Here is a 121,896-nt window from a genome sequence, read left to right as displayed (position 1 = left end):
TTTCTTGAACATTCAGTCACTGGTTGTATGTTTAGATAAAACCAGTTTTGACAGCTTATGAATCATAATTGTTTAGGAAGTGACTTCTATCGACCTATGCATGGTTGTATGACATTCAAATCAACATTAGCTACTGAACCAATAGTTGTGTGTGAAAAACTGAAACCTGTATGGCCTGAAGTTGCACACTGGAGAACTATGACAAGGCATCTAATTGGTATCAACATACAGTAGAACTGGAAATTGAACTTCTCACTTTCCTTTTTCAATCTTGTAAGAATAATAAAATGTACAGTACTTTTTAAAAAAGGACTGTAACAGAGTGTTCAATAATGATATTTTCTAAAAAATCTCCATTACTTTGTTGACTGATTCTCAAAAAATGTTCAGCTGGCGATTGCAATTCATGAGAGCCTTACTTTCATGTGTCAGTAATTATTAGTTTGTCAACTTTTCACTCAATGGCAAGGCGATCTTGAGCCAACTCAATGAAAATCTGAGTAAAAATCCATAATTTACACCTCGTGCTTCAGTAAACAGCACGCGAGTCAGACAGGTCTCGCAGACTGCATCACAAGTGCACAAAAGACAAAATCACAGTGACATACAGGTATCATCTGAATACATATTTATTAGATAAATATTAGGTTGTCACATCATCTAACTACATACAGTTCTGCAAGACTAAAAATCACAATTAGTTCCTTTATTTTCTCACCAGTTTAGAATATGAAATGATTGTACATACAATGTACAAACAGAGAGACAATGGCCACATTGCATGAATCACCTTAGATTGTATAATTTTTCCAACTGTTCATGATATCAAAAATTGTACAAACTATGGATTTGGTTACAATCTTCTGGACCCGTCCCTCCCACCGTGCTTCTCCCTCACCTCCGAGCAGTTTTCTTTGTAACCGTTTTTTTTTATTGTTTGTTTTGCTTTATGTATTTTTTTATTTTTTAAATGTATTTGTTTTTTAAGTTTTTAGCTTTAGCACCTCAGAATATGCAGGTGACAGACTAGAACACTTAGGCTAAATATTACATGTAAAACATTGCTGTCCCAGTTCCCGTAACAAAAGAGGTGAAAGTATAATACAGAGTGGGAACAAAATGCTGAGCGATACCCACAGACACTAACTAACAAGTTTCATTTTCCATATTCAGCCACTTCCAGTAGAGGGGTTGCAAGCTTTTTATTATTCTGAAGAAACAATGCACATTCCCAGGGAAAATGAATACATTTCTGTTCACATGTCTCTATATTAATTTACATATATACAGGCATCCTTGGGATGTTTGACCTGGTCTTAAAATCCTTTCCAGGTCAAACTAGTGAACGTGCCCTTCCTTTCTGTTTTTTTTTTTTTTTAATTTTTAAATTTTTTATTAACTTGTTTTCTTTTTTCAACTGTTTTTTCTTTTAAAACAACATCCCCCCAGAGAAATGTCCCTTTATTGTGATTGTGCAACTACAAATTAGGGGTGCTGCCTTTTTCACCAATTTGAAAAGAAGAAGAAAAAGACTGAAATGATAAAGACTTCCGTGGGATTGTTTAAAAGTTTCAATTCAGATCGCGAAGAATGAAAACACACCAGTGAACTGTTGAAAGCACAGACTTTTGAGTTGATGTTTCCTTGTGACTAAAATATGAAACAAGTTAGGGCTCTGAATAGGAAAAAACAAATTCCTTTTATAACATTTAAAAATAATGCGTACATGAAATCAGGATGGTCGATTCAGCACAATGCTACAATTGAAAGAAATTGGATTTCTAGCCTTACAGATTAATAAGAAAACCAGTACAAAATAATTTACCAAGAACAAAGGGGGATAAAAATGTATATGGTCTCATGCTTTTTTAAAAAAGCCACATTTTTTCTATAACAAAAATATAAACAATATCATGAATTTCTTTAAAATATGGTTGTGATATATCTTTAAAATACCACTGACAATTAGCAACAATTATGATATTCACATAGCTCACTAATTACACTGAAAGCCAGCTGACACCACATAATTCGAAACCCATTACTGTTCAGCATCACTGACAAAGGTCAACATAAATTCATGAGCAGACAACATTGATCATTTTTAATCAATACATCGTAGCATGAGAGAAAGTATTGCTTCGAACTGAGTACGACGTCTGAAAACTGAAACGATGCTACACAAGCACTTTGAGCTGATGCAAGGAAGGGGACAACGAATATTAGGACATGAACAGGTGGGAAAGCGACTCAGGGGAAACGACGATGACCTGCGATAGCTTATGAAATGCTTGGGCTGGCTACGCCCCAGCGTGGAGACGAGACAGCCGTATGCTGGTTTGGGAGCATATGTGGTTAAGTTGGACGACTAATGATCGACGGACAAACATTATCAAGATGATACAAAAATATTCACAATGGTATTTACAGTACAATAGCATTTCTTAAAAAATAATACATTTGCATACAGAACAGCACTCTTTTTTTAACATTAAAATGAAAACAAATGTGGCAAAAAGAAAGAAATCTGCACCAATACTGCTTTGAAAACCACTTCTTGAACAGCAGTGATGGATAAACTGTCCTCTCCTTTATCTTTAAAACCAATATTACATCCAATCACACTGACACACACACACTCTCACACACTTGCGTGCACACACTTTCAGTCTTTACAGGACCAAGCAAGCACAAACATTTCCATTCTCATCCCTCTAACTTTGGTGATGTTGAGCAGTTTCCCAAAAGGTTTATGTATAGTTTAATTGTGCAGCAACAATAAAAAGAACATAATAAACATAACACAGTATATCCAGCAAATACATGATAAATGTACTGCTGACATCAACATCATCCCTTCAATGTTAGTGTTAAATAAAATCATACTAAACCTGACAGAAAATCATAAAACAAGCAAACAAACAAAAGATCTGTGGAAACAGCAACTGATAAAAACCACACTATCTTTTGTTATCACCACTTGGAACAGCACTAGACAAGGGCTTGGCACACATGCACTTTGTAGATTAGTTAAACAACATCACTTAACCGGGAAGAGAGATGTAATTCTGCAAAACTGCTGACAAGAGAAACACGATGGCTCATGCAGAGCTGATGGAAGGAGTTGTAGCAGGAAGCGACAAAGCAGGATCGTCACAGGAACCCAAACCTTGCACGTTGTACCTTACATTTCCAATGAAATCCCTTCTTTGTACAGGAGGAAAATAACTTTACAATATGTAGATGGACAGATATGCTACTCTGTTATGAATGTTGTTTGGTGTAATTGGGGAAATTTTTTTTCATTTTCTGCTGTCGAAACCGAAAAGGAGGGACATCTATATGTTTAAAAAATAGCACAATCGTAGACAAAGTGGATGCCGATCAGTCCCAAAAATATTTTTTAAAATCTTGGCAGAGGAGCAAAAATTTGTTTTAGAAAAAACATTTTGTCAAAGATGGACACGTTGATCTTATTTTTTGTTTCTTTTGGGAAAGGCTGATTTTTGTGTTTTTGCGTTGCCAGAATCTCTTGTGCTTTTAAATGATGTGTGGTGGACAAAAAAGTGCGACTAACCAGACCAGTCAGGGAATGGAGCTGCGACACCACGAAGCTGTGGCCTCTCAGATTGGAATAAGATAAAACGCACTGGCCAGATAGCGCAGGTTTTTTCAGTTATTTTTCTGTTTTTTTTACAGTGAATTCCTTTTTCTTTGGAAAAGGAAACAAAACACGAATAAAAAAAATGCTACAACGCGTTCCTAATAAGCACACATACACATGTGTGTGACATTTTAAAAAAAAAAATCAACTGAGTATAGCTGCACAGTTCAAAGTTATCACCTCTGGGTGAGAGGGCAGGGAAAACCCTTGCCGTGTCTTTGAGTTGTAACCTCTTTCAGTCAATCTGTGCTGGCGAATGAAAGTTGTACAAGAGGAAGAAGAGAAAGGGAGTGCATCTTTGTGTTTATCAAGTACTGAGTGACCACCTTGGGTTCTCAGGGAAACTGCAGCAGTCAGTGATTATATGTTTCTGAATCGCCTCAGTTGTTTTCAAAGAGCGATAGAAGGTCATCGTTGCTATTGCTGGGGAGGTCTGGGGGATCCAGGTAGGACAACAGTTCATCTGGGTTAGCGAGCTCTGGAAGAAGCTGTATGGTAGAAGGAAGGACAACAAAAATTTGCTATGTAAGTATTCAAGGAATCTCCTTGCATCAACTGTTAAATATGTCAGATTACAGATGTGAAGATTCTGAAAACTGTTTCAGAGGACTTACGTCTAAGGACGGCTCAGGCATGTCTGACCCTGCTTGGCTGTCCAAACTGCTGGAGGGGTTGAAGGCCAGGTCGCTGTGAGGGTGGTTGTTGGGGCCGGGCTGCTGTTGTTGTTGCTGTTGTTGAGGAGGTGGAGCTTGTCGTGAGGGCTGAGGAGGCCCGCTGTGGTGTAGCTGCTGCCCTGATTGGCTCCCAGGGTGTGGAGACGCGTGTAAACTCTGCTGCAGTGGACCATGCGGTTGGTCATTGCCAACAGAATGAGGTATCTGTAGCGAAAGAGAGGGGGAATAATTCAGAATAGCCATATATGTCTTTCAACCTGTTTCATTTTGTGACTGCTAACAACCTCCAACAAACACTTTATATAAAGCAATATAAAGCTAAAGCCATAATTTGGCGAGCTCAGCTAGCTTGGCTAACTTTATTAATATGTAAGTTATATGGAAGTGGAGCCAATTATTGGTAAGTTTAGTTATTCTGACTCAAGTTGCATATTTAATTTAGTTGTAGCCAGTAACTGTTTTTTATGCTAAGCTATGCTAACTGGTTGCTGCCTGTATTTTCCCACTTTTATAGATAGTCTATATACAAAGTAAAGCAAAAAGAATACATTATGTAACGAAACTACAAAATATGACAGAGTCAGTATATTAGGAATTGTTGGTAAACTCACTGTGTCAGGCATATTGTGGGACAGTGGCTTGTCTTGTGTCATCAGGTTGTTGGGCATGTCAGGTGGGTGAGACAGCTGGGGACCATGCATGAAGTCATTCATCGACGTACCACCAGGGGTCCCGTGAGGGAAATCAAAGTTCCCATGGCTCTGGTAACTGTTGCCTAGACACAGACAGAATATGTTTTAAATACATGTGTTGTGTGTCATTTTAAACTTTCTGTATTTTTTGTTGTTGCTCTGCTTTGCTTGCATAATTCTGGGTGCTACTGTACTTTTTGTACGTGTTTGAGCTACCTTGGCTTCCGTATTCGCTGTTGTTGCCTCCTTGCCCAGAAGGAAGCGATGGGTATGGTGAGGGTCCGGGGCCAAGCTGAGCTATCATCTCCATCACATTAGGCATGATCATCTGGCTGGGACTCATCGTCTTAAACCTCTTTGCCAGTGGTCCATCTGGATCTTCTTTTATGTGAATTTCTGATTTTATAGCCACCGGCCGCCAACTACACGTCGGGTCAATTGTCACTTCCTCAAACTCAGAGCTGATAAAATGTAGATGAAATCAAATAGTTAAGTTAAAAGAAAAATACATATGCATATGAGATTGCACTGATGTTCCTATTTCTGCTTACTTTTGAATAGCATTCAGGATTCCCCACATGTACTGGTCCACCTCGAGTCCTTCTAACAACGCAGTTTTACTGAGGACAAAGAGAAACAGTATTTAAGAAAAAGTCATCTAAATAAGGCAAGTGCATGTACTCCTTAGCATTTTAACTCCTTAGACTTACTTGCATACAGGACATCGCCATGTTCCCCGCTCACAGTTCAGTTGTAAATATGATTCCAAATCAAAACACTGCAAGAACAAGAAAATAGATTTTTTAAATGTATATTTCTATTTGTTTGTCACTGTTACTGTGATGGTGTATCCTTGAAGTCTAACCTGAACATGTTTGCAGTCATGCCCTCTTGCTGGAAGCTGTATTCGCCGGAAGGTGATTGGACATTTGAGCGAAACCTTGATGGCTGTCTGCTCCACGCCATCCTCCCCGTTTAATGTGGTATTGCCCGACGACGCTGCCACGCTACTGAAGTTCCTCTTTACTGTGAGGCAGGAGAAGAAACACAGTGAGTAAACAAGTACAGAGCAATGAGGACATAAGGGTGCAAAATGAATGTGAATACCTTTGGTGATGCAGTGCTCTGCAGGCAGAAGCCTCTTCTTCAGTAAGCCTTGGAGGACAGAGCGAACTGAGGGCCGATGGACCAGTTGTAGCACAAACAAGTGCGACTGGGGGGAAAAAACATCTAAGTGACTATCAAAGACATTCTCCTAAGGTGTATCTGTTTTATCCATTCTTTACTGTTTCATCAGTTGTGTAAAAAAAAGGAGACATGACAGATCCCTTTTGTTATTTTCTTGCTTTTAGCATTAAATATCATCTGATGGGAAGCATTTTGCATTTGACTTTGATTTACCTGAGTGGATTTGTATGAACCTGTTTATTTTTTTTCATTAGTTCTGAAAATGTGTGTACTCACACAGCAGCAGGCAGTGACTGTGATCTGGATCGTGTTCCTTCCAGGCTGGCATACATGTTTCAAGTGCAGGGGTTTGTGGGAGGTCTTGTTGTCTCCCCGCTCGATTGTGAGCGGCGTGGCGTTGACGCTGACTTGGACAGATGCCGGCCAGTTCGTGTTCATCTGACGGTCTTCGTGGTGGTAGCACTTAAACTGCAGCTCCAGGTCCGACCTGCACAGATAAAATATAAAGCGGTAACGGTTATGGAGGGTTACTGTATGCGATACATGAGTTAGAATAACAGTAATTCATTCTCACACAATAACAGGGAAAATATTTGAGGTAATATATAACATTAATGGAACACTAAACCTAGGATATAATCTCAGCTTGGCAGCAGGAGAAATCCTCATATCAGGACTCTTGACTTGAATTGACTTTTACTTAAGATAGTGATGAAGGAAATTGCAATACTCCAGAAAATTCTGAAAATTAATGCCTTAATGATCCTTACTTGTCACGTTCCTGGGAAAAGGGTAGGGTATTTTTTTAATCTGATGTTCTTGGCAAGTAAATTAAAATTAATAAGAGAATATTTACAGCCTAAAAGACCCATATAACTGTTAAAGTGGATGGGGGAAAAAAACAGTAGTACATAAATATGCATTACCTCCACATGAGTGTCTGGTGTACAGAGGGCCGTAAATGGAAGACGTGGTTGCTGACAGCCAGGTTATGTTCTAGCCTGAAGGGCTCTAGGACTACTCCATCCCGCACTGGGAACGTCAGACGCAGTTCCTCGTTGTGGCTTGCTGTTTTTGGAGATAAGAACCAACCTTAAATAACAGACTTAAAAAAAAGTTAAAAAAGCTTGACCTTACTGTTCATTGATTAATTACTGACCTGGTGGGGGAGGGAGTGCGGTGATATTTGGTTTAATGTCAGGAGGGAAGGGTGGCTTCACATCCTGGTTTGGCGACAGGTACGGAGGGATGTTACTTCCTGGTGTCATTGGAGGAGTAGGGTTTCCTGGCACAGGCGAGTGAGGGTAGTTCCCCACTGGCCTTGGAGGCTATATAAAACACAAATTGAGTTGTAAATCAACTACTTAAATCACTAAAGAGTACATTCAAGTGTATAATTTTGAATTAAAACAAAACTGGTACCAAAGTAGACTTACCCCATTCATACTTCCCTGGTTGTACTGATATCCACTCCCAGAGAAGTTATTTGTTTGGCCATTGAAAGGTGGCTCTTGCTGTGATTTTAATTAAACAAATAATTTGTCAAATTTACACCATTATTAGCTAAAAAAAATGTCAGTGAGACTTTGATAAAACTGCATATACAATATGAAATACACCATCACATTTTTATTGAATAGCTTTAACACTGCACCTTATAGTACTGGCCTATGGCACCACTGGGTGGTGGGTATTGGCCTTGCAGCTGCTGTCCTGGCATCCTCGGACCAGGGTAGTTGGGGGATGGCAGCGGCCTGGAGGCATTTGGTGTGGGATATTGGCCCTGCTGGTTAGGGAACTGGTTGTTTGGTCCATACTGCTGCCCACCATAGTTTGGCTGTGGAATCAGTGACCGGGACATACATTCAGCATATAGCAACGGAGCTACATATTTAAGGTGACACTGTTGAATCCACTCACCTCCCCTGGGTACGGTCTTTTTATGCCCTGCATACCCATGCCCTGAGCCCGAGGACCTGCATAGCCTTGCTGAGGCATCCTTTGACCGTGTGCCCCAAAAGGCCCCATGCCTTGGCCCCTGGGTTGGTTCATTCCCATTGGAGGCCCGCTCAGGTTGGATGCATTCATGCCTGTGCCCATGTTTCCAGGAAGGGATGGAGGGCCGCGGGGTCCTGGCTGGTTCATGAACTGACTGTTGTATGCCTGATTTGGCCCCATCTGGAAAGAGGAACTCATCTGAAAGACAAAACGAATTTGATCAACCACCTCAGACTTGACTGTCAATATTACGCAGTTTCTGTTGAATCAAATTTTTTTTATAGATAACAAACAAACAAACAAAAAAACTCCACCAGAAAGAAACAAAATGGTATTAACGCCTGAGAAACAGTTTGTTTGCTTCTGTTGCAAATAAATGTGGTACTCCAGCTTGCTATTGTTAGCATTAAAGGGATAGAGCCTAAAGTCAAAGTTAATGAATTCTAAGTAGTCTGACACGTACACAAAATGCAACAGTTTCCTTTATGCTATCAGTTTGTGCGTCAACCTACCGGTCCATATTGGTTCATGTCCTTATTCTGGGTTTCCTGCAGGGCAGCTACAGTTGCTGTTGCAGTGGCAGTTGCGGTGGCAGCAGCAGCAGCAACTGCAGCTGCGGCGGCAGCAGCGGCAGGCTGGGTGAAGTCAGAGGGAGGACGGGAGTGCGGAGGGATGCCCATTCCACCGGGTCCAGCATTTGGCCCTCCAGGGTAACTATAAGAATAAGCAAAGATATTAAAAAAGTTCTAGAGACGAGAATTAATTAAAGTAATTGTCTGAATTAGTTCTTTAAGCATTTTTAATCACTCCAGTGACCATCAGCAATCCATCTACTGGTTACTTACTTGCCACCAAAGCCTCCTCCTCCAGGGTAGTTGGGTCGACCGTACATCCCCTGCTGCATATAGGCTGGGTTTGAGTTGCCTTTGTTGGGGAACTGCTGCTGCGGACCGGGGAACTGAGGAGAGTTCATACCTGGAGTGTTACCAGACAAACCCGAGGCCATAGGGTTACCACCAGGGTTCATAGGATTGTTGCTGTTGGCCATGGGATTCCCCAACACCTTTTACACATTAGGAATAGAGGGAAAAACACATGTAAATGTTTCAATGCTTTCAGATGAGGTTCAATTCAGAAAACCACTGCCAAATACAAAAATCTGCAGGTGGTATTATTACAGCTATTAAATATAAAGACTTGGAACAGGCACATTTTTACTCTCAAGCAAAAAGGGGATCTCACCTGGCTCTGGGAAGTGTTGGTCACACCCCACACGGTGGTCACCACAGACACTGAACCGGGAGGCTGGTTGGTGTTTTGCTGCCAGGGAACTGAGTCATAGGGAAAAGACCCATCTCTGCAGGGAATAGAAAACACATTTCACTTAAGCAAAACAAAATGGTTTGCCAAGCAGCACAAGTATTTACAGTATAGTTCTAGTAAGTATGTTTGCAACTGCTGAAAGACAGGAAAAGGCAAGTTATGTGATTAAGCTTTAAAAAATATGAATGCGTCTTCTTCTTCTTCTTGAAAGGCAAATGGTTGAGTTACTGTTTGCCACTATTGACTGTGCTACATGCAGTTTGTCTGGCAGTTTGTCTAGCCACTGATCCATAAGGAACAACGGGCCTCACACAGAGAGGAAGGGCTTTCCCCAAGGGCCCGGTCTGTCTGTTCGCATACCCAACACACACAAACACATCTCACACACAAGCCAAAAAGCACAGCAGTGAACACTGACCCATGTGAGAGGCTGGGCTTCATGGAACTCATGGGGGGCTGCATGGGCACTTTTCCCGGAGGCTCGTTCTGCCTGTTCTTCTGGTGACGGAGGAGGAGGAGGCGTCCAAGCTCCTCACACCACGAGGACAGGAGGGCTGGAAAGAGAGCAGAGTACATAAGTACTGTTGGAGACCTGTTAGAAATAACTACAGAGGTACCACCCTACTATTGCAAGCACTTAAGAACAAAAAAAGCAAAAAACTTCTGAGCAAAAGTTCATGTTAAAAATCCAAAAAGCAATGGCCTGACTGGAAAAAAGTGCACAAAAATAAATATGCATTGTACCCTATGGCACAACTGTGGAGCTATATTCTGTGCAAGGTACCTGCAAAATGGAACAAGCAAACAGTATGTAACAGTGCAACAACATTAAACACAAAGACATCCTATCATTCATGAGATGTGAAAAACAATGTTTGCTCAAGAGTGATATGTTTACAGGTTGTTATGATTTATTTATTTATTGAATAAATGATTTATTTCAAAATTAGGGCGGTTTATTTTCTGGCACTTGTAGTTAGTGAATATGCATATTTCATGTACTGCGAGGAAAAACAGGAGTGTTTGGGGGAAATGCACTAAACAGCTTATATTCATACCTCACACAAGTGCACACTGGGGATATTGATTTATATCAACTGTGCTTATATTTACACTAATACTCACATAACCACACCTAAATGTCATTGCATAAATAGCCATGTGCGACCCACATGCACAGGCTCTGCTATTTAAAATATTTTTATCCTGTTAGTTTTTGTTCGGTTTAATTTAGATTGAAAAGTCTACCCGTGGACAGAAATTTCTAAATCATGATTGTGTTTGTTCTAAGAAACGGAACATTTTAAGAGCCCAAAGCCTGTACCTTTAAGCTGCAATATAAAGGATCAGCCTAAATCCTGCATGTCTCTGTAGCTCATGGCCACTAGGGTTCACTCTGGGCCTGCAAATGAATTCCAGTCCTTCCCTTCTCCCCACCTACTTGGTTAGGTAGCTACCACAGAGTGCGTTTGATTGAATCATATGCTTTTCATCTGCAGTGCATGTGTTTGTACTGTGCCAACTACAAAAGACTCACTTTTCCCTTTTCTCTCCCTTTCACTTCCTCTGCCTCCTTCTAGCCTCTCTCTGTGGCTGTCTGAGGAGAAAGGGAATGTGGATTCAATCAAAGAGCAGGGCAGCCACCTCCTCTTATGATTCACAGCACTTCTAGGCTGAGTAAGGAGCGGGAGGGGTGGGTGGGTGAATCAGAGCGCTTGGTGATTTCAGCTGCGGTTCGCGCAAAAAAGCCACGTCAATATGACAGCAGACAGTGCGCACTGTCCTCGCAGGCAGATGCACCCTGCTGCCACATGCAAGGGTGGGCTGCCACATATTACACACACACACACATACAGATGCAGACGTACAAGAGAGAAACAACCGAGATTAAAAATAAAGAAAATACAGAAGGCTGAATGAATCAGCGAGAGAGGAGACATCAGTCTAATGGGGCTGATAGGAAGGAGGAACAAACAAAAGCTTCTGACTCCCATCACAAACATGGCAACCCAGACATCTGACCACACATGGCTGCTTGCAAACCGTACAAGCTTACCAGCACACTCAGACAAGGAAAGAAACAGCACGAGCTTATAATAACACACACATACACACAGGCGTAAAATAAATAGGACACAAGATGTCCTCTGAGTGTGGCGAATTTTCCGAGGACAAAACTGAGTTTCTGCTTCGACACACAAACACACACCTTCTCCTCTCAGAGCACTGCACCCCAAAAGGCACCTCCTATCCTTTCATTTGAACACTGAGCACACCAGCCTCACTCTGTGTAAAGATGAGGGCTGGAATACAAAAGACATGTACAGATGGTGCCAGCAGTCTCCTTGCTTCTCCCTCTCCTCTCCCTCCTCTCCCTCCCACTCCTTTAAAAGCAGCACGGGGCTCAGGCACAGAGGCAGCTGGGTTTTTCCTCTTTCCCACCCGCTCACGCTCCCTCTCTTTTTCTCTCCTCCTCCTCCCCCTCCTGTTCTTGGCAAGGCAGGTGCCAGGAGACAGGCTGTGCTGTTCCTCCAGAGAATTGATCTGACTTTACCACGGCTGTGCTTTAGTTGACAGAAAAGGCCGCTCAGGTGCACTTTCTGCTAAAAGCATCACGCTCAAAGGTGAAGGCACAGATTCCTGAGTTACTTTTAATTTGATAAAAACCGGATCTAAGTGTGACTAATAGGTTTACGGGTTTCACATCTATGTTAGTACGTCCTGCAGTGTTTTTAACAGCACCCTCCCTCTCCTCAGACCCCCTTCTGATGGAGAGAGTTTTCAATTCAAGGGCCTGGCGACCAGCCAGCATGTTACAGCTCAATTAGGTCCCATTATTCTCTTCCAACAAGGGGTAACTTGCACTTCTTCTATGTTGATAAACATGTCTCCACAATTTATTCCATAGCTGTGCCACTGTGGGGCCGTCTGGGTAAGCAGACAGCGTCCCTGCTTCACGCCGAGGCCGACATCAACACCCGCAGGACATAAACAACAACCGTGTGGAACATAGCAGAAAGATGACAATACATCGGCTATCTGAGAGAAACAGGAAAAAAAAAAGAGAGAGAGAGAAGGAATCACAAGTGTTGCCACTTAAGGAATTATTCTACCCCATCATTAGATAAAGGGCTTATCTCTGCACAAAATTACCACCTCCACTAAGCACCAACCGGTTTAAAGGAGAAGCCCTGTCATTGACTCAGAGGATAAACTTCAGGTTTCAGATGACGGGAGGAGGAACAGCCAACTCGTTTCTCTTCAGTCGCTCCCTCCTACTCTTCCTACACCCAAACACGGCTCAGGACAGTGCAGATGAGGAACACAAAAGGATTACTGTTTCTCCTCTCCACTCCTCCCACAGACGGCCCTTCAATAGACTCATCTGTCTCCCTCTCTGAGAAGAGCCAAATCTGGAGATAATTGTCTCAGGTGTTGCACTTCCAAATCTCAAAGACCATTCTGGAGTGAATCAAACTGGCATTTTGTGCTAGAGAGCATCCTTCTGCCATGTTTACATTGGTCTCCCTGGCGGCAATGAGTCTCTGCCTTCCATAAGGAGAGAAGGCTATCCTGTTTGCCCTTAGATGGTCCCAGGGGCCCGGCTGAGTCTGAGCCGTATTGATATTCTGGTGCTCAGCTGCCCAGCCTGATGGTCAACCATGGCGAAGGGTGGTAAACGCATCTGCTGGGACTAGATGGGTGGTTCAGTGATTGGGTCTGCAGCTTCCAGCTTCACTTGCTGTCATAAAGCCCCAGGGAGACATGACAAATGACATGGACTGCATCCCTGACAGTTGTTCAATGCTCTATCCAATGATAGCCTAATGCTCCCCCAACCTTCCATCCATGGCCCATGCAGACACGAGGCAGAGAGATAAACTGTGCTGATTAAACACTCTGATTTGGGCTCTGCCGTGCTCTCCCGAAAACAAAGAGCTTTTAATAAAAGGTCAGTTAACCCAGATTGCAACATTAATATTTTTGTCATTTGACTGCAAATTTAGATGTTCATCTTTCGAGATATCTGTATGGAGGTTGATAGAATTTCTTCTGTGCTGCTAAAAAATTCTTAAAATTTTGCTCATTTCTAAGAGTTTCATGTATCAGTTTGCTGTAGGCAACAAGGCAGCTTTATAGGTATGTGTTAAAAAATGACAGTGACTACCATATACTGTTATGTAGGCCAAGTGGCTGCACTGTATCTAATATGTAGTACCTTAACATGTGACCATCAGTGCTAGAGAGATCTCAATTAAAATTTCAATTGTAAGGTTGTGTGTAAAGTTATTTGCTTTTGGGACATTAGCTTATTTTTAAGGTCTACTTTCTTTTAGCACTAACAAGGTAATTAAACAAAATATTCTAACACAGTTAAACCAATAAAGGTCGGTTATTTAGTGAGTTAGCTTGCTGCTAACCAAGCTAGCCAGCATTACCTGATAACTTACCACTCCACCTTCTAATCTCAGTTTAGTAAACCGTATTGATTTTACACAGTACATTTCTAGCCATATTCACCACTTGCAGTGCTTTTACACCACAAGGCATTTTTCCCATTCACACACATGTATACAGCACATTATTCTATGCATCAGAAGCAATTTGGAGTCCAGCATCTTACTCAAGGACACACTGACATGCAGACTGGAGGATTCAGACATTGAAACATCATCTTTCCACTTGCACAGCTGCCCCACTGTAGCCACCACAGTGGTGATGCTCATGCCTAACATACCATGGACTCATCTATGTTGGGATAAATACAACACAGACCAATCAATTTACAAAATCTGGAAATAAACTCGCCAGATGTTCCTGTGTCAATATCATTCATCCAGTAAAATCATCCCCAACGCAAAGCTTCTGCCCGCCAGACAGTACCAACTTACCAACTGTCACTCATATTACAAAGTAAGTCAAAGTATGCAAAAACAAATACCGTGATGAATAATCATATTAAATTAATAAGAACAAAATGCATCTTTTTTTGCAGTTGCTACTGGATGGCAAAAACTTCCATGCAGACTTCATGTATGCTACAGACATTAACACTGTATGTCATTACACAGCGTGCTCCGTATATTAGTGCTTTTAAGACAGCAGAAATTGTTAAAAAAAAAAATTGAGCACCATAATGATTAAGGGCCATGTGCTACAAGGGAGAATATAACCTTAAACACATGAATAGCTGCTATTACAAAGGTCACCCCTACACTTGCTGCTGCCTCAAGAATAGTTTCCTCTACTCCTTGTGCTTTTCATTTTCTACCTCCCTCCTTTTCCTTCCATTATTGGCAGGGCACTGCAAGGGAGGCAGCAGGTAACGCAGATGCCAAGAGTTTCTATGATCCTCATCCGCACCCGTTCTCTGCCTCCCCCTCCCTCTGCTCTGTATGTAATAGACACCTGCTCCCTTGTCAACCCTGGAGTCCCACCTGGCATTGTCCCACATGGTTTGGTCACTAACTTCCCCACAAACGCACAGCACATATCCTGTCATCACGTCAGAGTCACATTATCGACAGTACTTCCTCGCTTATTCCCTTACTAGCCATAAGAGTGAAGTCCAATTTTCGCAGTAAACCTGTCGTAGAGAATCATGACCCCTAAATGGCTTGTTTGAAGACGTTTAGCCAGAAGGGCTGAAAGGAGAACAAAGACCATGAGCAAACTAACAAGAGCAACTCTAGTGGGCTGCACTCTTTGGTTTCTGAGAGCGCTCTATTCACATTCGATTCCGCCCACCCTCCCTCCTCTCTGTCTCTGCCCAGAAAGGATTGAATGGACACAAGCCTCCTGCAGGCCAAAGTCAATTAAAATAAGACAGAGTCTAGGGAGCCCCAGTATCCCTGGTTACTGAAAGCACCTAAGAGGCCATGCAAAACAACCACGTTTAGTTTTAGCCAAAGAATCCCTCACTTATGTGCCTCATGTAGGTTTCCCAGAACTATAAAACTCTGGGATTTTCTTCAACATATGTATGAAAAACTACATGAATAAGTAGTTGCTATGGCGTCGCTTATGAAGGCCCAGTCACCGCTGAGCTCTCCTGCGTAAACTGCAAGCTGCATCGTAAATCATCTCCCGCTCTGCCTGACATGCACACAGTAACCAAAGAGCCACGGATGCCAACCTGGCAGGCATCAGGTCTCTCTTTGTCTTCACACAGATGCCACGAATTATTCATTGATGCCAATTTGATAATGAAATGGAAGCGACATGTTCGTCATGCAGGCTTTTTCACCAGCAAGGCGAGTGTATAACAGGTTACGGACCTGTCACCCCACGACAGGCCAGAAGAGTGCTACTTGTTCATCCATGTCTGGATAATTAGGTAGAAGCTCACAGGTGAAACACCTTAAACACATGGTGCACATTTCACTCCCTTAAACTGTTGACATTAAAAGCAAATTCGAAATGGGGGCTGTCAAACTAGTTTGAGATTTGGGTGGCTATGCAACATATTTGAGGGTTTTCATAAACCTGATGAGGTGGGGATGATGTATAAAGTAGGCACATGTTGGTATCATGGCTGCTACATGGCATCAAAGTTAAGGGACGATTTCACATGACTACTATGCATCTTTCATTGAAAGATGAAAGTTAGTGTTAGCAATGCAAGATCAGCTTTGATGTGGATTGAAAGTATTAGTGCTAACAGTTATAAAACAGCATGTCTGTGTAGGCCATACAACTGCCTCCTGTCTGTACCTCATCTTTGTCTGCTGCGTTTTTTTTTTTCTTACATTATTCCCTCTGCCACTCTCCCTCTCGGTAATATTGGAGTCTTGTCAATGAGTACTTAGGCCCGTTGCCTCACGGGGAGCCAGACTTGCTGGCTAGGTTTTATGGCCCATTTCAGAGCTGCCCTGGCTTAAATACAGCCTCCTGCTGGCCACATGGCCACAATGTCGTGCCATGTCCATCCGGCGAAGTGAAGAGGGGGGGACGCTTGGACTCCCGCCAAAAAGGTTTTACTGAGGCCACAAGCATATGTGGCCATGTGGAGGCAGGAAGACAAGGAGGTTGCTGTTTTAACATCCTGTGTTCGTTAATGTCCCACCAATGGTGCTGTAGTACATTAAAAAAAAAAGTTTATAATAAAATATCCAGCTAACCTCTTTGACATGCAAATGTATCTATCTATATAGAAAATGCAGGAAATTTAAAACGTGTATCTTCAAAATAAAATCAGTGCTCTCAGATTTCAGATAAGGATTTTCAGATAGGATTATGATTTAGGACTAACTGGATGCCAACTGGAACAAGATACAATATATGCCACAATCTCCAGATGATTAATGCAGATCTCATCAGTGGGACTGTCATTTCTTGGTCATGGTAACACAGAAACCAACCCTTGCCTAAGCAGGGCAGTGTTTTAAAAGATAATCTCCTTTGGCACATGCAACAAATCTCTTCCATTTAAAACAGGGCACGCCATTCAGTGTCTCTTTTAAGCATGAAGGTGGGAATCTAGCATTGCACCCCCTGCTGAGGATTAGTACTCTATGCATTAAAGCCAAACATCTCCCCAGCTTCAGTGTTTAGTCTGTTAAAATATACATTAAGCTGATTGGCAGCAAAACTCCTTCCAAACCTACATCTTTATGTTTTAATGTGGGAGTTAAGGTCTGGCAACTGTGTCTCAAAGTGCCTGAGGTCAAGTTTCATAGCTTTTTTGAAAAACTGTTCTTAAGATCTGTCACAACTAACGATTTTGAAAAACATGGACATTTTTTTTTAAAATTAATCTTGTGCTATAAAAATCAACATTTTGTTAAACTCACACTTGCATTGCACGGCTGCTTAGCCAGAAACGAATAATCAGGACTAGATTATCACACAGTTATAATGCTGTAATTTTATTCTATTGTATTGTGCTGTGTGAATAAGTTAACTAAACTGAAGTCTCAAGACATGCTAACTATACCGAAATTGGTGGAAATCAAAGGAAATATGCAGAAGAAAGAAAAGTAAAACAGCAAATATGTTTATAATACTTCTAGTTAAAGTAATTACAATTTGAAAACAAGTAGGACCCAGCAAATGATGGAAATCCTCTTTATTCGATGAAACGCATTTCACTGACCAAAAATGGCCAATATACCAACAGAGTGTTGGTCTAACTGTAGAGTTCTCCAACCAGATTATCAGTTGAGCAGACCTGCAGAGAAGCAGCTTACAGGGGCCAGACTGTTTCCCCAAGCAACAGGCTGCTATTAACAAAGGCCCAGCCTTAAGCCCTTGTCTACAATGATACTAATTAGCAATGGAGCAGATGTGCCTGGAGTTGTGCCCACCTCAGGGTGCTGGGCATGGCCGGCAGTGTCACGACTGCATTCGCTGGTGGCTGATTCACCTGTGACCTTTACACAGTAGGCCTGGGGTCAAAGCTTCTTTATAAATACAGTAGAAGCTGACACTACTGGAACCTGGGTCTGGTCTTGGCACCCCTCTAGGCTCATTAGAGACTTCCATATGTGCAACAGATCAGGATTTGAATAAAAAGCCCCCTCATGATAAACATTCAAGCCAAATGGAAACAATGAAACTCAAACCTGATCCAAGCTGACATTATTCTGACACTGAGTGCTTCTTGGTCTTTGATGATTTTTAAAAATATTATACAGTGCTGTCTTGAGCCACCCTTTATTTCTTTATATTTTGCTAGGAAAATGCAAAGTGGGTCCTGTGATTTACTGACACATGTACATATACATGGAAATAGAGTACACAGGGCAATTCTAACAAGCTTGTAAGTCAATACTTGGTATGGCCACCTTTATTCTTTAACACAGCCTCTTATGCAAGCTTCCTTATAATTTCTCTGGGAAGTCTTCTGACAGCTTCTAGCGTTCTGACAGTGGGCTGTCAGAACTCTTAATGTTAATTAAGAGTGTGAGCAGACTTCTCCCATACAGTCATTCTGTCGCTGCTATTGATTGGCTATGTTGCTGCTATTGCTACTGACTGTGTCCTGTCCAATATCTTGGCAGATGTGCAATTGCCATCCCTATCTTTAATGACCATGGCCGTTCCACCCTTATTTATTACGTTATATTATGATGCCCTTGTATACACCCCCACAATGTTTCCTGTAACTTATACATTGTGTATATAGTGGAGTTTTTTTTGCACCTTTGTGGTGTTGTTATCTCATTTCGCTGTGCAGGCAACTGTACAATGACAATAAAAAAGTTCAAGTTCTAGTATTCCAGGCTTTCTGAAGGATAATCCTGTAGCGCTTCTATGGATGTGGGCTATCTTTTGTTGCATTCTCTGAGAAGATGATCACAGGTTTAATATATTAATAGTGTGTGTGGGATCATTGCGATGCTGAAAAATGAAGCCAATCAGACACTTTCTATATGATATTTTACAGTATATAAAAAATTTGATGCTACTTTTCTGCATCAGTTTTGACAAGAGCTCCAAAACCACTGACTGAAATGCAGCCCCAAACATGACAGAGCATCTACCATGCTTTACATATGGCTCTAGGCACTCACTGTTTTACCTCTCCTTAGACCTCCTCAGTACATATTGAGGAAAATTTGAACCAAAAATTTCAAATCTGGATTCATTATTACATAAAACCTGTTGCCACTGATTTTCAGTCCAGTTCTTATGTAATTTGGCCTCCTTTCCTTAAGAATGACCTCTTGGTAGCTACCCTTCCACAAAGACTATTTCTGATGAGATTTTGGTGAAATGTAGATGGATCAACTGAAGTGCCAGATGCATCGCTCAGGTTCTATGTCTGGTCTTTGCTGGATTTTTCCCTATTTCTTAAGGACATGACTTTCAGATACTGTTCACCTGCTGTAGATTTGTAGCCGTGCCACTTCTTCCTTTGCCCTTCGTTTATCCAGTTTCCTCAAACTTTTTAAGGACGCACTGCACACCATGTCAAGTTTTTGGGTAATAGGTCTTTAGGAATCAGCTTGTTGTTGCCAAAATACTTCTTTATGTCTATCAAACTGTTTTCTTTACATTCAACTAAAGAAATGGCAACAAATTACGTGTTCTGTGACACGCTGATAGTAAGAAAGTGCTTAAAATACAGTTCAAAACTGTTTTGTTTTTTTTAGTTGACTGTTATTTTTAGACACAAGCGTTGAGTTAGGTGTTTTTTTCATGTTTGAACAGTTAGGCCAGTGGTGTGTTTTACCAAAGAAAAAACATTCCTTTGAAAATAGTCAGGTACAGGGATTGGACTGAAAAGGAATGACAGAACAATAAAAAGTCCAAATGAAAAATCAAAAGACCTTCAGAAAGCCTGTAAAACTACTTTAAAAAACCTTTTAAAATCACTTACAAGAAAGTCTGACTCCTTGGAAACAAAATATAAAGAAATGACAGGTAGTTCAAGACCAGTATTGTACAATTTACTGATAGTGTGGAATTTTAAACTAGATTCCTGCAACAATTTTATCATCTTTTTTCATCTATCCTATTCTATACAGTCTATTTCAAAAAGTGTATTTTGTATTACTATTTTCACACGTCCTCTACTCATATCCATTTTACTATTATCTATATATAAAACGTCAGTATGCTTGTTTCCGATCGATAAAGTTTCATTGCATAAGTCTGAGGTACGCGCAGCTTACCCAAGTCTTACTAACTTGTTTACAAAAGTGGGTATGGAGAGGTATAATCACTTCAGGAACAGCTGATTACGGTTTGGACAAAAAGCCGAGAACATAAAGATGAACTGTGACACAAGCAAGATGGCAATACATGTGTGACATGCTTCATACTGTAAAACTCAGACAGACAACACAGCAGCAGCTACAACATGATGTAAAGACTGTAATGAGCATGTTTGCTTGGACTGAGCCAATGGGTTTCTGTGCACCACTTTAATATAGGGCAAGTACCTGAGTCAGACTGACATCTCCTGCAGCAGCTGGTTTCTGTAGGGTTCAAATTTTACAATTTACTTCACAAAATATTCATTATATGACACACATTTGATTGTGAATTGCTCCCCTTTTCAAACAAAAACACACGTCAGTGACCAGATGGTAAACTATATCTTGTACGCCACTGACTACCTGAAAATCAGCTATGACTGAAAATACTACTGTAAGGAAAATTATGGACATTTCTTACTGTTACGTCATGTCATTCCCACCTGAATAAGACATTTCCCTAATTTCTTCAGTACATGAAGATGAAGTGCTTTCCACCTTCGCACAACTCCCTAAAAAAGGACCAAATGTATGATTACTCGGGGGAACTAATCAAAAATTAAGATAAAATTAGCTGCTGCAGTCTGCTCTCAGTTGGTCTTGTTTGTTCTGTCAGATAAAGAACAGCAAGTAGGCGGAGGCCCTCGTGTCCCGCTTTGACATGAGGAGGAGAATCCACCCACAGTTACACCTGGCAACTACATGCAAATTTAAAACTAAGATTATCTGTATTTTCAGGTGGGGATAAACACCATGAAATAAGCTTTGGTTTTATAAAACAGTACAAAAAAAGGTCTAATTATTTTCATAAGAAGCCCAGTGTTTTCCTTCAGCAGCATTTATAATATCACAAACTGTATAAACCATTACAAAACTTGAGACTCTTTTCCTCATTCTGTCTTCAGTCACAGTTTAACATCTGTTATTTGGAAGATTCAATATCAAATGCGATCAAAGTCTCATTTGAGGTTTCACAATATAACGAGAAGTGTAAACACACTGCAGCCTATAATTACCTATAGTGCATTTTCTTTGATTAAAGTAAAGCAAAAAAGGGGCCTGCACTTTCCACGAGTATACAAATGGCATCAGCAATCGGCATGCTCCAGCGTGCTGTTATTTTGATTTGGAACTCGAAAAACTTCAAAGAAAAAAGTCAATGCAATTTCACAACTTGGTGTGAACCCCCCCCCCTCCAAACATGTTCAATACAGAGAACAAGAGATTCGTTGAAGGCGACAAAGCAACAGTAATGAACAGTTGGAAGTGTGGATGCCTAGTTTTTGTCTTACCATGTTGGTAATTGTCCCAAAGACACATTTTAGCAAAGAATTACTTGAATAATTGCCCAAATGGGGACTTTGCTGTACTGCTAAACAAAAACCCTCTCAGTGGAAAGAAAGCCAACAATAAACAACCGAAATTTGGAGACCGAAGCGTTCGATTGGGGTCAGTGGGAGAAAATAATTATACCTGACTTTTAATCGTAACAAAAACTTCAGTTTGTGCTAAATACACGGCGTTGGGTTTGACAGGTGACGCAGAAAAAAAATATAGTACAGGACACCACTTAATCACCAAATTAATAGATATGTAATTTTATATTAGATTGTATTATTTTATTAATTTAAATCACGACAGCTGTCTCATGCTTTATATTGTAAGTTATGATCCTACAATAATAACACCAAGAACCCTTCAGTGCCTGATACTGGATAATGGGAAATCTGCGATACCGGTATCTCACTTCAGTCGCTGCAGTCAGATTTTTAAACTGAAACCTGTTGCTCCCATTTAAACTCTTGGACCGTGACAGGACAGTGAACTGAACCCAGTGAATTCCTTCATGTGCCTCAGCAGTGAGCCTGGCTGGTTGCACTGTGTGGCACTGAGGGGAGTGGGTGTGATAAACTGCCAAGAGTCTCGTGGAAAAACGCTGCCTCAAGTAGGTCAGAGCAACTCAGAGAGAGATAATCAAGGGCATTTTGACCCCCTCTGTGTGAGCTGTAAGTGGGTCAAATGCAGCAGTCAGCTGTTGCAACTCTATCACGCGGGGCGCTGTGAGGCACTCGTCATACTGTCAAAGCCCATTCCGTTAGTTTAAGACATGGCAGGGTGCCTGCCTGCACCCACCAATGCAGGAGTCAGCCTTCTATCTGCCCCCCTAGGGGTGAAATAATGTGAAGTTCCTATGAGTAGCAGCAGCAGCAACAGCAGTGGCAGCAGATCCACCTTCCCTCTTGTCACTGAGTACACCCTCTACAAACACAGCAGTCTTTATCTGTTGTCTCCTCCTTTTGACAGCTCACAGCTTTGCAGCCCGGTCCTCTTCGCTGTGGCAAAGACTCTTCCTCAGTCCCCTCTCCATGTCTAAAATGCCACCCACATTTCTACCAGACTAACTCCAGCAATGTCCCTGCTTATTTCTCACTCTTCATTGAACAGAAAAAAAGGGAACTCATGTGTCTAGAAACACTTCTGAGCACAAATCTGCAACAGCAGAACAAAGGCAGCCTAATCTTTGCACTACTGAGGGGCTATTTTAAAGCTCTTGCTCTGTGTTTCTCTCCATCCCTCCCACCTTTCTCTCTTCTCTATAACATTCTTCCTCTCTCCGAACCCCTCTCCTCCCCTTCCCTCCTTCTTTCCCCCCTTGCTTCCCTCGGTGTCTGAGGGCAGCAGCTTCTGTTTTCCTCTCTTCTCTCCCTGCGTGTCCAGTGACTGACTGCACAATACACATCAATTATTCATGGCTGCTCTCTCTGTTTCGCAGGCAAAACCAATCACAGATGGAGTCACTGCTAATGGGCTCCTGCTGTACTTGCCACCGGCTTCTTTGCACTCAAGCAACAAATACCCCAGAGACAATGAGAGGAAAAACAGGGATAAGCTGTTAAAAAAAGAAAAAAGAAAAACAGCAACTTCACACAGCACTAACAGCAACAAGAAGGAGAGGAGGACACGCGTTTGTGGTCAGAGGAGAATGCAGATACGTATCGTGACAAAAAAAAAAAAAAAAAAAAATCACCAAAATTAGGAACCGGCTTCTGCTGCAGGAAAGGGTTAAAAGACTGAGAAGGGGGTGGGGAAGGGGTGATGGTGGTGGTGGTGGTGGGGGGGACAGAGAGCTTGAGAGAGGGGGTGGGAGGACAGGCAGAGAGGGAGAGAGAGAACCAAATGCTTATCTCCTCACCTCGGATGTATGCAGCTGTTATTGATGTATCTTCTTTTTCTGTCTAGTGATCCATTGCTTGCTCTCCCAATACACACATCACACAGAAGCAGCCACAGCCACTTCGCCAGAAGGGAGAGGGAGAGAGAGAGGGAGAGAGAGAGAGAGGGAGGGGAGGAGAGGAGAGGAGAGGGGAAAAAAATGCAGGCAGCTCACATTTCAAACTTGCAAAGGGGGGTGGTGCCTAATGTGCTAGACAGCCTGTATCTTGGCCTGAGTCCAGAGCAACGAGTAAAAGAAGCCTCAATCAATTCATTTAAAGCAACATTTGTTGCAGTGGAGAAACACTGCGGGCCCTGTCAGAAACGGTTCAGGCAGGTACACGAATCTGCGGTTTCAGCCCTCGAACCTTCTCTTTGCAATACAGTCGACTTAATCCATCAAACTAGTCATTGTAATTAAGGGGCATGGAAGAGGAGGGGGGGAGGAGGCTGGGCGTTGTGGCTTCCTGATGCGCAGAGGGTTGGTATCAGCGAGGGAGGGGCCAATTAGACCACATTTGTCTTTCAGCACACATGAGCCCGGGTAAGCTTTTGGATAAATAATTACACACTTATAAAACATGTAAACTGTGAGTACACAAGCCACCTGAGGCAGCGCGGGGGCTTCCATTGTCATCCGCTAATAAAAGTACTTGCACTCACCACAAGCGAGTCAAATCGGGTGTCAAATTAATGAAACTGATCTCTTGCTAAAAAAAATTGCAATAAGCATTTAATTAGAGACATAAGGTACAATGTAAATCAATTTTAGTATGCAAACAACCAGTTTTCTTGTACAGTAAATTACTGAGCCATATGGAGCATAGCTGAAGATGCTACACCTCCTGCTGCCACAGACATAATAACTGCAACAACTACAAAGGAGGAAGGACAGACAAGCTCAACAGCTCTTATCTCTAGTCTCTCCTGTCTGTATTTGCTCTCCTGGTATTTACTATCAGCTAAGTGCACGGCGGGTGACTTACAGCCCAGCACCCCTGCTGCAAGTTAACACATCAATCACGGTTGGCTGGAAGACTTTCACGTCTAAGTGATTACAAAGTACAAAAACCCCCCACACAGATTGTCCAAAGTGGATACAGTGTGGATTTAGTGATTCTGTAACCGGGCCTTTAAAAGTCACGTCTTTAAAATACCACAATAACTGGAGCCAAAGTCTGTTTTCATATCAATTTCCCTTATTTTACCCAAAAGTTTCCCTAATGTGCTTCCCCGAATCTGTATTTGGCTTTCTTTATGTTTATGTTAGCTTGCTTGAGAATGATAATAATGATAATGGGTTGAATACTGGTTATCACAATGGTGGTTATCAATGTTCTTTGCTTCCCTGAATCTGTATTTGTGTTTGAGTAAGTGTGTGATGAAATTAAATATTTAAAAAAATCACAGTATCAAAATCTATTTTCTATCTTGTTTTTGCACTCCTTGGCAGAACTCTGGCTTCTTGTAAACTAAATTCTCAAGAACTCTTAATCTCTGGATCTCCAGTTTCATACTGCATGCTTGTGAGATGGTCTAGAATGAATGGGGGCCCCACAGAGCTGCAGCCCAGAATGGTCAGTCTCCTGGTGCACGCAAGTTTCTTCTTGAAACCTTTTTTGCATGTTCAACACGACAGGTTTTGATCATAAACGCAGCTCCATAGTTAAATTTTTACAAGCTACATTTGTAGCAAAATACTGTAAATATTAGGGATGTCCAAGCACCTCAAGCCACTTTATGCCAAGTCCCATTTTAATCCTGACTTCAAACGGCAAGTCAGAAAAGTTGCATCAATCCCTGCTTTGCAGTTCAAGATGGTAAACGGTAGCAAAGCTGTGAAACCTGTCATCTGTAATACCACCGTTGTTTATTTATGATTCGCTAAACAAGCCAAACACGGGGAAACAACCAGACTCTAGCAAAGCTTTCTTTATGTTTATGTAAGCTTGCTTGAGAATCATGATAATGATGGGTTGAAGACTAGGTAGCACGATCCTGCTTCAGGATCTGTGCACGCTTACATAAAAAAGGGGTATGTCATGCATCATGTGACTCTTCTTCTGCACACAATAATGCCTATGAGTGCCTCGTCCTCCAATCAGAGATTATCAACTAAAATGGTGACAAAAAATCATTAAAAAATGTAACAGTAAAATGCAATGCTGTTGCAAATAATATGAGATTAACGCAGCAGAAAGTCATTAATCATGGGATTTAGTGCACAGAGCAGTAAAATAAACATTTTAATTTCAGTTAATATAATTATTTTAACGCTGAGTGCACTCTCTGTGCTGCTGTTCATTTCTAATGTGAAGGCTGCACATTAGAGCTCTGAAACTTTAGACTGGACAGATTTCTTCACGTATTTAAATATTAGAAACGATTACTGTCTCATAGGCTACTTAAGGAGATGTGGAACTCGCTTTAGATTGTCATCAGATCAAAGTGAAATTTAACTTATTGATTAAATTGAGTTATTTAATATGTGTTCTAGTGCCTGTAATTTCAGCAGTGTGAAGGAGACTTAGCAGCAGATTAGAACCAAGTGTAAACAACATCTATACATTTTCTATGTCACCAAGTGAACACATACAAACTCCAGTGCTGAGCATCATTCTTTACTTTCACTAAGGTACGGGTTAATCAAGTTGCACATTTAAAATGTATTCCCTCTGCAGAAAATCTATAGTACTAGTGGCTCCATTGCACTTATAACATGCTGAAAATAATACAATTAGTAAAAATGTGGTTCTTCCAGCCTAGACAGGCTGCACTCAGCATAAGTTACCCGAGTGTTTTAGCCAGGTAAAAAAAAAAGGAGAGAAAGAGCCACTTTTCTGGCACAGAAAACTCTGACTTTAAGGTCGCCATAGCTTGCTAACCCATTAGTCCAGCTTTGTAGCACACGGGTCCCTCAGGTAATGGTAGTGATGGCTCTACCTTGCTAGAGAGCAAAACAAAGCCCATTTTCCAACTTCTATTACTGGCACACTGTTACCCTGGGTACGAAATCACTACCAGTGCCAAGATCTGACTTCCAAATGAAAAAGAACGCAGCACAACTTCATTCATGAAACATGCTTCTAACAATTGTTATTGTTTGAAAACTCGTGCCACTGACAGTGCATGTATCGTCAAGCAACTATTCAGCAAGTATTAGCAGGCTCCTATCATTTCAACGGCAGAATCAGATTTCTTTTAAGAAAAATTAAAGTACACAAGTGTTATTTTAAATCAGATTTATTGTCAAGATATTATTCATATTTGTAATAATGAAAAACATTTTTTATTTTTTGCAGAAGCTCATTTAAGCAGCTTTTTAGCTCCACCAAGACCCTGAAATAAAGCCACCAATTGTTTCTTGAATTGACATCTTAGTTTGATTAACCATCCATCCATTCGCTGCCGCTTATCCTTTTCAGGGTCTATTTTTTCTGGAGCCTATCCCAGCTGTCATAGGGCAAGAGGCGGGGTACACCCTGGAGAGGTCGCCAGTCTGTCACAGGGACAGACAACCATTCGTGCTCACATTCACACCTATGGGCAATTTGGATTAATCAATTAACCTATCCCCACAAACTGCATGTCTTTGGACGGTAGGAGGAAGCCAGAGACACTGGAGGGAACCCACGCAAACACGGGGAGAAGATGCAAACTCCACACAGACCACCTGATGGTGGAATTGAACTCAGGACCTTCTTGCTGTGCGGCAATAGTGCTAACCACCGTGCCACCGTGCTGCCAACCAGTGATCTTAATTGGATAGATTGTTGGTTGCTTGGTTGGATTCATTTAATCCATTAACCTCTGAGTCATACAAGGTCACCAACAATGCTTTTAGCCTTCTGTGTTATTCTCCATTTCGGAAAAGCCACAGCTAAACTATATGTTGAAACCCGCTGAGCGAAAGGAGACAGAAAAAAAATATTTTGGTGTGGAAAGCTCCAAGAGTAGAAATTACAACCCTGCAGAAAGGCATGTGTATATTCAACTTCTCTATTATGTGTAGAAACTGAGACCTTTCCACAGCTCACCAACAACATATCTGACCTCCTCATCTTAAGCACCACTTAACTGGAAGGCATAAGCTGCTGTATGATCAGCACTTGAAACTACAGTTTTAAAGGAAATTTACACATGCACCCGAGCATACAAAGGAATTCAACCACGTCAGTACTTAGAATAAAAGTCTTAGACATGTTCATTTTAACCTTAGCTTTGTCTATCTTCGTCTTTGTTCTTTAAAAGGAATATCCCATTCAGGGGAATTTCCATAAAAAAAAGTTCACTTGAAATAAGTTACATTCCTTGCATCAGTATTATCCTCCTCTTTTCATTTAAGTCCAGACACTTTAAGACTTTGTGCAAACTTTTGAACTCATTTGACTTGAAGGTTTTTGCTTTTTCAAGCCAAGTTTACATTATTTCCTATAAAACTGACTTGACTTACAAATTGTAATAGCAAATGTAAACAGAGCTTTGACTTTTCTACAGTGTTAACCACGTGGCCACATTTCCTTGTCTTTATGTGCAACAGCAAACAAACCCAGCGCCCCTCCTACACTGTCTCCTGCTTGTTTATGCTTGAACCGATTAAAAAACTGGGAAACCACCTTTTGATTTTAAACACGATGAAACAAAAGCAAAAATTGCTTGGATATTTTTTTCTATATCAAGCTGACACTAATAACTAAAACCAGCAATGTCTACTGATCGTACTTGAAAAACAGCCTGGCAAAAAGGTGTAAAAATGTAACAAGCCCAACTAATTATCTGCTGAATAGCTAGTTCACCAGGCGTTTGTTACATGAGAGAATGAAAGGCTTCAGGGGCTGAAAAACTTCAGCTCGCCCTTCCTCTTATGAACCTCCTTTCACTCTTTAGAGCTGAGGAATTCCCAAAGTTTCCTGAAGCGCAAACGATTGGGAATGTGCCACTCTGTCCCCCTTGCAGGAAAAATCGTCATTAAGCATTTTGCAGAGGCTCTCGAACCGGAATGAACCGCCGGTGACGCTGATGAAACAGGCCTAACGGGGCTTGTAATGTACCCTGTGGATGGAGAAGGGGAGAGGTGAGGCCCTGATGAGTTTTTGCAGACTGAGCAAGTGATGTCTTTGCTTTGAAGTCCTCAGAGCTCCACGTGCATCGCTTTGCCCTGCGGTAAGACAGTCCGAGTAATCACAGATTAATAGAGCAGGCTAATCCCACTGACAAAGAGGTCACTACTAGCAGACAGACGCCCCTCCCCCAGTTCTGTTCCAACACTGTGGGCCACAAAGGGAAAAGAACTACAACCGGACAACCCCCCTGAGTCCATCCATTACAGAGATCAACTCACAAAAATCACACTGCATGATGGGTTTTCCAATTCCAGTCTGCTGGATAGTTTTTACAATATCTAACAAACATTGTCTAAACTTCTTATACAGCTACATTTTGAAATCAATAGGACATTATAGCTAAGTTTTGCTCAGGTGTCATAAAGATAAAGGTCTATTTCTTTAGCGCTTTGCCTACCTAAGCTTTTTTTTTCCGAAGATGGAAAAAAAAGAACAAACTAATGCCTTAAATTGTTGGAGGCATTTCATGATTAATCAATTTGTCAAAGCTACAACCTATTTCAGCTGTAAGCTGACTGTGAACATTGATTTCCTACTGCTGAAATCAGCTCAGCCTCCCCTTCCGCTCAATTTTCTAACGTGTTCAGGAGAGGAATTTTAGATGACATAACAGAAATGTAATAGCTTGACCGCGCCGTGCGTCAGAGCCAAGACAAGTTAGGTCTGGTTAAAATGGGATGCCAAATCTGATTTACTTATTAGCACTCATCCGCTGACCTGATGTTTTCTGAGGCAAACAGCCCAGCTCATAACCACCAAAAATCATGTTTTTCGCCCACTTTTAACGGAGACATTTCAGAGCAGATTACAAAATGCATGATGAGACTGAGCAGGCCAGCAGTTACAGGATATTCTTTGAAAGCTCTCGGGGCTTGGTCTAGACAGGTTGTTTTGTATATATATAAAAAAAACAGTGCAGAGAATTCATGAAGCACCCTCAGTACAAAATGAACATTCACCTCCAGGGACACAATTCTGCAAAAACACAGGAGACTATATTCATTTCAGCTCTTCCTCATATCCTCTCAACACAGATAAAATCTTTTCAGATTTGTTCTCAGCTGTTCAAGGCTTCCCAAAGTCTCCTCTGCATACACTAACTTGTCTGTCTTTGGTCTTGTATGGCTGACCCTCCTTTTGCCACTCTGGCCCCCGTCATGTGACTCACTCCCTTCGTTTGTCGCTCAGCAACACCGCTGCAGGATGTCGGGGAGCAGGTCCTCCCTGGGGCCCCGTGGGAGTGTCTTTTAAGAGCTATCTCCCCAGGCTGCCAGAGAGGGTATTCTCTCCACTTTAACACCCTCCTTGACTCGGGCCTCCTCTCTAAAGGACCTGGGAGCTTTGCAGGAGAATGCCTCTGCATTGGTTTCCACTGCTCTCTCTACCTCTCTGCAGGCCTCTCCTCTGGAAATATTCATGCATTTACAGGTACATAATTGTCCATGAAATGTACTTTGGGATGCTGCCTAGACTCGAGAACTTGCCGCTTTCCAAATGACTACTGTTGCAGGAAATTATTCAGACAGAGAATCAATTGGCAATTTTATCTAAGCCCATAAAGTAGGCCCTGAGATTTGATTTAGCATTAAGTAGAATTAGAACATTTGGCGATGTGAGTTAACTGCAGGCAGGGAAGGATTCCCCACCCATGCCGACATAATAGTGACATTGCATGATTTGAAGCCTCTTATAATAGAAAAAAGGCAAACATGAGTGAAAATTCAAACAATATGTGCCTCTGACTTTCATGTCCTGGCACACTTAAGAGGGCTCAGTGTAGCGGCCGAGCACACAGAAGCAAATGCACGACCCAGCTCTCCCCGTAACCCAAGACAGGTGGAAACCACAAATCACAAACTGTAAAACAGCACAAAAATATTTCTGTTATCTCCTCTGAGCTGCTGACAGCCTATGCGTCTTCATTCTCATTGTGCTTCAGCATGCTTTTTGCCAGCTCGATAACAACATTTAGCAGTCTGCATCTGCTCCAATAATCCATCACAGGACCGAGATGATAGAGGCGTATGAAAACAGGAACTCGTCATCACTGATACAGTAGTTCTTGTCACATGTGACAAATGGAATATTCTGCTGTACGCACTTTATCTAAAACCCCAGAGAAGTTAACAAATCGAGTTGTAGTTCCCAATGTTGTGAACAAGTTCAAAGAAAAGAGGTCAAGTAGATATTAAAGGGTAATGTTCAGTTGAACCTGGACTAAAACTATGAAGGGATTTTCTTGGATTGCTCTTTATACTGAATATTGAACTGTTGGTCTTGTTTAATCTTAAAAGTCATAAATAGTCAAGAGTTAAAGGAATGAATTTAAAAAGATCAGTGCCCATACATCTGTGAGGGGATCTAGTCTAGAAGCAATAAGTGGAGGAAAAGCGGCAAAGAATGCAGAAATAAACTTGAGTGGGCCAGCATGGCCAGATGGCCTGAGACGGCGGTTGAGAAAACTCCGGTCTTACCTGCTGATTTTGGAGTGAACTTGTCCCTGTTGGCAGCGCACACAGCCAGGAGCCGATAGCCCAGGTCCAAGTCAAAGCCCTGCTGCGCTGCTACGCGGCTAACCACCTGAAAACAACAACAGCATGCAGCACAGAGTCAGTATGGCCTGAGGTATCCTGAGGTATGTTTTCTCTGAAGAAAAAGCTGAATGACACCAAGTCTAAACCTCTTTTATTTAGCAGAAAACTTCACTTTGTAAGCATTATGATAGCTTACACCTACATATAGGTCAGCAGAAGAGAGCAGAGGTCAGCATATAGTGCTGAATAGGGACATTACTGCAGAAAGGTGTTTCTGCAGGCTGTTTCATTATATTTCCAGCTCACAAACAACATTTTAAGAGCAGATTTTGGGAAATTTGCATAAACTCAATATTTCCCTTTGTCTCTAACAGGGAGTTCCTAAAAAGGCCAGCTGAATAACAGTGGGGGCAACTATGTGAAATTTCCTCACTTGTTCCAAGCCCACACAAACATTCTAATGTGCTTATTTTCCAAACAGAAAATGTTTACATTTTTGATTTACCATCTGCAGCGCCATTTGCTTTGACATCCACATACAGAGAGAGCATCACGGCCTCATGCACATGCCTCCTTTTATGCACTCCAGTGCAGCAGCTGATGGCAACAAGCTTTGTTTTCATGATAAATATTGCAGATCACCATCATAATCTGCTCAGTTCTTTCTTTCCTTCTAAAATTTCCACAATTGAATCTTGAAAATCCTGCAAACTAATGACAGACACTCGCAAAGCTGTACGACTGCATCCGTATCTACTGAATACAGATCTGTGCTGGGTAGTTAAATCCACCACATGACGGCTTTTCCCAGAATCTGACTGTTAAAGGATAACCTCACTACAAGTTTATCAGTTCCATATGAGTAAGTGGACAGCAAGATGAGGAAAAAAATATTGCCTCCAGTCCAGAGATGCCCACTGAGAGGAAACATTAAGGGGAAGCATCAACATGCCACAGGAGGCCGTGTAAATCACCCTTACATCCCACATGTTGCTTTGATTTGCTGTCATCATTATCAGCTCAAAAAGAGCCACTCAAATCGTTTAGACCTTTAGGACATACTAAGGTCTGTGTGGACCAACGGGCCCCACTAGATTCCCCTCGCTGCCTGGCTTTTCATAGCAGCGATCCCGCTGTCACACGCCAAACTTCAGTACAAGCCCTGAGGTAGCACTGCTGCTGGTACCGTATCATTATCTTCTGTAAGTATAGTCTGGACGTGACACCAAAACAGATTATGTATATCTGGCCTTTATTTATGGGAATCCCCCATTAAGAAGAAGAAATATAGAGTACAGGCTGCCTAATTAGAATCTAAACTTGCGAGGGACATTTAAATGGTATTTTTAGTGTAAGAAGTTACAGTTCTAATTTCAGGACTTTAATTGTACACAGTCAGAGGAGTTGTGGTGAACTGTCTACCATAAGGCAATCATCTAAGCAGGCACTGCAAGGCTTGAAAGCAGGGAATTGCTACTCAGCTGTACATTTTTCTGTAGTTTCAAGCTCGATAAAATGAATCTTTTTGTTAAATTTGCTTGTTTTTTCCCCTCTTAAATATTTTGGAGATTAATCAACTTGAAACAAGCTTAAAAAAATCAATACTGCGTCATACATGAATGTCATATATTGTCATTAAAAATACGATTTTAGAGTTATAACATGATAGCTTAATTGATTTGTTTTTTCTCTCAAGAAAAAGCAATTCAACATCCAACAGAAGCTCCAGTCATAATTAAACATAAAAAGCCTTATTAACTCTTACATTGAGATTAATTAAAAGACTAGTTTTGAGTACTCATCTCCTGTTTTGAATACTGTATTACCTTATTAAGTCGTTTATTTGTTTTTTTTTTAAAGTCCTGTAATTTCCTGTTTTTTTTTTCTCACTGGTACAGCAGCAAATTTCTACAAATGTTATCGCCTGCATGGAGAATCTTTTGCAGTGTTGCCACTCATCAGTGTTTAAGTGCAAGCATGCAGGCAAACTGTAAAGTGTTTACCATTAAAGTCTGAGACCAGGTAATTTCACAATCACATCAGATTCTCTGTGCTCCCTCCCAGTGTGGTTCACACCAAGGTTTACACAACCTATAAACTAAAAGGAAAAGCTTTGAGATTTTCACGGCGGGAAACAAATTGAACTGGCGAAATGGAGGAGAAGGCACCTGCTGCTGCACATTAAAGCAGGAACACAATCGCTTGAATGGAGGGACGTGTCACAGTAGTTTCGCTGAGGTCCACAAGCACAAACCTCTCGGGCTTCTTCACCTGCTGCAGCCGAGCTCGCTTGATGGGGATACAAATTACACCTAACAGGTGTGTCTGTTATGTAATGCTGGAGGCAGCATGTTAAAGCACAGTCAGGCCCACTGTGACAGGTGATTGACACACCCACTGTCTATTCACTGTACTTTTGGCTGTTCTTTCTCTTGGTACTTGGTTAGCTAAATTTGGAGTCAGTGCATCAGCTCTGAGCATTAAAGGTTTTTGTAATAGTCAATGGTGAATGTTGGTTAAAACGTGGCATGGACAGCTATAGTTATACTGGTTTTAATGGTGGCAAAATGTCATAAAAACAAAAACTTTCAAGTGAAATTTCACATAGCACAAATCTGCCTACACATTTGCCTCGTATGGTTCATATATATATGTATATATAGTGTTAGCTCTGGTAGTTGTTCCTTACACATCTAAGCTAGCATAGATAAGTGCCGCAAATTACAAAGTAAACAGGCTGTGTAAGCAGTGTGTTAAGTTTATCTTTCAAATTCTATATGTAATGCAAAACAAAACAAAAACAAATAAACACCACATATAGCTAAATGGACAATTTTTCAAGAGAAATTAGCCTACTATGTCAGTTTACCATTATCATATAGAGCTATATTTGCTAACTGGCTAAGGGTCATAGCAATAAACGACTATGTAGTTGTTCAAAAAATTAATTGCCAACTTTCAATTCAAGATTAAGCTATTATTCCCAGTGGAGCATTTTATTAAGTGAACATTAAACTCACTAGTATAAACGATATTCAGTCAGGGTTAAGAACTTAGCACTTGACATATTGGCACAACATTGCAGACACCATTGCTCTCTGTGTCTGATTAAATTTAGTTGAAAATATACAAACCCTGACTACTTTGGGCTAAATGTTTTCTCCAGAAGCCTTAATTTCAGATGTCATAGGATGGTAATTATTCAATCAATCAAAAATCCATAGGCATTTGGTAAAGACACAGAAGACAGATTGAGAGCTGATTGCTTTGTGGTTTGAGAATGTTTTTGACTTTGTGTTTTTTATTGGGTGGATTTTATATCAAAGGCTGGAACTAAAGCAACAGAAAGGTGGCTAAATGGGAGTAGTTTCTACAAGGTTAAACACATTTTACATTTTGAGGTCACTCACGGATGATCACCAGGCTAAACATGAGTATTCTTGCATCCCTGAGGAGGTTATGGAAAGAGTGCAGCAGTTGTTCAAGCGGCTAGTTCCTCATTCTTGAAACTCTGAACATGAGATTATGGAAGGTGCTCACGACTGGTGACTTACCGTTAGGCATCCCATCAGGCTTTGCTCGAAGGGGCGCTGGAAGGCTCTGGGGTCACCACACCAGTCCAGCAGCTCTGTGGCTGCTGTTTGGAAATTTGCTGGATTTTGTAGGTGCTATGGAGAAGAGGAGAAAGATGGAAATCAATGTGATTCCAGTAATATTCGAATACTTTAAGAAAATGGGACAGATAACAGGTAACTGCTGTAAGTAATAAGCATTAAATAAAACAATAAAACAAATAAGATGTTATGCTTGAAATAGAAGCATGACAATAAAAAATTGTAATTAATTTGTGCTGTCCTCTATGTTTATTTAGTCATTAATAAAATGTAATATCTTATTAGAATTCATTAAAAGCATTTGCTCGTCTAAAATGTGTGCAGTTACATGTTTTCCCACCTGCTCTGAAAAAAACAGCTAACCAGCTTTTAATATTTAACTTTTAATTATGAGCTCTCGGAGTTGAGCAAATGAGAACAGCATTTTTATGACCAAATTTTCTGAAATTTTGCTTATGATGCTTTGGATTAATTATTTTAAATGGGTTAAAATATTACCGCTCTAGGCTGATAGTATGTCCCAGTTCCACTCAGCTACTATCTCAGGTTTCTGTAGCACCTTGCAATAAATCTTCCTTGTATGGCTGCATGAATCCACGAGGAAGCCCTTATTTCAGTGGCCAACCCTTGGCTGTTCTCTGACTTTATCTGACAACAAACTCCTTGACCTACAGACACCCTTTTATGGCATTCGTTCCCCTCCTGCAGCCAGCACTAACCTGCATTGTCTGTATTGCTGTAGAGCAGCACAGAAAACTGAAAAAGGACCTCTCTGGGTCTCCGTATCAACCTTACTGTTGGTCATTTCTCCTCTAAAAGCTTTCGAACCACAATACAAATCACTTTATACATAGCAGAGCAGATGCACCACCACCACCACCACCACTCTGCTGTAATCTGTTGCCTTTGGAAAGATTATGCACACAAGCTTTTGTAGTGCACTTGTACAAAACAGGAACAAATGGACTCCCACTCCATGGCATCAAAGGTAAATAGAGCGGTTTGTCAGCTTAAAGTGAATGGCTGCCTTCCTAATACGTCGGCGTGCTTTGATTTCACTGTCAGAGAGAGAAGAAGAAGAGGAAGTGACAGGGGTACAGTCACTGCTGTGCAGTGCTTTTTTCTTGCTTGCTCTTTAGGGGGCAGCAGAGGTTAGGATTTGATAAGGCTGCTTTCATATCAATTTACAAAGCTGGTGTTTGACAAGCAGTGGATGAAACCAGTCTTGTTTATTTCATACTCTGTCCAAGACCGTTCCCCACTCTTGTGATATGTCTTTGTTGGGGGAGACTAAAAGGAGATGTGGTGGGGTAGCAGAGCATTCAAATTCTACTGGTGGATAAAAAGTCTCCTGGAGAAACACACACATCCCAGATGCTAAATTTAGATGAGTCTGGAAGCTAGACAACACACGCAATCAGTGCACCAAGGATGGAAAGAGGGAGGAAAGGGGGAGGGAGGGAGAATATGTAGAGGGAAGAAAAAAAAATACACACCACCACTTGGGCTTGAAGTGATTACTGTTCTTTGCACTCAGAACAATTGGTCCCACCAGTGTGGCTGTCACACGGAGAGCTTGGCACTACCACGCCACAGATGTTCCCCTTTCTCTGGCCAAAACCCACCAATCAAACCTAAACTAGTGGCCAAGAGACCCTCTCACACTCTCCTATCCCCGTCCCCTGGGTAAGAATGATCCTCCAACACGTACACTCTTGTTAATGCTCGGTTCAGTTCAAGGGAAACAAAGAGAGATGGCACTTGCAGAGTCCTGAGAACATAGCTTTTTTCTTCAGACACAACTGGATCTGGATATAACTTAATTTCTGTATCAGAAGTGATCGGGCAAAGACTCTTTCCATTCAGAATCACAGTTCTTAGTTTGCTGCTGTTGTTGCTCTACATTCATTGACACCCCCAGAGCACTGAAAACACGTTAATGGAGACAATTAACACTGGAAAGAACACAGCGGCAGACAGAAACAGCTGCACAAGCAGTGTAGGAGCGGTGCAAAGAGGACAGTCCTCCAGTTTGTCTTGAAATATCGCCGCTAAGAATGTGAGGAAGTGTTCCTGCGGCGAGAGGATGGCTCATAGTTTCTGGCGAACCCCTGTATGTATCAGCGAAAGGAGAGTCTGACAGCAAACTGGCTTCCCCACCGTGAGAGGAAAATACTGTCTCTGAAATAGATACCAACATTATCAGGCAAGCCATCTTCCCCAAAGTGCTCGCAATGGTGCAGTTCTGAGATGCAGGAGGAAAACAAACAGGCTCTGAGAAAAAGCGTGTTGGGGGAAAAAATCAGATAACTGTTTTTATAAATCACTTTTTAAGCATACTTGTCTGTTTGGAGGTTAAACAAGTGAACATTTGTTTTTCTGTATCACTTTCGAATAAATACAGATATATATATTTATATTCTAGGGTTATAGTGTACCAACATCTCAAGTATTTTGTCTTTGTAACCACAAGACCCGAAACAGGCAAATTCTCACATCTGGAAGCTGTTTTCCGAAATTCTCCTTAATAAATAATAACCAAAACAAATATTCAGTCTTGCTGAGCAAATTTCTGTCTGCCAACCTATTAATTAGTCCCTTATCTTTCCCATTAACTGCATAACCTGAAACCAAAACAAAGTCACTCATTTTAAAGTCAGATTTAGCGCAATGTGGCAAAAAAAGAACAAAAGAAACAAAAAAAACAAACAAACAAATGTTTGGTCAAGTTTGTTTAAAAATCATATTATTGCAATTTTACAACAAGACAGTAATTTAAAAATTACCACAGTAATGATTTTCTGATTTAACTTTCAACCCGTGATTCAATCAGGTTGACGGATTCCAATTTCCTCCACTTTATCATCGCGCTCAGCAGTAATTTATCATTTGAGCAACAAAATCAATTTGTTCCCCTGTCCGCTGCACTGGCTGGGAGTATTCAGAGAGACATGTCACATCTCCCAGAAAACAACAACACAATGGAGGAGGCTTCATTTATATTCCTGCTCCAAGTCGGTACTGCCTTCGAGATGCCAAATTTCAGCATGTGCACACTTTCAATTAAAGCAAACAGCTGGATTGGTTTACAATATTTCCTTAATTATTTTAATAGCTTGGATATTGGACAATGGGGAGCAGGGGGAGAAGATAGTGAGTTAATTGTTCTGATCTCCCCTGATGATCATCTTTGTGTGCGGGGAGGAGAATAGACGGTTGGCTGAATGGGCTCGCTGCTAGTCTAATTGGCAGGACATAAATGGTATTTATTATGCGGGCCTTCCAAACCCTGATTGTCTGCGGCACAAAGCTGCCTCTATTAGCAGGGTGCTGGCTCTTACTGGTTGGTTTGAAATGACCCAGCGCTTAACCATTTATTAGTTGGACTGAAGGCCTCCTTGTACGCCATGGATCTCTCTAATTGGCATGTTTACCCATGTGCTGCTTTCCTGGGTGCTAACATTGGGATGTATTTGTTTAAATTTTTGACTTGAGGGGTCAATACATTTAACCCCACAGCATTTGGGATTGTGTAAACTACTCAAAGACAAACACAAGTTCCCTTTCAAGTTCTGTCAACTTCCTTTACAGACCAATTCACCTGCTATTAGTAATACAGCGCTTTAATAGAATCAATTTTCTCTCCTCTTACAAGTAAAGGAGGGGAAATTGAATTATTTAATAGCCTGCTGTGAAGAAGGTAACCAGACTGGAGACAGAGAGTGTTTACCTCTCCTTTTCTCTGTACCTTATTACTTAAGAACAAAAGGCCTGTTTCTACACATAGAGGAGCTTCGCTCTGTTTACTCCCCAAATGCTTGCCTTGTCTCTCTATCCGCCTCACCTTGCCTTATTTTTGGATAGCTGGGATAAAGCAGTTTACCACGTCCACATTTGCATTTAAGTGCAAGCCCCCATACATTGTCCCCCGAAGGCTTTCTGATGTACTTTTCAAGGAGGTGGACCTCGGCAGCACAGAGCCCAGAAACAAAATGGACCAGCAGTTAAGAGAAGAGATCAAAGGAAGATCCCTGTAGCCTGGGGTTACACAAGTATGCCTGCCTAATTCTGCCAAAGATTCATCCTGCAGTAAATGGTGCTGAGAGGAGAACAAAAGGACACGCTGGGAGTCAGCAGCGGTGGAGGGAGAAAGCAGGGCGATGACGGGGGGAGGGAGGGGAGCCTCTGCTCTTTGACCCCAGTCGGTAACCTGAGTCACACCAGAGTCCTGATAATAGGAGCTGAACAGATTAGTCACTTAACTGTGGCCAAACAGGAAGATAGAGAGGCAGTCTCACCGTGGATGTGACTCACTACATGTGTGTACTTGGAAAGGTGAACAGTGCTGGTGAGGGTTGTTTTTTTCCACCGGTAGCAGCAAAAAGTCCAGTACATTACTAACTTACTGAACATGCTTTAGCCTGAAGGCTTTAAATGAACTATAAAACTTCATAATCAGTGTTAATAAATGGCAAATTAAAACTAAGAGCTACTTTACTGTTAACAGACCACAACATGATAATCAGGAGGTTTACTTATTGGCTAATAATTCTTTTGTAAACCATTTATGTAATTCATCTGTAAAACCGCAGCTAATGTTTATAATATACCGTGCAGTGTATTTATAAAGTTTTCACAGATGTGTATAACACTTGTTTTTAAAAGCATATAAACAGACAGGGCTGTACTGTAAATCACATGAATGTGAACCTGGAGGCTGCTGCTTGTGTGCTGTTTCACCCACCATAGACTTTCATATTCACTAGCAGTTTTTTAAGTCTACGGAGTAAAAATGTTGGATTCCAATGCACCCCTTCCCTTTATTAACCCACATTTAAAAAGACAGAAAAAGGGGCCCTGTCACAAAATCAAGGAATAGGTCACAGTATTGCACAGATGTGTATGTCTCTGACACACCAGTGACTCTGACTGAATCAGAGGCTCTCAAACTGCAGGGGCATGGCACTGCTGTGATTTTTTTAGAGAGTTTGCTGATGCTATTGTGTTGATCTTTATTTTGCTCACATTCAACTTGGATCCTTTTTTTACTGTTAGCAGTCAGTAAAAATTGTGTGTGTGTGAGTGCGGGGTGAGATTTTCATTAGTGCGACAATTAAGAGTTTTACAACCGCTGGACTAAATGGTTGTAATCGAGGCCCTGGTAATGAGAACTGAGTCATTTACAAAACGACTGGATGATTTACTAACCATTAACAGCACAAGCACACATATGTGCACATGAAGTTAGAGCCTACAGTATATACAGTATACTTGCAAATATTATTTTCTATTGCTTAATTATTTGTGGAATAAGCTTGTGATGATGACAATCGCTGTCGTTGTCATCATCACAGTTTATTTATTTCGTTTTTTAATTGAAATATAATATTAATGTCTATTGCCTTTTACAGCAGTAATAAAAAAAAAGACTGAGAGCCAACACCTTCTCACCTGTTTGATACACTGCAGACGGTCATTGGTCTGCTGTATGTGTCTGTCCATCGACGGAATCGAGTTCATGTTGATTGTCCCTCTTTGGCCTCTACCTGCCAGCCATTAAACTGAAGAGTTCTGTAACAGAAACACAGACAAATGTTAAGGCTCACCTCTTCCAAGGGAAGCTGCCAATTCCATCACCACCAGGATATTGCTGTTATAGTGTGTTTGTGTGTGTGTGTGTGCTGGGTGCTGTGAGCTGAGCAGGGAGATATTGATTTGGCAGGTGACAAGCACCTCAGAGAGCCCAAAGGATGACATTCCTCTCAGCTCCTGTGACACCCTTAACAAGCCCTGGCGGTTGCCCCGAACGGTGCCATACACCTTTGGAAATGACACACTGGACGTAGACAGGATGTCTGACTGTGTTTAAAGCACCTTGGGGTGAAAATGAACAGAGGTAGAGGGACACACACACACACACACACACACTGAGTCGTAGCACCTCAGTCTGTCAGCATTACCTCAGAAAACTGCACGAAACCCTTCCATCCTGGCCTGTGAGAACATTAACTTGGCATGTGGTTCTCTGTTTACATTACTTAGCCATTATGTAATCTTTGGTTAACAATTATCTGTACCCTGGGCCCAGACTTGCTCTACATTTTACTCCCCTTTCTCCTCCTCCCTTCTCGCTCCAGCTACATAAGAGTTCCTCTAACAAAACCCCTTACAGCGCACTATTGATTTTGGAGTAGCAGCTTATAGAAAACCTTCTTTTTTTAGCAGAGAGAATAATATTTTATGGAAGGCAAACAATGGGGCTGTGAGCTGACATGCTACATACTATTATCACAAGTTAAAAAGTATCACCAGCTACATTAAAGGTTATCAATTTCGCCTCTAGGGGGTTTGATTTAATGTTGCATTCAGTGTCAAATAAATATTACACAAGGCTGTCGGCCATAACTCGTAGTGACCTGCAGCTTGAAGTGGAAGGTTTAGTGAATTAATAAGCGCGTTTATGGGTGGTGAAAAGTGTAACCTCCATCTTCTCCCCCGCCTCACTCCCCCTTTATCTCATCCTGTCTCAATCTTTCCTTCTCGCTACTGCAGGGGCATCTCGTCCTGCGGTGCATCATCTCTCACTCAAACGCTCTTTCAGACCCCTCCCTCTCCACGCCATCCTTCTCCATTACCATCACACAGTGAGAAATTTCGCCGTACAAAGTACCTGAGAGATGAGGGAGCGAGGGGAGGAAAAAAAAAAACGGAGAGCGGGAGAGAGAGGAGGCAGCATGCTGCACCATACTGATAATGCTCACTTAGGGGTCTCTAGCTGGATTTAACGGCAGGGCCAGTAATCTACTCCACTAGACAGCTAAAGAGCTTTTATGCTACCTATTGGAGCTGCTCATGCCTGTACTTGAGAGGAGAGAAGGGCACACTAGTGCATTCCTCTCCATAAATTAGAAAGCTCATAAAGGGGGGGAAAAAAAAGATGTCCGAGTATTTTTTCCACTCCTCTTTGCAGATGGAAAGTGTTTTGTTTGTTGACATTTCTCATGTCTCACAGACTTAACAAATAGACTCCCCAGTTGAAACATTTGAAGTGGGGGTGGCTGAGTTCTGATAATGATTTGAGGAATTTAGCATAAAAAACGATTGGGCATGGGTTTAAGTGACTTTCAGATATCTACAGCTTAATCAAATAACATTCACATTTTATAACATGTGGTCACGGATACTCCTGTCAAACAACAGCTTCCTTAGTGACAACATGTTTTATACATCCCTCAGGTGTTTGCTGCTATAATACTCCCCCCAGTCACCTCCTTCTGCCAGCTGATAGTGAGCTGATCCTTGGCAAGGGTGTCCCCAGACCACTGTGCTCCTCAGCCACCAGCAGGTGTCTCCCTGGCCCTTCAAAGGCCTGGCTAGTGGCACAAAGAAGGCGGAGCAGTGTTGCTTTAAGCCTTTACAAGCTCTACAAATCCTCAGCTGCTGCTTCCTAACAGGGCCCACTCAGCCCGGCACTGCCTGTCTGACCTTGTGGTTATTGATGAGCGAGTCGACCTGCTCCCTCCGACTCTCTCTCTTTCTCTTCCCTCCTGCCCTTCCCCTTGCTCTCGCTCTCTCACTCGTACTCTCTCTCTGTCATCTCTCTTACCTCCAACAGTGAGTTAAAATGAGGGGAAAGAAAGGTTGGGCTGCCATTCACCTCCTCCGTTTTTTAACCGGTTAAACACACGGTGCAGGAATCGCTGTAAAGCCTGCGTGTGCACACATTTACATGCATTTTCTTCCTAAGATAATGATTTTTTTTTAAATGGCATGGCAGTGTTGAGGTGTAATTTAATTTCCAGATATTCACTTGTTCTAATTAAACACTAGTCCTTTGTTATATCTTTGATGACTAACAAGAGCCAATTTACAGATTAAACCCATGATGCTATGGAGATATGACAACAGTGGCAATTATCAGCCCGCCTCTATTTACAAGCTCTCGTCTATCTTACAGATGCTATCGCTTATTATTTTCTCTGTGCTGCTACCTTTACGTGACGTTATTTGCCTTGATTCAGATAGTAACTCCGGCAATCCTGCCTGACGCTTCTGAGCGTGTGAGGGGAAATCGCTGCAGATATGTGCCTTACTTGAGCTTAATTTACTGCAAATTGCACAGCAGGCGTTACACAACAAGTTGAGAGCTGTGGATTCCTGCACAACAAAAGACTCGTGGGGGTGGGGGGTGTCGGAGAGTGGGACGAGAGCAGGGAGACCCGCTTCCCTCTCCTATTCAAGGGGGAGCTAAAATATATGTATTGAGTGGGAGCTGTAATAAAACGAAACGGGTGAGGAGATGCAGGCTGGGAACAAATATGAAAGGCAGTGGAGTATGGCGGCAAGGCGATGGAGCACCACCGGAGGATTGGATGAAATTATCTCTTTATAATCAGGGGGCTTCTGCATGGCTGCCTCCTCCATTGCCCAGTGACAGATGAGGCCTACCTCTTCAGATGGGCTTTTCACAGTGCTATCAGCCCACCTCTAGGGTAAAACAATGTTTTTCTTCCCCCCGTAACACTACTTTAAAGCTTTGTTTTCGCACGGCACCCCGCGGAGAGAAGGACCGTCTCCTGTCAGACGGGGTCCATGTTTGTCTCATTACGCGATCGTGTTACGTAAGTGTACCTTGAAAAGGGCTGCGGATTTAATTTGATGACAAAACTGTGCCACGGGAAGGGCTGGAAGAGGGTGACGCTAAACAATGTTGAATGAAGACACTAAAGCGCAACATTATCTGCAGTAAGTAAGAGGGAATTGCTTTTTGAACTGTCACAATCGCACAGTTTGGAATCTAAACATTATTTCAGACACCCAAAAACCTTCAAAGAGAGTTTCTAGCTTGTTAATGTAACGTAGATGAGCTGCGCGTCTCCGCTCTGCAGGATAAAAACAGTCGGAGAGGGAGAAAAGTAGACAATGATTAGCTTTATCCCGCCATCACAGCAGAACAAATGGATCACGAACCCACTCCGCTTTACACAGTCTCTCAACTGAGCTGTTGAGGCGCAGGGAAGTGGTAAACAGATTTAATTTATTCATATAAATGGCTTGTGAACCAAAACAGTCAGGCCACTCTGGGAGCGAGCAGTCTTGTTAAAGGATATTTCCAGTTTATTACATTTCTTATTTCCGTAGTTTTGGTCATTGCTCGTGATAATATTGTGCTCTCCAAAGTAATTGCTGAGATCTGGAAGCACAGTGACAATGCAACCACAAAGTGCGATAGGGCAAGAAATAAGATGTCAGACAAGTCGACAGGCCATCAATTCAGAAAAGATATATTTGAAGGTAATAAAGTGTGCATACCTATAATATGGATTAGAGCGTTTTACTTCACAGAGAAAACAGCACATATAATGCCATAGCAGTGAATCAAAGCTGAACTGGGACATCAGTCACTAAACTATGATGGATGCTGATAACACACAGGCGGGGTAATAATTTTAGCTCATCTGGAAGTTTGCTTAAAATCTATACAATCGCCTGAGAGCGTTTCCTTCGTGCCCTCCTGACTCATGTACCACATTTGAATGGAGACATTTTTCTGAAGCGTATCTCCCGAGGCGCTCAGAAGTATTCGGCGACATGAAAAGGTGAGAGAGTGAGTGCGGCTACAGGTGTAGAAAGACAGCAAACCACGCTGGCTACCATCCCGACCGCACGCGCGCACACACACAAGCACACAGATCTTCTCACCTTCCCTTGAGTGCTGGGCCGGCATCATGATACCATAACAACACCCTCAGTCACTCGTAATGTGCTTTACAACAACACTACAGGCAGGGTGTTACACCTCCGCAGAGCAGTGTGAAACACCCCCCCCCTCTCCTCAACACACACCAAAACAGATGCACGCACACACACCTCGCTAATCGAAAGCTACTAAGCTAAGCACTGCTGACACTATTAAATCTGAACAAGGTGGCCTCAGTGAAGAAATCAGCATCATTCTCATACCTTATGGGGACATGTCAAGACTCAAGGTGATCACGTCTCCGTGAGTCATCTGTTGTAGGTGAATTAGGCAATAAAGGACTAATCTGCACCATCATTGACTAGGGGTCTGCTGTTTGCAGCACTTGCTTAAGGGTGATAAAGATGAGGGAGTAGGAGGAGAGAAGGAAGGGGAGGAGGAGGGGGAGGAAGCATCTCTTCACCCTCATGATTTTAATGAGCTTTGATTCCGAGATATGTCTTGTTTTCTTCCGACTGTCGGCTGAGGCCGGCGTGAAAGCTCTCCTTTAATTATCTCAGCATTGTAGAGAAGACCGTTTTTGGTTTTTTTGCACTGAGGGATGAACGTTTAGTTTAGAGAGGGCACCTCTAGGACTCCAGGTGTCTGCCTGGTAAGTGGCCAGGCAGGCAGCGAGGACAAAGCTGTGTTTGTTCGACGGAGGAAAAAGCAGAGAGGATGGAAATGTGTACGTAACAGTGCCTCTTCCATTGTTGCCTTACAGAATGTGCCATAATCCCCGGCAGGCTCCATCCAGAGCTGGCACGGAGGATAATATGAGCTGCCTCCTGCCTGTCCCACCTCCCTGCTCTACCTCCCCTCCCCTCAGCCCTTCTCCAGCACCTCCTCCTCCCTTCCCCCATGTCTCTGCTGCACACACACATATGGACACGCAGCCACTCGAGTGCACACACACGCTCACACCTCCCCACATGGCTCCTTAACAGGCTTGGGAATGGATTTCTTTTATTTAATGTGGTTTGGTCTGCAGCTCTAGAGGCAACCGTGAGCGAGGGCGGGCTCGCAGTTGTGCCACTCGCTCTCGTGCGTGCGCGCGCGCACACACACTCAATCCAAAGGAGCCCTGCTGTGTTGGTCGCTGTTCACTGATCTCTCCCTCTTTCCCTCTGTCTTTCTCCATCTCCCATTCTCCCTCTAACTCACTCCACTCCCTCGCTCTGTCTTTCACGCAGATCCACATTCACTCTCTCCCTCCCTTTTTGCCCTCTCACTTTTTTTTTTTATGACAGCTCACATAAGCAAGCCTCCTGGATTCCTGCGGGAGCCCCACGTTCAGTACACAGAGATTGTTCAGCCATCAGGCACATCTGCAGCATGATTAGAAAAGCAAAGGGAGCATGGTATTGGAGGCAGGAGGCCGGGGTGGCAGAGACACCCCCCCACCCACCCTTCATTGCCACCAGCAGAAGCAGAAGAAGAAAACAGAGGGTTGGGATCATAGAGGGGCCTTAGCAATATCTCCTCTCTAACCAAGTGTAACATTTCACCAAGTCTCAGAGGCTGATCTCTGACTACGATTAAAAAAAAAGAGAGAGAGAGAGAGAAAGGACAAAGGCAAACGGGAGCCAGTCTCTCTTCACTGCCAAGCCACCATCCATCCGCTAGCCTACCTCCCTCATGGAGCTGGCAAAAACAAGAGGAGAACCTGCAAACACGAGTAGCATCATTGTTTCTCCTTCTCCTTCTCTTGTTTGCTGTGCACTGCCTCTTCCAAAGAGCTACTCTTTTAATTTCCTTCCACCCTTACGCTAATAGCAGACAAGGGGGGAGGTGAGAGCTGTGGGGGGGTCAATTCCCCCGTGGCGCTAGAGGCAGCACAGATGAGCCACATGACTGTGCGAGCCCCCACCAAATGCAGAGCAGCGCGAGGTGAAACGGCTAGGCAGCTAGCCCCGCTCTGTCTCCCTGTGCCTGCGGTGCTCCATCAGACCCACTGCTCGCTGCCAAGCTCCTTTCTCCTTCACAATCCTCCTGGAATTTCGGAGGCATGTGACGATGATGATGATGGTGATGATGAAACCAGTGAGCCAAAGTGTAAACCTGCAGCCATTGTTGAGATGTGAGGTAAATTCACAGTCTCACAAAAGAGAGCCATCACTACCACCCTCAGCCCCTTGGAACACTTTGTCTTAAATATTGCCTTTGATTGCGAGCATAGAGGAAAAGTCAAAGAGGCATTTTATTTCCATTTCTGTGAGTGATATTGTTGCCACAAAGGTGCCGACACTGCCTCAGACAACTTCTGAGCCCCCCCGCCTTCCTTTCTCATTTTTTTTTCCTGCCAGTCTCCTGGTTTATTATGCATTCAGCTCATGTGTCCCTCCTGTGAGTGGCTGTTCATTTTCCACATACCATGCTTAATCCGGCCAGCTAAAACTTTGAAATAGCGGGAGCCGCAGACGCAGCCGCTACCCAAGAGGAGCCATTATGAGGTCTGGGAGAGAGAGACTGATAGCGCTGGGGGGAGGAGTGACAGGCGAGCTGCAAGATACATGGGAAGGAATTCAAAGAAGGCTGAGAGCAGAACACGAGGGGTGTGCGTGTTTGCGTGTTCGCTGCTTTACAAGCATACACTGCGTGAGAGTAGCTGTGATAAGTTAGAGGCAGTTGTGGGTGTTTGTTAGCTTGTGTGTGTGTGTTTGAAGGAGTTGTTGGTGCGGGCAGGGGGATGGAGGACCTCCTTGTCTCCATTGTGCCAGTGACCTTTGGCCTTTTGTGACTTTGAGTGAATGGGAGGAGAGAAACAGAAAGAAACAGAGAGTGAGGGATTTTAAATAGTGCATGAGCTCAACCTGCCTAGACACTGATGGACAGCGGCAACATGAGCTTTCTCTGTTTCACCAAAGGAGTCTGTGAAGACATACCATCAAACTGCCAGACCTTATAATGACCTCGCTAACATCTCCATTTGGAAATTTCATCAGCAGGAATATCGGCTTTTCCTTTTCAGCACTTAAGGTGCCAATTACAAGTTCCTAAAGCTTGAGAATATGTCTTAAAATTCCTGATTTATTTCATCAAAAGTCCAAAACTTGAATAAAAAAATATAAGTAGGAAAGCAGCAAATGTGACCCTGTGACCAGTTATTTTAGATGTTTAAGTTTTAGAGAAAGCTTCATAGTTAAATAAAAAATAAAGTCAACATCTGAAAGAGGGAATGCCACAACCTTCATCTTACAAATCAATAAAGCAATGATTCCCTTCACAACCATTTTCTGTTTTGTTTTTTTGAACACTAAAAACCATCTGAGATGTTACTTCATCTTTTTTGTTCCATTTTTCCAGAAAAAACCCCCCCAAACATTTTCTCCTCCAGTCCACAGACCTGCATTGGAGTGATTTAGCTGGCATGGCTCATAGAAATATATTCTTTTTTAATATTTGCAGATTGTTTGATAACCTTGCTGGGCGGACTGATCCCGTGTTAACAGCTTGCTAGTATCTACAGCCATCGGTCCCTCCGGGGAGAAGCCTCTCATTCCACAAATGTGCTCAATTAAAAAGAGCAGAGTGCTTAGAGAGGGCCAGTGAGAGGCCATTCCCTGCGCCCGTTTGATCTGGATTTCCTAATTGGTCAATGACAACACATTACCAGACAGGCGGATGCTTGATCTGCAGAGAGGAGGCTTTTTGACTAGGGCAGTTCGACCTCTCTTCCTTTCCCTTTCGCCCCCTGCACCTTCGACGTCCTACCCGCCCCCTCCGTGACCACGCAGAGTGTGTGTGAGTCCGAGTGTCTCTGCATGTAAAAAGGGAGTATGGGTCTGACATGTAGGAGGGGGCTGATTTAGAGGTTAGACAGCACAGGCTGCAGTAAATCCGTGTCACAAATCTTCCTTATGGAACCGTGGGGGGACACACGCGAGCATGTGATGAATCCCATGCAACATGCAGACCTCTGCCTCCCCTCCTCGGCCTCTTCTGGAGCCCACACCACACTGCTTGCGCTGCACTAATTTGCCAGATATTGTGGGCTGTTATGTTTTGATTGCCTTTGTGTAAATGAATCGGGAAGCCTCTCATTTCACGTGCAGCTGTGAAGAATGCCAATGTGTCAGGGAAGAAAAAGGAGATTCTCCAGGGAGAAAAAGACTTAGTGGAGTCTTCGATCAAGCACTGAAGACATTTATTCATTTATTCATCTTTCTTTCTTTATCCAGGCATCCTTGGATCATTTCACTCAGTGTATATTATTTCCCTATTGTGTATGGCCCTCTTTAGGGAGTCACTACAGCATAAAAACACCAAAGGCAAACTGTATCGCATGCAAGGAGTCTCAGCGATGCAGATCAGATGCTTGCACAACAGTATGGTCTCATTTTATATAATCCTACTGCTAGCTAAAAATAGTATCAAATTAATATTGAATGTTACTGTAGGAGAGGGGTGGCAGAGTTCCAGCTTATGGAAATATGCTGTCATATGGAGCGATAACAGTGTATCCTTTAACACACCCATGTGAAAAAGAAATAACTTATTAGGAATTTCCCACCGCCTCTGAAGTAAAATGTTTATGTTTCATATATAGCTCTTATACTTGTGAAAGTGGCCCCTTGTTCATACAACACAATGTTTACTTATTCATACATAATTCTTAAAATTACGTTTTTATGAGGGAAAAATGCAAAAGGAGCCCGTTTCATAAATAAATCACAGTCTTATGAGACATTAAATGGATATAAAACATAAAATTAGCTTTTAAAATCTCTTAATCTCTAAAATCTCTCTATACATAAACATCATCTACATACATACCCCTAACAAAAGAAAAAAAAGCAACCAATTAACAAACTTTAAAATGTGAGGACCTACTGAAGTACTTAAAGCTTATGCCTGCATATAAACTCTTTATAAACAGGGCCAGTGGTCGGTCTGGAAACCCATAAGCTTCTCTGCTGACTTAACCTCTGGGGACAACAGCCAATTTCTCGGTGCTTCCAGTGTAGCCAGCGGATATCCAGGCTAAGAGTTCCTGTTCCGGTCATTGTTTATGAATCCAGATACATTTGAAAAAAGCTAATAAAAAGCTAAATGAGAGGGAGTGATTCTGAGAGTGCATTTTGGCAAGTGGAATCCCTCGTTTTGCTCTCTACACAGACCGCTTACCTCCATGCAACCAAAGACTGTTCAAACAAACTGATCAACAGAACTTGTATCACAAAAGGACTACAAATGAAAGGCTTCTGGTAACAGAAGAGCTTGCCAACATTCGTCTGCATATTCAAATGCAGATATCACTTTATAAAGATTGGGCAATATCATAATATATCCATATCACATTTAAACATACAGGTGCAACTGCTGATCATTTAAAATGAATTTGTTATGAACTGAGAGCAAAACATCACATTTGGGAATTATGGCAACAAAGAATACAGTTTTGGTTGAAAGTCCAGTCAATTAATCAATTTCCCAGCAGCAGTTCACCTTAGTTTTGTAGACAGGCATGTTGTTTGGGGGTATAATTTAGCAACAACTTGTCTCTAGCTGTTTGCAAACAACAAGCTCCACATCATCCATCAGAGAAGTTGAGGTAGCTTGACAGGTGAACATAAACAAAGCTGCCTGCAGTAGCATTTCCAGAAGTGTGCGGGAAACACACAGAGACACGCACATAGCTAAAGACAAACATGCACAAAAAGACAGAGTGGGAAGGTCTGAAAGGCGGCAGCACATTGAGGAGGGAGATAGAGAGGAGCACTGGATCAGAAAGGCTGAGGAAATGAGTGCTGCAAGAAGTGGAAAAAGCTGAGAAATTCTGTATCCTCCTGTTTCAGCCCCTGAAAACTGCTGAACCATCAGCAATTACAGGCTGGCTGGGTCATGAATCTCCCTCTGCAGTGGTCTGCTCTCTCTCTGCTGGCTGATACTGCAGAGGTGTGTGGCCCAGTCACCTGGCCAGCAACAAACACGGAGACACGAAGCTACGCGGCGCTGCAGCTCCTGTGTGATGGCCGCCTATTAAGAGTGTGCAAATCGCGCCCACACTTTGCATCTCCTTTTTCCATGACGGCAAAGTTTACGATGTTGGCGGTGCGAGCTCACATGCAAAGCAGATGTTTTTTTCAGGCACACAGGTGAGTGCGATCCACGAGTGGCGGACCAAACAGTACAGGCAGCCACGGGACAAAGGCGACAGAGGGCACACGCACATATGTCCGGGCACAAGTAAAAAGTGCTGAACATATAATTAGCTGCTCCAGTAGAAATCCCAGATAGGCAGTCACTTAATTAAAATGACTAATTACGGGCAATAAAAACTTCTTTCCAAACTGCTGTCTATAATTACAAGTCACTCCTTTTCTCTGTGGCAGTGTACTTCAATATGTGTGCGTGTGAGTTTGCAGCCGAATGTGTTTGTGTGTGCGCACGTGATTGTCGCATCTCAATGAGTCCGTTTCTGCCGCTCATTCAGCATTAGGATCCTCGGCTAATGAGATTAGTCAATAATGGATTGAAAGCAAGCAGCCTCCCCTCCCTGACACAATGGCCGGAGAAGCTGTCCCTGTCAGTGACACGTCGATATTCCCGCACGCATACACACATACACAAACACACTCACACTTCCAAACACATCTAAACAACAGGGGCCTCCTTTTTAACATACAAATTGCGTTATAATATCGAGCGGCGCCTTTTTGAGACAGTGCTACGTGCCTTGCAGACCACAGACAATTCCCCAGGATTTGAATTTAAATTGGGAGTATATCTAGTCTTGATCTACGGAAAAATGGATATTCCGCACGTCACGCCGGGCCCTCGAAAGCCCCGGATCTCTTTCATCACATTAATGAAAACTCCGTAGAGAACACCGAGAGAAAACAGTCCTACTAGATCTACGACTGCTGAGTGTCTGAGCCCAGGAAGGACAAACAAGTCTTGAGAGTTGAGAACTCTTCTGTTCTCAGATAAACAAAGACATGAAACAAGCTTTAAGGCCAGCCACAGCACAAACAGAGCTCCTTTCAAACGTGTGAACAACCTGTTCGCAAGGGTAAAATAAACCTTGCACAAACACGACACAGCGAGCTGCCGCCAATGTGCAGAACCCTCATGCATTTACAAAAGAGAGACTTAAAGAAAAAGGAACTTGAAAGTGCAACTCAATTGCTTTTTTTTATGTCGACAATCACAAATCTGCTGTTGCATCTATTCAAAGTTCCTTTGAATGGCACCTAGCAGTCGATAACCACAGGCGTAATTTAGATTCAGACAGATCCTTTTTCTTGGTCGGCCCTTAACTTTTATAGTTCCAGTCCAATTTACTCAGTAAAATCACTTACTATCCTGCAGTTATAATCCCATTGACGAGTGGCTGAGTTGACAAAAATGCTAATTCACTCATCTTTTTTTTTCCCACTTTTTTTTTTTAACAATTGGCTCACACAATAAGCTTTACAGGCAGCAGAAAGTGCTCTTTTGGCAAATTTTATTAGATCCCAACTGACACTGACTTTCTGGGGCCAAAGTCAATATAAAAATGCTGTTATCCATATGCCTGCAGGTTTCACTTACATGTATGCATACATATACTGTACATACTGTGTGTTACAGCTAACCTAGCATCTAAATAAACACACAGCTTGAATCCTCACCACCATCTGCCTAACTGTGATGTATGGAAGTGTGTTTCTGCCACTGGAAAAATGGAACAAAACTAAAAAGGCGAAAAAACTCAGCGAAACACTCAAGACAGCTACACATGATAAACTGCTACGATATGTTACATTACAAGTTAATATAAGTTAATATAAGTTAATGTTAATTTATAAGTGAATACTTATTTTTTAGAATTTTATAATTTATTTAGTAAATTACATTTACTAAATATATCAATAAATAGGATATAACTAAATCTATTTATAATGTGCCAAATTATTTGTTCTTAATTTAGTGTTAAAAGTTATATATTGCCATTAAAAAAGCCTTAAAAATTGCAGAGGATATCTGCAGTTCCTGCGAAATTGTAGGGGTTTCCACAAAAACTTTGTTAGCTTTTAAGTAAAAATTTAGAGATATGCAACTCAGAATTTCAAATTACTGGCCTGAAATTTTGACTTATGGATGGCAATTGCTTTTCTTTTCTCTCTCTTTTTTTTTACTGGTCGAAACAGCTTCCTTAGAGATGCTACTCTGCTACATGTGCTGCGACAGAGCTAATAGGGTAAGGTGCTCTAGTGGATAAACGAATTCTAAACAACTCAAAATTTGTTTTATCTCTGTAAATAACAGATTTTAATCAACATAAACACTATCTGTCACATCTGTGGGACACTGAACTAGCCTTGGGCTATATGCAGGCTGCCCTGTGATTGGTAGACTGTGTTAGAGCTTTGCATAGCCTGTGTGTAAAATGTGTTCTCACCATTCAAGGCTGAAAAATGTTATTTAGACTATTTTATCTACATTTTATTCAGAAATGATGTATATGTGTGCTCACGTATAAGGCAGAGTAAGTAGCCGAAATAAAAAGGCCAATGCATTAAAGCAATTAACATTTCATAAAACACATATGTGTGCAATTTGCAGTGTAATTTGCTAGGGTGATACAATGGTATATAAATGTCGCAGACAGTATAATAACTAAACCTACACCCCTGTATGTAATATCCAGACTGGTTTATGTGGCACTGTGGTGTGTTAGTGTTCCTGTCATGCAGCCTCCCTGCCTGGGGTCAGCACGGCGCTACAAAAGGTCAACCCCCTAGTAATTTGTTTCGCCGCCGCCCCATCACCGACCAAACACAGGGCATCGTATCAGGTAAACCAATTATTATCTGACATGAATCGGAGAGCAGAGAGGTCCCATACGACCATTTCCTCTATTATCAGCAAAATGTCTCTTTCTTCCAGCAAAAAGGCGCCTTGTCTCTGATTCCCAGCATGTCTTTGCAGCTACTTATCAGCTGCCAAGTGACTCATTTACCTGCAATATGCAATTCTGTGTGAGATTTAAAGGTAATTTAACCTACATTCAAGACGAGAAAAGAAATTAAGCGATGCCGTTTCTCTCGCTCTCGTTTTACCTCCCTCTTGCTGTCTCCAAAGCATAAACAGCAGTCAAAACTGAGCGCTTTCTCCTGCTTAGTATTCAGCTCTAATTCTCCTGGGTGGACACCCCACTGTGTAGACAATCTGCATTTTGATTGGTGTACACTGGAAGTTTCCGCAAGGCTCTTTAAAAAGCCGATACATTGGAAAACAACATAGGACAGCCATTTAGAGATGCATTTCTAAGAATATTTAGCAGACTGTTCGGTGGGAATAGCAAATAACTTGGCGAGATTTATCTTGTTTCATTAAACAGAACCAGCACTGACACGAGGATATGATCTGAAACCGATCATTTGTTGCGCCGCGACTGTGTTGGCCAACATGAAAATGCCAGCGATATATAACCCTCTCAGAGAGTCATTTGTACAATCTCTCCATTAGGAGCCACTTTGTTCCTGTAGCCCCTCTGGCCTCAAACCAGGCTTCAGCCTCCGATGGCTGTAGTCATGGCAACTGCCTTCATTGTACACTTGCAAATAATGAAGACAATGTGTTTTCCATTTAGAAGAGCTTTTTTTAGTGCACAAAGATATGGAGAGTCCATCCTGACTGTTTCATTAAGGGGGCTTAATAACGCGATTCCTTCTGCTGGCTAAACTGTGCGAGCTGAATCACAGATTAAATTGGCCTGGTGGGACGCGAGTCAATACCGATGTTCACGATTTGATGTTCGACAGCTAAACTTGGAAAAGTTGTTTTTCTTTCTGGCCTCGGTGGACACGAGCGTAGTAAGAAGAAACATCAAAGAATAGAGGAGCGCCACAGGCAAAAAAATTTGTATCTTGATCACACAAAGTGAAAAAAAAGTACTAGAAAGGCAGGCAAATGAAAAGTAGAAGAATTGCCTCTCGCAGGTATTTGATACCCTGTTGATTTTAGCTGACTTTAAGCAGTTTAGGCTGTTTTGAAACTTTTTACATGATTCTTCAAGTTTCACAAAATCTGGAACTTATTTTCATGTTTTAACCAACAGCTCTGTTAACAATCATCTCATAAATTTCCCAGAAACCAATACCTGCTGACATCTATAGTAGCTTTCTTAAATGATCTCTCAACTTTGTCACTTTATTTTGAGAATTCAGAGATTTTCACACAACTGCTAAATAGTGCCACAAGGTGGTGCCTCATTCCAGTTTGTTTAGTTGAGGTGGCACTGAGAGTTGTAAACAGGCACCATGCTAGATTCTGACTATGCATGACTAGCAACTATACCGATCAGAGATCTGGCAATGTATGATTGATATTCAGCACCATAAAAAGATAGAAGAAGAAAAAAAAGCAGTGTGGAAGTTTCCACATCTGTGTGGCTAAAGATCACAAGCTAAGAAACTAGCACCAGTGCTCAAGCTAGGCAGCAGACCAGCACATTGCTAGTTAACACTAGAACAGGGTCATTTTGAGCCCTTGGCATTTTAGTGCTCATGTAACACTGTTAAAATAAAACCCTCTCATTTCATTTTTTTACGACTTTTCCCAAAAGGTTTTATTCATAATACATACACAGTGAATATTGGAGTGTGTGGAATAAAAAGAAAAAAAAAAAACCCCAAAACATTATAATCACTTATACCTAGAACCACAGAGAGAATCATTTTGACGTCCATCAACGTTTGATGTGCCTGCTTGCCTAGCAACACGTATTGTTTACACACATTTTGTGTGATGGCTGCTATAAAATGAGACCGATCTAGCTAGATGTGATTGATAGATAAATATATATAATCAGTGCAGAGTTGGGCAGGTCGGGGATGGGCTGTTGAGCCATGGCAGAGTGGGGAAGAGTGTATGACAGGACGCGTGGGGAACTGGGCGGGTTGCTGGCAGAGCAGCAGGGGAACCATAGCTGAACTGGGCAGAGGCCAGAGTGTGGAGAACTAATTGGAGCAAAAGAAAGAATTAAATCTGGGTTTCAGGCCTAAATTATTCAGACATGTTAGGTATTGTGTTGCTTATTATACTCGTTATTTTATATTCCATTCTAATATATACAGATGTCCTAAAACTTAATATTAAGGGTATCGTCCAAGAGTCTGACCTTTTAGAGGCTGCTAGGCATCTATTTCATCTGATTTCTACATTTAGGTCTTTTACCCTAATGGGATATATAGAATTAGAAGGAGGTGGTGGGTGCAGGGGATGTTGCTCTTAACACACAACACAGCAAATTTATCACCAGTACTTAATTGTTGGACTGATGGATACCAGTTGGGTGATGGCTGGTGCAGTTCTCGTAGCTGAACTACTTTAAAAAAAGTCAGTTTTCTTCAGATATTTTTAATTAAGATACAACATCATATGCAACACCTGTTTTCTTGTATCTCTAAATAAAGTAATTAGAATTTTTTTTTTTTTTACTTGTTTCATGATGCAGCAGGTTTTTCAGACCTTGCTGCAGAAACGTTGCTGGTTTAAAATCTCTCACAGTTTTTGAAGATACTGTTACCATAGTCATCACAACAGACACTGTGGCCAAAGCTGTGGAAATACACCCAAGTTGTAATAATTAGGAATAGTCCTTTAACTAAGCACTTCCTGCATTAATGTTACTGCTGAAAACAGTAGCAAAAACTCAACAAGCATAACTAATTTTCAGACAACGCAAAATCCAAATCGGGAATAATGGGCATGCTTGTAAATTAGTGCTAGTTTTGTGAACATGTGCAAACACACACACACACACACAAGCACACACACACACACACACACACACACACAAAGAGAGCGTGGAAAGAATGGAAAGAACTTGAGGGGCAGGAATCTCCGTTCCACTGTTTATAGGGAAAACTCCCTGTAAGCTGAGCCAGCTTTCCGGGCCTAAATTAATTCAAGAGTTTTACAAATCACTAGACAGGAAACATGGCGTTGTTCTTCACTTCCACTTCTTCTCCTCTGCAGCCCCTGTAAACATTCTTTTGATTTGCTGTGTTGTTTGCTCGCAGGGAAAACACACAAAGCAGATAGTTACTCTAATTCCTTGATGACAACAGTTTATCTTGCAGAGTGGAGCGGGTTTCATAGAGTGCACTGTGGTGCTTCGCGTGGTGTTTGTGTTAACACAAAACCCTGTAAAGAGTATTGACTGGAAGTGCTGCTGTCAATAGAAATCCTATGATTTCTATTCTTGCTGTTGTGGAGCTTTGTGAACCTACAGTCTGGGGACTCTGTTCTCCTGCTTCCCTGACAACACAGCAAGTATCCTTTATGAAAAAATATTAAAAAAAAACAAAACAAGGGCACCACAATACCACTTCAGAGCAGTTTTGTTGCTACAACAAACAAAGCATTAAGCTCTGGCACTCCTGTGTGTGCGGGAGCCACAGTGCACTGTGATTGATATACAGGAGATAAGACGCTGTTTGACTCCCGAATCCGCCTCCAATCGCGCCGTCCCTGTGACGCAATGGCCATACGTTATCTCTGCCACACACAACCCGTGCTGCTGATAGGCGAGGCAGAACCACTCGTATCGAACACTTCTGGAAGAGTTTCTTGTTAAATAAATGAGCCACTTATACAAAATCTCTATTAACAGTATTGAGGTGCTTTGCTGATAGTCAGCACAGAGAATGACAGAAATTCAAACACTGAACAAAGACAAGCGCATTTGGAAAAAATGCTGAAATCAATTAACAAATCCATTAATAATCATCATAACTTCTCAAATGTTTTCCTGTTTTGGAACTTGTGCACTATCTTTAAAAATCTTACGGCCCTAGCATTAAACTATTAACCCAAATAGACTGCTTGATAATAACAGCAATCCCTTCTTGCAGCCAAATTCTCACCACGGATGCTGAAAAATGTAGAAAATCCACTTCAGCCCCTAGCTGCTCATTACCTGCTGATTGTAAACCAGCACAAGGAGTTTTCATGGAAAGCTTGCATGATTGGTACACTTCAGCTCAATACACCGCATGTATTTTTAATGAGACAAGCCTTTTTGATAGAGCGAGATTGCTAGCATGACTGATGATGCATTACATCTCAACTGGGTATTTGAGAAATCTTTTATGTGGGAGGCTTTATGTTTTGAAGTGATCACAAATAATGAATTAGCTTTTAGTCATTTGTGGTCCCAAGGCAAAAAGAAGAGGAAAAAAAAGACTCTTCAGAAATCATTTATGCTTGTGATGGACACCGGATTGCTGGACACTTTTAAGTGCAGTCTCTTAGCTCCCTGTGGAGATCTAAGTTAGTCATTTGTCACCTTGTGGTAGCGCTGAACGCATCCTTACGAGGCCCTGCCCAACGCAGAGGCTCGGCTAATGCTTCTTACTGGCTCTCAATGCCATTGCTTCGCACACATACACACACCGCTACACGATAAAAGCACAAGCACTGTTCAAGCACTTTAGAGAGAATGACACGAGAGGACACAATGTTGCTAAAGGTTAAAGAAAGCACAACAAATATGAAGACTGCAGGAGAATTTTGATTAATGTTAGACCTCCGCCATACACTCAGAGGTGCACACATATTCCCAAACCACCACCAGAGAGGGACAGAGGCTGCACTGAACCTCTAAGAGACCACCAGGTGTGACCTATTCATTATTTACCAACATAGGCAGGCTAGCAGCATCTGCACGCTGTGCACAACCCCTTGCTTTTTGTAGGGGAAATGTGTCGGGATCAGATGGGGAGAGGGCACCTTTGTGGATACACATCTTTGTTCACACACTGCCTGCCTGTCACCCTGCAACGCTCTTCGCAGCAGACAAAACGCATCTATGATTTTTCACTGCTATAAAGACAGTTCCACTTGTCCAGAACAGTGGCAGCTGAAGAAATCTACGCAGACTAGTACAATTACTAATTTCCACAAAGGCACGATCACACAACTAAACATTTAAGTGCCTCTCCATATGGTTACTTTCTGGGAGTTCTGTGGGGCGATAAATACGCATCTTGTCGTATTAGCTTGGGTGGGAGGCAGCTAGCACATCCCCAGTGGAGGGGGAATATGTTGTCTGGTAACATATGTTTCATTTACTTGCCATTTTCTTCTCATCTGTTGAGGACTTAAAGGCTCCTATTTCATGTATTTCATGCAACTTGTTTAGATTTAGTTTGAAATTGTGAGAGGTGGGGGGTATGTGCTTGTGCATATATGCACGCACATGGATGCTAAAGTCGGCACATACAGATTTCCTAAATTAACTGTGAAATAATATTTTTATAAGGAGCCTCTGCAAAGACCTTAATAACCAACTGCTTAAAGAATAAATAACAGACTGATAGTACAACCTCTATATCCTCATCCCACACACAGTAAGACACCACAGATAAAGGTGTTTGAAGGCATCTGGTGACAGCGGCATATGGACCTGTTCTCCACCTTTAATTTAAGTGGCCCTCCAGCTTGCAATGGATGTTCAGGACAGAACATCTTGGAATGCCAGCTGCATTCCAAGATGGTGGTGCTGGAGTCTCTTGGTTCATGTGACCAGAGACTCATACAGCTAAATGATATCAAAGAGCACCACAGCTGCAATGTGGCTGGTGGAAGAAAACATGAGACGGAGAAGGGGAGCAACTTAACTCTAACTAAATAAAATAAAAGGCAGGGGATCGCACACTAGAAAATCAATTTTGGAATCTGTTGTTCTATTGGAGGGATAAAACACATAGATAAAATGTATTTGTGTGAAACAATGGATTCTAATTATAATTGTGAGTTGTGACTATGAGCAAAATAAGCAGAACAGTGATTTTCCTCATCGTTAATATAAAGCTTTACATTCAGGAAGCTTTAAAGAACAGAAACATCGTCTTCAAAGTTGAAGGTGAAAGGGAAAGTCGCGCTATGTCAGGGTGCAACAGAACATAAACATGCAGCAGAGCTGATAAACGCCTACAGATGCGTGGATGACATCCCACACAACTTCAGAACACAGAGAGAAGTCAGCAAAGGTCGCTACCTGTGAGGATGGAGCGAATTCCAGCAGATCACTGAGGATATGAAATGTTGACAGATGGGAAATAAGCCTGATGTCAATAACAAATCGGAACGGGGAGGGGGGATCACCTCATATCAGTGATTACTTATGTACATTGTGGACCACCACACTTGAGATGAAAGCCTTTAAGTGCAGCTCTTTTAACAGCTCAGGTGAGATAAACAGGTGTCATTCCTATGAATGATCCATTTTATCCTGTGTGTATTCGATATTCTTTTATCTTTTGTATAACCACACCAGCAGAGATAAATGGCCCTTCCATGGACAACTTGGCAGAGGTTCACACACATCAAGGGTCATTAAGGTGGCTGACAAAAGCTTTTTTCTTTAATGAATCTGGGTGTAAGTGTTCAGCCTCTTCTTGTTGAGACTATGTGTATGTGCGTGTGCGTGTGTGTTTAGGTGATGCATTGCAGTGTGTGAAGAAACCTGGTTTCATTTCTTCTTGTAACACCCTAATGACTTTATTGTTTCATTCTTATCCAGCCTCCAGAAGCTATTACCATATAAACACCTGTGTTATCAAAGCACTGCAAACAATTTCCTGGATAATTTAACAAAGATGCGATTGTTGATTCGGTATGAGGTTGTGTGACTTATGAGTCCGTGTGTGTGTTTGTGTGCATATTTTGAGATATCTATTTTCTCAGTGAGTGTGTTTGTGTGTGGACGTTTTGAGATATCTATTTTCTATGTGAATGTTTGTCTCTGAGTGCATTTAGTTATATCCATTTCACGGTGTGTGTGCTTATGGGTGTGTGTATGTGTGTGCCTGCCTGTTTGTGTGTGTGTGTGTGGGCAGAGCGTAAACCTACTGGAACCTGGCTACAGCTGGCCACTTTTCAGCTCCAATTGTGAGGGAAAATATGTCTGAGTAACCATAAATGGAGGCTGTTTTGAGGGGACAGAGTGAATGCTCGGCATTACCATCATTCTTCGTGCAATCCGTATCAAAACCCTGGGTGAGGCAGACAAAAAGGGAACACTTGCATAACGTAGGAGCCTGATGTTACCCTGCAGAATTGGACCTCTAGTGCCCCCCCTCCCCTTAGTCCTCCCTTTTTCTGTCTTTGACTCTCCCTCTGTTTCCCTCCCTGCCTCTCAGTCACAGGGGCTGGATTGTTCTGCTGAGGCTTGGCAGAGGCTGCGGATGGGAAAAGTGCAGGGGAGGCAGCTAACACTTCCTGCCTCCCTGAATCAGAGAGTTAACCTTCACCGAGGGAACAATGGCTTCTCGTTAGCGAAACCACCCCACATGCAGGCAGCCTGTCACCAGCTATGTTCCTGTTCGCTGACCACCTTTTGTGTTTCTCTGTCCTCTGTTGGACTTCATGTCCGACAGCAGCTGCACCTCAGATGAGCACAATGGAGGAGTTTTACAGTATAGCAACTAGAATTAAAAGTAAGCATTTAGTCCTTTTGAGGACTTGAGAGTGATGCATACTAGCAGACAGCAGCCTTACTTGGATTTGATATTTCGACTTGAACTGAGGTTAAGATTACAAGAGTGAAAACGAAATTAAATAATCTGCTGTGCACATGTGCATATTTGAATGGGTTAGCACTTTTGAATGGTACTATAGTCCAGTCCAAGCCACTTAAGTTGCAGTTCAGACATGCAGTCCATGTCAGTGCAGACACGGATACATATCACGAGTTACCGTGATAGATGATGGCCAGAAAATTGGTTTTGTACAGCACTACGACTTCACAGTGAGGCTGACCTTTAACCTTTTGGATATCAAATGTCATCAGCTGACAATTTGAACCAATCAGGCATTTCATTTTTGTGGCCTGTTGTTAAATTCTAAGTGAACGTTTGTGCTGCAATCGGATTTTCTCCGGGTGCATCCTGAGATATTGCTTTCACAAGACTCAGACAGCGCTGAGGTCCCAGTGACCTTGACCTCTGGCCAGAAAAAATATGAGCAACTCATCCTTGGGTCCAAGTACAGGTTAGTAACAAATCTGAAGTAATTTTCTCGATGCATTTAAGACATATGAGGTTAATATTGGGTGGATGGATATAGAGACAACACAGGAAAACAATGTCACCAGCTCACTGGAGCAGAGGCACTGAAGAATAACAAGGTATGGAGTTTAAAAACACAGACCTCTGTGGCCCACTCCTGATCCTTGAAGCAAGAGACTCAAGGCTACTGGAAAAACACATCTTAGTCTCCAACTAAATTTTCAGCACAGAAGTTGCTTTGTGGGCAAAGTAGCCTAGACAGACTCTAACAAGAAAGTGTCATTTGATTTGCCATTTGACATATCAAGGAATCTCATGATGCCTGCAGTTTCAAGCACTCAGGTTTATCATCCCTACAGAAAATCGCTGTGTTACAGACCTTCTTTGTATAAATAACGGAAATAAAAACCTTATCTTCAGAGTAATAGACAACCTTAGACAACTTAGGACAAGCAAACACTATACTGTACATTCCCCAGGATGGATTATGAGACACACACAATCTCACAGAACTACCATAGCACAAACAAGAATGATATCACCCACCCACCACTGTAAAAAGGTGGATTCATGCTGGTGTATGTGATTGAGATAAGGGGTACAAAACAATGTGGGCTGAAGATATGACAGGAAACAAAGCTGAATTTGTCCAGATGAGTCACAAAAGTCAACAGAAAAGAGTGAATGCAGTGGAGGTAAATGGTTTCTCCCTTGTTTTCCTCTCATTTTCACTGGCAAAAAAAAAGGAGCACGAGGAAGGCTAGCCTAAGAGAAAATAAAGCATTGATTTTGCACACCTCCCTCTCTAAGGCAGAGGACTCCAATCAATAGGCTCAAGTAATACTCTGCACAAGTTTAATGCTTGAGCTGTACAGAGGCAGACAACTGCTTTGTCTGGAAATTATTCCTTTTTTTTATTGCAGTGGCATTGCTGTTTGAAAGCGAAACAAAAGTAACTAGATCTGTTTAAAGAAACCATACCCAGGACGCCGATGACCAGAAGTCTGAGACTGGTGAAGCAGTTGGTGCGCGCAGATCACCGTGTGGTCAAGGGTTCATCTAAATCAATTGGGGAAGTTACATGTGTTAGCCACTTTGTACGGTCATCTGGAAGAGAAAGGGAGGAGGAGGAGATGGGGGAGGGGTTTAAGGCATCAGGAGAGAGGGTCATGTTGCAAATCAGCAGCTGACCAGAGAGATGACCTCCAGCTAAAGCTGTGACCTTTGACACTGAGTTCTAGAAAAGCTGGAGAAACAGATACTGTCACTCTCCATGAATGGAGATTGAGTCAAGATAGGCATATGCTTCTTTGAAGTAGCCACTGAAAACTACAAACTGAAGGGTCTGCAGGTGATCCAATGCTTTCCACTAACATAAACGACCCAAGTAAGTCTGGCTGAGCATATGGGGAATCTGATGAACTAAAAAAAGAACCCAAAAAACAGTTCCTCCACTTTCATTTCCTGACTCCTTGCTTTTCCTTTTAAGGTGCCTCCCAAGTTCCTTCACCACCTGTAAAACGTTAAAAAGCCTTGACCCCAAAATTTGAACACTCATTAAGCTTTTTAACGTGGAGAATTCTCTGATATCCATTCTCTCAGATGTTTCTCTCTGTGCTGACCAAATGGTATATCAAGTTCAGGAAATTAGCCAGTTCCTGTCGGGGAAAAGAAAGCTGAACAAGGCCAGTATCAATGCAACACAGCTTTTACGTTGATGCTTCTCTGGCTTCTCTTACATCCCTCGGACAAAATCGGAGAGAATCAAAGCTCATCTACTCTTTTATGTTGGCTTCAGAAACCATTTTAGTATGTTTTGTTGAAATTGAGACAGAAAATGAAAATATACAGCTGCATGCATGAATCTGAGCTTTCGCGGTGCAGTCAATTGCATGCTAGTCAAAGGGCAGACCTCTCAGCACCTTAAAAACACCTGGATATTCCTCTGGGCTAGTTCTTTGCAAATAATATGGCCATTAGGTCATTTAATATCCTCTGGATAAATTGCTTTGGACCCTTGAGACACAACTGCTGTCCACACATCAGAAACCAATCAAAGGTCTGTCCTAGTTATGGCAAAGACTCTGCCAGGCTTGAAGCTGCAACATGTCTCCAGGGAAATAGAGAGAGGCAAGATAATCAAAGACAATCCACCACTTCCTGTTCTTTATCAGCCCAAAGAATCTAAATGGGCTGTGATTAGGGCCTCGCTTTAACCAAATTTATCATAAGCAAGATTAAACTTTGAATGGCAGTGAAAGTTGACCCACTGAGTGGTCGGGTGAATGACAGCAGTACCGTTGCTAGAGCCACCACCAGCACCAGCCTGGGTTTGGCATGTCACACAACTGTGACCCTAGTCGCAGTCACAACCCACACACACAGTGTGGCTGTAGCACTGGTTGAAACACTAACCCTGCTGTTTCCATTGCACTCTTCAAACAGACAACTGGCCCCTGCAGCATGTGGTGAAAAGCGCTTTCTCGTGCATGAATAAACAAGTGCACACAAAGACAAAAATACAAGCTAAAGTGAGAAAATCTAAGTTGTTTACATGAAAAAAACAATAAAAAAACAACAACTTTTCAATGAGAATTCGCCTAGTTAGCACCCGATTCTTTGCTCGAATCTGCACAGTGTCTACTTGAGCTCTGTTGACCTGCAGGCGTCGAGGCAGACCTTTGCATGCTGCAACTGAAATTAGGTTAGGAGAAGTCATTTGTCTTTGGTGGAGGGAGCACGAGGAAAAAAAGAGAGGCTAAAGAGGCCAGATTGAGCAGGAAGGCTGCAAAGGGGAAGGAGTTCATGCAGACTAACATCTGTGATATTTCTTCACTTCATACTCCTTCTCCCATCCCCCCCTCTTTGCGTGTGCCAAATGTTAAGGTGGGGCTTACAAAAGCAGCAAAGTGTGAGTGTAGTATTTTTGGTGAGTGTTGTGAATAGCGCTGATGGCCACATGTAATCATAAATTCTTAGAGTTTGAAAAATAAATAAATAAATCAAACGTTTTTATATTCCTACTATTAAAGTCAAAGAAACTGTATAAATTTTGTTATTTGCAATCCCTAGTTACATGCAACTTATTTATCTCCATCGTGGTTTCTTGCTGCTTTGCGAATGAGAATGATGTTACAGCTCATTGCTACACTATTTTGCAAATTCAGCAGAAGGTTAGGCGAGCTTATTGATTATATGCATTTACCTTTTCACGACCAGCGAGCTCTGAAAAGCCTCCGCTCGATTTCCAACAGAAAACACTAAACATGCAAATATACTTGATATTTCTAGGTGATTGCGTTGTAGTTTAGCTGATTCTGTGGTATTAAGCTACTTGCAAGGAGGTAAGACATCTGGATATTTCAGAAACTGTGAATTTGGGTTGATTTTGTGACCTTGAATAATATTGTAGATGTTGGTGCACTAACTCATCTGTAAGAAATAATAAAAAAACACTTTCTAAAGATGAATCAGATGATCACCAGATGATTAACCAAACACGCTGTATATTTCTTTATTGGTTTCATGTCTGTTACGCTTCATTGTCTAGACCTACAAACCTGAAACAGAACATAAACATATAAAACTCAGATTTAAAAGAATTTATGTAGAAGTACAGAATAAAAATACAAATATGAATAAAAATAATTCTCTGTACTGTTAATTTCTCTTTTCCACAATTTTCCATTATTTTTTCTTCTTCACCTCTTCTTCACCTCTGTGCTTTGACCTCTGTAAATGTATTTATAATTGTAGTGTCTTTACCTTACAATATAAAACACCTTGAGGCGACTGTTGTTGTAATTTGGCGGTGTATAAATAAAACTGAATTGAATTGAATTGTAAACCAGTTCTACTGTTATTATTATTGTTATATTACTTTCAGTAAAGTCTATGAAAAAAGTATGATGTAATGATATTTTAAAGCGTCACCACAGATTGTACAGTCATTCCCACTCCTGCTCTCTTAAGTACAAGCTAATTATGAAAATTGCCCTAGAACACAACTGTTGCTAGTAAGTAAGAGGTGCACGAATATCTGTGATAATTGTCAATGTTTTGTCACCATGCCATTGCTGAGTTGTTTATAAATGGAGTCTAACAGGCTAAGTAGCACAGAGCGCTAACAGCTCATCCCTCTGTCCACTGTGGGGGAAAACCTCACTTTACTCCACTATGTTGGTTCATTATCCCAGCCTCCTCTCTGGGAGAAGCACAACCGCAAAATGCCTCAGCTTGCTTGAACAGATACTTGCAGCTTGTTGTGGGCTTGCCCCACTTTGTCTTAGATACATTACATACTCGCACACAGGTATACACAAAACCTCTGTGCCCTATCGCTTGTTAATAGGGGTTTTCTTTAGGTGGACGTAACAAGGAGCCATGCAATGCCTGGGATTTTTAATAAACAAATAGTTGCTGTAGGCGACGATAATGGGGCAGTTTGTCTTACTTTTTTAAAACAAATATATATTATGTTTAAGTTTAATAGTGGATTTAAAATGCATATGATTTTCAACTCATTATATAATGTGCACATGCTAATATGCAAGCCCCAGTAAATGTTATTAAGCCATGTTAAGACGCTTATTCACATCTGTTACGTGCTTATAGGACTACATGAGTGTAGCTAATAGCAACATGTTCATGGTTAGATTATTCATGAGCAATTATAACAGTGACTGTTAAAAGCAATGATAAAAGTCTTGATTTTTTTTTAAAAAGAATTGCTTGTAAAAAGTTGTTGAAAATGACTGAAGCAGTGTAACATCTTCAAGACTTTAACCTTCAACAAAAATCATAACATTTTTGTTATGATTTGTAAATTTGTAAGTTTAAGGAGCTTTATTCTTAGACCGTAACAATTAACTGATGATCACGCTCGTCTTAGATTAATTCTTTAGTTAATTGATTAATTAAGTAGTCATTTCAGCATTGCTAATTTGGGGCTTAAGACAATGAGTGAGCATCCCACCCTTACCCGCACTGAGAGGGGGGAGGACACTATTCAGGAAGAAAATGCTTGGCCGCTGCTGCCACCTTGTTCTCGTGACTGGAAACATTATTTGTCTGCTGGCTCAGATGTTGCCTCCCGTCTCTAGGATGAGACCCCCCCCCCCCTCCTTTTTCCCTCCCTGTGAGCTCTTGTACCCCTCCCCCCTTCACAGTTTAGGACCCACCCTACAGGGGGGTTGAATTTAATAAAGGCTCCCTCAGCCACATGCTAAAAAGGTATGCAAATGTGCAGGTCCTTCTGTTTTCTGTTGTGTGTGTGTGTGTCCCACCACCACCCCCCCAAAAACCAACTGACTGCTCTTCTCTCCGAGCCAAAGCCAAACACAGAGGGAGGGAGAAAGACAGCGTGCGAGAGAGAGAGCAAGAGAGACAGAGAGAGAGTTTGGGTGTTTGTTTTTCAGAGGGATGGATGATTTTGTTAGGACTGCTCCTGGGTATTTGATCTGAAAAGCTATTATGATCATTGCGATTAGAATTAATTACATTACGAGCTACAGGAATTGTGAAAGAGGTACTTGATGTGCCTCCTTGTAGAGAGAGGAATCATAAACGCGCACACATCTAATAATTCCTCGAGAGCGGCAAGATGAAATTAATAGTGCAACAAAATTGGCAACCTCAAGGCCATTGCTAATAAATAAAATAATAAAAATTAAACACCCTTGCATATGTGTGCTGTAAAAAAGAAAAACAAACAAAAAATAATAATACAATATTGACTTCTCAAGTCTTCTGAAGCAGCTCCTCCTCCCACATATCAGTGATCCCTATCTAATACAAAGGCCCCAGCCTTTGCGTGGCTACCATGATGACCCGTGTTCATGAGGAGGTGAGAGCTGATCATTTTGTTCCGATGTAGTGAGCCGTGACAGGCAGCAGTGCGGGAAGGAGGTTAGGGGGTGGGGGTGCAGAGGGGAAAAGGGAGGAGAGGAAGGCCACAGAGGGACCCACCAGAAGCAGCACAGAGTAAGGCCAGACTGAGGGGACCAGCCTTTCCTGCTGCTTCCTTCCCGTGCTCTTGGCCAGCTGAGCAATCAGGTCACCTCTCTTTCCCGTGTCGCTTCTGGTCAATTGTTCTCCTCTTTCTCTCTCCCTCCTCTCCTCCAAGTGCTACAGCCTGCAGCTGTTGCAGCTGATGTCATTTTTTGATAGGATTTTGTCTGTGCCTGCTTTTTGGTTGCTGCCTCTCTGCCTAAACAAATGCAAACACGGTGAGGGCTCATTTAAACAGGCACATTCTGCGAACATGAGGATCTTTCATGTGGGACACATGGAGGGGAGGAGGAGGAGGAGCGATCGCAACGCTGCTCTCATGCAAACCCGGGATAACATGCAAATATAGATTTGTTCTTTCAAGTTCTTCCTGGTATTATCATGAAAAGATGCTTGCTTAACTATGCAACAACACAGTAAAACATTATGGCATGCCGCCTCTCCATTCATACAAGGAACGTTTTTTTTATTCTCGATCCATAAGCACCAATGCACTACTCACTTCCTACAACCACTATTAAGCTCAATTAACTTCAGTTGAAGTTAAATTTGCAAAACAATATCAAGGCTTAATCCTGGGGGTGCTTGAGGAAAATCCATGGCAGAAACTAATACAGCACTTGCTTTAAGCTATGAGGGGAGACATATAGAGGGAGTTGTGATGATGCTAGCTGACAGTTAATTCCCAGCTTTGATGTACTCCAACACGGTCATGTTAAAAAACTCCCCTGTGTAAGTGTGCCGGAGACTTAGCGTCAAAGACAAATCAGATCGTGTTCTGGCTTGTTCAAAGACCAAGAATATTTACATTATTGGCTCAAACGGCATTCGAAGTGACTACATCATCGTCGTCATCAAGGACAGAACGGGGCATGCCAGAAGATTTGGCACATTCTCATCCCTAAAAAGAAAGATAACTGCAATCTTTCTTCTCTTTTTCTTTAAAAATGAGCAGTCTCACAAGACTGAACAGACTCTAGAAACAACAATCTGGTGAAACCGAGAAAGAGATAAATAAAATCTGTGTGCATGTGTAACAATGTGATGCATACTATTTCCTGACCTTGAAATAACTGCCACTTATGAAAAGCTGTTTTGGTATGAGAGACACCGATTATAGCCCATTTCTAGGACAGCACATAATCAGTGTCCAAGTTCCAAATCAATGACCTACTTCCAAGCACACACACACACACACACACGCATATCCACTGAACATATGCTGTCAGGCAAACTCTTTTTTAACAGCTTAATGTGGAGAAAGACAGAAATCAAATCGAGCCGACACTTTGTTTTGATCTGAAATTTTAACCGCAAGTAGATTTTTAGACACCCAAATAAGGGCAGCATGATTTCATAACAAGCAGGCAGAGCAGCCGAGGCCCTCCGCCGAGCTGCTTGTGTTATTTTGACACTGGCTGGCAGCGAGGGGGGCCTGTGGGGTCACGAGCGCCAGTGCTTTACTAGTGAGAGTAGTTCAGAGCTGACCTGGATAAAGTGAAGAAACAGTCGGCGCTGGCTTCCACAGCCTCCCGCGCTGTGAGGAAATGTGAGTGGCGGCTTGCTTGGTGAGGTCAGGCTACACAGAGCGCAGCCCCTGCATGCCAGTTCTTAATGCAGGGTGGGCTATTTACAGAAACACAGAACCCCCCCCCCCCCCCCCCCCCCCTCTCCTGCTCCCCTCGACTCGCCTCTACAACCCCCTCGAGCAGATTCACCACCACCACACAGCTCCATGTACCATGCATTCATGCAGACACATGGCGAAGACTTTTCAGAGGATCGAGCTCTAGTCTTCGAAAACCAGGAAATACTTCTGAGTGTATCTTTTAAATGAGACCTTATTTGACCTGTGGGTATAAACAGTCAACATGAGACAAAGGAGACTGAGAGGGTAAATGAGCTGTCCATACATACACATGCAGCCGTCATGTACCGCAGCCCCAGACAGACTGCAGGCGGATGACAAAGACAGACAGGTCGCCATGATTTAACAACTAGAGGACGCTAGGTTACACGTGCCTTGGGTTTGTGTTATAAAGCTTCCCTTTTTCGATGGGTTAGTTCTCGCAAATGACAAAAATATATTTCTTCATTTAGAGAATAGGTGCACATTAACCATCTCTAAACTCCACCCATACGTTAAAATAACTTGCCTTCACTGTTCCCCCTGTCCATACTGCCTGTGGAGAGAACCCAGCCTGATTTCAGTATTCTGATTTAGACAAACCATGAGGGTTATTTCCAGAGTTACAGTCACACTGAGATGGTTTTGTTTGTATTTTTTAGGCTTTAATATATGCATTTTGGAGAATTTTGCTTATGCACATCGCTGTAAGCTGTTTTCCCTTGGCTATTTACTTCTGCTAAGTCTTCAAGTTCATTGCGGTGGACCGGAGCAAAAATATCATGTTGCATCAAGAAAACAGTTTTATATTGCAGGCAATAGCTGAAGAATATATAGAGAAAAAAGACAACATAAAGAAAACTAGACTTTATAAAGATTTTAAAAGAGACTAGCTGGATTTGTATGACTTTTAGACTGTTTGGCTGTATTCTGCAGGCACACGTTGATGCCATTCAATTTTATATTGTACTGTTATCATATTATTCCTATATCTACTTATAGAGACAGGCCTGTAGATTATCCACATAAATCTTTTAATGCCTTGTGCATGCATTTTAAATCCAACTCCCCTTGATGAACTCAAAAACTGGGCAAGTAAAATCAAGAGCATCTGCATAGCTACTAGTAGCAAGTGCAAAAATACAGGCAAGAAAAACCTGAACCCTTGACCCCCTGTGTGAGGGGATCAGGTGGCTCCGTTATGCTCTGGGGGCTTTTTGCTGGTGATGGTTTGGGTCCACTTGTTCCTTTAGAGAAAAGGGTCACTGCAAATCAATACAAAGTTGTTCTGAGCGATCACCTTTATCCTGTGATGAAACATTTCTATCCTGAGTGATTTCTTCAGGGTAACAATGGCGGCATTGAGGGGGGGTCACTGAATGGTTCGGTGATTATGGAAATTATGTGAATCATATTCTTAGGCCTGGGTAGTCATGGGAGATTTTAGTGCTCTCCACACCATATTCAAAACGCCCATTTAGGGAATACCTTTAGGAAGAATGGCATTTCTTCCCTCTAGTACAGTTCCGGAGATGTGGAAACTAAATGCCAAGGTGCATGAAACTCTTCTGGCAAGCAGCTTCTCACTCGACATGCTATATGGGGCTTTCCTTTAATTTGTCACCCATCATGGAAGATGTTTTTTCAGTCATTTTTCATGAAGGCGTGACCCACATTAGATGAATTAGGCGAGCTGAGTAAAACCGCACGTATGTGATTTGTACTTTGGCCCACCAAGAAGAGGCCTCGGGGCTGTTAAGATATTTTGACGCAATCCTCCACGGCTGTGTGTGGCGTTCGAGCCTGCCGTTTCTCCTGGGAGCATTGATCCCGCATAATGACTTTTGTGGAAAAAGCTCTTTCCACAATGGACAGTCTTGTCTTGTGCCATACTCGTTATCAGGTTTAGACAACACAGGGATGGAATATGAACATGCCAGCGAGTGAAATAATCTTTTCCTCTTTTTCTTCTGAAAGGTAGATCAGGTTTTGTCACTGAATCACTGCAGAAAGCTATTATGCTGAAATGATATAAAAACAAATCAATTTTTCCTGTTCATGCATGGTTTCACAAAACTATTCCTCAAGCCCGGAGGAACAGGCACAAAATTAGTTTGGCTGAGCGTGGCCGTTAATACGGCGAGTGGGGGGAACCATTCGGGAAAAGGGATGGTGAAATACGTTTTTTTTCCCTTTTATCAATGAGAAGGCAAACAGAGTTAACTATTCATCCAGGCTTTATCACTGGAGACTAAATGAATGACTTCCTTTCTCTGTGCTTTGCTGGTCTCCAGAAAGGTTAAATGGGTATATCCTGCTGACCCTCTTCCCCACTTAAACCATAAACTTGACCTTCTTCGGGTTCTTGCGCTGCAGCCGAGCCGACTGGTCGACTCCTGGAGGAAAAGTTCAAGCTGAAAGTAAAAGACCGAGGATGTTTTTTTCCCAGCATGTCAGGCACAAATAAAAATAAAACAGGTAAAGCTTTAAAAAGTGATTTCATAATAACAATAAACAGCAAACTGGCATACGAGTGGAAAATTCAAGACAAGAGCATTACGACCCACTGTCCTGCCCAGTGCATTGTAGTCAGACAAAGACCTCAAAGCTGTGTTTCTGGTGAAAAAGCAGAACAAATGGGGATTACAATATTTGAGGAAATAGAGTCTTTCAGTTGACCTACATCCCCCAAAGAGACTCCAAATTATAATCCGAGCATACATGTTCAGCTATTGAATTTTTAGATTCTTTATCAACACCATGAAATTGTGTTAGATGGCAACTAAATGGGCAAAAAAAGGGAGATTAGTAGCTTGAGATACTGACAGCACTCACATGAATCTAAAGGTTGAAATGAAGGCTGAGGGCTCATGATTTCAATTGATTCTATTCTCTTCTAACTCGACAGCTTTAGATAAGAAAATCAACACATGCAGTTACATTTGACTGTGACGCTAAAAACAAACAAACAGAAGAATCCACGACTAAAAAAGTGCAGGCTGTATTAAATCATTCTTTACCATTTAGCAGCAGCCTCTGCAGTTTTGATTAGAGTATTCACCGAACCCTGCACTTTAACACTCTAAATCAATTAGATGAACTAGTGTGCGCGCGCACACACACACACGCACATTTCAGCTGTTTAAATCCAATAATGATTTAATGCATGGGCATCCTCTAGCAAAGACCAGTCCAATAATCATACACGCACACAAACAACATCCATTAACGGCTTCGGCGATGATAGCGCAATCACTAACAAAAAAAAACAACTTTTCAGTTATTTAAATGCGTAAAAAATATCGATTAAAGTGGCCACGCTGAAACTTTTCTTTGTTGATTAATGTCAGAGCATTAAAAAGGAGAAGTGCAAAATAAAGTCGAACTTCCTTCTGTTTTTCTTGACTATTTTAAGGTTAGAGTAACCACAAGTTGGAAACAGATTCACAGTTATTCCACCTACAACAACCACATCTCCAATATGTATGAGACTTACAGAATCGCACAGAGGCTTGATTTATTGATTTGTTAATATGTAAATTAACTCTAATTTGTTCTTCCTTGTTTTCTCATCGCCGTGCTTTATGGGAACTGACTTTACTTTGCTTCTGCCCTTTGCCTTCTATACAAATATGCACGATCATTATACTGTATTATTGTTGACTGTTTAAATAGCGTGTGTCTCTGTGTGTGACAGAGAAAAAGAGAGAGAGAGAACGCTTGTGTGTACGTATGTTTACGAAGCCTCAGGAAATACCAGGACAGACATGCTGACTCTCCAGCACTTCGGGCCCATGTGACTGGAAACACACAGGCCAGATTGTTTGCATGTTTGCTTGAGGGCCGTGATAAGAACATTGGGTTAGAGAGAAATATCAAAGCAGAACTCGGCATCTGAATCTGGCCTCGCACCAAAAAAAGCGGTCCAGTTTGGCTGCTTATCTCCCGTTAAACTTTTGTTTTTGAGCGATCAGCCACCCTGATAATTTGCGTGATGACTCTTGCGTTCGTGTCCCCGTAGCGATCCAGTGCAGTCAGCCTCCATTGGCTCCCTGTTCTCATTACATTAGCATAATGCAAATGCATTTAGAGTCGGTAACCTTGCTGCTGCTCAGCACTATTTACAGCGTATACACACAAGCGCTGTGAGAGCTGCACTGCTTGACAGTTTCTCTTTGGCTACATGCCTCTAATATATTAATACATTAGTGCATCTGTTTATATAAAGAGAGGTAAGACGAGCGGGAAACGTAGCACCCTTTAACGTAACAAATAGCCATGTGACTTTTTTTGCAGTTAAAATTGAGTTGCGCATGAGTAAGATGTTACTGGAGCTAAAAACCAGTTTCCTCTTTTTTCTAGCTGACATCAAAACATTTTTTTAAGTCATTTAAGTCCTGCCCTGTCTTGTTAGAGGTCACTGGAAACCCAGCCGTGATTCGTTATGAAACTCAGGGTTTTTGAGTGTTTTGAACAAAGTATCTAGCCTCTTACCTTATCTCTTAATTAACTGCATGTCATCATTAGAAGCAAATAAATTAGATTAACATTGAAAGAATAAGAGACAAGGTAGACATTAGGATGTGTAAGATTCATTACATCCTTCGGCCTGTCAAAGTTGGTTCCTGGCACTCAGGGAGCTTTCTGGCTGGTCTTTTGTGCACTTCCCGCTTTGATACTCTCACATCAGCAGTAACATCTCACATGGATGCCATTATAATGTCATTAAATGCTGTGTCCAGCAAAAGGTGCAAGCAGCCAGTCTGAATAATTAATTCCTCCTGTTCGAGCTGCGGGGACTCTGATCAGAGCTCAACCTGGTAACACACTCTGTTATGATTGGCTAAAGCAAAGTCAGTGTCTTAAGAGACCTTGCTCTTAATATCCAGCAGCAATTAGTGGCTGCTGTGTGGGTGTTGCACATGTTATTATGTGATAGGGGAAGGAGAGTGACCGCAGGTAGAGATTTAATGTTATGTTTCTGCATGCTGTCACCAGGCAAAATGAAGCACAAATCAAGTGGCTAGCACATAAAAACACTGATTCTAAAAGGAAGCAGGGTTACAAAAACTCTGGAAAGCTCTGGAAATAAGCAGATCCTAGGATGATTTTTCCACGCGGAGTGCAACAAATAGTGACAGCTTAAAATGTGAGCATGGCAGTTCTTGGTAGAATACCTAGCATGCCCATCAGCATTTTACACCCTGGAAATGAGGGTGTCCTCTCTCACAGAAATGACGTCTTGACTACCGCTGGTTGGTGTGCTTTGGTGTTATTTTGGCTTATCACGCACCATTCACTATTTCTGTCCAGGTGTGTGAAGAGGCCTCTAAAGGCAGTTAGGTGATACATGAATGCAGGAGCGGAGGGATTTTACTATGGCACAGAGGGAGACTTCTACATCAGCTGGAAAAGGTGTTCTACAGAAAAATGTGGAAAAATCTCTACAAATGTTTGGTTTCCTGTCCTGTATTCAAATTCCAGCAAATCAAGGGGGGATTTTTCTTTCGTTCTGAATAGCAACACCTATCTTTTAGGGGAAGACTACAGTGAGTCAAGTAAGCCTCGAATTTGAATAAAACACTTTAGGGTTGTGTTAAAATCACAGCTGCACAAGCAAAATTAACCATAACCTTAGAGTCAGTGACAGTGTTTGTTGGGAAACCAGACGGGTTGAAGACGTTCAAAGGGTGATGCTGGTGGGATGCTAATGTGGGAACATGTCAGGTGAAAAGAAGCTGCTAATGAGCCGATGACCACTTCGCAACCCATGAAAGACAAGGGTGTGACTAGGTATCGACTGAGGATCGGAATTGCAGGGAAACTATCCATTCCCACTTGTAGGAAAGATAAAACCGTGCAGAAAAAAAACAAATACAGTCACAGAGAAGACTGCTGTCTCCATCCAAACACAACAGCAACAAAGGAGTCAAACAGAAACTTCCAGTAAAATGACCATGAGACGGACTCCGCGCAACTGAGCGTCGACTCCCTATGAGTCAAGCCATTGTGAGGCGTACAGCGCACAAGTCTAGTTCCCAGTGAATCAGAGCAGTCAGCTGCCATCCACCACCTCAAGGCACAAGGCAGTCTAGCACAGGACTGCAGACATGTGACCAGATGTTTCACACAACCGCTGTTACTGTACTGCAACACTAACAGTGAGCTCTTAGATAGGTCCCGCCAGTGTACTACCATCTAAACATGTTTGAACAGGTTTTCTCAGTTTATGCAGTTCGGATACATACTGTGAAGATACAGCAGGTGTTTGTAAATCTATAGATAACTGTGACTTTTGATTTACAGTCTGCTGTCAAGAGGGCGCAGTGACATCAATACTGTAGCGGGAGTTTGTCTGAGGCCTTGCTGAGGACACCAAAATATCTCTCCACTTCTTCTGCCCCCCTTCCACTGACAGCGATACACGGCATTACAGCTGTCTAAATATTACTTCTCCTTTTTTTTCCTCTTCATCTTGCTCCTCTCTTGCCTTTTCTGTCCCTGTGTGAGCTCGCAGACTTTGAGCAGGATGAGTTTAGGAGGGACAAATGTTCAACTGGCGCAACTGTGGATGTCCACATTTGGGGCACCGTTGTCTGTCCAGCGTTCAGCTATAACCAGCCACACACCTGTGGTGTTACTAATCTTGCAGCTAACCATGATTTAATTACTCCAAAAATAATGTTTTCTACAAGGCAGTACCAACGTGTCACTATATCACTGAACGCAACTAAGCTTTTAATGCAGTTTATATAAGAAGCCACACTAACGCTAATCTCATAAAAGGACAAACAGAGCCATTGAAAGTCCTCTGCTCTTTACTTCATTAGTGGCTCAGCTTGCTCTCCTTATGCAAAGAGTCCCCAGGTGCATGAATGTTTCATGGCCACCCTTGCTGCCTGCTTCCCTCTGCTCAGATTCAGTCTTTCCTCCCTCCTCCCTGAGGAAGCTCAAACTCCACTGTCAATTGCACTCACTTACACTCTGCTACCGTCATCAGCAGCCATTACCGGGGGGAGAGGCGGCACATAAGACAGCTGTTTTGCCTTGATGACTCAATCATCCCCTTTAGTGGGATTAGCATCAGTATCATCATCCTTATCATAGCCTTTGATCCCAAAATTACCAAACAAGTCTGAAATTGATGACAATCAGCCTGTCAGACGTAAATTCACAAGTTGTCAAAAAGATCGGACTTTGCTGTATAACACTCAGTCATGCCAGATGCTACATTATACATTTGAAGTATGAAACGTATCAAGTATGAAGCTACTTTAAGGCATTTCACACTTTAATGTGACAAAGTTGTGTTTGTCGTAAATCTATAAATATTAAGATATCAGCTCTAGATCATTACTATTTATGGCCCATCCAACATAAGACTAGTGCCAGCAGAGAACCAGTTGCTAAGTAGTAAACAAGAAAAGTGTGTCTAACCACACCTCTGAAGCATTTCATTGGATCACATAAATAACAATTAACTTTTTAGAGGTATTAGTAGGTGTATTTTCAACTTCTAAAGAGGCACGCTAGGCGTTTTGCATTCTTTTCAGTTGTTATGCTAAGCTTAGACAGTTGCCTCTAGATCTTTCTATAATACATCCATGGGAGTTGTCTCCTGGATTGAGTCTTTCTCCAGACAAGAGGACACTATTCCTTTAAATCTGTAGTTCATTTTTCTGGCCACTTTTTGCACTTTTATGGATTATGTTCACGTTTAAAGGTTAAAAACTTTTCCTTTTCTATGTACAAACGCAGGTGTTAAGGAGGAACATCATTATTCATTCAGAGCTGTTTGTGGCCATCTGATAAATGCAAGATCAAAATCCATGTTAGCTCTGTTTTTGGTCTTCACCATCTTCTGTTGGTTTATTTGACTTTCCAGACATTTAAAGACATTTGAAGACTGTCTGTTTTTAGGTGAACAGCTCCTTGCAACAGCAAAAGGTCAACTGTGAGGATGAGTGAAAATGAGAGAGTGAATCAGACAACTAAGGTGTCGGTCACATAGTCATTAGGGACTGGGAAAAATGTGTATTTCCTATCTGGTTGGTGGTTACTGGGGGTAGCTCGCAGTCAACAGGTGAAATTATTTGACTATGATGCACCCAAAACCTGCTTGTGATTGTGAGTGGTTGCTAGCAGATTGCTGCAGTTGCCCATAGTTCACCTGAAAGACTGACTTGTCTGCAAGCAATCGCCATTTAGTCTCCAAGCTATAAAGAAACCACAACTCGAAATGGAGAATTTTGTCTTTAAAGTACAAGATTTTTCTTACCACTGCAACCAACACATTGCTTAAGGTGCAACTTTAATTCTGAAGTACAATGCTCGCCTTTACCAGTTTACATTGCACTCTTCACAGATCTACTACAGCTTGGCGAGCAGTTTTCCAGTGTTATGCAAACAGATCGCAATCTTCCCATGCAAACTACTGGTGACCGCGGCAACCAGCTTGCAACCAAAAACAACTGCAAAGTGGTATTTATTGCAGCGTCGTATACCTCTCTGCAACAAATTTTACGCCAGTGACTGCCTGCAACCTCCAGCAATGATTTATCAACTAGTAACAGAATACACACTCTTCCCTTGCTATCAGCGGGGCACTGAGCAATCTCTAGGCCCACGCAATTAGGGCTTTAGTGGTCGATTTTTCACAGATACCAGTGATTTCCAAATGCACAGACTGGTCTCTAGACCTGTGTGACTGGGGCCTATACAGTGAAATGAAACTCTGAACTGCTCTGTAAAGTCGACAAATACATCCGTACCTTATTATCAAATTACTGAGGGGCATCACTACAACCTCTATCACGCTATTACTTTGTTTTCCGATGACCGTTTCAAATATTGCATGAATTACGGACACTTGATGTAGCTTGATTAATTTTAACTACAGCACATAGGTTCAGGGCTCATATTTGTCATCCTGCTGTGAATACATCTTTAAAACGGGTAATCTGAATGGCAGTCAGATCAGCTGATGTGCTAATTCAAGGCCCTGCAGTGGTGCCAGTATAATCATTTCATTAGCTTTACACAGACACTTTATAAATGGAACATTTAAGCTGTGTGGAGCTTTAGCTTGTTGGGTCTTGGTCATATTTTACAACAAAAATATACTAATTTGATGAGGTCCTAGTAAAGCTTTCTAACAAAGAGGAATTCAATAATACAGTAGCGCGAGGCTATAGAAAGGTTAATGTGGTCCTATTTCGAGGTAGACCATTCACAAACCAGCAACATGTCAATGCCAAGTGTTCTTAAACATATTACAGCATGTCATTAATTAATTTGTTGGCTCGTGAAGCGTGGCTTATTCAGGCTATTCATCATGAGCAGGAAATTGACAAGTTCTCCGTGGATGGCATGTCAAAGGGATATCAGCTTCAAATTTGCATCAGTGGAAGCAAGCACTACTTCATTTGTTTAACATTATCTGCTTTTCTTTGTTTGAGCAGAGTCGGGTTGATAGCTTATACAAAGACAGATGAGATGTAGAGGACGATTCGGCAGGGTCACAGAGCAGTGGGGAGGTGCGTCTCAAAGCCAAGTGTTGGTTAACAGCTTCCTCCTGATGTACGTTGACTCAAGCAAGCTGTGGAGAACATCTGTCCCGAGTACACAGATACTTTGTACCGCCACAGTTGACCTGTCAATCACACACGGTCAGGCAGTCACTGACATACTACCAGTGGTTGTGACCACCTCTGAGGATACATGCACGTATAAGCTGACACATCTACATTTGCATGTGTCTCTGGGAAAGGGGATATGAAGCTACATCTATTTTTAGTACAGTACACTGAGCTCTGCCTCTGTTACGCTGGTCTGTTCCTAGGACAGGCAGCTAGGTCATCTGCAGCAACAGAGAGCGCTGGGATGGAGAGATCTGGCCGTACTATCTGACCCCGGCACTCCAGCTCCTACATCAGTGGGAGACACTTACAAGATTCCTGGGCGGCCGTTGGGGGAGGCTATCTGGAAAGAAGAGATGCTTTCTTGACGGATGCTGTGCTCATCCACCTCTTTTTCTCTCCAATGACTAATGGGCTAATAAGTCAGCTGTCACACTGGCATGCTATCTTACAATTTCTCCTGGGAATACCACCCCACCGCAGTCTCAGCCTGAAAAAGGGATTTGTCCAACATTTCCAACCTTCATTTTAACTAAAAAAGAATACAACAAAAAAATTCAAATGAGCATTCAAATTCAAAAAGTCCAAAAGATAAGATGATAGAGAGATCTTAAGCACACTGCAAGAATGAAACCTTGCTCGAGTGCTATCTTGTCATGCCAAGTTACTCAGCCGGTACCGTACAGGAAAATAATCTATGCACTCATCTGAACAATGCACCTTTGAGTCAACAGTCATCTTGACACAAAGCTTTAAGTGCAAAATCCTTGGATAACTGTTCACCGACAACAAACGTTGTTCAAACAATTCCACAAGGTTTCTCAGCGAGATCAAGTAATGTTTGTTGTAGCCGCTTTCACACAAGTTGTGTCATTATAAACCAGTCAAATACGATCCAGCATTCCCCCGAATGCTTTTGGACATTCCAATCCCACTGCTGGTAATAAGCAGAGTAAGATTTTTTAGAGAACTGGGATTTTATTCAGAGAAGCTTGCGTTGAAACAGAATTTCATTAAGGGGACCTGTCTCTTGAATTCTGCAGAGAGCAAAATAGTTTTGCACTAAACTGTTGGTACTGATGGTTTAGATAAGTACGGCAAATATTCACTCTCCATGGTTGCTGCACTGGAAATATCTTGTCATGTCACATCATGTAAGTTTGCTTCTGTTATCTAGAGGAATAAAATGCAATTACAGACAGCAAAATGGCCCCATAAAGCAAGGTAGTGCACTGTTTACATCGAGCTTAGATTGTTGTAACCAAGCAGACAGTGACGGACAGTTTAAATTGTACTTTAACAAGCGCTTATTCACGTTTTCTACTATACTCCTATGTTTTCTTTCTAATTAAGCTTGGTGCTTTTCCCTAAAAGATTATCATCAAAAAAAGATTACACATGATCTTCATTTCTGGGCCATTTTAACTCGCGCTGACTTTGGGAAATCTGTTGTGTATAACCCTGCATTTAAAGACAATCTCTGTATTTTTTGTTGTTTTTGTTTTAACATAGCAAATACTAGTAGACATTTAGATTCTACTTTATACTAGCTAGCTTTTAGCATGTAGGGTATATAGGCTACAACAGCCTCATCACACTAATCAGTTTAACAGCTACTCATTCAGACCTGTGGGTATTTGGGATGAACAATAAATCCTGACCGCTCTGCCACGTGACTAGTTAATACAGTACTTCCACTTGACTTAACACCAGCCAGGGGAACAAGGGAGTTGTGATTGGGCCTGGATGTGAAATGGTTGCAAAGCATTAATTTGGCCACGGCCTGTTTTATCAAAATGCCTCTCTGTTGTTATAGTCAACAAAAATCTCTTCAGGATAAGAGTTCACTCGAATAAGTGATGATTATCCTTCTAATAGGCTTGAATGTTTTCAAACCTGAAGTTAAGTGGCAGGCTCTGCTCCCTTTGTTTGCCTGAGCAGGGGGAGGTGGACATGTGTGCAGAGGCAGGAGCTCTGAGGCCAGGCCCTCTATCCTTCCTGTTCAGTTACCAGAGGCCTCTCACTTATCAGTTCCAGATCTAACAAGAACAGAGAGAAAGACAGACCACTGACAGGAAGGAGATTTTTTTTTCCCCTCCCCCTTTTTCCTTTAGCGAAGTTAACAGAATGTCTGCACCTTCGGATTTCGCAGAGGAAAGCAATTACTCATTAGAGCTTACACTGGCGGTACAGAGAAAAAGACCAACCTGGCAACCTTTAGATATCAACCCGGTGAAATGAAAGCGGGTGCCTAGTCTGCTTTGTAGTGAAAGACCTAGTCGATTAATCAATTAGTAAAACAGAATGCACCCAGCCAAGAATTTTTACACTGGTTTATGCAGCAAAAATTGCCAGACAGAAGCACCAGCTCCTCCTCACTGAATAAGGTTTGGTTTGATACTGTTTTCAGACAAGAAATCTGAATATATCCCCTTAAGCTTTTACTTTTTTGTGATGGTCTACAGACTAAAGAAATGGCTGTAAAATAACTTTGATTTAGTAAATAAGGAGTTATGCTGTAAAACCTACTAGCTGCAACCCAACAAGATTTACTCCCAGCTGATTTATGTGGCTATCAGCCACTATTTACACTCCTCTGTTTGAGACTGTTGCTATTTTTCATGACTGTAGCCATATCATCAACCCCCCTCCACTCCATCGCTCCACAAAGGCATTGTGAGAGGGGAAAAGTCTGTCACTGAAAATGAGAGAGAACTGACTTTGAGGCACTCATGTCATGTCCCCGTTCATGTCACATCCCCCTTCGTTTCACTTGCTATCACTGTCTACCTCGTCTGACATTTCCACAATAATCACTTTGGTTTATCCCACTCAGCTGTGTGGCAGGCAGATGCTTGTCACAGCACCGTATTTCTCAGCATTCACACTGCTCTAATCAAGATTAACTACTCTTATCTATTCAGTGTGTGCGTGTGTGTCCTGGATGCCCCAATTCCTAATCCATAGCTGCATTGTATAATACAGTGGACAAACCAATTACATTCGCTTTCCACAACATAATTCTCCCCCTTCAGCGGGATGTACACTGAGCTGCATATTGCATAAGGATGAGCTGGTGGCTCGCTGATGAAGAGGATAGTTATGACCTTCTGCGTGTGTGTGTGCGTGCCTGTGCTCGGACTGCATATGGAACATAAGCACTTTGTTACACAGAGCCTCCCAGGAGCTCCTGATGAAATCAACATGTTCTGTGAGAGGAGAGCTGATGTTGGCCACACACAAACTGCTGCCATCACATGTTTACTAAAGACCCTCGAGTACAGCGGAGGACAGCGCATGCCAGTGCAAACAAAGCCGTGGTCTTTATATCACTGTAGTGACAAGGGAGGCAGATATCGGTTTCCAGTAACGAGATTTGTTTGATTCCTGCTTTGATACGTATTTTCACACAAAGCAGCGTCTGAGCTAAACAGGGAGTTCCCAACAAAGACCGCTGAATTTTAGGATTTTAAAAATAATGTGGACACATATAGTTGTGCACTCGGCTTTCAAACTTCACGAGGTGTACATTTTTATCACCTATGTGTATAGGAAACAAAGTAAATGAAATCATACAATAGTAATGCGAGTCAGTCAGAACACCTCTCCCAGATGTTCTATTTTATGTTATATCTGTTGCAGTGTTTACTCCTGTTTCCTGAACACCACATCAAAAAAGAGATATTGACATTCTCTGACCTTGCTAGCCTGTTAACTCCGTGTAAGCAAGCTTAATTTTTGCAACACATTTTTCCAAAATGGGAGCTTTCACCTGCTCCCTTATATCCCAGGATGTGAAGTGGATTTTACACCAGATGCCCTCCCTGTCACAACCCTCCCTGTTTAGGACCAGCACTAGGAGTACACTTGTGAGCCCCTGAGGCTTGATTTGTGCCTCCTCCAGGGATCTCTTACATAACCATAAAGCCCCTAACAAAGTTTAAAAGTCAGTGTTTTCCAAAATATTTGACTAAATACTATTTGCTTACAAATCAACAGAAATGCATAGATACAAATGTGGACAGTGCAACTGAGCAATTAACCCGCGTTAGCTTCCCCCATTAAGGATTCTCTGATTCGCTCAACACAGGCGATCTCTTTTGACTTTCACACAGTTTAGCCAATTTAAATGGTAACTGTAAGCACACCATCAGGATGTACAAGGTTAATTTAAAACTTCAAGTGGCTGACAAACAAATGCAGCCTAAAAAGAAGGCTGGGAACAAATTTAATGAGTGCATTTGTGTAATGATAACATGCAGCAGCGAGCTTTTTGCAGAGCGTTCACACTTCCTGCTGTTGCGCAGATTTATATCTGAGCTTGGCTATGTAAACCTCCGCCATATATTTCAGAAAAATAAATTACTCACCTGTGTTATTTTCAATCCTTGACTCTTCACCACTAAGGACCCCCCCACCCATTCACACACCAGGAGGAGAAACACTCCAGTGTCTCAATTCTTCTGCCCCTGAGAAAAATCAGAGAAAGAAAATACATCAGTCGTCGCAGTATTATTTACCAATCTCCGAACACTGAATTATTACATTTGCATTATTCTCCTGAAACTCAATCTCATTCAGTGATTTCACTTCTCACAGATTCCTATGGGCTTTGAGTGGCTTCCATCTGCGCCTCGCTTAACGTGATACACTTCTTCCCAGCACGGATAAGCTCCTTCACGCTCCCGTGCCCACAAAGGACAAATCAAAAGAGCAGCCGACACTTCACACGACCAGCATGGCATCATAAACATCCACCACACGGTAAGTTCACTGCCGTGGCGCAGTCACAATTCACTCCCAATTGACAGATAAGCCTATTAGGATGGTCCTTTACTATAGCTTGGCACCCAGTCTGGCAGGCAGAACTCCTGCATATACCCAGTGATATGCAGACCCTTAAAAAAATGACCATATTTTCTTTAAGGGTGACTGGTGAAGTACAAAACCTATAAATCAGTTAGGGAAGAAAGTAACCAGCAGCTAATTTTAAACCAAAATATATATAAACATACTGCTTATCATGTAGGGTCCAGACAGTTCAGAATCACGTCTTTTGTTTGTTCGCACAATTAAGTTTAGAAGATTTAGTTCCCTTTATGAATTCATCATGATAAAGTGTCCAACTACTGGGATTCAGCAAACACTGATGTCAGTGCTCAGACAAACGGATGACCTCAGCAGTTTGTTGTCCCACAAACTCTCAAATGCGAAGACAAATTGTAGATGTTTAAGCCTGTCATTCAGATCTTGAGAGAGGGCCATGAGAGGGTGCAACTTAAGTTCCCTGCTTTAAATAAAGGGCCACATCAAGGTAGTACTTGTAAATAGTCATCTCTTAAGGTAGTAGTTTCTCAGTTTGTTCAGAGAGATGAGGCTCAGTCAGGTCCAAAGAAAAAATAAGTTTTTGTCACTCTTAAAATGTTGAAGTATAAAATTCCAAAGAGCTGAATGAGTTATAGAAGAAAAGAACAACTTTAATGGCGTTTTCATCAGGTGACACGTAGCATACTAGCCATTTCTGTTCCCAGGCAGGTTTTTAGTGAGCTCATGCTTTAGTTGACAGGACAAGGCTAATACCCAAAATCTAAAAACTGTCTAACCACAAAGTGTGTTTTAGCATTCAGCGAGAGAGGGTGGTCCCTTGTGTCTCGTGCTTTTTTAATCCTTTTTTTATGATTGGAAGATTTTTCAGGCAGCATTTCTCCCCTGTTGGAAGTGCCGCTCTCTGAAAAGAGAAAGTGGAGGAGCGCTGGGGGCTCAATGGGTCGGGAGAGAGGAGGAGGGTTTGACGCTGGGTGCCTCCTTTTTAAAGCCAGATTCTCCCCAGATACCTCTGTGCTATTCATCAACAGCTTTTCCAGGGCTGTGAAAAATCAATGTGCTCTGCACTGCAAACAGTTCATAATGACAGGGGATGGAGGGAAAAAAAGCTCAACTGCAAGAGAATTGATTTGTTTAAGTACAATAACACGGCTCTGCAGCGTGGTGAGGAGGAGGCTCGAGCACCCAGACAAAGACTGACTGGCAGTATGAAACCACAAGCAGTAATTGATAAACTGCTGGCAAAGTGCAAATCTGAAATACAGAAGCCTGTTATCTAATTAAAGGAGTTTTTCTCAAAATTACCACCTGACAGAGAAAAATACGCGATGACTAAATGTCTTTTCTAAGATGGGTAAACACGAATAAAGAGCATAATAAGATTACTCAAAATGTGAAAAAAAGAAGATATTCTCAAATGAGATGGCATATCCAGAGGAATTCAGAGATTTTTTCGTCAGAGTTGATGAATATTTTCGAGGTCAAATTAAAATCAGTAACTTAAAAATGTTTGCTTTTATTCTGACAAATACCCCCAAACGTGTCCTTGAACCGACTTGCAACTTAAAAACAAATAATTTGTACTTTCAGCATTGAGTAAGTAAAGTCACTTCAAAGGGCACATGAGGATGGTTTGATGGTACACAAAGCCGAGTCATCACAATGTTTTAGGATGACATTAGGCTTCTCCAAGGGAAAGGGGAAAAAATCACAAGGTGAGGTTTTCCTCCTGATGCTGCAAAAGCCAGAAGCCTGGAGTAAATTGTGTCAAGACAGGCCAGCACAATAAAACATTTCTCCCTGCTGCTTTTTAAGCTGGCCACAGAGGTGCATTTATCATTGTTATTATTCCTTCAGAGAGGGCCTCCCAGGTTTAATTGGGTCCTCATGGAGTCAAAATCCCCACTGTTGCTGAAGCCACTGGAGCTGGACAAACTTATTCCTCCCAAGTCAGCAGCGAGTTTTACTGGCTGCGTCAATGAACAGTCATTCAGTGCAAAATGGCCATGAAACCCGCTGGCGAGCCAGAAGGGCGGTGGGCTCTCGGTGCCACCCGCTAAGCCTCGACAATGGCATGAGAGGGACACCTGGAGAGAAGCACTCACCTGGCTCTGCTCTCAGCGCTGTGGGGAAAGCTCTCGAGAGCCATAGGGTGTCCGTCTATCCAGCCAGCTCTCCGGGGCCATTATTCCCAGTGAGCTGCATTTGCATTTTAACTGGTAAATACAGCCGGATTTAAATGCATATGGATATGAAAGCATGCGAACAAATGGAGGAGGAAAAGGATTAAAGAGATTTTTAGGTCTTAATAAAACAATTAGTGAAAATGATAAGCAGCTCAAAAACATAAACACGGAGAGTTGCTTTAGCATTAAAAGTGATGAATATGCTGAGTGTAATTAATTATGCCATGGGTGAGCCTTCTTTAAAATCCACAGTATATTTAGCAACTGTTTTCCTTTTTTTAATCACTTTCCTTCTGACAAATATGTACAGTGACTGGAAACTAAAATTCTTAAAAAGGAGAGAAAAACAGTTTTAATCAACTATATTCTTAATAAATACCAGCTCTGAAACTTTTGAACTCCCATTCACCTCCCTTACTTCTACTCAGTGTTACCTTGGCACATGAATCACCATTCCTGCTTTAGACCACTTCCTGTTGTTGATATAGTCAGGACATGCAAGATCAATCAAGATATGCATCTCCTCTTTTCACAAGCTTTCTAAAAAAAGGCACTTCAAGTCAAAGGAGAAACAGACAGTAGCAGACTACTTGTTTGCAACGATTTTCAGAATCGAAGCTAATAAAAACTATAAAAAATGAAGCACGGGAAACACAGAGGCAATTGCCTCACTTTGCAGCACGGTGAGTTTGTTTACGTATACACCAATATTGTAATTAGAGACAAATTAATTGAGGTTTCTGCCAGCTGTCATGTAATAGCATAATTATGTTATTTTTTGTGGAATTAAGGTTAAAAGTCAATACAATTAATTTGTGAAATTAAATTCTTTCATATAAACCACAGTAGGGTAACAAATTAAGACTAATTAAATTATAAATTGATGGATTTACATGACTATTTCTGTAAATAGATGTGATAGCAAATTTTAGTGTAAATACTACAATTCAAGTAATGTTTAAAAGGCAGTTTTATGGATTTTAGAACAAAAAACCAAAACAAACAAAAACACACGGTAACTAATTAATGACACGTAGTTGTAGAGATACTTCAACTGACCAGCCAGAGACCAGAAACAATTTCCAGCTTTATTTGCCTCACATATGTCCAGTTATTTGTGGTCCACTTCATGAATAACAACATGCTCACAGTGTTGCTGGCAAATAGTCATATGCATACTCACAGCCACATGCTAATATAGCATTACCAAGGAAGCTCTTCAGTGTGCATGAAGATACAAAGTTTACTCATGTTTGCAGGGGAAGCACCATGAAAACATAACAGCAAAACCTAATCTGGTACTTAAATTGCCCTCACCCAGAGGAAAATGCCCATTTTACAGAAGCTAAGTCATTAAAGCTAAAGCTAAAGCGAGCCAGAGCTCAGAGCCAGACACAAGCCAGCAGCCTCGGTATGAGCAAATTATTATTACGGAGAAAACAGAAACTAAACTCCACAAAAACTGATGCTGCTTCACAAATTACAACCTTAGCAACAAACCAAGTTGCTTATGAACATCTATGTGTGGTGGCTACTGATTTTCTCACCAGCATTAGCTAACATCTGCGTTACAGTAAGCAGAAGATTTAATGGTTTATCCAGTTTTATCCAGTCGAGCTGGCCAACCAAACACCCGCAAAAAATGGCTGACACCCTAGCGTCATCTCCTGGGTCAGAATTGTTGACACTTTTCCTGATTACAATAAAAGAATTAAATGCATCTGTGATTTTTTTCAATGACAGACACATACACAGACTGTTATTAGCATAGCCTGTTTTGTTTTTGTTATATTAAATTCAGTCCAATTTATTTCATAGTTAACATCAAATTATTGCCCTCAGTGACAGTATTATGAACCCAAGGATGCAACTTCTTGAGTGTGAACTCAGTTAGCTTTCTAAGAAAAGAAGTGAGCTTGAAACCTTAGGATCAAGAGTTTGAATCACCATTAAAAGTTGTTTTTCTTCCCCTGATTGAGATTTCTTTTGTGCTTATTTCCTTTTATTCTAGTCCATAAAGTGCTCCTTGATGTCCTTGAACAGGATGTTCAGACAATCTTCTAGAAGTACCTTAAATGTACGTGGAGGTAAAGCTCATGATGCTGGTTTAGCTTTAATTTTGAAACCATGACTACACACTGAAGAAAAGAGACAATTATTAAGTGTCAAAATACTTGCAGGGATGGGAATGCTGTTGAAAATATGCTTAGTTTTGGAGAGCAAATCTGACTCTAAGTTGGCTATTATCCATCTATCGTTAACTAACAGCTACCTTCCTAAACTAGCAAAACAATGTCTTGCATGGATAAAGCAGTCCACCCAAATATGTTAAGAAATTAGCCTACAGGTTTCAACAACGTGGGACAGTCTGGTGAATCTCTCATCACTAATATAACTGAGGCTGTTCTACGTGTAACACAGAGAACTTTGAGTGTAAATTAGTAAATTATAAATGTTTTGAGTTAATACATTTTGAATCAGTGTACTCAGTGTAAGTTAGAAAATACTGTATAAACAACATAAAGCTCTTCTCGAGAATGAATTTAATCTGTCAATTTATCCTACAGGTTATATTGTAGATACAGTACACACTGTAGCTTAGTGCCTAATGGAGGATTAATTGGACACTATCCCAACACGCATAATGCTTCCCTCAGAGGACATCCATACAGAGTGAATGCACAAAGAGTCACACCATCTTTTAGAGGGGGAAAGCCATCAACATGAAGCACGTTGCTGCACAGAATGAATGCCGTAGAGATGATTACAGGTTTAGAGATAATGGTTTTTACCATGATACATTTACAGGGCAGGAGACGCCTGCTCAGTGAGCTCCCCGATCTTCACTCTCTGCTGATTAACACAAATGCTGGTGCCTAGTTAACCACCATTGCTGCAATCTCTCTCTCTCTCTCTCTCTCTCACACACACACGTGTATCCACAACACACACCCTTGTGCAAAAAGGTGCAGTTGTATACATACTGTGTGCTACCAGATCAGGATCACAGCAACTACCAATTATGTGTGTTATTTATGCAAATTCAGGTAATTTACTTCCTGCTGTGCATAACTTCCCAATGTGTTTGCCCTCTAGCATCAATTGTCTGTATTGCTAGATCACCTAAAACAAGTGAAACAATTGAAGTCACCCCCCCCTCCAAAAAAAGCTGATCTTCCAAATGAGAATAATTTAAAGGTTAATTTAGAGGTTTATTATAAGGGATTGTAATGTCTATCGCTTAAGAACCTTGATTCAGTCAATTAAATGTCTGCTGAGATCAGGGAAAGGCAACAGTCTCAATCTCAGTCACTAAAACAAAGCACTTCCAAAGTGTTCAGCAATGAGCGCTCCTCTCACAGAGAAACTATGAACAAGTGGGTCACAGGGAAAAGTTAAACGGTTGCAAAGTAGACAATGGCATGTGTTTGATCAAATGTGGTCTTTACTGTGTGTTTACTGAAGCTGTAAATGGTTATTTCACTCAGTGCATCAGAAGTGGTGCCCGAATCAAGAAAAGACCCGTTTATGAAAGCCGTGTCACTTTAACAGACTGTTTTTCTATTTCCAAAGAGTGAGACGATGCTCATGAGTCCTGCATGAATTGATGGCTTCAATACTGTTTTTCCTCCTACTCCTCTCTCTATACTATATCTTGTTTCAAAGGCGAGAGCAGCCCAAGAGGGTGCTTGTGTTTTTCTTCCTTTGTTTCCAGTCTTTCTGTATCAGAGTGAGAAGGTGGTAGCAACTCCCACAAGGGAGATAGAGCTAGAGTTGTAGACTGCTGGCAGAGCGCTAAAGCAAAGAAATGCGGCACCGTCTGACCAGCGACATAAAAACAATGCCCCTCCTGCCTCCTTTACCTTGTCCTGCTTCATCTGCAAAGCAAACCGTGTGCCCTGCAGCCATAGGTTCCTCCTTGGTCACCTGGCTGTTCTTACTGTTTCACTAGCCTGTGAAGGGTTTACCAGAGGTGAAAGATGTGATAATGTGATAAAGACAAGCAAGGCAGAGAAAAAGGAGATCCTTTAGCCGGCAGCAAATTAGAGGTGGATGTGACAAGCCCTTATGTGTGACAAGAAAGAACCTGTATTTGCATTTTTAGCCCTCATTCTTCATCTCGTTCCCTCATCTTTGCTTCCTCCGTCTCATAATAAGGAAAAAGCAATGTGTGAGGGGGCGGGGGGCATATACACAGAGGAATCCAGGGAGGAAAAAGAGAGCACATTACTATTGGGAGGGAAAAATGATTAAAGGGTAAGATGAACACAATCTGCTGGTTCCAGAGGAAAAGGGAAGGAATTTCCAGAACCAATAAGCAAAGCATCACAAGTAGACCTGCCTTCATGTTATTCAACCATGACCGTGTTGGCCAAAGCACATTTTCTACATCCGACTTTTTGCACTAGCTTATGGCATGTATGTTTCATACACAGCCAACCATTAGAAGTCCTTGAATATTGATTTTTTTTAAGGCGCTGCTATCTTCCAATTATTGAAAATATTACAGATTTGATACAGAATTGCACATGTGGGCTTGTGATTGTTGCAGTTAACCAGGTCTAACAGTGTTACGATGACTCGGTTGCAAAGGCCTCTCGAGGCAAAACGGGCTAAGAGAAAGAGAAGGAAAAACAGCAACATCAATAATGAAGTGAAGGAGACGGGAGGAAGAAAACAAAGCCGTTCATAACAAATGAGAAAACAGGCAGAGCGTCTCATTGCGAGAACGCTAACGACAATCAATTAGCAATTCCTCATGATCTTGGGTGCGTCGGAGTATAAGGTGTCTTAATGAGTCCCATTTCCATTAGCTGCTCGACTCGAGAGGCATAAGGAGGAGGCTGCTTCCACCAGCTCCTCCATCTCAATGCCTAATGACTGCGAGAGTGGATTACTCCATCAATTCCTTGCTTCTCTTTGTTTATCCCCAGCGTAAATAATGGTCAACCATTACAATGCATTAAGCGGGCCACTCTACACAGAGCGAATGAGAGCGAGAAAGAGGAGCACAAGTGCTCCAGCAGCATCCTTCAGTGATCTCCAGGAAATCGGCTAATACCAGGCATGCCATGTGGCGGCAGGGCGGGGGTCGGGGTTGTGGGGTGCGGCATCTGATGCTTGTTGAATATTTGGCTGGTGTTTACTGGGCGCTATGTTTAAAGAAAAGCATCAAAAAGGTAAGAACAGAGCACAGAGTGAGCCATATTACCCTAAAAGATTAGTTCAATAAAACCACAACCCACACAGAAAATAACCCGATAGGCTATCTGTGCAAGCTGCTCATTACAACCCATAGCTACATTTTTAATCCCTGGTCAATCCCCAAAGCTCTTGTGGCTGCAGGTTGTGATGCTATTACAGAGGCAAAAAGTCTGTGTGAGTGGGATACTGGGGTGTGGGACCTGAGATGCTATGTGCAACTATCTGTTTGTTCACTTTCATAAAACAAAAAAGGAAAAAAAATCAGTTGAAAAGAGGCCAAATTATCTATTTTGATGCTCTGACTATCACAGCATAAACTAGTTTTGCCTCCATTGTATTTTCTGACAGAATGACCCTTTAAAAAAGTCACCAGTTTAACTCTTTGGATGATTCATAAATATCTTAGATATAATCTGTAGTTTTTATGTCAGTTTGCTCTGATTCGAATCTTACACAATCAACACCACACAGAGTACTGTTCGAGTAATATGACCCAAATAATCTCTCCTCCTTGTTGCAACGCCTTCACCCCGGATTGTATCAATCAATATTTCACCCAAGGCCCCGTCACTCCATTTCTATTTCGCTCTCTTACTCTCGTTTCCCCTCATGTCATAGCACCGGACAGGATAAAAATTAAACGCATCAGCAGAAAAACACACAAGTGGAAATGATAGCGCTGCTCAGGCCACTCGGGTCATGAATTCAGCTAACTGTGCTTATCACAGGCTCCAGCTATTAGTCTTAATAGCTGCTGTGACAACCCGCCTTGAGAGGAGATGGGTTCTGCTTCTCGGGGCTTACCACAGACAGGTGATTCTCATCTGTGGTCTCTTCATGTCACACAGCAGAGCCAACTGTCTGGCAGATTATTGTAGCAAAACATCAGAACCAGGCGATCTATTATATGTACCAGAGCCATATGTTTTTTCACATACTCAGCATCCATCAAGGACAAATTAAGTATTCAATTAACTGATGATTTAAAGACCTCAAACAATTATACAAGGGAAGCCAGTGAATGTTCTTTGTATACGCCACATGCTTATCCAGCAAAAGTCCAGCAGTTTATCTCAGTTCTTTAACAGTTTTACTGTCTTTTAGCTAATTGTTTTGGGTTTGTTTTTTTGTAACATTTTGGTGTGCTCTTCCAGCAATAACATAGACGTTTATTAATGCTCATCACAGACTGCTGTCTGATCATTCAGCTGGAAAAGTTTCATAATATTTCTTTGCAGAAAATTGATAACCAGTCACTTTCACTTCTCAAGCCTGCAGCTTAAATAACTTCTCATTCATCACTACTGAACAAATACAGCTTGTATTACATCGCACTTTTCTTCCGGTGGAGAATCGAGTACAGCTCCGCAGTATTTAAGGCAAACACAATCATTTATTTCTCCCTACGTGAGAATGCTCCTAGACTACGGCGTAAAAAGAAAACGTTGCTGGGGCCAAGAAACGTTAGTGGCATAAAGCCGTACAGAGAAAAATTATTTTTTTTCCCTCTCAAATAAAGGTTACTTTCTGCAGCCCTTCAAGGAGCCGTGCTGTGCTGCCACACAGCCCGGTGGATGGAGCGGCAAAGTAAAAGTGTTAAGCTAGGTGCCTTACAAAGTAAAAACCACATGAAAGCAGCGCATAGAATAACATAAGAAGTTGGCCTGCATCAACACCCCCGCAGAACAGAAAACCCATTGAACACACCAAAGTCCTGGGTGCCCTTTAACGTGAAGCCAGACATTGGCTGTTTCGAAAACAAATGTCAGGGCGTCTTTTCAGGCAGAATCCTTTCCCACGAGCCACGGCTATCCTCCACTTCTTGACAAACGACCAAGCTTGTGACTGGGACCATGTCAACAAGTTGCTCTGTTTAGACGGGGGGGATGGGGGACTACTTTGATGCACTTTGAGGCATGTCTTCCTTTACTGTCGAGAGCTGGTTTTAGGTTTGGATTGGGAGAGAGGACACACTTGTGCCTCCACTCATGGGCAATACTCAGGCTAATGCTTTTGTCGCTGCGGTGCTTTGAGCCTAAATTAAATAAGAGTCTACAATTTCTCACATTTAAGGATGCTATATAAGCTGCAAACCACAAAGAGAGGTGGCAGAAGCTGTAGAGAACGGTTACCGTCACTAAGACGAGGCAGTATATTTAACAAATATGAGGTTCAGAAATGTGGGGCAGAATAGGGTGTATAGCTCCAGATTTGAGTGTAGAACAATGGAAGTATGTGCTGATTTCTGGCCTGAACAATGGCAGGATGACATGAAGCCTGACAAAGACACACAGAGCAGCAGGATCTACAGTGCAGACAGGAGAAGCAGTTTCACAGAGTAAAAACACTGCCAAAAAACATCTCATCTTCCTTTTTCCGCTTCCAACATCTTTTATGTGTTCTGGCACCTCTGGCACTCATAAGTCAAAAGTGAGCAGTCAAACTTTAAGCAGCACTGTGAGCACAGCCTTGTCTATTGAAATGAGCCAGTCACTGCTTAAAAATTGGGCGTGAGCTAAAAAAAACAAAAATCTTCACGGGAAGGTGTCAACAGTTTCTATCCAAACGCAGTGCATATTTTTATCCAACTTAACAGGAAATTTTCACAAGAAAATGTGAAAAAAATAGACATTTCCATCCAAGACTTTGATGCAAATATCAGTCTTTGGGTGCTTTAGAATTAAACCACCCAAAGCCTTTTCAATTGGATGCCATGAAATGTCTGCAGAAGAGAAGGGCTCAACTTTATGACAAAGGTATAAGAGCATCTGTCACACCTTGAAACCATGTGGAAACCAGTGGAAATACGTAATTTTTTTTTTTTTTCTTACTGTATTCATTTCAGGAACAGCACAGACTTTTTGGTGGTCCACTAACATCTGTTGCAATTTTCCATCTGTCCAGTGTGGAGAAACCTCAAATCAATGTTTAAAATGTACACATCTTCCACATTTTTAAATATTTTATTAATTATCTAAGCCACTGCAATCTGTTGTTGTTTTCTATATTAATAGAAAAACTTCTCCACCTCAGGGAACTATTTTGACAACTTGAAAAGATATAAAAACAGGGCACATGGAAAGGGACATAAGGTTATACTAGATTTACATATTAATTTGCAGCCAGCATTTTTATTTAAAAAATATGTTTTAACAGGGAATAAAATGATAAATAAGTTAAATCAAACCATGGTTTGTGGGCACCAGTTAAGACAAACATGTGCCACATATGATTTTATGAGGTTGTGTCTAAATTATCAGCATTTCTAAGCATAAAGTTGATAAAATAATAACACAATTATAAAGCAAACAAAAGCTATACAAAAACAGTTGTGCTAAATGTGGAAGGTAATGAAATCTCTTGTCTCCCATATGCCACTGAAGGCACTCAAAGTGCCCTTCATTATTAATGTCCTCAGAGCAGCATTTGAAGCAGCTTTGCTTCTCTTATCAATCATTCATCTGCTTTCCATTGAACACGCTCTGATTCTCTAGTGTCAAATCAGACTTAAAGTGGCTGAAGGACCACCAATCTCAGGTTTTACTTTAATTAAACAAGGCCGTGAACCTCCAACACTTGCTCGCAATGCCACACAAATGGGCCCTGAGTCATTTGTTATATTAAGAGCCTGTCTGCCTATCGGTTTGACTCGTATCTGCACAACCTTCTGGTTTTTGTCAACACTGAAAACTTGAGATTCAATCAAAACAAAATCATGTCGATTCTTTAGGAGATTTAAAAAAAAAATGGGTGGAAAAACAAATATGTGTATTCAGCCAAAGCTGCTTCCTTCTCCCTTTCCTACCTCGCTCTCTGTCTGAACAAGATCCCATTTCTCTGTACTGCAGCAGGCGTTTGGTTAACAGCAAACATAATCAAACTTTGTGGTCTGCCCTTCTGTGAAGTTGAATCGAAAGCATATCGTGCGGAGTTCTTCAGTGGCAATCTCCAATTACCTTCTGCGTACAAGCGTTCACTGCTCTGGAACTTTTCCATTTCATTATTGCACTCAAGCTGCCCCCATCGAAAGCCAACCGGCAGCAGCGGCAGTGGCAGCAACACAGCAGACCGTGTCATCCGTGCACAGCAGGGGGATCCTTCCAAGCTGCAGAGAATTCCTCGTTTTTGTCTGGGGGAAAAAGATTCATGTCTATACAAACCACAGGTGCAAGTGATTTAAAAAAAAAAGCACCACAGCGTAATGGGGCAGGGCTAACGTTCAGGTCCCCCTCGGCTTTGTTTGTCGCAGTTTATTCAGTAGGTCAGCTTTCCCATACTTTCATTAAGAGGTAAAACAGTGGAGGCTAAAACAACTGCCTTTTTCTGTCGCCCGCAGGAAATGTTTCAGCTCAGTGCCGCACGCTCAGAAAACCTCTGATGAAATCATTCGCCAGCTCTCACAATGGATTTGGGAAAGTCGAATGAGGGATTATTTGATGCAACTTCCACTCAAGAGGCCAATTCAGACTCACCAATCAATACTAATCAACAGGGAGATGACAGGAGATGAAATTCCCTCTGCTGCAGCCAACGTAAAGCGCACAGGCTCTTCTCTCTCAAATAACTGAGTCTTCCTACTCAAATATAGCGTACTTATTCTTTCCTTTCCTCGAGTATTCCTGCAGGAAGTATTCTTTAAACTCAAATCATACCCACAAATAGTTATATTTCTTATTTTTCTATGATCACTAAACAGCTGAACAAGCATGACACAAACTAAACTTTCCCTATCAAAATCAGCTGCATCTCAAATGCTGATACTTCAGAATAAGCTCCAAACAAGACTTTTAAGTTATAAACCTCTATAACGTAGTGCAATGTAACCATTTAGCTAACAAACACACTTAGCTGCAATCCATCACTGATCAAAGCTCACTGCAACACCATGCAAATGAGTAATCTACAGCACAGACCGTGTTTACATTATCAAGCTCTGTCTGAGTACAGCCTGTAGAGGGGGCCTTTCATCTTAAGAACCAACAAAAAGCATGAGCTTTTCATGTTACCAGGAAGCATATATTTAATGAGACAACCTCTGCAATCTCTGCTGCCATGCAAAGAGTCTGACCCTGCACCGCAGCTCGGCAGCGCTGCCAAACAACAGTCACGGCAGTCTAGACGAGGCCAAGCGTCAACTTGGGCCTCCCGAAAGCTCTTGTAATGCACAAGGAATTTGGTGCGATTTCCCCAGAGCGGAGGGGAAACGCATGAGTGAGAGTAAAGAGGGGGCGAGATCCCCGCAGAGGTCAGAGCGTGTCCCTGGAGGTGTCAGGGAGAGTAAATGGGCATGACTGCAGTACACAGGGTTATACTCGCTCTCCTCCCTCCCTCCCTCCTTCTCCCTCGTCGTCTTCGTAGGGTGCCCACTCTGACTCGTCCCCAAGCACCTCAAAGCGAAAAGCAGCACAGCTCTGCTCACATGCCACACAAATTGGAACAGGAAATGGTTGTCAGCTCCGGGCACAATCACCTTATTTTCAAACGATAAAAAAAGTCCAAAAAACGAAAAAAGATGACGTTAAAGAGGATCTCTCGGACGACACGGGGATGGTGCTTGTCTGATGACTGTAGAGACGGCTGCTGGTTGTCTGCACGGCTGGCTGAAGGCTGACACCAGTATAAAGGCACATGAATATTCAGTGACCAAGTAAATGAAGCAGATAGCACTTGACATGTTTAACATCCACCTTTGGCACCTTCTCTCTGCAAAGCCAACAAGGTGAAGCAGCAGAACAAATATGTTGGTTGTTGGTAGGCGGCAACAATCCCTGCTGATGAATTGGATGCTTTCGAACAAAGAGAATGAGCTTCAGTGGGCGAGCTACATCAAAATAAGCCGGACTTAGAAAAGCAATCTGGTTTCCTCAGTGGGATTTGAGTTGCTAAATTGCTACTTTTTGGAGACTGGCATTAAAATAAAAAAATTGTAGCATGATACCTTGCAATATGCTGACATTTCCATTCTTAGAAAAGCATGTTTCCCCCAACTATAATCCCTGCTGGTATCAAAATGTTTGCTCTCTAAATATTTACCAACCCAGAGTCACATCTAAAGCCGAACACAGGCACCTTGAGACTTCCTTTTTTTCCCCCCCAAGTGTTGTGTCCCAAAGGAAATGCAGTGAAAGCACTACAGACTATCTGGCAAGTGAGTAAACTAAGCACACGATGCATTCCTCCAACAACTCCAACAGCTCTGAGAAAGCAAAAGAAAAAAAACAGCCACCAACAAACTGCACTTCTTAAAATTGTACCTGTGTGAGAGATGAGGAGAATTCATTTGGTTTCATGCATGCAGTTTTGATGCCGAAAAGGGACACAGTGGCGCAAAAATATTACTGCAATTGGTAAAGTAATGTAAATATTGACACGTTGATAGTGCCCACCAGTGCTTATCCGGCTGACCTGACCGATGACAGCCATTTAACATCTGCTCAGTAATATTCCAGGGTTAAATGGGTGGTTGACTAAAATTTTCCGCATCTCTCTCTCCAAGCTCGGGGACTTTAAAGCATGGAAACTGTAACTTCAGACTTTTCAGAGCTACCTTTTAAGCCTGCTATTGGACAGTAAATCAGTGCTGGGATTCACTGATTGGCATCAGGCGCTTGATTTGTGCATCGCAATCATTGGTTCATGCACACTTGTGTGACTACCAGCTGGCTAATAAGACCCAATCAATTATGCAACACTTCTCATTACGCCTTAAGTTGAATTTTTTTAAACTATTTGTTAGGACAACAATATTTTAGACTTCAAATATCAACGATCAAAACTGCGTCTGATTAGTAAAGCATTTTGTTTAACCTCAGATTCTTTCCCAATTACTCTGCTGATGCACCAGCCCAGCTTCTTGCTCGTGTGGTAAACTCTAATATTGTTGATCTAAGATTTAACATCATGTTAACATTTATGCGAGATTAGTTCTCTGCAGATTTCTTACTTGAATTCTTCGGCTTCCTCAAAGAAGATTTAAGCCTTTCCAGCCAAATCCAGTTATACAATAATTTGTAATAAATGGTAAATGGGCTGGTACTTGTATACTTTAATGCTCAATTTGAGCACTCAAAGAGCTTACTTACTACAAGTGCCTTTTTTAAAAAATACATAAACACTCCAGTAAATTCATTGGGGGCAACTTGGGGTTCAGTATCTTGCCTGAAAATACTTCAACATGTAGACTGAAGGAGGCACGGCTCGGAACAACAACCTGCTGATCAGCAGATACCCTGCAAATATGACACATTTTCAGTGAAGAAGTGCTACTTGTGCTGTGGACACGAGTTCAAGGAAACAAAATTTTAGCTGAATTCATCACCTTCTGGTCTAGGAGATGCAAATGCCACTTGCCACACTGATTGCTAAAACCAGGTAGTTTTTGGCACTCACTGTGTTATTCGGTAAGATTTTTGGTGTAGTATTCCCTTAACGGTATTGGTTAGCGGTTAGCATGCTCCACATGATCGAATACATAAACGTGTATGCACACAAACACATGCAAGAAAAACAAGAGGAGCCATGAATTAACTAAGAGGTCAGTGCTCCTGGACAAAACAAAGTAACACGCACACACACAAAAACACATACTCTAACCACCTCTTCCCCCCACCCCCCCCACTACTCAGTGCACCCTGCCTCCTGATAAGCTGGTTTGCCAAGCTTGCCAGTGCCACTGATGGCTCCGTTTGCACAAGCGCTCCATTGTTGCTGTGCAGAGTGGACAACTGCACTTTGGACCTTTCAGAGGGGAAAGCCTTTTATTGTGTTTCCCTTAAGGGCATCCACTGTGTTTTATCTGCAACCTGCCAGCCACACACACTTTAAACACCGCATTAAGGATATTCAAGGATAGAAAACATAAACAGGAGCTGCTGCGTATCCTGCGCTCCCGCTGTTAAGTAGTGTACAGTCCGTTTTTTCCTGGGTGTGGATTTTTTTTTCTCTTCCGGAGCTTTAAAAGACTCATAAAAGGCAGCTGAATTATCTGTGTTGCTGGAACCTGATCCACTGCCGGCTGACCTTTTCCCACAAAGCAATATTAAACATAATAGTTGGGCTGAGTTAAGTGATTGCAATTTATGAGTCCATTTAACTTGATTCAATATTGGATGACAAATGATTACCTCTGTGAAGTAAAGCTTACGTACACAAAAATAACCCCAGCTACACACAAACGCAGAGCTTTATCAAACTTAACAATCAGCTCAGTGTCTGTCGGCTGCAAGTCTGGCTCAGCGGAGGGCTGAACAGAATTTTAAAAATGCATGACAAGACTAGAAGTAGAGGAAGAAGGAGAGGTTGCATATTAAATACACACAGATACCCTCATCTCCTCTTCTTTTTTTTCTTTTTTTTTTGGCTCCAGCTCCATTAAGCTAAAACTGATGCGTATTGAATAGATGTTGCCTCACAATTTGGTCAACTGGCCAAATGGATTAAGTGTATCAAATTCATTTTCCTGAGTGCATTGAGGAAGTGTCAAAATGAAACATTTTCAATTTAGCCCCTTAAGGTCCAAGATTTCTTCATCTTGCTGTACAACAAGCTGCTTACCCTGCAAAAACAGGCCGCAACACGTTGCTAAACGTGGCCCAGGCTTTAAATTAGCCCGACACAATCCACATATTTGATTCACTATTGCAGCCTGAGAAGAGTTACATGACTTTCAGGCATCCAGCTCAGACTATAAAGAAACAATGTAGCCTACTTTGCACACTCCTCACTGCTCTCTTTTCAGCCACATCCTCTTGGATTTTATGACTCTGGTTAAAATGCAACCATTAAATATTCATGTGTGAGGGCTTTCACCCGTGAAGCAGCTTCCCCCTCTCGCTCTCTCTCTTTCTGTGCGAGCTTTAGAGAAAGTGAGAAACTTTTTGATTTTAACTGACAGGAGCTAAATATTAAAAAAGAAGCTTTGGGAGTTCGGCAAAGTGTAGACTACTCCTCTCCAATATCCTCCTCGGCTGATATGAGCCTTGCCTTCTTGGCTTTCATCCTCATTGTTCTTAAAATTTCACACTGTAGTGAGACTTGTCGAGTAAATTAACATGACAATACAAACTGTGGAGATTAATGAAAATAAATACTCCGTAGCCGAACAATGACGTTATGAAAATTGATGGTTGACAGTCATTCCAAAGACAATAGAGTTTCTTTTCTTTTTTGGTCATCAGCAAGCATCACATCACACGCATCATAAACTGTATCTTTGAACAATATTGCTCATTAATTTTTCACTTGTTGTCTCAGCTGTTTATTATGCAAAACATTTCAAACTATCAGCAGCAAAAGTAATGACACAAATAATTCATAGTTTCCTTCTTAGAAGTCCTGGCAAGCTAAAAATCCATAACATATAGCAGGTTAAGAGAGTCTATAAAAAATTAGGTATGAAATTATGTCTTCAGGTATAGACAGCAGCATAAATAAGGCTGAAATGTGATTTTGCTGCAGTGAACATTAGGGAAATTTCCAAAGCTTTATTTGGGTAGATGTTATTCGCATACAAATCAAGGGATGCAACATTCAGGGCTTCTCCAAACAAGTGATTTTCTAGACAAATGAAGCAACTGCTCCGACATGTGAGGCTTGCATCCAGTCTTTGTGCTCAAGAGTGGCAGAACGCATGTATGACAACTCGCTGCTGTAAGTTGATTTAACTGCTGAAAATTCATGAGGGACGAGTAAAATGAAACCTAACAATACTATTGTTGTCTGAGAGCAGCTGAAGTGCAAGCAGCATGAAAAGTTTATTCATTCTGAACTAATCTTTTTAGTGACTTGGGAGTAACGATTCGTACCACTTACTAATGAGTGAGGAGCCCAGCTAATCATGAGGATATTTATGAATCTCACTGTGGCAGCTAAGTCCTGCCATAGGCAAGAGTACAGTCCATCACTATCGTAGTTTGGACACCGAGTGTATGTGAAACATGCAAAACCAATTACTCTTTCATCAGTCTCTCCTGCTTTGGCACTCAGCAGCTGATTGAGATGAATCAAAAGGATCCCCCCCCCCCACACACACACACACTTTTCTCTCGCACTATTCTGAAAGAAGCCCCTTCCCAGAAAAAGAGTCAAACTTTCCATCAGTGCTCATCGCCGTCTTTGATCCCAGACAAATGAGAAAACAAAATGCGCAGGACGGCTTGTGAAACACGAAGCCTTTCAGAGGTATTCTTTCACTTTTGGAAGGCTGCCTGCCCTTTTGAAAGGGATTTTCTTCAAAGCAAACATCGGTGACATTACCCATTCTGCACCCAATTAAAATTTATTGAACACATCTAGAAAACACTGTACCGCCAATATCAGGCACAACTAGCTTGTGACAAACAAACAAATACAGCGATCAGAAGGACAAAAAAAATAAATAAAAAGAATCCTTTCCCGGCCTTTTGAGTTCATAACCAGCATTTAATCCGCTGTAATGATTTACAATATGACAAGTCGGGCAAAATTTACTGTGACAGATTGAATGGGGCCCAACATAAATATAATTACAGCTCACATGATCTTCTCCACCTCCCTCCTCCGAAGGAAGTGCACACAAAGACGACGAAGGATACGCAGCCCGCAGTAATTTGCTTTTTCAATTTGCTCCTTGACATCAGCTGGTGCCAGAAAAATAAAATCAAGAGCAGCAAAGCCACAAAGTGCTGAGGATTTAACGGTGAACTCAGGTGGTCCTTGTTACAGCAAAGCCATGTTGTGGTGTTTGACCTCAAGCAAAACCTCAGAGTTAACGTAAAAGCGGTGACTCTTAACTTCCTGTTTAGGGATCAGTGCGTTTAAACAGAGTTCAGGAGGCGTGGTGTTATACTCATGCTGATGGTTAAAATAATACTTTAGCTCACTTCTTTAGCGCTCGCTGAACTGCTTAAAAGTCTTTGAACATTTAGCCAGCACAAATCTAATGTGACACCTCAGAAAAACACTGATACTGGCCAATATATCTGTGCATCCCAAATTAAAAAATTATTGTCATTAAGCCATTACTTGGATAATTGCTTAACTGTTAAAAGTGAGCTTGAAATACTTCCCCTCTAAGCAGGTTAAACTTTATTTCTGAGTTAAAACATCATTCAGTTGAGAACTTACAGATGCCATCAGAAGCTCTCTGACAACTGGGATAGATACTTCTCTGGCATTTTATGGACTAAATAATTAAATCACTTAATCAAGAGAATGGCTGATGCTGAGAGACAGCAAGACAGCGCGTGATTACTTAGTCTTAAAGACCTCTAGAAAGGTAGAAATCTCCACATCAGAGAGGATAAACATTTGTCGATATGCACAAATGCTGTCGAAGAGCTAAAGAAATATAGGCAGTTTTAAAGGGATGCAAAAACAAGTAGGATGGAGATTTTTTTAGTCACAAATAGCACTTTACGAAGTAGTTTAACGGCCAGACTACTCTCCAAAGAAAGAAGTCGTAAACTTTGTGAGAGGTGGCGACACACAGGGGTAATTCTCTGAAAGAATCCCGCTGTGACTCCCAGCCACCCATCCCGAGAACACCCCAGATTTGGTTTCGCATTCCTGCCTCACAGATAACGCAGACGCACACAAGAAAAAGAGATGAGGCACAGAGTCGGAATGAGACGCAGACACTTTTCTGACCTCGCACTATTTCATCTCACTGACGATGTTTACGCCATGAGTCAAGCGCAAGGATATCTCCTCTCTTGTTCTTCCTCCAAGATGTGAAGGATCAACCACTCCCTGGCACCCCTCGACAGCCTCCCCCCTTCCATCACCCTCCATGCTAATGTAATACACATTAGTGAAACCAGCCGCACACTGTGCACTTCCACAGTGACACGAAGGATGCTGGGCCCTCGGGTGAGCCATCTCTCTCTATCCCTCCCTCCCTCCCTCCCTGACTCTCTCCACATGCCAGGCACATCACGGGCACAGCCTCGCACCACAGCGTCTGTGACTCAAACATGCCCTCGTTTTGGAGCAGATGGTCAAAAATAGCGTCCACTGTCAACATTTTTGTAAGCCGTGGGACCCATTGGGCCACACACGGTTTGCCAGGAAGAAGTGCAAGATACGTGTGCGCGCGTGTAAAAATAATCTGGTCAGTTACAGTTTTTCTCGGTTTGATACTGACAAAGTGAGAACACCCTGTTGTTGCAAAAGAGCTTATGCAATCGGCACCTATAAATAGGAGTGTGAAGTGTTTCTGCATATGTGTCGCACTGCATGTTTACATTCAGGAACACTGCCCAATTAATTAGCATTCATCATCAGCAGTGGTGGCTGTTAGGATATCACTGATTACTATTAGTGTGAAAGAAATCTATTGTCTGCGGTCGCGGTTCATTTTCAAAAGCCAAAGGATGAAGGAACGTAAAGAAACATGGAGGACATGTTTACACTAGAGTTATTTAAAGCTCTCTAGGATCTTTGCCTGTAATTTACATAAAATGCTAGATGATCAGATATGATGAAATGTCTGTGTGCTGCAGATAAAAGTAATAGTAATGTAAACTTATAGAAATTTTGGATTTGTGCTACATCATGCTTTGAGTGATGAAAACCAGGTGTACTCTCACAGCTATGCCAAATTAGCTGAGGGCTACACCTGACCCTGGTGTTTTCGTAAATATTTGCTTACTTTGGAGCAAATCTGCACCACGGAAATGTCAGACTTTAGCTTTCTGCAGTGCCTGTTTACACTATTGACAACATTTGTCTGCCTCATATTAACACTGAAGACAGGTTTGAGATTTGAGGATTATAAGATGGGAAGTTACAGAGCTTAAATCCCAATCAACTGAAAATTGGGTACAAATAAGGCAAACTCAGAACAGAAGGTGTGCCTTTTGTGACCTAAAATGCATCAGTCGCATGTTAAGGGTTAACATATTCCACCCTATCCAGCACCGAGACCTCTCTCATGATCTTCTTTCTCTGCCGACAGCTGTCACGTCAGTGTATCAGCTCCGGTCTGTGATGCATGCCTTGCACCTGGGTAACCGACCGCACACAGACACGGCGTTAGCATGAGGCATGAGGGTACAGTGTAAGCTGACACACAGGCTGTGGGTGTGGTGTCTCGGCTGTCCACACTTCATCATCAGTAAAGACTTTGTTTGAGCAGGGAGGAGAAAATAAAGTATGATTGGGCCACAAAAGAAACAAAAATCATTATGGATTAAAAACGCAGCGAGAGAATTGTAGCTCCGGTAAACAGATGCTTAAAGGATTATTCAATTAAACAGTTGATCAGCAGCTGTAAAGAGCTTCTCTAGTGTGATGACTTTTTCTGTTTTCTATAATTGAAAACTGAATGTGTTTTGGTTTTGGACTGTTGGTTGCACAAAGCAAGCAATCTGAAGATGTCACCTTGGACCTCGGCAGTTTGTGCAAGCTGTTTTTTTCTATTTGTGCCAATTTTAAAGATTCAAACATTAAATTATCAAGAAAAAAAAAAGATAAATGAATAAATAAATCAGCTTTTGAGTCTTTGGTGAGATGGGTTTGCAAACAGGGCAAAAAAAGGACTTAAATAGGAGCAAAGAGAAGATCAACATTTTTTTTTTATTAATTTATTTTCTTGCCAAAAACTGCACAAATATGAAAAATCCCTAAAAAGCAAGCCTGGCTGCTTACTCAGAGTACACATCTGGCTATAACTGCTGTGATCTGCCATGTTCAGATTTTATGAAGGCTGCTGATGGTTTTGCACTGCTTCTCTGTATTTTTGTTACCTTGTCATGCTTATAAATTTGGGGTCTTGTCTGGCTGATTTGTGATAATACTATTGAAGTCAAGTTCTACCTGTTCATCTGTAATAATATATCCAGTATCTTGTATATTTTGAAGCAAGGGCAGGATTTTCATACATGCTAATTTTACAAAGGTAACCACCACAGTGAGTACACAAGTGCTCTTAACATGCACAGCAGGCAAAAGGCTTGCAAAGATTTATGTGTCTATTCTTGTCTGGGTGCTTTAAATGAAGTGCAAAAGCATGCATTATAACCCACCAATCAAAATATATTAATGCAAATTTTATATTTAAGACAGTCTGTTGTTGGGTTGTTGTCTTATGCCAGCGTCAATCAGATTTAATCAAACTGCACACAAGCAGTACCGACAATGACAATTTATAAGCAAGAAACTGTCACAAATACTCAAAGATCCCATGAGAATAAAAGCCATGGAGCCCTATCTACTTTGGGTCACCTGCACGCTTTGCCACAGTGACTATGCAAAGGAGAACAGGTGAAATGCAAAACAACACTTAAGCAGAACGCGTCTTTTGTGTCAACATACGGCAACAGATGAATGAGAGATGGGGCAACATGTCAGGGATTTTATCTACTTATGTTTTACATCTCGATAGCAAACTTGAAAAGATCTGACATTTGTGTTTGGGAAGGGAGGGGGCGTGGGGGTGGGGGTGCTTGGGAAAGAGATTACCCTCAGACCTTTTCTTTGAGCGCAGGAGAGAATGGGGGAAGGACGTTCCCTGTGTATTAGTAAATCCCAGTTAATTTTCCCTGTCACAGAACAATAAGATATGGACCCCCGTGGGCTCTGTTGAATGTAATTCCACCACTTGCTCAGAATCACCTTCATTACTCATCAGAGATGTAGATCTCTCTGTCTCCCCGAAAAAAGAAAAAAAAAAATCCTCTGGAGCGCACACGAGACACTGATGCTTCAGCAGAGCCCTCTCGGGAGCCTTCCCGGTGCCCATTTCTTGATAGTGAGATTACACCTCTTGAGACATTTTCAAATTTTGAGAGCTAGTTTCTCGGTTTTTGCTCACATTGAAGAGGGGAATATGCCTGCTATGCAACACTATCACACGTTGGAAGATTTGACGGGATCCTCGGTTGGCCCTTGTTTAAATTTATAAAGGCTGAGACTTTGTAGAAACCGGATGTTTTCCAAGATCCAGAGCCTTTCATTTACACTTAACACTGCGACGATGCACTGTCATCATCCGTGTCTCTTTTTCACAGCATGTCACATTTAACATGCATGAGCCTACGACTGGTGGGGACCCCAGAAAGCTCCAATTAATTCCAGTGCGGGTTAAGACTCACAGATTGTATTCTTTTTTTTTTCTTTTGCTTTTTGCACAGCTATTTTTCAGTTTGTGCTCTAATTTGTCCACTGAAATTCTAAAACCCTGCTGACAACAACAAACATGTAAACAAAGAATTAGTAGATTTTAATTGCATTTTAATTATGAGCAATAAAGGAAGGTTAATAAATTATGCAGACAATTGTTTTCATAATCAATTAACAGTTATAATGCTGGGAATTCTTAGAAAAAGATTTGACTGACATCTTTAAGGAGATTGTTTTGTCCATTTGGTTGTCTAAATATTTAATTTACTCTGCAGAAAGTATTTGTATAACTTTTAACAAAAATAAATAAGTAGAAAATCAGTTAATCAATTAACCCTTTCATCTGTTTTAGATTTAAAAAATGTATTTTAATTTCACATTTGCTTCCCATGCCTACCAACAAGCACAAACAACTAAACAAAACTTGAATGTAATCTATATTTTTAATGATGTTGTGCCTTCTATGAAGCTAAACCTGCTGTCTTTAAACCTATTAATCAGATGGTGTGTGTCTTCTGTTCTGGCAAACTTCCCCTCCAGCATGGCTGCAGCTGTAAGAGGAGGCAAGCCTATTGTTCAGACTAACAAGGGGCACAGAGGTCACATGCATTTTCACAAGAGCTTTGCCAGAGGGGTTGGGGAAGCAAGCAGCACACTGGTCTGTTTGGTATGGATCTACACTAAAGCTTTTTCTATAAAGTCACATCGTTCCGAGTCTATTATAAAAGGGGATAGATTAGATTAGGTGAGATTATGTAGAGGGGCTCTTTAAAAAGAGCAAAAATAACACACTCAGTACTTAGCAGGCAAGTCAACACTGGGATTAAGCCCAAAGAGCATGCTGAAATCCAATGCTAATATGCACAATGGTCATCCTTCCACCGGCTCAACATTTAAATGCTCTCAAACGTGGTGACTTTGGATTTCTCAAGCGATGTTAATAGTTGCAGCAGCAACTGAAAATCAGACTCGGGCTGTGTTATCGCTTTCTGCCATAACACTGAAATTTCACAAATCTGAAAAATCCAAAGAGCTATTTATTTTGCCTCTCCTGCATCAAACTGTCATCTCTGTCTTCCCTCCTGTCAAGCCATCTCTCGCTCTCTCTCGGTGTGAGTACAGTTTGTACAATAACAACTCCTATCACCAATGCAACCGAAAATATGCACAAAGTGGTTGCACACGCTAACATGATTAAATGATGTGTGGTCTGGCGTCACTCCCAGCACCTCTCCCATCCCTCGCTCTGCTCTGTATCTCCCTCCTGCACAAAGCAAGTACGCACACACACATACACGCACGCACGCACGCGCACACACACACACACACACACACACACACACACACACACACACACACACACACACACACACACACATACAGATTCCCTTTCCCTGAGCTGTGTTTTGAAAATAGAAGCTTCATATTAACAGTCAACAGTCAAGCTGACAGGTACAGTCAGAGCATTCTATCCACCATAAAACCCCTCAGTGAATATCTGCGCGGTACACATGTTACTGCAGCTCCGTGTCACAGAGGTGGAGCGTCTCGAATCATCACATACACACGAGGAATGCAGAATAACATATGGAAGAAGAATACGCTGGTATGATGTAGAGCAAATGGTTATTTTGTTATTCAGATCAGCTGCATTCAGTTCCCTTTACTGAAACAGTACATGATGTGTAAAAAAGATACTATGGGTAAAATGCGTTTTTTGTGTTGTAGCTGGCTAAGGTGGAGGTCAGTTTCAAGCCTTTATGCTGCCCTGTGATTACTGTGTCTCAACCTGAGGGTCAGGATCCTTTAATGAGACTCCAAGGTAAATCTGAAGCATCATGTCTTACATAGACTATTTTGTTTATTTTGATCGATTATTTATCAACAACCAACCAGTTGCTCCCTCCCGAAGTCTGTTTTTGCTGTGTGTATTGTCTTGTTGGAAAAGGACATTCTTTTTCCCCACTCTCACCATGTGACTGCTACAACAGATCACTGAAGTTCTTAACAACTTCCTATACAGTTAATTCTGTTTATTTTGAGTGAGAAAATGGATTTCTTCCTAACCACATTCGCTGATCATACTATCTAAATAATCCTAAAATGAATTTAAATGAAACTGTCTTAAGTTAGAGGTCACCATGTGTGAAATTTTACCTGATGAACAGATTAACAGGGTGCAGGATTTTTTGGTGCTTCCACTTAGTCACAATAAGCCAAGAAGCTTGTCTAAATATTTCATTTGTAACAACGTGTTGCTTTTCATCAGTTTTGTATGTAAAACTTATATCTGCAGAGGACTCGAAGTAGCTTGAGTAATGCATTTAGTTACTTTCCAGCACGAGTTACAATCTCAAAGTCACAGCAACCCTGTACAAGGTTGTAATTACTCACAACTAACATAACAGGACTATTAAGCGCTGTTTGACACAAAGGTAAACCTCATGATTAAACTGCTATATCTACCTAGTGACATACTTTCTACCCCTCGACTCTCCTTACCCTTTGAAAATAGCCATACCAGCAGGGTGATTCATCCCAAGAGTTTATTCTCTTGAGTAAAGACAGCACAAAAAGGACCTTGAGTGAAACCTACACAAACCTCCCACAGGCTCTGACCGCGGAGGAAGAGCTTTCGGTTGCTTACTCGTTCACCTTTTTCCTGTTAGAGTGCTTCAGAGAGCTCGCCATACACAGGAGCCGCTCACTGCAAGTGGAATTCCCAAGCTGAATCAATACCATTATGATATTATACACAAGCTAACAGGCCTATTTACCAGCTATTTAAGTACATACTGTTGGTAAAAAGAGGCTTAGACTGCAAACCTTTGGGACTGGTTTTCTTTTACTGTTGTATTACAGATCAAAGCGGTCATATTTCCTTTCTGAAAACAGCATTTATTCCTAAAGTTTTTGGGTGTATTTCTGTGTCACGCGTCATGTGTCATGCGTTGGATTTCTTTCAGACAAAAGAAGCATATGATACACAGGATTGTAGTAAGTGAGCGCAGCTAGTTAAGACACACCAGCTCTCGGTCTTCTCACAGGCTGACCAGCAGTGCTGCTGGAGGTAATGAGGCCTCTTGTGTGTCCTCTCTGATCTGAGAGTTGAATAATTTCCCATGTGGCACAGTCATTTCCAGCTTCCGCCTTTACTCTCACCCCGTAGGGCGGGTGGGACAGCAAGAGCAGAACCCTCCACCCTGTGCTGACAACGTGTTGCCATTGTCAGCCTTACGGTGCCACATGCAAACCTAAGCCAGCCTGGAGTCTGGACAAAAAGAAAAGATTTGCTAAAGTGTGTAGAAGATGCTTTATGTATGATTTAATTAAAAAATATATATTTAGCTTCTCTTTATTTTTAGATTTTGTTCACTAATACGTGTATCTGAAGAAACTTGTCCTTTTCACGACTTTAGTTTGTTGTGTCGACAGTTTCCATTGGTCAGCAGGAAACTGAGAGTTAATAAATGGTCTACTTCAGCACTCAGACACACGTGCTGGGTTGCAGATCTCTGTTTCAATGTGTCTTTTGTTTGATGGCTGGTGTTTCAACATCCTCAACTTGAATAGAAGAAGGTCAGCCTGGTGGGGTCTGTGGTTATTCAGGAGCCCAACCTGGGGCCCCACAGAGGTGGGGTGATGGGGAAGGAGGGGACAGGACCTCCTCTGTCTGACAACACCAAAACTGTTCCAATAATTGAAAGTTTTAATTTTCCAAAATACAGGCACTCATTCAGCGTTTATGTGCCATCAAGTGCTTGTGAATCAGCCAATGATAACCTCCTACTTTGACATCATCTCAAATCTTTCATTCAGCCGTTATCTCAAATTCCAAAAACAGCAAAGTGAAGAAACTCAACAAGACCCTTGAATTACATGGCAAAAATGTAAACAAGCAAGCGAGGCTCCTTAATAACTGCAGTCCCCACGGAGGTTTTTCATGACCCCCATATGTGGCTCGGTGCAAAACACTCTGCTCGCAGGACAAACTTGGATGCTACAGCAGCTAAAAGTAGATATGAGCCGAATGAACTTTTCACAAAACACAAACACAAAAGCAGGAAGAGCTCTCCTGGGCATCTCAATAAAGGGGGATGAGAAACATCTGCACAGATATGTTTGCTTGCTTGATGCTCCAAAACTTGCATTTTGTAACAGAAAAGAAAATTACAGATGACAGAAACTCTCACTCGCTCTCCTCTCTCAGTCACAATGGTTAGGAAGTAGAACAGGAGCAGAGTCAAGCTTACTTTTTTCCACTTGGCCATGCTTTTTTGCTTCCTGGACAGATGTACTGCAAGTGAAAGGCAACCTAGTTCTAAATGAGAGAGCCCCCCCCAACCCCAACTGGTTCCATATATTCAGACAGCAGGAATTTTGGGAGTCAACTTGTTAAACCTCTATGAAGCGCTAATGACCTACAGCAACAAGATAACTGCAGGCTGTCACAGACATGCTTGCTTTTTTTCCATTATCATTTAATAGTATACATGTGCTGTTGCTATCAAAGTTCAGAAATTATGATTTTATGTGACATTCATTGAAAAATCCCGAACAGTGCTGTGACCGTTATTACCACGTCCAGTTATTCTACAGCTTGCACGCATCACCCAAAAACCCATATTAGACAGACCATGTGCTTTGTGCGCATCAAGAAGCTGAAGGTAAAGCAAACCCCACATCAAGAAATTACGCACACACGCGCACCCAGACACGGTTCATTCTGCGAGCGAGATCCATACAGCCTGCTACAGTGTAGCCTCCAAGCCCCAGCGCGTTGGAGATCAACGCGGCATCTGTTACTAACGAAATGCACAACCTGCTTATTAACAGCCCGCCGGTTCAGTCCCGACGCCACGAAGCGGCGTGATAGTAAATAAAAAGCTGCGGTTTATTATTACAGGCTCCGACGTGCCGCTCGGTGCCAGTTCAAGTGGTCACTCTATTGTTGAGAAACAATCTGAGCCAAAGTGGAAACAAAACCTTTTCCGAGACAAGAGCCTCGCAGCGCGACACCGGGAACAAGCAACGTTAAGTTTGCAGCTACTCACCGGGTTATTAAGCGCAGAAAGTCCTTGGTAATTTTCGACTCTTGCTTTTTTTAAATATCTTCCCCCCTCGCGGCCACTGAGAATGGGCTCGGCGTCAGTGGGTGAGTAACTGAATAGACTCGGAGAGAGCACAGTAAGTTGAAGTGTCAAATTACATTGGCTATTCTATTACCAAAGGGACCCATGCTCGGTGGCTGCTGACAAAATGTGTCGCGGATTACACACGCGGAGAAGCCATCAGGAGAGAGCCGGGAGCGGAGTCGGACTGTCGCTCAGCACAGCGGCCATATGGTATCTGGATGTGCTGGAACGACCCGCTCTGATTGTGGCTCCGACCGGGTCTACCGCATTGTGTAGTTATGATTTGGGGATGTTTAAACAGGAAGGTAGATTTAGATTAAATAATGAGGCTGTTAAAGCGTCATTGCTGGGTATTTTAGTTTGCATTTCGATACTGATTTAATAAATGCTATTTATGACAGTTTCTAAGGAAATATTAACTCTAATGGCATCTAATAAATTAGGTTTAGACTGATCAGAATAGACGAAAATATATGTTTTTAAACATGACAGCAACTACTTCCGCAAGTACTTGGCCACTGATGCTAATAATAATAATAATAATAATAATAATAATAATAATAACAGTGGCAGTGAAATAAATAAAATAACCATGCAAGGACAATAATAATTCCCTCTGTAGCATAATCTGTCAGTTTATCAGCTGCATTATTATAAGCTAAACATCTAAACATAATTAATAATGGGTTTAGTGCCTATTTAATGATCTAATAAATAGCAGTAAGCACGTGCACGGTCTACGACGAGCGCATTCACGCACACGCGCGCTGTCACGCAGCGATCCTTTCCGGCGCTGACGCCACCCTCCATGTTTTGCAGGTCGCCGCTCTCTGATGGAAAGCTCTGAATAACAAAGACATGTTTGAGAGCAGCAGCGGCATCAGCAGCAGCAGCAGCAGGCTGGGCTGAGAGCTGACGTCAAGGAGCCATGACTGTGCCAAGCAGCATCCAGACTCCCGGCCACCACACACGCAAACAAACACACATTGACCTGCTGCTCCTCACTGTGGCCTGTTTGGAAGCAGCCATGTCAAAAGTTAGAAATACAGCGCCCTGCTTGCTGTGAGTGACTCTTCACCTGCGATCATGGTCAGACACGAGTTTTCTTAAGATCGCACTTGTATTATAATTACAAGTCATCACACAACAGAAAGGCAACATTTCATCTATCTGGACAGTCTGTCTACCCCAGCTGTCTAAGTTAGAGGGAGGGATGGGCGTAACAATAGGCGCCATGTGTCCTGCTAAAAGGTGACAGGAAGCATTGATTTCAGTCTGTCCCAAGCTTGTAAGCCAACTGTGAATTAGCCAGGGATGAATACATCCCTTTAAGGGAGATCGTAGACAGCTGATTAGCAGCAGTTACTTCAGGAAACAGGATCAAAGTTTTGATTGCAGGATACCAAAGCTCCATCAATTTTACTGAGATGTTAATTGCAATAAAGCCCTCTAGTGTTCAATGCGTGATTATTGCAAGGTGCACAATAAACAGCAAAAATCTTTAGTATATAAAAAGCTACATTATTAAATAATTGTGTGTAACAAACAACTGTTTGGCAAGCAGACAAAAAGCAAAGCAAATCACTAGCAGTTTGGTTTGATTAAAGCCAGCCCAGCCAGATAATGGTTTTTAAGCTACTTTAGTGCTCAGCTGTTATATTCTTTTATACTAGTTGACTTCTAATCATCAAAATGCTACTTTTTGAAAATCCAAAATGTGATTTGAAAATGTTCTAATACTTTAGATCATTATTTTCAGGTAATATTCAGTGCATTTTGGAGCCTCCCTGCTGAATTCTTAAATTGCTACCTTTTAATGAGGCTAATTCTGTTAAGCGAGTCACACTCAGCTGAAAGAACTACAAGTATGCAGTGATTACCTTTTTTTCAAGTACGTGAGCTACCAAATTCAGCAGATTCATGCTCCATCAGAATGTGGAGCATGATTCACATTTCACCCTGAATTTCTGACTTCATTATTTATAATTCTCAGTAGTTTTGTAGATTAATATTTGGCTATCATGATATTAAATCTTTACTCTGGTAAATGATTGGGATTTTTTAAAAGGAATCAACCACACAGACCTGTGATCTCAATGTTGTAACACCTCCCGAGAGATGGTCCGATGAATGCCAGTGCAAGACAGAAAAACTGATCCAATTAGGGGAATTTTCCTCATCACAACTGGTTCAAGGAGACCTAGTCAAGCACAGTCTGTCTGCGAATGCTTACAAAATCATATGCAAAGTGATGCTCAGTGGTGCAGCATCATCTGGCTTGAGTGCAGACTCTGTGTGACATCAGATTTACTCGATATGCTTTACTGGTAGGGGCGTGCTGGTCCAGCAGTTAACAGTGTCACACCACAGCGAGACGCACACAGGTTTGATTGCTGGATTTTTCTGAATGGAGCTTCTGTATCCCATTGTGTTGACTCTGGTTTCATTCTCTTGTCAGCGGTGTATAAAGCTTGAACTCTCAAGGAGGCACTAAGGACAGCAGAAGTGGAGATCATGTAAAATTTTTCTGAGTTAAATATACGTGAATCAACATTTTTAAACCAACCATAAAAATACATCAATTATATCTATCTATCTATCTATCTATCTATCTATCTATCTACTTTTCATAAAAAGAACACCATGCCAACAGTCAAACATGGTGATGGTAGTGTGATGATTCTGGAGCTCCATTGCTGCTTCGGGACCTGGACAAATTGTCATAATTGATGAAATAATGAATTTTGTTCTCTACCAGAAAATCCTGAAGGAGAATGTCTGGCCATTAGTTCGTGCCCTGAAGAGCACAGACGATAATCTGAATGATACCAGCAAGTCCATCAGCAAGTCCTAATGACTCAAAAAACAAAACAAAATGAGGGTTTGGGAGTGGCCTAGTCAAAGCCTGGACTTAAATCTGATTGAGATTCTGTGGCATGACCTTAAACAATCAGTTCTTGCTGGAAAACTTCAGTGTGGTTGAATTAAATCAATTCTCCACAGCTTTTTCATATATAGCCAGGTAAGTTTTGACAGTTTTTTTCTCTTAAATGAATAAAATCATCATTGAAAAACTGCATTTTGCATTTACTCCACTGATTCTTTATCTAATACTGAAATATATCTTAGCTATATCTTAGCTTAATTACACATATCTGTACATTTCTGTTGGTCAGTCTGTGTCAGGAAATGTCTCATGCAAATCATATTTTCACATGATGAATTTTCAACATGTTTTTAAATAAATGAGTTGTTGTCAATGAAATATATAAAAGCATTCAAAATATTTCAAATGCATGAATTCATAGAGCTGCACAATGTTCATGCTGAACCTGTCTGCAAACTGTCACAATTGTAGTGAAATAACTTGTTAATATTGGGGAAATATTGTCGCCTTGGTAAATAATGTCAACAGTGGTGACAACAGACGGGCTTGTCTCACATTTGTAATACGAACACACTGTGTTTTTTTCCAATGTTGTCACCGCAGTCGAGTGCCGATCACACACAGGGTTTTGCATACAAACAAATGGTTTTGGAGGCAAGAGAAATTTGATTTTGTTTATTTGAATTTCTTTTTTTTTTTTTCATGTAAAATTTTATTTGAGCCATTATTTGTCAGAGAAAGACTCGAGGTCTTCTGTCATATGGCTGCCATAAAGATAGCTAAATGACTGATAGGTGGAGGAAAATCCTGCCATATTTTAATTTAACTTTGAAAAGCTAGATAAAATTTAAAGACCCGATTTAAATGGCTTAAATATTTTTTAATTTCCCCACTGATATATTCTCTTATAAACCTTCTAGGTAAGACATATATGCTGCAGAACCTTTCAAATGAAGTACAAAACACGTTGCTGATGTTGGACTCCTGCACGTCCTGCTGCTCCTTACATAAAAACAGCACAATATGATCTTTGAAAGCGTGGGCAGGGAGATGTCTGTGTTCTCATTTACAGTTCCCACCTGGTTTATGAATGAACAACCACTGGGCTCCAGAGACCAGCCCACATCCTCCGCAACCGACCAACCACTGGCTGTCTTCCAGTCAAAATGTGCTCTCAGTGCACGCTTTACTCCACTGTGGACCATGAGCTTGTGCTGCTCAGCGGTATGTCCGAAAATATGGAGAGAAAGGATAGCCTTGGAATCATACAAACGCTAGTGTTCGACAACTGTTTCTGAATATTTCATGTCGCTTCCTTTAGATCATCTTAAAAATGACTGCTGTGGATGACAGATTCGCTACTTTGATATTTCTGAGCCCTTATCATAGGCATCCTCGTGTGTGTTACTGGGGTTCTTTGGGGCTCTGTGTGACCTGATGACAGCACTGCAGACTCTTAAACTGTAGAGTCTGCTCAACAAATAGGAATGCAAAGGATGGAAGGAAACAGCAGGGCAATTAGGAGCGAGAGGACATGGCTCTGCAAACAGAGGAGACAATTGCACTCGATTTGACAAAAAGGCATGAGGGAAATGTGTTAAACCCCATTGATTCTCATTACAACAGGAGAGGCAGACAGGAAGAGAAGAGACATACCTAGACAGGTTGTGGTGAAGCCTCCTGACAATTTCCTCCCCTTATTTTTTCCCTTAGACTTTTTTTGAGCAGCACCAGCAGAAAGCTGGCTGCTGGCACCCCATGCTGCTCTGCTTTGGGGGAGCAGAGAGCCAATCAATGTGTGCTCACAAAGGGGGAAGAGTATTCAGAAAGCCAACTGTTCCCCCAGGCCATGGGCAATGAAGAAGTGGGATAGACAGAGGCAGACAGTGCAGGCAAGGGGGTTGACAACATGTTTCCTTTGCTACTATACTGAGAGGAATAACATGATCACTGCACCAGTGACGTGCAGCAAATATAACACTGTGAGACAGACAACAGTTCATTGCACCGACATGGGGGTTATTAAAAGCATTACAATAAGACAGTAGCAATAAATAATTCTATAGTTTGTCATTTTACGGATGTTTTAGTTCATAAAATAGCAAAAATAAAGGAAATTCACCTATATTAAATAAACAATTTTGATAACCGGATGCATAAAGAAAAGTTATTTATTCGGTTGGTAGGATTGGTTTGGCAGTCTAAAACACAAAATATATAAACCTACATATATTCAGTTTACAATGATATTTAACAGAGAAAAGTGCCAGAAGGGTTCCTGTTTAGTCCAAAGATTTTCCTGCCAATTGACAAACTCGCTCTCCTCATATATACCAAACACTCTGGCAGCCTATTTAAACCATTTCCCACCACTCTATCTGACATTCCAGTGCAGCTGCTCGTGCTGCCTTGCTTTACTGCCTGCTGTTCCGACCCTCCACCACCCGGCATCCACCTGTAGGTTGGGGGGATATTTACTCATTACGCCTCAGTTTCTGTAGAGTCACTGGGAGTGATTAACTCAGAAGCTTGCTACCGCTGTTTAAATAAATGTTTTCAAACTTGTGTTGTCTGACTTAACGAATCATTCAAATGATATTTGAAAATCACAATAATGAGAATGAGAAGCTATTAATGGTTTGATTAATAAGGACTGTAGTTTTTCCCTTTTTGTCCTTTAACATTATCAAATAAAACAGATTTTGATTGTGAAATCTCTCATCATCTGGGCAACTTGTAAATAGAACAGTAGACAGAGACGGCCCGAGGGTTTACAGGGTCTTAAACAGAATTTGATTTGGGGACCCGCTAACCACCCTCCAGTAATAATAAGTTTACACTATACTTAAAGATTTGTGCATTTCACATCTAACACAACCACTATCATGGCTTATTAGTGTGCTGGAAAGAAATAAATCAGCAGCCAATGCATTTTAAAAATAAGTTAGGCCTAAATATGACTTTTTAACAAAATGATGTAAATGTAAAAACAGACAGTATTAAATAAATGAAATGAAAACTAATAGTAACAGCTACTAGTAGGTTACCATCCACTTTTTTTCCTGTTTCCACACATCACCTAATCTCACCAAACCTTGACTGAACTGAAGGTTTGTCTGATGCTTCTGTTTAACTAATGTCATCATTAGTGAATTCTAATGATAAATAACTGATAAATGATTATTCATGGACACATACCTTTATTTTGCAGTTTTTTACTTCCTTTGTGTGTTTTTTTTCTTTTGAGCTGCAGAGGGATAAATGCTTCTTTCAGACATACTTGTTGCGATCATCACTTACAGTGTAAACGTTACTCCATCTATGATAGTGAAAAAGATTAAACAAGTAACAAGTTAGGTTTCTAGAAAATATTTCATCATCACTTGTATGATTCATATATCATATGTACAAATATATATTTATCTACCAGTCTTAGGTTACATTTCAAGTGCTCTTGTAGGCCCCTGCTGGTGGAGGTAAGAGGAAAATGTAATTTCTGGAATTTTCAAAAATTTAAAAACTTTCTAATTTCACAATAATTTAGAAAAATGCTATTTAACACATAATTACAACCACTGTATACACTTCAGAGGTGTTAATCTTCAATTATATGGTTTGACTAAATGTATAACATGTTGCTCCGGTGGTCCAATGGCAGTTGTTGCTGCGCACCATTGAGCAGTTCAAGGGATTACCCTTTAACCTTTTGACACATACACTTAGGTAAACATTTAACAATCGCCATTTAAGAACACTTTATGACTGTTTGATTCAATAATTTTATAATTTCGCTGCATGAAAACATGTTTATCCTTGGCTCGACTCTCTCATGCTGGCAGACCCTGCCATTGTTAACAGGGTAACACAGGAAGACAGATAACCATTTACCATCATTCCAACAGCCACTTTATACCTGTTAACCTGACAAGCATGTCTTTGGACGAGTTGAACTCTAGAACCTTCTTGCTGCGAGGTGACCGAGGCACCACTGTGCTGCCCAGCTGTTGTTATATTGGCTCATTTAACTAATCAAAGAACACTATGAAATTTGTGATTTTTGTGTTCTCTGAGAATAACCAGTGAGGAGTAATATTACTACACTGCATAATCCTCTTAGCAAAGTAAGTAAGATACTTTTTCAAAGTATATATTGAAAAATAAACATACACCAAAACCCTAATAAACTAATCCTAATAAACTAAAACTAATACTTGACTATGGATTTAATTCAGTTTATGTGTTTTATGTTCTTTAATGCCACGATCCATACTATATGTGTGGGATATAGATGTTTTGTCATGCAGTAGGAATTATGTATAATTTGCGTCAAACAATCCCTGCGTGGCTGACTGAGCTCACAGAGGGTGTTCCACTTAATAAAATCACTTAGTATAACAACTCCCACCTTGACATCTCTCTGTTTCTCTCAGAGGAGACAGTTTAGGTGTATTTCAGTGCTATGGAGACTTTTTTGTTTTCCTTTTATGTATTACCTGACAGGAGGTTAACTAGCTATTTCCAGCCCCATTATTCTTCTATAACTCCAGGGCAGAGTGAAAAGTCAATTATAGTCTAAGCATACTGTGTTTGTTGGAATCCCATGCTTGTGATATACCCTGCTGAATCATTTTCTGCTAAGTGCAGGCGTTTAATTATTAGCAAGACATTACAAGGTTTAATGAGATACCAGAGCAAATTGCACTGTAGTTTCATACACACTCATAAAAACCCCCCAGTATCTCAACATGATGGCAGTTTCTCAACAATATCAGAGCCAGTCTGTCCAGCCCTGTGACATTTAAGTAAGATGCTCTCCTTATCATAGTGGATGGGTTTCGGCTCCTCGACTGGGAAATGTCACATGTTTTTTAAGGTCAGGTTGAATCTCTCTAGTTATTTTTCATCAAAAGAGCTTAGTGATTCTCTCTTATGATAATGTGCGTCTACATTATCGACATACCTGTACTGAGATGGTGCCGATCTACAGCATAATTCAAAAGGTAAAATACAACCCTGGATATGCTTACACTGATATAGATTTGCCAAGCTGTGACGGATTAAGTGTTTCTCAGAATGCCTACCTTATTCTCAACCTGCTTGTATCCACTGTCAGTTAGTGATTTTTCATTTTTCATAGTCTCGCACCAGAACGCCATTTGTGAACTTGTGAACTTGCAATAGGTCTTGCTTGTAGGTGACAAAGCAATATATGTAGCAGAGCTTTTCCATTAGAGCAAAAGCACGGGAAATTCAACATATTGTGCTGCTTTATTGCATCACAGTGTCCCGAGAAGCTATGGTTCTGCTTCTTCTATAATGGAGATCTCCCCCCAGTGTTATTGAGTGCACAAAGAAGCTGTTGTTGTTTTTCAGGGAACTGACACTAACAGCTTCCCTTTTCCTCTGATGTTTCAGACCTTTTCTACAAACTTCTGCTGCTGGGTATTTGCACAAATGTTTGGCCAGTTAATTACCAGAACAAGAAAAATGCACAAGGAAACCGCAAGAGAAGATTTGAAATGGAAAATATAACAGTTGTGTGTTGAATAAAGGGGATGTGCTAATGGTGATGTATCACCAAAATGTGTGGAGTAGCTGAGAGAAGACACAAAACACAGCTTTTTTTCCCTAAGCTACTCTAAAAAGTCTAACAAAACATGAATCCAAAATAGAAAACATGTGAAGCAGGACGAACACAAGAGAAGGAAGTAGTCAGACACACACATACACAGAGGTGATTGGTAATTAGGTGCTGGTGCAACATATAAGCAGGAGAAACCAGAAACACCTATAAACAGTAGGACTGGCACATGTAACCAAATAAGTCCCATTTTCTGTTTTCTAGCATTTTTATTTCTTAGCTGGAGTGGTCATGTTTCTCAGCAAACATTCAGAGCATCCATCTGCTCTTGGAGAGGGCAGCACCTCTTTCCTTTTATGTACTTGTGGACACAGCAGCAGAATGGCAAATCTGTGTTTTATGGGATCTTCACACTTCCTAAGTTGAAGTTAAATTTAGCCCCAAAGCTTCTTGTGTGCTTTCATGAAAACATTTGAGGGATTCATTCATTCATCAGTGCTAATGTCTCTTAAGCGAATGTATGTGTTTGGAATAGTCATTGTCAGTAGCCTCAGGAACTATATATCATGATTTGTACAGTTATCATCAATTACTTTTGCAGTAAACTTGTAACCAAGCACAGTTAATCCTGGCTCAAAATGAACCTTTGTGGAGTGATTATTCCCATAAGCAGGGTGTGTGTGTTACTTTACCTTACAAACACTTAAGCATTTTTTTCTGTACACTTTTTCCAGTTACTTTTTGTACATTAGATAAAAAATGTTTCTATCATAGTCTTAGTGATTTTCCCAGCATCTCTTGTATGCTGGAAAAACCCTGGCTATGTATTGCATCACCGTGTTTTTTGTAAACAATAGAGGTGGTTACGTCATTACCCGCCTGCTTTGGGATAGGACTGGTTCATAATTGTGGCTGATGATGGGAAATTTTACAGACATTGTGGAGGACCTCTTCTGTTTCTAAATGTAGGTTTGTGAAATCTGATAATTGTATTATCTGATTAAAAAAACAAAACAACAAAAAACAGAAAACAGAATGCTTCATGTGCTGCACTATCATAAAACGTCAGAGTCTCTGCTGACTGTTGCACGCCACCTTGCATCATGGGTAATGTGACCAACAGGTTTTGGTGTGTAACAAAAAAGACAACATGTCTGATACTGTTGCAGTGCACTATCATTTTTAAAATCTGCCAAATCTGAGTCACTAAGTCAGACAGTAAATTAGTGAAGAACTTTTAAACCACACTCTTGTCTCATTTTCACGAGCCCTAACAAGAGAAGATGTAATGTATAGGTATGGAAACTTTAGGGCTTTTTAAAGGCATTTTTACCCTGAGCCAGCCTGAAAATAAATAGCGGCTGTTGTGTATGAAAACGGCTTCATTTACCAACATGTAAAGAATATTTTAAGTAACTTGTTACTTGTTAAGTAACTGTTATATAATTCTGCCATTAATAAAGAATAGAGAGTGTCAGTCCTTTACAGGCTTTGGCTTGTACTTTCTTTGACAGTGCACTTGAAATGTCATGCAACATAAGTATACATTCTGTTTGATTCTTCCTGATTAAAGGCAGGGCAATTCTAAATTACATCAAGTACACTTAAATGTACTTTGATTAGTCCACTGTCTCATGGAGAAATCCCCAAGACAAAAAATGCCAAAAATCTGACCTTATGTTGGTATGAGTAACCCTGATTCTATTTATTCCAAAAATAGTTTACTTAAACTTTGCCTAACAAGAGGCAATCTAAATACAATACAACCCTATGATGTTCAATGTTTTATTAGATAATGCGAGGTTAAAAATTCAAAAGGTGCAGCAGCTTGTTAAGCTCCATGGAGGGCAGCAGTAGTACCTACTCATACTTGCACACACGCAGACACACACTTGAACAAACAAGCCCATGACACCATCTAGTTCTGCTGCTTTGCAGCTTCTCTTAGCCACATGTCTGTTTGGCAGAGGTTGCCGGGCAACAGGCTACGTAAACCTGGCACCTGACAGGCTGAAAGAGAGAGCAACAAGCCATTCTCTTATCATGCTGAAAAATGAAACTCTCCTATATGCCCACATGGTACAGTTACAAATTTGCATAAATGCTGGAATAATTCAAAGTCACCACCATACTTAATGTTAAGTGTTTTAAAATAGATGAGCATCAGTAACAGGTAATGTTTGAATCATCATAATTGAATTTTATGTGCAATGTAAGTCAAAAAAACACACAAA

General features: G+C 41.6%; 1 protein-coding gene across 5 annotated transcripts; it reads right to left on the bottom strand.

Moving 5' to 3' along the window:
* Positions 1-621: 621 nt before the first annotated feature.
* Positions 622-111,364, bottom strand: LOC134633819 (zinc finger MIZ domain-containing protein 1-like). 5 transcript variants are annotated; one of them, XM_063482890.1, is made up of 25 exons: positions 111,114-111,364; positions 83,116-83,214; positions 62,453-62,578; positions 40,178-40,297; positions 34,667-34,780; positions 31,053-31,158; positions 11,077-11,136; positions 9,958-10,093; positions 9,459-9,573; positions 9,062-9,279; positions 8,729-8,930; positions 8,139-8,414; positions 7,873-8,055; positions 7,655-7,732; positions 7,378-7,546; positions 7,145-7,286; positions 6,495-6,705; positions 6,138-6,243; positions 5,896-6,056; positions 5,741-5,808; positions 5,582-5,650; positions 5,247-5,491; positions 4,950-5,113; positions 4,279-4,542; positions 622-4,152 (listed from the first exon to the last, which is right to left on the bottom strand). In XM_063482890.1, the coding sequence occupies exons 4-25, from the start codon at positions 40,244-40,246 to the stop codon at positions 4,045-4,047; spliced, it is 3,264 nt and encodes a 1,087-aa protein (XP_063338960.1). In that variant the 5' UTR covers positions 40,247-40,297; positions 62,453-62,578; positions 83,116-83,214; positions 111,114-111,364; the 3' UTR covers positions 622-4,044. The 5 variants fall into 5 exon arrangements, with proteins under 5 accessions (XP_063338960.1, XP_063338959.1, XP_063338961.1 ...); XM_063482889.1 differs by lacking the exon at positions 62,453-62,578; XM_063482891.1 differs by lacking the exons at positions 62,453-62,578; positions 111,114-111,364 and adding an exon at positions 83,343-83,503.
* Positions 111,365-121,896: the final 10,532 nt, after the last annotated feature.

The sequence above is a fragment of the Pelmatolapia mariae genome, linkage group LG8 (assembly GCF_036321145.2).
Source record: "Pelmatolapia mariae isolate MD_Pm_ZW linkage group LG8, Pm_UMD_F_2, whole genome shotgun sequence".
In the NCBI taxonomy this organism is placed as follows: Eukaryota; Metazoa; Chordata; class Actinopteri; order Cichliformes; family Cichlidae; genus Pelmatolapia; species Pelmatolapia mariae.
This window is presented reverse-complemented; position numbering and strand designations above follow the sequence as displayed.

Excerpts from the sequence above, each read along its gene's own strand:
- LOC134633819 (XM_063482890.1), bottom strand. The coding sequence starts at position 40,246 with ATGAACTCGATTCCGTCGATGGACAGACACATACAGCAGACCAATGAC. Across the intron at positions 34,781-40,177 it reads GTCTGCAGTGTATCAAACAG|CACCTACAAAATCCAGCAAA; the intron begins GTGAGAAGGTGT and ends TCTTCTCCATAG. Across the intron at positions 4,153-4,278 it reads TGCCTGAGCCGTCCTTAGAC|CTTCTTCCAGAGCTCGCTAA; the intron begins GTAAGTCCTCTG and ends TCTACCATACAG.